Genomic DNA, 144179 nt, shown 5'->3' with positions numbered 1-144179 from the left:
AGCCTGACTTGCATCACTGTTGGGTACCCCTTCTTCCTCCCTGTTCAAGTGGGAGTATCTGGTGGGCAGGGACTCACCTCTGCGCATCTGTGTCTCCCCAGAGCCTGGACCCCAGTCAGTGCTCCATAAATGCTTCCAGAATGGCATTCTTAAGAGTGGCAGGAAAAGGGCTGCGGTCAGAGGAACAAGGAGCCCTTGGGAGGAAGGGTCAGGGTTAGCGTCTTAGTGGTGGTCCTTGGGCAGGACCCTAGGCGTGGAGCTTTCTTTCAATGAATCCTTTTTAATCGCTTAGAAATGTCATTCCGGGAGGGGGTCTGTAGGTGTCACCAGACCGCCAAGGGGCCCCCCCTCAGCAAGTCGAGGGGACACACTGCTCTGGTCCCAGGTGCAGCCGGCCTCCTGCGGGTTAGCTTCTCGCTGTGAGGGAGGAAATCTCCCTGCGCGTAGGTTCGTGAACTTCCAGAAGAAGGAGCTGGGTAAGAGGGCGGGAGTCTGGGGTCTCCTCCCCTCCGACTTCCTCTGGCCTCTGCCCCCACCCCTGCCTTCTCTCCTGCTCTCCCCTCCCTCTTCTCCTTCTCCCTCTCTGTCTCCCTCTTGCCCTTCTCTGTCTCTGTCTCTCTCCTTGCCCTTCTCTCCCTCCCTCACTCTGTCTCTGTCTCTCCCCTTTCTCTGAATGTTGTCAACTGTGGGCTGCTGGAAATTGCTTTCTTTACCTGTGAGTACATGAAAACTGGACAGTGGATTTTCCCTCTGTGTATCTGGATGGCTCTGTGCACCTCACCTTGCTTATGTAGCATAATATATATTTGTATGTAAGGTAGCTGGCATGTTCTCCTAGGGTCCCTGGGAGTCTGTGTGTGTCTGCATGCATGGAGGTAAGGGTTTCCTGTGTGTGCGTGTGTGCGTGCATGCATGTGTGTGTGTGTGTGTGTGTGTGTCTGTTAGCTTTAGTGTCTGTGTACACCTGGGTGCCTGCAAGGTTCTAGTGCATATACTTGGCTATTCATGTCTCGGTGTTTCTGCCCTTTCCCTTGGGTGTTTGCATTTCTCTGTGCATTTATACCTGCTTGTCTGTGTGCTCCTAAAGGGTATGATCCTCTGTGTGTATACCACTATATGTAGAGGTTTGGGTATTTCTCCCTCATTTCTCTCCCAAGAAGTTAGGGTTTTCCCATCATTGAATATCTTTGAACATGTCCAGATGATGCCCACAGGTTAAACCTTCATGATCTGGACCACAGGTTGGCAAATGTTTCCTGAAGGGTCAGACAGTTAGTATTTTAGGTTTTGTGAGCCACATGGTCTCTGCCATGAATACTCACATTTGCCTTCATAAAGCCTAAGCAACTGGACACAACATGTGAATGAGTGAGTGTGGTTGTGCTCTAAGAAAGCTTAAACTGTGGATACTAAAATTCAAATTTCATAGAGTTTTCATGTATTGTGTAATAGTCTTCTTTTTATGGGTGTCTCACCACCTAAAAAGGTAAAAACCATTCTTAGCTCATGAGCCCTACAAAAGCACATGGTGGGCTGGATTTGGCCTGAAGGGCCAGTCTGCAGACCCGAGGTCTTACACATCAGACTGGCTGGCCCCCTGCGGCCTCTGACTGGCTTGGGAGAGCCGTGTGTCGGGGGGCTGGGCTAGCACTGGACCTCAGGCCTTCTAGGGAACCCAGACTCCAGCCCTGGATCACTGCAGGCTGGTTTCAACAATCACCAAGGGATTATTTAGGGCCCCCTTGACTGGGGTTTAAGGCAGAGACCTTGCCAGCCGAAGACCTTGTGTTGAGAGTAGAATGGGGCAAACCACCTGCACGTGAGCCCAGCACTGCCACCTCCCAGCTTGACAACTTTGGGCAAGTGACATCCTCTTCCTGAGCCTCTATTATCTTATCTGCCAAGTGGACAACTGTCCACTCTTCCCGGGCTGCTGTGCAACCTCAGAGACATGACAAGCATACACTTGGCATAATTCCTGGTGCATAGTTGCTGCTCAGGAGCTTGGACCACAGGTGTGCTCATCCCCAAGCGCAGTGAACCCCTGAAGAGGGGATGACAGATCTCTGCCAAACTGGTTCGGGCTCTTGTGATTCCACTTTGCTGTGCTTCTCAGGCTCCTAGGTTACCTAGAAATATAACCCCTGGTATTTCTCTTAGATTTCCCCAGATAAAATCCAGGTAATTACTGCCTTTGTCCCTTTAATGAGCTAGTTCAGTGACTGTTATTTAAATAATAGAGTAATTATCTGTCAGAAATACCAGCCTCTGGGGTTCTATATCCTTATTCTCCCAGGATGGCAGATGGAGCATCAGTCCCCAGGGATGAGAGGCAGGAAAGGTCAGGGGTCACTGATGGGTCCTTCTTGGGAAAGATGTAGTCGGGTTGGGGAAAACTGCCTCCCCAATTTCCCTGTCTCATGTCCATCTGGGAACCACCTGCCCAGTGCATATTCACTTCCTCTCCGTGACCCATTGCATCACACCCTTTCAGGCCCCTGGCCTTTGCTCACAAGGTCCCTGGCGCACGGAATGCCTTTCCCACCTCTGCTCCATCTGTCATGACTTGTCCTCCCTGTAGTGCTTACTAGCTGACACAGCCTTGAGCAAGCTCCTGTGGCTCTTGCTTCAAGCCTTATATCTGTAAAAGGGGCATCACAAGATGACATACTCAGGGCACTGTACCCAGGAACCAGTAAACCGTGACGTGTTAAAGACAGAGCACAGTGCCTGGCACATGGCAAGCTCACAACTACTGCGGCTTTGTGCTATAGTATAAACCCTTCCTTCCCTTCAAGCCCTGGCTCAAATCCCACTTCCCCTCCTCCTCAGGCTCATTTGGATGACTGGAAGCTCCATCTAGCAACCAGGTACCCCAGATATTGCTAACGGGCTCTGCAGCCCTCCTCAGCATGCCCTGTTCCTGGCCCCTGGAAGGTGTCTTTGCAGGACCCTTGCGCCACCATCGTGATTCAGAGCCTGAGTCAAAAGTTCCTGAATTGTATCTCTGAGAACAGATGCTTAAGGGAGTTGTCAGGATCTCCAGAAGAGAAAGCTGGGAACACTTGCTCTGGGAAATATTCTATCTACCTTTGTCAGATACTAGAGAGAAACAAGAGGGCGGACAAGATTCTATGAAGCATATGGTTCTCCTCATTCATGCTCGAATCTGCAAAGCAATTACACTCAAATTACATTCCTCAGTTAAGACTGCAACACCACTGTGAAGTGAGAACTATTGGTCCATTCTCCTGGCAGGCAAACTGTGGCTCAGAGAGGTTAAGCAAACTGCCTAAGCTCACACAGCAGGTCAGAAGTGAGGCTTGAGCTGAAACTTTCTTCCTCCAAATACAAATACTTTCAAATAATTGGACCTTGCGTGGCAGGAACTGCACTTTTTAGTGTAGCACATGACCACCTGGCATAAACAACTATACATTGTCCAATTTCACTTGCCATCAGGTGAGGTCTTATAACTAGGCTCTGGCTAGTGAAATAAAAGCAGAACTGATGTGTGGGACTCTAAGGAACACTGTTTAAAAGGAGCTGACACAACTGGAAGAAGCCTATTTTGCTCTCTGCCTTTGTTTCCTCTTTCTCTGGGGCCACAACTTGAATATATAATGGCTGGAGCTCCAGCAGTCATTTTGAACCATGAAGCAACCAGGAAACTTGATAGCATGCTAGAAAGTAGAGTGAATACATTGAGTCCTGGGTCCCTGCTATCATCCCTCACCTGCCTTGTCAGCCTTGAACTACTACCTCCCAACTTCTGTTAGATTCTAGAAAAATAAACTTCTACTTTGTTTAAGCCAGTCATGTTGGTTTGCCACTCACAGCTGTCTTCCTCCTACACTTGCTCTGGTTCAGACTCTTTTTATATGTTTTTATGGTGTCCTGTATGTCCCCTGCATGCATGCATGTCCCTGTGTGTATGCATGTGATAGCACTCATCACAGTTAGAAAGCACTGTTTACTTTACAGTGGCTGTTTACTCTGCACTTCCAGTAGCATGTAGCTCCCTGAAGGCAGGGACGGTGCTTTCCTCTGTTTTGTTGTTGTTCCCTAGCATGCGGCAGAGGGCCGGGCTGGAGGAGGCACTGATGATTTATAGAATGAGCAAATATTTCTTGCTCTGAGCCCTTCCAGCTAGTCCCAGTCTATTAACACAAGAAAAGACCTACCTGCCTTTCCCTCTGAGCCTCACACACTTAGATTTCCCCCCTCCAGTGGGTCCCGTTGCCTACAGATGCTGGGACTTTCAGGGTGAACCGCGTTTGGCAGAGAAAGCATACATCATCCTTCGTCCCAAGTCTGCATCATGTATCCTCTAAGTCACTCCCATGCTCAGCGATGAGAAGAAATCCTAGAAAGGTGGGAAAAGACATAAGGGTCCAAAGTTCACTTCTGATAAACTTCTGATGCACTCCAATTCACCATTAGGAAACAAGGTGAACTTCAGGCCGAGACAGTGTGCACAGGAAGTATAGGACTAATTGAACTCCTACCATAGGCAGCACGATTGAGATGCAGTATCTGGAGTCAGTGCAATCTACCATCCATTCCTACATCTGCCGCTTTCTACCTGTGTGACCAGAAGGATTCCGCTGACCTCTCTGAGCCTTGGTTTTCTCATCTGCAAAACAGGAGTGGTTGTAGTTCCTGCCTCCTAGGTTTGTTGAGAGTATTAAATGAAGGAGGTTGAGTGTAGTGTAGGACATGGCTCAGAGTAAATTCCTCTTAACAGGTACCTATTTTTATGTTTATATTTATTATAATCCATTTAGAAAGACCTGCTGCTATGACTGTTTTGTAATCTTGATCCCATTCTCAGGTTTTTGAAACCTTCCAGATGGGCTGGAAATGACCCGTGATGGATGACAGTGCCGAATTGGGAAGAAATAATTCATTCTCTACCATCCGTACAAATGATGTATAATGTAAAGTGCCCCTGTCTAGCCTTGTTCCCCTCCCCCCAACAAACTTCTCTTATTCTCTTAGCAGGTGTTCATTATTCCCTTGCCACACATCCATATAGGCAGACCTGGCTTTATCAAAGGGCAGGGAGAGTTTGATGTTTGGGCTGGAGTATGCACGCAAGAGTCTTTTAACAGACAGGCTGGCTTTCATGCATCCTCATGGATGGCAAAGGGCTAATGCTTTTACCAGGTCCTAAGTTGAAAGGACTGTAGTGTAGGATTGGTGTGGGACCCCACAATCTATCATCTGCCTTGCAGATATTTTTGTTTCTGAGTGGCTCTTGCCTGCATTTTGCTCAGAATCATGTCCAAGTGACATGTTTCACTAAAACTCTGTAAGGCACAGGGCATGCTCCAGAAAGGTGTAGAATAAAGGGACCCGTACACACTGGTTTCTTCAAGACTCCAGATCTTCAGCTGCGCAGGTTACCCCACAGGATGGTGACGCTCAGCTGATGGTGGCAAAAGAAATGTTGCATCTAACAAACATGGCGGTTGGCAGCCAATGGCTACCTGGCAGTGGCCGACGTGAATCTACAGGACTCAGTAAGAAAGTGTAGGCCAGTCAAAGCAGCTAAATAGGCTGACGATTAAAAAATAAATTGTTTTAAAAAGTTGAGATGAAGTTCACATACTATAAAATTAACTATTCTGAAGTGTACAGTTCAGAGGCACTTAGTTCATTCACCATGTTGCAACTACCAACTCTCTCTAGTTCCAAGACACGTCATCACCCCGCAGGGAAACCCGGTGCCCATCAGCAGCCACTCCCTGTTCCTCCCTCCTCCCAGACCCTGGCAACCACCACTCTGCTTTCAGCCTCCAAGGATTCATCAGTTCTAGACATTTCGTATAAATGGAATCATACTCTATGTGACCTTTTGGGTCTGGTGTATATCAGTTAGCATAATGTTTTCCAGGTTCGACCATGTTGTAACAGGTATTAGAATTTCATTCCATTTTAGGGATTAAAAATGTTCCATTATATGGATATACCACATTTTGTTTATCTGTTCATCCGTTAATGGACATGAGTGGTTTCCACCTTCTCATTGTTGTGAATAATGCTGCTAGGATCCTTCATGTACAAGCACTTATTTATCTGTTTTGTTTTTTGGGGTGCATCTGTAGGGAATTGCTGGCTCACATGGTAATTCTGCATTGAGCTTTTTCAGCACTGAGTTGGCTTGTTTTTGTGTACGTGTGAGACTCTCCTCAGAAAATCCTGGGAGTAGGGACAACTCAGTATCCAGACAATTAAGCTCTTATTTGAGCAAGTGGGGCAAGTAGCCAAAATAGTCAGTTATTACTGTTAATACAACCTCTTTGATACCATAGGTACTAGGGAAACCTTTACACTAGAGATACAGAATTTTCCATTTTGTACAAAGTACTCTCTTTACTCTCCATTCTCCCATGATTTCTCTAGCAGTTGATTATGGGTGGACAGCTGGGAAGTTTGTGCTGATTCTCCTGGGGGTCTACAGGTTTGGTGGAATGCCCTAAATGATTCTGTCCACTGCTCTAAGCAAGTGTTTGAGCCAGTCTTGGCTGCAGAGAGTAGTGGGGAGCCTGGTGCTTTCTGGATCTTTGCTGGCTAGAAAAGTTATCAGTGCCTGGCTCCTTATGGGGTGGAGAAGCCACTCATCAGAAACATCAGAGTCGCCACCTCCAGTTGTTGGGCCGTGAGCTAATTTTCCAACCTGGGAGGGTTTTCTAAGCCAGGAAATAGCACCCTGTCCTGTTCGCTTAAATTAGAAGGACCCGTATCAAGTTCTTCATGGGTGAGAGGGCAAGATGAATGTCTAGTGCCTTCTCCATCTTCCCCAATTTCTTCCCCTCAATGCCTTCACTAGACCATAAGCTCCTTAAAGGTACAGGCCATGTTTTCACTACTTTTATCATCATTTATAAGCATTCAGCAGGTGCTTAATATATGCATAATGAATAAAGGAATGTATGGACTAATAACTTTCCTACCTCCTTTGAAGTCCTTGGGTAGGTGAGAGAATAATATAAAATATGGACAACACCCATCTTTCTCAGGAAGAGCTCCTGGGCGGCTGTATGTTCCAAGTTACTAGTACAGATTGTGCGCATACTCGCAGTCCTTATGGCCACCTGCTGTTGTGGTACCCGGATGCTCTTCCCGTAGCCATGGCGCTCACTCTCATTTACTTCACATCTCTGCTCAGATACCAAGTCAACATAGAGACCTTGCCCTGACCACCAATATAAAATAGCATCCCCTAACTCTCTAAAATATATGTCAGTTAATATTTGACACATCCAAAAGAATACGTATAGCATCTGTATAAGTTATGAAAGCCCAACAATAAAATGAACACCTGGGAGCCCCTGCTCAACTTACGAGCTAAAACACAGCTGTTTCTATTGGGCCTGCCTCTGCTCTCTGCCCTGATTCCATCCTCTTTCCTCACCCATATTCCAATCCAGCAAAACCACTATCTTGGAATTTCACCCTTTTCCCAGATTTGTGTATTATGCAGCATTCATCATCACCTGACATATTATATGTCTGTCTGTTCCTATGTTTGCTATCTTTCCCAAAATCTAAGCTCCAAAAGGCCAAAGATATTGTCTAGATATTTTACTATATCCACAGTGTGTGGCACATAGCAAGTCCCGAAGAACTATTTATTGAATAGATGAATGAGTGCATGCATGTTGGTTGTGGAAATTCTTTCATATCCATGAGAGTCATTTCAAGGGTAGGGGGTGAGGAGGAACTATATCTTGCCCTTTTTTAAAACCCGAAGCCCCTTGAAGACAGGCAGCATATCTGGTGGAGGAGCTCTGAATTTGGAGGAGACCCAGTTCAAGCCCCACTGGACCCCTGTGTTGCTGTGTGATGTTGCGTAAGCCCATCTGGACTCCTGCCTCCATAAATGATGACATCCTCTGAATGAGGGCCATGCTGTCAGTGCTCAATGAACAGTAGCCAGTTTTTATGCTCTAGCTCTTCCCTAGAATGCAGCCTCTGTCATTCTTTTCGTATTGCTGTCATCCTTCTGCAGGGAAGAGTGTTAGAAGTAAGAACTCTTTAGATAGGATCGGACTCTCCCTACCTCCCAGGCCTCCACCCCCCGCCCCTGCCCTTTCCCTGGCATCTTGTGGAGTGTTCTGTATGATTCATAGCAGTTCCTGGGCACCCCTCTGGCTTCCAGGTATCTAGATTTATTCCATGTTCTATCTCCCACAGAGCCTTCAATTTCCCCTGTGCCCTGCCCCCAGGCCCCAGTACTCTGCTTGGTTGTCTCCTCCCCAGTCTTCAAGAGTCTGTCTGGATCCCATCAGAAGCAATATCTCCTCACTGTGCCCAGGCTGGGTTAAGTGTCTCTTCTGGGCCTCTCTCATACTTCCCCATTTTACTGCATTGTATTTGTTATTTTGTTTTTCTCTTCCTGCCACAAGCTCTTTGTCTCTGGGACTGATCTTCAGCTCCGCGGCCCCACATCGGGACCGCAGAGCCAGCCTGAGCAAAGGCAATAAACCATCAGGTGGCTTCTGTTATATTTCATCACACAATGAGGATGTTGATAGGGACCCCAAGAAAATGGAGGTTTTCTGCCCTTACTATGAAGGATAGCTGTTCTTCTGAGCAAGGGATTGATTTTGTGCAGACATTGAGAATCACACAACTTTCTGATGTATCTTTTTCACACTGGCTGTCAAGAAGCTGAGAGCCAGATATGCGGCCCACCTGGCAAACAGTCAGACCCCCATGAAGGAGACTTCTACCTCTTTCTCTCCTGTTTAATTTCAATGGTCAAGTCTATTTTTGGGAAAAGAATCATTTAAACTAGTTTACCTTCAGTTATTTTTGTTATGTTTTATGTATTGTTGGAAATAGCCTCAAGACTTGTCTTAGAATCATAAAAAAAAGAAAGCTAATTGTATTAGTTTCTTTTTGCTGCTGTAACACAGTACCACAAATCTAGTAGCTTCAAGTAACATGAATTTACCTTCTTACGGTTCTGGAGATCAGAGTCCAAAATGGGTCCTATGGGGCTCGAATCAAAGTGTCAGCAGAGCTGGGCTCCTTCTGGAGGCTCAGGAGAGACTCCGTTGCTTGTCTTTTCCAGCTTTTAGAGGTTGCCTGTAGACCACAGCTATGGCCCCATGTCACCCTGACCTCTGCTTCTATCGTCACATCTTCTCATTTTGACCCGCCTGCCTCCCCTCCCTTTTATAAGGACCCTATTGATTACATTTTGGGCCCATCTAGATCATCCATTATAATCCCCTCATCTCAAAATATTTTGTCACACCTGCAAAGTCTTTTCTGCCAACGCAAAGTAACATTTTCACAGGTCCCTGGGATTCTAGGTATGAGGGAGTAGACGTCTCTGGGGGGTCATTACTCTGCCTACCGCACCATCCCACAAACTGCCTAGCTGCTTAAGTTATTTGATGAAATGAAGGGAATGTGTGGTAATCTGGGGTTTTTATCAGATAAGGTACTAATCATTTTTAAAGAATTTTTAATAGGAACAGTGATGGAATGTGGATGGAAATTTTACTTCTGCAGTTGAGTCTTATCCAGGGAAATTGGAGTGTAATTCTAAATGAGTGGAAGGAATAGGTCTGTCCTGAGTCCTGTCTCCGTGGCCTCCCTCCCCTCTTCTCCTGCTTGTTTTATAGGAAGTCCCCAGGGCCCCGAGCAACTCTCCCCCCCCGACCAAAATCTGAGGTTTCCCGAGTGTGCCCTGAAGCTGACGCCTCTCCTGGTGATTTCGAAGCATTGCTGACGCCCAGTTTTGATTAACCAACTGAAGAAGTGTTGTCCTGGCATGGAGTCTGAGACATTTTGAAATAACTTCTAGACGATTCAGCTCCCAGGGGAAGCCCAGCTTGCCTTTCTGGTTTGCCGTGTTCAAACCTCCCTTTGATGACTCTGAAAGTCTGACCTTCTCGGGCACTGTCAGCCAGGGTGCTTGGAACAATTGGCCCTTCTCCTTAGGTTGTGATTTTCTTCTTCTTATTGCTCCCCAGGCTGCCCTCGGCCATACTCCTTACCTCCCCTGCCTAGACTTACCTGCTCTGTTGAATCCAGTCACTCCAATGGATCAAGCAGGTATTTCTGGATGTTGCAATCATATTGCAGGCTCCAGTGGGAGCATAAAGCATTATGTGTTGTCTCTACTATTGTTGTGTTAATTTCAGGTGCTGCTGTGGTGGAGAAATCCAATGGCCTTCCAAAAACAAAACTTAAGAACTCTGTTTCTCTTAAAAGATCACACTTTTCCAAACTCTGTCTTCCTCTAAAAAGGAAAGTTTGGGGTCAGAGCTTGGTTTGAATCTCTTGCTTTACTTATTTGTTGTATAACTTTAGCAAATTGCCTTAATTGGATAAATTTCAGTTCCTTTATTTGGGATCACACACACATACACACATGCACACTTGAATACCAGGGCACATTTCTATGACAGCAAAACTATGTTTCTGAAACTTAACATCTGTTACCCAACTTTAAGTTAAGCACATACAAAGAAGCATGGGTAAGTGGGGGAAACTTTTTAGTCAGAATAATCAGGTTGTGCTACTGTTTACCAACTGTGTAAGGAGGACTTTTCTCTGCCTCAGTTTCCTCATCGGTAAAGCTATGCTCCTCACCAGTAAATAATGGTCAGTAAAGCTATGTTCCTCATCAGTAAAAAATACTGATGTTTCCTTATTAGTAAATAATGTTACCTTCAGAGCCAGTTGGGTGTTTGAATTAGTTTATACCTGTAAAGTGCTTAAAAGAGTACCTGGCACATAAGCAATAGATTCTATTTTCATTGTCATTCTATCAGGTGAGGATAACATTAGAGATCTCTGCAAAGGGGGCTGGTGGTAGGAGGAGTTCAATAAATTTTACTAATTATCAAGGAGAATCATTCTTTGCATATACAGCTGGATTTAAGAAAATGATGTTAAGGCTACTGTGGAAGATTGAAATGGAAGGCTTAAATTTGCTATAATTGTGGAAATGTTCAGAGGAGGCAAGATGAATAAGAGTTTTCATATAGATAGAAACCAACTGGCACAAAGTACTTTAGGATCATAATAGAGAAAGCTGAATTAGATACTGAGGCAAGGATAAAGAATTATATCCACGTATCTTAGCCTCTACTCTGCAGAAGATAAATGACACAAGTAATTTTAAAAAATTGAGCTGATATGAACATTTTGCCTTTTAGCTCATCATAAGCTAGTAGCCCTTTTTGTTGGTCAATATTTACCTCCTGAGTTGAGAAATGGGAGTCAATACTTACTTCCTATTGTTAGTACATCTATTTTCTGTACACTACACGTAAGTGGCCTATACACACAGGCACTGATACATTAATAGCTATATCAATAGAAAATCAACAATAATCATTTATTTTTAATGGCCATCACCACTGAAACACCAACAGTGCAATATGCTCAAGACAAAGAGGAACACTTAGCATGATAGATGTCTGTGGATAATTGATTTAGGTTAACAACTTCCTTTCCTAATGGTGCTAATTGCGTTAATCAACGGGCTGATTTCATCAGAGGCTTTCAAAGCCCTATCCTGGAGGTTGCCAGCTCTATCTCTGGTTGATGAGTTAGTTCCCCAGGTGAAGACACCCAGGCTTGATTTATAATCATCAGCAGAGCTGGTTTAGTGAAGACTTGCAGTCCAACCAATTAACCCATTCGGCAGTCCATGGGTGCATCTGATCTGGGGCAGTGACTAGTTGGTAGTGGTGCTGGTGGTGGTGTTTCGGGCTGCCTAGAATTTTTTTCCCCTAAATATAGCCTCTCCGTTACCTTTGTGAACACACACTCATCTTTGCTGTGTGTTGTTCTAGTGGAAAAATGAGGTACACTATATCGATAGACACTCTCTTAGCAATTTAAATCTTGAGCAGAAGAACTCAAGGACAGGGAAAAATGTGCTTAGAACACATTAATTTAAGTGGGGGTGTCAAGACAAACCTGTTGACCTAGTAGATACCTGCTCTCAAAGCCCAGGAAATTCCTTGTTCCTGAATGTTCCCTTTAATCCTCTTGAGGTCTCTGATATCCTTTTATATGTCCTTTTGGCATATGTTATTCTGTTGCCTGCAATCAAACAGTCTTTAACAGTTCAATTGTCAAAACTGGCTTTATCACCCATGCCAGTTCCAACTGATTGGCATGGCTATATGGAGTCCTGTGTTAAGAAAGACTCAGAGGTTTCATCCAAGAACTGTGGAAAGTATAGCAATATCTGCACAGGGTAAGTGGGTGGTGGGTGGGGGGAACGGAGTGGAAATTACTGATGGCAAATATAGGCCAGGGACCTAAAGACATAGAGCACAGTGTTTAAGGGAGGGGGACTCTAGAGCCCATGTGACTGATCACATCCTGGTTCTCCCACTTTCCAGCTATGTGACCTTGGACAAGTCATTTAGCCCTCTGTTGCTGTTTCCTCCACCATACAGTGAAGGTAGGTATGAGTACCCCTCTCTACGGTTGTATGAGGGTGAAATCGATTAATTACAATGAAAGCACTTAAAACTATACTTAGGATACATTAAGGGATAAGTATAAAAATGTTATCAGCTGCTACTGGCCCTGAGTCATTGTTATGCTTGGAGTATAAATACTAGACACCTGAGCGGTGAATAAATGCCTGGATTAACAGAAGAATGAACAAGTTGCCACTTTGAGGTAAAACAATCAATTTCAGAATATTCAGCAGATTAAAGCCTGTGACTGTTGCCATCATTTCCTTGATTTAATTCTCTGAAGTTATCTTTCTACTAGGAACCTGTGTGCAATTTGGGCTCAATGTCCCTCGACTAGGTTTCCTATAGGAGGTAAAACCATGTGATCATATTTTCTCTTTTTCTCTCCACACCCTCTACTCCTCTGCTGCTGTATTTAAGCCAACATCCCATTTAACATCTTCTCTATGTATTTCTTTCAATAGATCATTTTGAAAATATTTATTTCCAGCTGTTTCTGTTTGCTCATTACTAATATGATTGTTACTGTTGTTTTGAGAACCCATTCAGTCTCCTTTCTAGAAAAAAGACAATAAAGTATTTTTAAAAACAACCTCCTGGAAACTTAATTTGCCTAATTCTTAATTGGAAGCTTGTTTAACAATTTTTAGTCCTGATCTAGGAAATAGTCTATATATGTATCTAATACATGGAGTGTCAAGCTATCCATCTACTGTTTACTAATCCCCTTTTCAGTACAACAGCTACTGTTTATTCCACTCCTATTATTTGCCAGCCACTGTCCCAGTGTCCCCAAAACTGAAGGGCGTCCCCCATTTCACATATAAGGAAACAGAGGCACAGAGCAGCCCAGTGACTCCGCTGCTAATAGTGGACAGAGCTACTGTTTGGACCCAGGTAGCCTGTTCCTGGGTTCCTCAATGCCCTGCTGCCTTCAAGCACTGCTCATTTTCAAAACATCATGAACATGGAAAAGGAGAGGGAAAATAAAGACCATTTGCAACCCCACCATCTTTTGAGTAAGTTGAAGCATTCTTGTTTTGACCACTGGGATTAACAATAACCAGAGCTGGCATTATTGGGTGCCTGGTCAGTGCCAGGAACCATACCGAATGTTCCTAGCATCATGGCATTTCACACAGTGCATCTCTGAGGGAGGTGCTGTCATTGTCCCCACTTTATAGATACAGAGCATTGGGTGGGGAGTGGAGGAGGTGCAAGAGAAAGCAGCTAACCCTTACTATTGCTTTGTTTTTCCTGCTCTTTCTGTCCCCTGCACTCCCCCAGGTCAAATCCATGGTCCTCATTAGTTCCAGCAGTCCTAAAGGCCCAGCTTTCTGGAAACAGATCATAAGAGACAAGTTCATTGCCATGTTTTTCCTTTACCAATCTGGGGGGGACTTGTCTGAGACCCTGGCTCCTTATTGACTTCTGATTCAGAATGATTTCAACACAGTTGCCTTGCTTTCTGTTGAAGACTAGTGCATTACTCTTAGCAAGAATATTGATTTTTGAAAATGAACCTGTTGCTGAACCTATGAAACAGCTATTGAGCTTCCATGTTTAAATATTTACTGTGCATGATTCCAACCTGTTGGCCCTTCCTTGCCTCTGGCGTCAGTTGGGTTGTTCCTCCACGGAACTTCCATCTCTGCAGCTCCCTAAATAGAAAACTTCAAACATTACAATATTAATTTGTATGTTCAGGGAACTGGGTGTTCAGCGGAAGTGGTTTTTATGTGTAACTGAGCTTTAACAAGGTATCTTGGTCCCTGAAATATCCCAACTAGTGTTTGGGTCATCTGTGTATCCTGGTGTGCACACTGTGGCCATTCATTCATTTATTCACTCCCTCTGTGCCCAGCACACCATGGTGAGCGAGGCCAGCATATGGAAGGCAGGTGCCTATTTCCTTGGAGTGTCCTATGAGCCATCATTTTAAATATCTCTTCTCATCCATGTTTGAAGGTGTAAGACAGTTTCTCAGCTATTTGGGGGTCACAGATACCTTTGAGAAGCTGATGAAGGCTGTGAACTTTCTGATGTGATTCCATCATCTTGCATTCAGTTTCAGTCCTGGGGATTCTAGGAATCCAGGTAAAGAACTCAGGGAAATTATTTCTGGGAACTTTGTCTCCTTGTTTGCCGAACTTCTCACAGAAAATCGTATTTTTTCTCCATTTTTCAAAAATTTGATCAGGGTAAAGGATATTGGTTAATGGAAGTTCTGGCTACTTAGGAATTTATATTCTAAATATTAGTCATTTGTGTTGGTTATTCATAAGTTCACTTTCCGTGGACAGTAAAGCTTCCCCTCTCCATTTTCAGGAAAACCACCTTACGTTATACTCAGGAGAAATGAAGAGATTTTAATCCTCTCTTGTTATTTTATTGAAAATTTCTCTAAAAAGGTAAGAAATGATTCCCATTGGCCAGTAAGCCTTGCTCAGATATATTTAAATCACCACAACTCCTGCCAAACTCCAAATATTGCTTTACAAGGAACAAACCCTGTTTATTTGAAGGCAGTTTGATAGCTAGGTTTTTATTTTTTTTAATTGTAAAATTTAAGAATGTTTAATATCTGTCTCTCTGATGCAATATGTAGTTTATTAAAATTGTAGACCCATAATATCTCATTACATGTATACATACACATCTTTTATTTATTGAACATTTATTATATATTCTTTACTTAAGCTCTTTAGCTTGGGCCCTCTGAGGCAGGTATTGCTATGAACCCCGTTTTTCAGAAGAGGAAAGCAAAATTGAGAGAGAATATTAATTTTCCCAAAGCAAGTAAAATAGAAAGTGGTGAACTCAGGATTTTATCTAAAGGTCTTTGACACCAAATCTCATTTGTTGAACCACATGGCTACTGCTGTAACCCAAAAGCAGTTTTTGTTGGTATTTGGTGTCTTAATTAAAAAGAATACTTGAAGTAAATTTTTATTTTGTATTCTGCCTTTTTTCTAGCATCGGAAGATTTCTTCTGCATGTCATTAAATGCTCTCTATATCTCTTTACTAACTGCTATTTAACCATTCTCCTATTAATGAACTTTTAAGCTATTTCCAACTTCTCATGTTTTGAAGTAACACTGTAAGGAACATCTTTGAGCATGAATATTTGTATGGACTGATTTTGAAAATCAAATTGTAGTTTTGAGATCTTTCTTGTTTCTTGTATGTCTCAGGGAGGTGAACATATTTTTCAAGTCCAGTTGAGTCTTTGACTTTAACCATGCCTCTATCTTGAGCTAATTTCTCAAAACTGGACTTTTAAAGACACTTGATTTACCCCCCTTTTGTATGCTTAAGTGGGTTTTCATTTTTTTTTTTTTGCTTATTTTTATTAAGGTATGATTGATATACATTCTTATGAAGGTTTCACATGAAAAACAATGTGGTTACTACATTTATCTGTATTATCAAGTACCCTCTGTAACCCAATGCAGTCACTGTCCATCAGTGTAGCAAGATGCCACAGATCCACTATGTGCCTTCTCTGTGCTACACTGTTCTCCCTGTGATCCCCCACACCACGTGTACTAAACATAATACCCCTCAATCCCCTTCTCCCTCCCTCCCCACCTGCCCTCCCACACTCCTCCCCTTTGGTAACCCCTAGTCCCTTCTTGGAGTCTCTGAGTCTGCTGTTATTTTGTTCCTTCAGTTTTGCTTCATTGTTATACTCCACAAATGAGGGAAATCATTTGGCATTTGTCTTTCTCTGCCTGGTTTATTTCACTGAGCATAATGTCCTCCAGCTCCATCCGTGTGGTTGCAAATGGTAGAATCTGTTTCTTTCTTACTGCCGAGTAGTATTCCATTGTGTATATGCACCACATCTTCTTTATCCATTCATCTACTGATGGACACTTAGGTTGCTTCCATATCTTGGCTATTGTAAAAAGTGCTGCGATAAACATAGGGGTGCATTTGTCTTTTTGAATCTGAGAAGTTGTATTCTTTGGGTAAATTCCAAGGAGTGGGATTCCCGGGTCAAATGGTATTTCTATTTTGAGTTTTTTGAGGAACCTCCATACTGCTTTCCACAATGGTTGAACTAGCTTACATTCAAGTGGGTTTTCTTTTCATTTCACAGTTCAAATGGTATTTTTAAGTCATTTGACGTGTGGTCAATCTCATAGCATCTCTCTGTGCGGAGAACTGATGAGTAGATCATTCTAAGAAACAGAAGGTCTAAAACATATTTGATGGTTGGCTTTGGAATGTGCTCTACAAATTAGAATAATAGTTTACCTTGTAAATTACTTGTAGCTACTAAAGAAATGATTTTGCATGCTCCAGGTATTTGCTGACTCCAAATGGATGAAGGATGGGAGATGTCTATGCTGTGTAGCAAAAGCAAGCCCGAATGGGCATTTGTTTAAAATCCCTCCTGTACTCGGCTCCCGTATACTCTGCCCCAGGATATTCCAGTTTCCTGTAGACTTGACTTTATCCTCCGCTAGTTCAGGAATTTTAGGAAGCCATAAATATACATCTGGGATGCTGTAGGATCCCCAGTGGGATCTGGCATTTGGTGGGCATTCAGAAAACTGTGCTAAAAGGCAGCAAATGAGTGAGAAAACCAGCCATCCGTATCTTGCAAATAAATACTTGGGAAATGACTGTGCTCATTAGGAATCGTCATAGACTGGGAGACTTTCTGAGCCCATTTTTCAAATATCACAAGGGAGGACTTTTTAGAACTGAAGACATATGGAAAACGACTGTAACTGCGGTGGTCCCTGAGGTCAGGATGATGACCCTTGGCAGAAGGGAGTCCAGTCACGTCCTCAGGTCACTCTGTGCTGTGCGCTGGTACTAGGCCTACTCTGAGAAGGTGGATTTCAGCGTGATTTGGGGGAAGTCTCTGCCTTGTCAAAAAAATGAAAGCCAGCTAGGTATTTATTTCTCATTGGCTGTAACGAGCTGTGTGATGCTGTGCAGAAAGGCCAGGCCAGCCCTCTTACACCGCTTTTCAGACCACCATCTTCTTTCTTCTCCACGAAGCCTGACATTCACAAAATGTCACAGACCATGCAGAATGGACTGGGTCAAACCCCTCCCCTTCTAGGAGGGGACACTCTTGGGTGGCCTCTTGCCGCTCTGACGGCACCGCCTTGCTCCGCCTGTGCACTTGTCAGCCCCTCCTGACTTCCCAGTCTGTGCTTTATCTTCTGCACTGCTAGCAGCCTGGAGAGGACAAGGACTAATTTATGGTGCCGTGAAATGCACTGGTCTTATCAAGGGATTACAGGTTAATACCTTCATGCTTCACCTCCCTTACCTTTGGTCCTGGAGACCGTGTTTACACTGCAGGTTTGAACTCGAGGGAGGGGGCTTAGCTGAGGAAGAAGGCAATTAAAAGGCTCCCAGTTGCCTGCTGACCTGTTTGAAGCAGGTAAGACTTGTCCAGGTGTGGACAGGGGGGCCCTTCACCCAGAACCGTATCTCTGCGTGGAGATAAATTCACAGTTAATAAAGATAAGGGCCCCAGAGAAATGCCATGAGCTGGGACTGCACTGGCCACCGATCAAAGCCAATCATGACTAATTCTCTCAGTGGGAAGTACTGAGGATCAGAGGTTTGGCATCATCGTTGAGCTGGTGAGGAAAAGCCACCCTGGATAGAAGTGGCTTTGAACCCTGCCTATCACTTAATAGCCCTGGGATCTTGAACAAGTGTCTACCTCTTTAAGCCTCAACCTGCTGAGCTTCCATTTCCTACATCTTAGGGCTCCTGGGAGCATAAACTATAATAATGTGTGAAGAGTAACTGGCCTCATGCTCAGCACAGAGTCAGCACTGAGCAAATGTGAATTCCTCTTTTCCCTATTCTTTCATTTGGCTGTGACTTTGAAGGCGAATCGAGTTACTGTGCTCGTGTTCATTCATTAAATCACTTATTCATTCATTCCTGAGATACAAGCAGCACTTACTAAGCGCCAGAATCCAGGCTTGGTACAGAGGGTATGGCAGAAAAGTAACAGCTGTGAAAATTGCCCATATAAAGCTATGTCTACCGAGGAAGAGAGACATCACCGCTAGCTGTGACACACTGGACCCTGTTGGCATGCAGTGCTTTTCTTGAATTAGCTCACTGAACTCTTATAACAGCTCTCCGAGGTAGATACCATTATCGTACCATTTTCTTGTTGGGAAACAGAGGCACAGAATCATAAGTAACTTACCTCCCATGCCAAAACTAGTATTAGAATTTAAGTTTACACTCTAGCTCCTGTGTGGGAAGCCACCAAGATCTGCAAGAGGGTAATTATTACCCATCTGCCCCTGGAGGTTTACCCATTTGGGGGCTGTTGGTGGATTCTGTTGATTTGGACATCGACACCCTCACTGATCCAAAGTGTGTAGTCCGTGGACCATGGCACTGACATCTCCTGGGAACTGGCTAGACATACAGAATCTCAGGCCCCACCCCAGACTGCTGAAAGAGCCTCATTTTGTCAAGGCCCCAGGGAATCTGTGTGCCCACTGGAATTTGAGGAGTGTTTGTCTATGCATGCAAATTACTCTTTCAATGGCATAATGAAAATAGCAGCTAGAGAGAACCCAGGTAAATCGAACCCAGTTAGTGCCACTGTGTAACCCTGAAGCAATTGGGTCGGGAGGAGTCCATGAGATACCTACAGGAGAATAGCCTGAGCATGCTTAAAGTGACTTGGCCCCCCACTTTTTTGATCCCCTCAGGTTTCTGCCACCACCTACAGTGTGTTCCCTAAAGTGGTCAATGGGGCTCAAACCCTCCTTGGCCTAGAATCTCCTGAGGTGCTTCTCAAGCACGAAGATCCAGGGCCCAGCTCACAGCAGTGTTCATCCCACTGGTCTGGGGTGGGGCCTAAGACTCTGCATATTCAATAAGCACCCCATGGATTCTGATGCCATGGGTCCTGGGATCGCACAGTCTGGGAAACACTGACCCAGGGCCTGGCTTCTTTCTGTGGCACGCCTGGCCAGAGACGGGGGCCTGCCAAACACACCACTGTGGGCATGGCAGGGTTCAGGGCTGGTTCCCGGTCTAACTCGCCTTCATTTCTCTTACCCTCAAGGAAGCACCGTGAAATGCAATTGACAGTTTTATTATTACATGATAACATACAGAGATCCTTTTAGAATGTTTATCTAAAGGATTACCTGGCTCTGTGGAAAATCCTCCAGTGGCTTCTCATTAACTTACTGTGGCCTGTAAGGCCTTATGTGATCTATCCAGACCTCCCTCTTTGACCTTGTTTTCTACCAGCCTCTCTGGGCTCTCAATTTTAGCCTTCCTGGTTGCATTACTTTTCCTCAGACCTACCAAAATGGTTACTACCTTTGGGCTCTCCATGGGGTCTCCCCCAGAGCTTCAGAGGTTCATCTCAGTCGAAACATCACCACCTGCTCAGAAGCCTTTACTGACCTACTCTTCGTTGTCTTCAAGGCCCCCATCACTTCCACAGTGACATGAGTTATTCAGTTCACCAGGCCACCATGTATCTCTCCTGTAGGCTGTCATTTCCATGTCTGGATCATTCGCATCTGCTTCCCCCAGACTGGGAAGAGGGTCTGGCACATAGGAGTCATTCAGTAAATATTTGTTGAACGCATGAATAAATGCATGGACTTATTCTAAATTGTTAAGTAAACATTCCCAAAAGTAAGCAACAGAATAAGATTTAGAAATTAATCATATGTAATAACCCCACAGCTGATCACTATCCTTCAGCAGGCTTCTGTGAACACACATGCTTTAAGATGGTGGAGCTGGGGGAACAGCCCAACCTTACCCACTGTATTCATTTCCAATTGCTGCTGTAACAAATGACCATACACCAGTGACTTGCAACAATGCAGATTTATTTTCTTATAGTTCTGGAGAGCAGGAGTTCTAAAATTCAGGGGTCCGCTGGGCCCCGTTCCTCCTGCAGCTCTAGCAGGAATCTGCTGCCTTGCTTTTTCCAGCCTCTAGAGGCGGCTCCCATTCCTTGGCTCATGACCCCACCCCTTCCAGTCCCCAAAGCCAGCAATTGCATCGCTCCGACCTCTGCTTGTTCTCACGTTTCCTTCTCCGACTCTGTCCCTCCTGCCTCCTCTCATAAAGATCTTGTCATGACATTGGATCCACCTGAATAAGCCAGGAAACCCTCCCCATCTCAAGATCCTCAAATTAATCACAACGACAAAGTCCCTTTTGTGGTGAAAGGTGATGTATTCACCTATTCCAGGGATTCTGAGGATTAGGATGTGGACACTGTTTAGGGGATCATTATTCCACCTGCCATTCCACCTTTACTGGCCAAAGACAACATGATTTGAGGTGGTGTCTGCTGTCCGGCCCCACCGCTGCTCGTGCATCCCCACGCCTCCCTCTCTGTGTCATTCCTCTCTGGGTCGCCTCCATTTCATCTCCTCCAAGATGGCTTCCCTCCTACCTATGCCGCCTTTCTTGGCACTTCACATTCTTAGGAAGTTTATTCTGGACACATACTCATTTTTATCATCAATTTTTTTTTCTTAAGACAGGGATACCCAACTTTTAGAATGCAAGTATTAACCACTGTCCATTTTTGATTTGCCACTGTGACACCAGCAGACTCTACAACTGCCATAGGGTACATAATATTTATTTCTGAAAGAGCCTAGGTGAATTTGCTTCAGGGACATTTTGTAACTTTCACACCACTCATGGAGACATTTGAATGCTCTTAGGAGGGTCAGTAAAGCAGACTTGGGTCTTGGAATGTCAGAGAATAAACACGAAATCAATTCATCACATCCATTACCTGAAAACATTGTTCCTTTTGTCCTCAGTTCACAAGGTGGGTCCCCGGGAGGGAACAGGAAGTGGCTTGAAAAAATAAATCCAGCTCAGTGGTCCTGTGAAATGTTGCCTCCCAATGCCAGGAAGTAGCAAGCTGGCTTATGAGAAATATGTCTTGGTGGGCACTAATTTTTCTAGAGTCCAACAGGCAAAGTACAGTCCTGACTGGATTCAACAAAAGTCTTAGGACTAAGTAGTGGCACTAAAACCCTGCTCTCGATGTCCCACAGTTCCAAAGTTCTGGAACCTTCTCTACGTCAGGCAGTGTTGTCAGGTGGAGGCTTTTGAAAGACAAGTGGGAATTGCAGAGAAGGGGTTAATTATTGCTCTCAGGTCATCTCTCCTCTGATTTCTTCATAATTCATGAGATACCTGGCTCCTGAGGATGGTGTCAGAGAGGGTGTGGCGCCTGTCTGCAGGCCTCCTGTCTCTTGCTCATGGTGCTATTATGCTCTGATTAGTATTAATAATTGATTTATACAGCACCTTTTACAAGCCTGTGAGCACTTTCTTCAGTTGGCCCCTGTATGGACACACACATCACTTCATTTCACCCTCAGGATAAGCTGCCACCTCATGGGGTGAGAGGTGGTGGCAGGCGCCAGTCACCTCGGTGGCGCCAATGATGTGACAAGGAGACAGTTTGATGCAGGAAGTAGGGCAGCACCTTATCACCCCTGGCTGGGGTGGGAGGAGTGGGTGGAGGTAATTCTGGGCCTGTTGGTAATTAGTTGAAGGATTCAACTCCCAAGAAGCCCAGGTGAGGGACATATTTTTTGACCATTTGGGACAGGGTCAGTTTCCCTTACTGTCGAACTGCCCCCATTATATAGATGAGAAAAATCTGAGGTGCTGGTGTGGTAAAAGAATGGCAGCGGCAGAGATGAAGTGAAGCCAAGCTTTGTGAACCACGTGAGCATGTTATATGGCACTGCTTGCCTCCGCCGCCTCTGCCAAGGGGATGCAGAAGGCAGAGGTGGTTGTCCACGGCTCAGGCCATTAGCCGCCATACTTCCTGGGATTTGGAGTGCTCATGCAGAGCTCTGAGACATCCCAGTTACTGTTTGGAGGGAACTGAGGTCTTGCAGGGCCTCTGTGTGTGATCATTCTGCTTATGTGAGTTCATTAAAGGTCTAAAATTACTTGAGTTTTTCAGAGAACCTGCATCCTGTAATTTAAGAACATGTGTTCTGGTTTAGGTCAGTTGTCCAGCCATCTCCACGAAGAGAGGCTCCAAGACGTACTTGCTGGGCAGCGGGGGGAACATCACAGGACCTCTTTGAATTTCAGTTTTCTTGCCTGGAAAATGGGGATACTAATAGTACCCACTTCACAGGGGTGAAGCACAAGGCCTGGCCCATGGTAAGGGCTCTGGAAATAAGCTATTTTGTATTTTATCATCATAATGGTCCCAGCATGTTCATTATCTTCATCTCATAGCAATGCTTTCCTAAGAGAAATGAAACCTCATGGCAGATCAAAATGGAACCCAATTTCCCAGAAAGGAGGCATGAGACACACAGAGAGGGTGCTGTGTGCTGTGGTCATTCAGACACTGGTGCCGTGCTCTCTGGAAGTCAGTGGGAAGGACCCGGACTTACCCAGGAGTAAAGGCCAAATGCAGAAATGAGCCAGAGGTCACGAGTGACCAAGTGGAAGAACTCAGAGACCAGGAATAAAATACCAGTTTCTGAGAAGCCAGGTGATGGGGTGTGGGCTGAGAAAAGCAGGAACCAGGACTTGTCCAGAAACATCTAGACCAGTATTTTCCAAGTCTCTTCTAGCAACATGGTCCACTGGTTCATGCTCCATGAAGAAAAGGGCTCCATGGCCAAATAAGTGGGCAGACAACGGCCCATTCTTCCTCCCTCTTGGCCAACCACAGAATTCATCTGTGTAGTCACAGTTCTGAGACATCCTGACGCACAGAAACTCATTGAGTTTGGTTTAGCTCAGTATTTTCCAAACCTATTTAACTCTTGAACCACTCCCTGCTTTTATTTCATAAAATTATACATACTTTCACTGAATTTACTTCAGGAGAGATTGATTGATTTAGAATAAGAGAAGTCAGAAGAGTTGTCTTCTCCAAAGATGGGAAAGAAACGATTTTATATCTGATCTATGTGTTTTTAATGCATCCTACCTGAATATAACTTTTTTAACCTTTATAAACAGATTCACCACCACTTCTAAATATTGCTATTGTGCCTAGACGTGTTCCTCTGGGATTTTTGTGACTCTTTTTAATGGCTTTCTTAACGTATGAGGATTTGGAGATCGTTGTGTTCCCAATATGTGATAATATCAATATTATTCACAATAATGTCACCACAGTAGTTAACAACAATTGCCAATCATGGCTACGGTTTATGAAGTCCTTCCCTACCCTAGGTAGGGGCATAGATTATATCATTTAGTCCTGCAGAGAGGGAACTGATGCTCAGAGATGGTAGGTAGTTTTTCCAAAGTTCTATCACTAGAAAGTAGCATTGTCAACTTTCGAATCTCCGATCAACCCTCAGGACAAAGCGAGGGCAATCACGTTGCCGCTCCACACGGACCTGCTTATCCTGTGTGCCCATCCTCGTCCTGAATCCTCCCAGTGACTCAGGGATCGTATTTGTCAGGAGCCAGAGCTGCCCTGAGTAATTGGAAGCTGAGTGCCATCCTCCCCCTTGGAAGCCTGCTGAGTCACTGAGAGTCCAGGCACTGGCTTAGATTCCTCCAGGGGTGGATGGAAGCAGGTCTCCTGACCCTGCTGTGTCACATGGACCTTGTCCTTTGTGTGCCAGACCCAGTTGTGTGTTGTCCAGGGTCACTTTAGTTTTCTGAGGCTCACAGTTGTGCACACAGACTTTCCATGTGCATGTATGTGCTGTGTTGTATGTGCCCAGGATGGGGACCAGCTATTCCAGTTTGTCCAGGACTGACCTCATTTTAGCACTGAAAGTCCCACATCCTGAGAAATCCCTCAGGCCCGGCAGCCTGGGACAGTTAGTCACCATAAATGGGCCCATTTGCCCACGTAGACTTGTCAGGTATGACTTGGCTGAAAGCAAGGGGCCTTCAAAACCAACCAGTTCAACAGAAATAAGCAGTAGAAGGTAGCAAGGTCCATTTTGATTATTAAAAAGAACAACAGCAGCAAAAACCTTCAGTGGGAGGTAAAAAAAGAACCTCAGCAAAGTCTCCTTTATTAAACCCAGCACTTTACTCATTCAAAAAAGTGCTCTTAAAATACTATGCTTTTACTCCACCATTACTCATTAAAATAATCACAATAAAAACAGCTATCATTTGAGTGTTACCAGGCTCCTTGCTGTGCCCTTGACATAGAGCATTTCATTGAATTTGTTCCATAACACCAGGAGGTAGGAGCTACTTGTATGCACAATTTGACAGATGAGGAGACTGGGGCTCGGACAAGTTAGGGCACATGCCCAGGGTGACAGGTGGGAGGCACCTGATGCAGGCAGCTTGGACCCAGTGACCTGTAAGCAGGTCCCAGGCACCACCCACTCAGTCGTCCTGCTCCTGGTACTAGCAATTAGTACTGTGAGAAATGAGCATCTCTGGGTCATAAACACACCTGGGGGCAGCTCCTCTTTCATCAAGGGATCCTCAGAGTCTCTTGCACAGGGCCTCCAACATAGAAGATGCTCAGTCGGTGTTTGCTAAGCTGGATTGCAGTGAGAAAAAGATCTGTATGTTCCTTGCACATAGCAAAACATATTTTGTGGAAGGCCTGGGTGTTTCAAATGGGCAGTTGTCTTTATTTCTGCACTAGATTGAAAACTATTTTAATAATGTCTGCCTCTCTATTGGATTTTAAGCTCTTATATTATATATAATACATGTATGTATAATATACATAAATAACAAATACATGCAATAATAAAATATACATTATGTATTATGTATGATTTATTTTATTATATATTACATAACATAATTATGTATAATACATATTGAGATTATAAGTACCATATTTAAAAATATGTACATATATTTGTATTGTATATACTATAATTTTTATATAGTATATATAATTATAAACATACATAGAAATATGTGTATGTGTAATATTTATATACACATATATATTGCACATACACACATTGTAAGGATAAACCCATACTGTCTTATTCAGTGCTGGATTCTAGCTACTGGCACAGTGCCTGACACATAGTAGGGGCTCAATAAATATTTGTTGAATGAAAGAATGAATAGGCTGTCCAACAAGAAAACACTGAATAGACAGAGTTGTAATGCTCCTAAGGAAATTTCTCCACCCATTTTTAAAACAACAAATGGGTCTTGCCTGAGTCGAGTAATTTGAGTACAAAGGGTTGGGCTGCCTCAGCTATGAGGTTATTATCTCTGGGTTCTTGTTTCATAGCAGGAAAAAAATGTGAACACACTCTGCACCTTTCCTTTCAGCCAGAATCACTGGTAACCTCCCCAGTCTGACCCACTGGGAAAACGGCAGCTGGTGGGCCCATGGAGCTTCAGGGCTGAGTCATCTTCGTCTGCAGATGAAGAAGCCACCAACTGATAACAGCAAATATGTACACAGCCCTTCACTGTGTGCCCGTCATGCCACTGAGTATTACATATAATTAACTCAATTATACTTCACAACAACTCTCTGACACTGGTACCATTTCATCCCCAATTTACAGATAAAACGTGAAGGTACAAAAGATTACATAACTTGCCCAAGGTCACAGATCTTGTAAGTCTGGCTTGGGTCCATGGTCGTAACTCCTGCAAGGCATTTCCCACAGCAGCAAAGCAAAGAATGAAGTCATCCCCATAAGAGCTACTATGTGGAATTCATTGTGCAAGGAGCTGGCATTCCCAGAGAATAAGGGACTCACAAAAATATTAATGTTAAATAATAAAAATTATATTAAATATCATCAATAACAATATTGGTTAGTTATTATATATTATATATAAATAAAACATGTCATGTATATAATGTAATATATATAAACAATATGATAATAGGGATAATTATATAGCAGCAATAATTATACCATTAATATAATTAAAATATTAATATTAATTAGAACATTAAACATAAAATAATAATAATCAACACTAGTAACAATTGAGTGTTCACTATATGTCAGGCGCCTTATGGGCATTTATTTGTTTTTACAATGAGGAGGTAGGTGCTTTTTAAATTTTAAATTTTAGTTATGTTTAACTTTTTTATGATTTCAGCTTCAGTGAGGTGGCAAATAACATTGTAAGATATTTAAAGTGTACATTGTGGTGATTTTATAGTACAGGTATTCATTGTGAAAATGTTCCCCTCATCTAGCTAATTAACACATCTATCACCTCACATATTTATTTCTCCTTTTTTTTGGTAAGAACATGTGAGTTCTACTCAGCAAATTTCAATTGTGCAATACAATGTTACTAACCATAGTCATTGTGTTATACATTAGATCCTGAGATCTTTTATTTTTCCTTTTTATTTATATTAAGGTATCATTGATATACAATCTTATGAAGGTTTCACAAGAAAAACAATGTGGTTACTACATTCACCCTTATCCAGTCCCCGCATACCCGATTGCAGTCACTGTCCATCAGTGTACTAAGATGTCACAGAGTCCCTACTTGTCTTCTCTGTGCTACATTGTCTTCCCTGTGACCCTGCACACACCATATATATGCACTAATCATGGTACCCCACAATCCCCTTCTGTCTCCCTCCCCCACCCTTCCCCTTTGGTAACCACTAGTCCCTTCTTGGAATCTGTGAGTCTGCTGCTGTTTTGTTCCTTCAGTTTTGCTTTGTTGTTATACTCCACAAATGGACATCATTTGGTATTTGTCTTTCTCTGCCTGACTTATTTCACTGAGCATAATACCCTCTAGCTCCATCCATGTTGTTGCAAATGGTAGGATTTGTTTCTTTCTTGTGGCTGAATAGTATTCCATTGTGTAAATGTACCACATCTTTATCCTCAGATCTTATTCATCTACTAGCTGAAAGTTTGTACCCTTTTACCAACTGTTCCCTATTTCTATCACCTCCTAGTCCCTGGCAACTACCTTTCTACTCTCTCTTTCTATGAGTTTAATTTTTTGTTGTTATTTTTCTAAAATTCCACATATAAGTGACACCAGGCAGTACTTATCTTTGGTTTATTTCACTTTGCGTAATGCCCTCAAAGTCCATCTGTGTTGTCATAGGTGACAGGATTTCTTTCTTTCTCATGGCTGACTAATATGCCAATATAGAAAGAGACAAGTAGTTTGAGTCTGACCGTGGGCTCTGTCTCCCCTACCACCTCATGCCAACTTTTTCCTGGCAGCAGTATCTTATTTGTAGAGACCATTGTTGTAGTTTTGGGGTCATGAATCAGTCTTCTGTACCCGATGGGGAGTTGTCTGCAGAGACACTGTGTCTTTATGATCTCTGGAGCTCCAACATCTGGGTCATTCAAGGTTTGTTGAGTTGAATTAAAGAGGTTTCACAGGCAAACCCAGCAGAGGCAAAGCTACAAATTCCAGTATGCAGATACCACACGTAGAAGGCATGTTTATCCCCCTCCACCCTCACTGCCCCCATTGGGCATTTGGCAACCTTTACATGATCAAATAATAAGCCTCCTTGCCATCAATCTCCACGGATGTGGGTGCCCCCAGGATGTGACAACTCACGAAGATGGTTGTCAAACCCATTTTGGCTTTTCTTTCTCAATTCCCAGACTTTGTCTGTGTGAGCCATCTCCAGAACCTTCCCAAGGGGGATTTTCCTCGCTCTTGTAAACTAGAGATTTATGTTCCGCTTGTGGACTTTTCCCAGCTAAGCCGAGTTCTCAGTGGTGGATGTTTTCCTTCGGGCGGAAGTGTGCGAAGCAGAGGACGTTGGAGAAACTGCTTTGTAGTGAGATTCTTAGACTAGTTCTTACCTGCGAGGGGTAATTTGTGAGGAAACTTAGTGTAGGGGTAAAGATGTTGGTTTCTGGAATTAGAAAAACACACAGGGCTGCCTCTTGTAGCCCTGTGACTTGGGGCAAGTTACCTGCCTTTTCTGAACCTCCCAGCGTCCTTATCTATAAAATAGGAATGCTGATATCTATCTTGTAGGCCGCTGACACAGTCATTATGATGCATTGCCTTGTCTTTGAATCCTGATACTTTATCCTTGCTGCAATCTGGCTTCTCTCTCACCGCTTTCCACTACTGCCATTATTTCCATCCACCTTTGAGGCTATTTTTGGACGTATCCCTCCTTCTAGCTGTTCTAGCCTTTTAACTTTACCTGGTTTCTTTCAGATGCTTGCCTGGTGCTCTACACAACCTGTCTCTCCCCATGAACCTTTTTTTTTTTTAAATCTCAACTTCTGTCTATTTTTGAAAGAAAAATCTTGTTTTGTGACTTCAGACATTAGGGGGCTTGACTGAAAAGTCATGAGGGGAATTGGTCCAGCCGTTGGAGCTAGGACTTCTGCAGGAAGCCAGGTCGTAAAGTATGTTTCGACCACTTGTATCCTTTATTTGGCATGACTTTAATGGTTGAAATAATGTGAAACCACTGTGTGTCTCTGAATATCAGTCATAAATGGGTCTTGGTGATTCATACCTAATAGCTGTCAGTGGAAGAAGCTAGTAAAAAAACATCAAACTAAACAAAGCAAATGCAGAAGAGAAGAAGCAGTTAATATAAAATCAGAAAGTCAGGACTGACAAGTGACCATGATTTGATAAATAAAGAGGTTATTCTTTGAGAAAGAGATGGACACATTTTACACTTGACCTTGGCTGAAAGGCCAAGAAGTGATCAAACACATTTTAGAACCGCAGCAATTGAAGTTATTTTCACTGGTAATGTTACTAGTGATCCGAAAAAGATAATCAGCCTTATGTTAGAGGAGCATACTTCTAGTTTAACGAAAGCTTTGTTATTGTTCTTGTTTTAAATCACATGGATTTTGAATTTATCAAATACCTTTTGATCTGCATCAAAATAATCCTGTTGGACCATCTTATATTTCTGGCATGGACCTTACTTCACCATGGTGGATGCTTCAATTACCAGTATAACTAGTAATTGGAAAGTCATTGAAAATTGAAAAAAGAGGAAACTTAACTATTCCAAGTTGGCAATGAAAACGAGGACATGAAGAAGATATTATCAAGGGGATATTTAAAGTTATAGGAGAGTGCTATAAGAAACTCTTTCAGAATTTCTCAGTTTCAGCACTATTGACTTTTGGGGCTGGAAAATTCTTTGAGATGGAGGCTGTCCTGGGCACCAGAGAATGTTGAACAGCAGCTCTGGCTTTTACCCTCTAGATGCCAGTAGCAGCCCCCACCCTCCACCCCACCACCAAGTTATGACAACCAAAGATATCCTCTCACCCCTGGGGTTGAGAACCCCTGTTCTATATTAATCATTTTAAGAAATTACAGTAACATGGAAAATATTCTAGGGAAATGTTAATCATTTCACTGAAAAATTAATATCTGCATGTCTGTGTGTATAGATCTCTATATATGCATAAAAACCAGAGAAAACATTTGCGAAGTTGTCAGCATATCTCTAAAAAATAAATCCTAGGCCAAAGGAATTTATCAGTGAGTTATATTTCATGCTCAAGAGATAATAAATATTCATTCTCTAGAAACTGCCAAGGACTGAGTGGTTTCCTGGGTGTGGGGCTTTCCGTGCCCAATCCTCGCAAGTCTAGGGAAGCCAGGAAAACCTGGTCATCCTAAAGTTTTCCCATAGGTAATGGGAGAGAATATACCAAATCAGCACTAAAAATTAAAAGAAAAGAAATGATGACAGGCCATACCCACTTATGAATTCAAATGAAAACATAGCAGACATATAGTAGATACACAGTCAGTATAAATGAGAACATAGTAGATATACATGTGCTGTGTAAAAGTAATATTTTTTAATTTGTTCAAGTTTTGTTCAAGTAAAATCATTTGTGAGGTCTGTTTATTGTGGCAAGCGTGGTGTAGGCAGCCCCTCCTGGATTTCTCTTGCTCTAAACCCAACCTCCCCTTCTTTCTTCCCTCCTACTTTCCTAAACTCACTCCTACATATCCCCTGAGGGCCTCCAGGGAACCCCCAGTGCCCTCCAGCACAGTTGGAAATCTACTTTAGAAAAGCATCCACCATGGTGAAGTAAGGTCCGTGCCACAAATATAAGATGGTCCAACAGGATTATTTTGATGCAGATCAAAAGGTATTTGATAAATTCAAAACCCATGTGATTTAAAACAAGAACAATAACAAAGCTTTCATTAAACTAGAAGTATGCTTCTCTAACATAAGGCTGATTATCTTTTTCGGATCGCTAGTAACATCATTCATAGTGGAAGCCTCCCCATTAAAGTCAGGGACAAGGAGTTCCATGACAACCCTTAATTTAATAATTTTTAAGATGTTTTAGCCAATGAAATAAAGATCAGATGAAGATAAACTAGAGAGAAAAAAATAATTATTTGCAGATGAGCTGATTGGATCAACAGAAAATTTTAAGCGATAACCAAAGAGTTAAAAAGAACCCAAACCTTCTCTAGTTTTAAAAATTAACCTAATGAAATTGCACAAAAGATTTTTAAAGGGACTCACCAAAATTAAGTGAAAATTATCTTCAAAATTATGTGAATAGCCATAAATTTCCATGTGAAAAAATGAAAGGGATAATGCCCCCCAATTTAAAACATATTACAAAGTTACAGTGATTTAAACAGTATGTGCCTAATGTAAAATAGACTCCTAGATATATGGAATTAAATATAATGTCCCACGAATATTCCCAAGCATATATGTCTATATAATCCATGATAAAGGTAGAAGTTCAAGTTAATGGAGAAATGATCATTAGGTGAAAAATTTTGTTGTGATACATGATAAACTATTTGACTAAAGAAAGTCAAACTTTTACTTTACGCCATAGCAAACTGGCATAAGCAGATTGAGTCATCTAAGAATAGTGAGATTATAAACTAATTGGCAAGAAATACAGACGAATTTTTTTCTGAACCCTGGATGGAAGAACCTTTTTTAATTATAAAAGAAAAGGCAAAACAACAAATAAAAAATAGAAACTAAAAACACCATAGAAAGGAAAAGGAAGATGACTATAGGAGGAAATACATTATGGAAGTAAAATGATTATTTTATTATGTGAAGAGTTATAAATTCATAAGATAAGTGTATAAATGAAAAAAAATAGGTTGGGAATGTACATGATCAATTTCCCCCCCCCAAAATGTAAATGACAAAGCTATAAAAAGATATTTGATATTATAGAAAATCAATACAAACTAAAACAATAAGATACTGTGTGTATCAAATGGGGAGAAAAATGGAGTGAAAATTATTGAGATGGTGAGGAATACAGATAGTCAGAGATGTCACCAGGATGCATATACAACAATGGTCATAACAACATGATAGGGAAAAAAGGAAATGAGCAATTAAGCAGTAGATTCTTCCAGAAAATGTGGCAGTGCTATACAAGGGACATTTACAGTAATGATTAAAACTATGGTCTTAACGAATAGGAGGAAATATTAATGATATATATATAATGAAAAAGAAAAAGAATCTGCAGTGTATGATATCACTTTTGCCAAATCCCAAAATATGTATGTATCTATACACCAAGAAAAAGAGCATAAGGATGGATAAATGTAGTGCCAGTAGTTTTCTGATTGGTGACTTTTATTTTCTTCTTTGCACATTTTTGTATTTTCCAAATTCATATGTGTTATTTCTTTAATCATAAAAAAGTATATTAAATATTTATAAAAGTAATTTCAGTGAGCTACTCAAGACGCTGACTGTCCTTTGAGCTGAGTTCTTCATTTTTAACATGTCAGCATCTACCTATTTTCTCTCAGGACTTGTCAAACCTGTAGGTCAGGGGTAAACCACATTTAGTGGGAAAATGAAGGCTCAGAGAGGTTCCAAACCACAAATATTTCCCTGTGGGGGCTTGACAAGCATTGGAAATTGATCAGTTTGGATTAAGTATTGCTCTTCCTTTTCCCCTTAAAATTCAGATATCTCTGGATGGGGTAATAGTGACTGAGTGCTAGTGAGCGCTGGATAAATATTGATGGACTGAATTGAATTGAAGACAGAGACACTGTACAGTGACTATGTTTATTACAGCAGTTCTTCACTCTAGAAGAACATCTGAAACACAGGGGTCTCTGCAAGACCTGTCTCATAGGTGTGATTGACCTTATTTCTGAAGTTACTAAATCACTGGGACATGGAGGACAGGAGGACATAAAGCATCCGGTGTCAAGGCACAGTTACTGAAATATAGATGAAAAATGGAATATAGAATGCATAAGGCATATTTCTCTAAACAAATTCTTTTCATATCTACCCTTATGGTAGCCATATTCTTGGTAGATAGGTTCTTGATTGTTTATTGATCCAAGTAAGGCATTCATTCATTCACTCACTTACAATAGTTAGGCTCCTATGAGCTGTGTGGAACAGTCTCTCAGCCTTGTCACTATTAATAATGTACAGACAACCAAAAAATACTTTCCCAAGAGCTCAAGTTCTTTATTTGTACCTCTTGGACACTGAGAAGTGGATATAACACCTATGGGCCCTGGGCCCTTTTGAAACTGAGTCTGTGGATTCTGTCAGTTCTGTAGGTCCTGTCAGTAGGGCAGCAGCTGAAGGTGAGTGAGGGAAATGAACTGAACAGGTAGACCAGCATTCTCCTTAGTGTGTAGGGGGAAGGACGTCTGCCTCTTGGGTGTTCAGCACTACGGGAGGCACTTCACATCCCTCTTATTTACATGTCACATCAATGCTATAAATGAGATAATACCATCACCATTTTGCAGATGAGGAGATGGAAGTTTATATCCAACAGGTATATAAACTTGAACATGAACCTGGCTATACCTAATCTGGTATTAAAGTGAACGTACTTGTCACTTCTCTTGGTTTAGTCTCCATTCATGTTTGTTGTGTCAGCAAGATTATTAATAGTGGTTCCTTGCACTCTCAAAAGTATTCTGTTGCGATAATAAATTACATTGTCACCTATTAGAACACTGTTGGTTTTGGGTAACAAGAAGCTGAGATTTAGGAGGTTTAAATATTAGGGACTTTATAATCTCTCAGATCAAGAAGTGCAGTTATGCTCCAGGGGTGAGTGAATAGCAGCTCAACAACATCCCTGAAGACAGAGGTTCCTTCTCTCTTTTCTGCGGACAGCCTTCCCAGGTTGGCTAGGCCCCTATTAGTTCTGCCCTTTCAGGCATCACTTTCCCACACACCAATGGCAAACAGCAGAAAAAGGTCCATTTCTTACTTGTATAACTTTATAGAGAAAAAAAAGCCTTTCTAAGTGGCTCCTAGCAGATGTCCCTCATAGGGTCACATATTCTCTCCGCAGCCAATCACCAGCAGGGAGATGGGACCACTGGACCATGGAGGGAATGGCAGATAGATGTTTTGGGTCAGTAAAGCAGAGCAAATGCTGTAACTAGTAGGTGGAGAGAGACCAGCCAGTTTGAAGGACGATAGATTGCTGTTCTCACTATCACAGCCTCCCTGTCTCAAGTCCTGTGCCTTCCAGGAGGTTATGTCTGTTGGTCAGAGGTGGGAGTAGGGGGTCACTGTAGGAAGAAAATGCAAACCCATAGCTACTGAAATGTAATACATCCTCTAGGACCCTATGAAGGCGTTTGGGAAAGCTTCTGACAAATAGAGCTTTTGAATTGCATGTTAAAGGATGAGGAGTTGGCTCTGCAGCTACTAGCAGGGCTAGTGAAGGGCGTTCCAGGCAGAGGTACTGCATGTGCAAATGCCTGGGAATGAGAAAAAGCCCAGTGTGTTCGGGAAACTGCATGCAGCCCCGTGGCAGGTGAGGTGCCACTGTGGTAGTGATGGACAATGTCACTGAGGAGGTGAGCAGGGCCCTGTTCCAAAGGGTGGGCATAACATACCAAGAACACATATTTTTCTCAGGGGCTCATTGATAGGTTTTAAACTTGGAAGTGGTCAGACTTCCTATTGTTGCCCTGGAGAAATTCTATTAGCAGGGTGTGAAGACTTCCAGGGCAGATATTTTTATTTTTATTCAAGGGGCTGGAAATCCCAGCTGGTGTGTTGTGAAGAGGGGGTGAGGGCCAGGGGTGAGGTGTTCAGTTCTGAAAAAACTGCTGCTTGAAATTGTTCCAGAAGAATGTCTCTTTGCTCCATCTGTGTGTTTCTGATACTTTGTGGCAGAGCCTCCTGTATGTTCCACAGATTCTTCTCTTTTTCCTCCTGGGCACAAGCTATAGGACTTTAAGCAATGTTTCATGGAGTTGGGTAAGACCATGTGACCACTGCTATTCGGTGGTGGGCATTGGTGCTACTCCCGGCTTCCAGGCCTGGCCTGGCCCCTGAAAACCTCCCATGCCATCCTCTGTGCCTTCCTTTCCCAACCACTGGCCAAATGGAGCCAACTCCAAGGACATAGCCAAGGGCACAGCTCCCAAATGGAAGGAGCCAGGATCTCTGAGTGACTGTATGGGGCAAAGCCCTCTCCTGACACCTGTCACACTTAGCATTACAGGGAATCAGGCTTTATTGTGATAAACCACTAAGACTTGGGAGTTTTGTTTGTTACCAAGCTAGTCTGCCTTGACCAGTACATGCCTCATGGGTGCCTATGTACCCTTGAAATACTACGGAAACTGAGTGAACAGCTTCTTGACAAAGTCAAAGACAACAGAGTGAGGTACCAGGAGGGTAGCAGCATTAAAAAGAGAGAGGGGATCATCTATGGGGTAAGGATGGGAAGTCCTCTCTTGCCACTATTAGTCTTAGAAATATCTACAAAAGGGAAAAGTAGGAGTGAGGGTTCAATGAGATGATGGTATTAAAGCACTGAGCACCAGACCTATCAAATAATAGGGAGGGTGACTGTATAGTGATTTCTGGTTCTTACTGGCATTACTACTGTAAGGGAGCACTGGGCTGAGAGAGCAGCAGGTTTTAGGAGGAGAGGGCATTTCAGGCTTGGTGGGGGAGGAGGGCATGAGCAAGTGTAAGGAGGCTGGAATGATAAGAGGGGGTGCAGAGACAGGGTGAAATGGGGACCGTGTCAGGAGCAGTGCTGGGGGAGGCGAAGGTGGGGAGATGAATGACACCAGGTGGAGGAGTTGAAAAGCCCTGTTTATCATTTATAACCTGATGACCACATCTGCCCAAAGTGAACTCAGATCATTCCAATTGCCACCGGGCACACTTCTCCGCAGCACGCCGGCGCCTAATCATATCTCGCGTGCTATTTCCAAGAAGCTCAAAGGGCTTTCTGGAAGTTATCTGCTTGCTTGTCCCAACAGCCCAGTGTTATCACCCCCATCTCACAGATGGAAAAACAGGACACTGAGTGGTAAACCTACTTACCCAAGGTCAGAGTGTGACTCAGTGGTCCACATGTAATCAGATTCCAGATTTCCCCACCCTCAGGCCCCCTCTGTGGGTCCTCCAGGCTAGCTTTCGGTCACCTAGCTGGTGGTGTCTTTCTTTCCTCAAACTGAGCAACCAAGCACCCTTCCAGATTCCTCATGTAAGTTAGTTATTAGCCAGATCCTGATCTTTAATGACAAGAAGTCTGATTTACAGATTAAATATTCTCTTAGAAGAACAAGAGAGATGCTGGTTGACATTCCATACTTCTGTTCCTAGAATGTATTACACAAATGTTCATACAAACAAATGTACAAACAGAAGAGTTGAATTATACAGTCAATACCTGTATACCCAGCCGTTAGATTCTACAATTAATGCTTTGTTTTATTTTACTTTATTAGATGAACTGCTGCTAAGCAGAAAGGTGAAGTTCTTTTCAAATGATAGTCAAAGTATGATGTTATTAAAATATTTTTACATGTCAGCAAGTGATAAGTAAAAGTTTTAAAGGAATCTTTCAATCTTTCAGCTTCTCACCAATAGACTGTAGTATTTGATATCAAGTGAAATGATAGCAGATTGCAAGAATATTTTCACATTGAGATTATATCCTAGCATGTTTTTAAATTACAATGTCATGGTATTTCACTAGATTTGTCTGTTTAAAAAAAGAAGAAGAAAAAGATTCCCTCCCTGAGCTAAATAATAAAAATAAGACAAAGCAGAGATTTGGAACAGCGAGTATGGCCTGCAACTCTGGAATAAATACTTTAGGTTCCTCCTATGGGAAATGTGTGTGAGGTCAGGAGATAGAAACTGCTGGGCCAGAGACTTGAAGGAGCCAAACACATCTTTAGATCTGATTTTATTGATAAGGCCCAGAGAGGGCAAGTGGCTTGCCTGAGGTCACACAGTGAAGGCCTTTCAGTGACAGTATTCGACCAATAAATTACGATCCTGGATAATGGAGACAGAGCTGGTAGAATATACTCAAATGGCCACAGTATTTTGTCAGTATCACTTTCCCCTTATTCCCACCGTCCTGAGGCTTCAACGAACACAGTTTATTTATTGACAGGGAGATGTGTGCTTAAACAATAAGCATTAGATGTGACTCCTGCCAGCATAAGTGCCAGAAATAACCCTTTTGGTGGGGAAAAAAAGTTGGTTGGGAAAATTGGCTTGGATTGGATCTGAATTACCTTCACAGGGCAGAGCTTCTGCAGCCCACTGAAGATGCTTTTGAAACAGCCTTCTCTGCCCCAGGGGCTTTGCCCTAGATCTAGTTCTGGAGTTGCCCGTGCTGGCAGCTTCTGGGATCCCTAGCTGTTTGGATGTACCACTTGATTAGAAAATGGGTACAGAAATCAAGGCTATGTCATTGGGCTACTCCTTATCCCCCCTCCTGATACAGCCAAGGGCAGAGAGGCTGTGGTCCCGCCGGAGTCCAGGCTTGCCTGGGCCGGCAGGCGGGAGGACGGGCAGGGTAGACCACCAGGCAGGGACCCATTCTGAGAAACCCAGCCTCCTCTCTAGACCCCAGGAGTGGTCTCAGAACCAGCAGCCTCTAGGCTCCTGGCACGGGCCCATACTGCAGGAAGGAAGAGACAGAAACTCATGTCCTGCTCTATCAGGTTGTCATCTTTGGCCTGTGCAACCTTAATCTCTTGGGCGTCAGCTGGGATTCTGTCCCCAGCACTAAACTCATTTAAGGGAAAGAGGTGCCTATTAATAATGAAGATAACCAAACAGCCCAGGCTGTGATACTCCCTGACCTGCCCCCAGGCGGGCCTTAATGACTGTTTGTGAAGTGCCAGGGACCTCAGATGAAAGGCGCCCAGGTGAGTATAGCCCGCCTCCTGATGTCAGGACACCTGCTGAGCCCTCCCGGGGTGAGGGGGGGTCCAGCTGTTCCTGCTCCAGCTGGCCTGGAGGCCTAGCTCCTGCAGGCAGGGCCGTGGTGCAACGGAGAGAGAGATACAAGATAGTGAGACGGGAGGAAGGGGGACCGATTGAGCCAGCAGGTTAGGTAGAAAGCTGGGGAACAGGCAGAGGTGGGGGGAAGAGGGAAAGCAGAAAGGCAGAGAGCCGGGTGGAGTGGCTGTAAGTGCTCAGAAGAGAGAACCCAAAAGGAGAGGAAGAAGATTCGGGAGAGAATCAGAGAGAGAGCACGGGGCGGAAAGGGCCGGGAACGGCCAGGGTCAGGTGCAGGAGAGACTGGGACACACGCGAGCGGCAGGGGCGGGCGGAGAGGCGGGACAGACCCCGGGAGAGGCCACCTCGGGACCTGGCTCGCAGAGGGCAGCGGCGGGCCCGCCCCCGCGCCCCGCGCCCCCTCCCCCGGCTTATCAGCGGGCGGCGGCAGCGGGGCCTTATTGCAGGTGCGCTGGCGCCACCGAGTCTGCGGCGGCCGCTCGGTGGCCGGCCAGGCAGCCGGGCGGGTGGCGGGGCAGGCACGGCGGAGCAGGGGCGTGGGGTGCGGCCTTGCCTTCGCACGCAGGGCGCTGTCCGCCCCCGGGGCTTGGGGACTGTGCTGGGCACTTGCAGCTTCACCAAGCTGCTGCTTTTGAACATCATCTGTATTTTACAGCGCAATAAAAGCCATGGCAATTTCCAGAGATGCTCATGTTCACACAATGTGTATGTCAAATGCATTCTTTTTTCTTTGCGTTGCTGAAGTAAGCAGAGCCCTTACCTTTAGGGCCTACCTGGGCTTGCCTCTCTGCTTTGCCCTTCACCAGCTGTGGCCTTGGGTAGGCATCTTCCCCTCTCTCTGCTTCAGTCTCCTCCTCTGTGAGATGGGAGAATAAAGGTGCCTTGTCACAGGGCTGCTCCCTGGGGCGGGGGGTGGGGGGGATCAAGGACCAGGAACATGTAGGCTTCACAGTCCCGCACATAGAAGTTGATATTTAGGCATTGTCTGGCGTTCTTGTCATTACTGGGCTTGGGGAGGGGTGGGCGAAGGTGCTGGGGGAAATCCACCTTCTGGTAAGCCCTAGGATCCGTGTTGCTGAATCTCTTTCCTCTGCGCTGTAGGGAGAAGCTGGGAGTCCTGGGCACCCCCACCTGCCTCACTCCAGAATGTGCTAGTTAGCTCCTGCCCCAGGGCCTCGTCTTTCCCCAGCTCCCATCAGTAAAATGGGCTTGGGCCATGGGTCCCCCTTCCAAGCTGCCACTGTCTTTCTCTCAAGTGTTCTGAGATCCCTGATTCCAGGGGCAGGTTGTCTACGCACACACCACTGGGAGCCGGCCTGATCTGGGGTTGATCTCTGAGTCCATCTTTAAGAGCTGTGTGTGTGACCTTGGGCCAAGTCACCCCACTCTGCTGAGGCTTGGCTTCCTCCTCGGGAACAGGGCAGTAATATCTCCCTGGCTCCTCAGGCATTGTTAGAGCAGGTCCACTGGGCCACGCTGACCTCCCAGCTGCCTCCACCTGACCCACGCTCCATTCCACGCAGTGTCCACACTGTCCCTGGGCTGCCCCCAGCTGATGACTGAGCCTGGTGGAGGTGCAAGATCCCAGCCATTGCTGCCGGGGTCGGTACCCCTCCAAGGGGCAGTCCCCGTCAGGTGCTCTCCATCACGCTGGCCAAACGTTTCCCAGGGCTTCAGTCTCAAGCTCTTCCTGCCATCACAATGTGGATATTTTAATGTGAAATGTCCCATTTTTAAAAATCTTGACTATTCAGTAAAAAAGCATTAACAAAAGTATAAAACCCACAAACTAGGCAGATTAAACATGGAGTAGGGGGTGCAGATTTGGCCCCGGAACTACCAATTTGAGATCTCTGGGCTGTGTCCTGGAAGGCGGGCGATGCAGGTGTCACCCAAACCGGACCTCAAATGGTGGATTGGCATGCAAGCACTTTATTCCTCAAGTCTTGACAGAGGCTTCAGCCACACAGTCTGCCTCAAGTTTGAGCTTTCAACATTTCAGATTTTAGCATTGAACTTGAGTGCTTCTCTTAAGGTCAGCCCTTCCTGAGACAGTCCTGTGCAATGGCCACTGTAATTTACAGTTTAAACAGAGAGGCCCAGAGGGTGTGGAGGCTGCAAGCATCCAGGTCTGGCTTCTTCCCTTCAGCTCTGTCTCCCAGAGGGAAGCAGTACATGGAACCTCCTAGGACCTGAGGCCTTGCTCCCAATTCTCCCTCCCTGAAATGTGATGGCTCTCTTTCCTTAATTCTTTCTTGGGGCTGCCCCATCTTTTCCAGTTTTCATCATCATTAGGATTGGGGCATGCTGACCCATATGCTGAAATAAAGCAAATCAAGTAGAATATAAAGAGACCTGGCGAAGTCCTTTCAAGACAGCCAAGGGGAAGTCGCTCCAATTTAAGGCAGGGCCTGTGAGCACAGCAGTCAGAAAGAAAACCTTTTAGCCGAAACCAAGGACATTCCCGATGGAGGTATTTCATTATAATAATGGTCTATTTTGGATGGGCAATTTAGGAGAAAGGTTAGTGGCTCAATACAGTTCTTACCATAAGCATGCCAGAGGCTCCAACTGGAACCTGTACATTCTTCAATTTGAGGCAGGGAGTTTGATTCAATACATAGAGCTTTTAGGTTTATTTCCCCAGTTTTAAGGCCTGTTCATCATCGATAATCTTTGTTTTCAGGCTTCCAAAGCAGACTTGGTTGTTACCTTCCGATAGGAGTCTCATTACTTCCAACCACCCGTTAGTTAATTGTTCAGAGGAGAGGTGAGGAGCCTTCAGAGCAGGACCGTTATGATCCTCAGGGTGCCCTACCAGCAGTGGAAGTAAGACTGAGACAGAGCCATTCTGAATTCACAGGGTCCCCACCATGGGTCCTAGTGAGAGAAGAATTCAGCAAAATGGGCGCAGACCATGGTTGTGTGGCTCTGGAGTGACAAATGATGACAGGCCTTGATAATACTCAGCAGAACGGAGTGGAGAAATGTCCATTCACGTGTGTATGTCAGGACTATTGAGGCCCTACTCTGGGCTTCTGGGTATCGCAGCAGGCAAGAGAAGACGGATGTTCTCTTGGGGGTGACACACACCTGGCCGACGGCCATGAAGGAAACACTAGGATCGTGTGTGTGTTCATTTCCTAGGCCTGTTGTGACAAAGTACCATTAACTGGGGGGGCTTAAAACAACGATTTATTCTCTCACAGTTCTGTAGGCCAGAAGTCCAAAGTCGAGGTGTCAGTAGGGCCATCCTCCTTCCGAAGCCTAATGGGTAGAATCCTTCTTTGTGTCTTCCAGCTGCTGGTGGGAGCCGACGATGTCATGTGGCACTCCCCCTGGGCGTCTCTTCTCATCCTCTTACAAGAAGAATATGGCTCATATGGATTAGGGCTTTCCTTCTGACCTCACCTGAACTCGATGACATCTGCAGGGACCCTATTGCCAAGTACAATCACATTCACAGGGACCTAGGCTCACGTCTTCAGCTTATCTTTTTAGGAGACATAATTCCACCCATAAGAGGGCCTAATGGAAGAACCAATCTAATTTTAAAGGACTAGTGGATCAGGGGGCTGGGAAGGCTTCTTTGAAAAACTGAAGCTTGAAGAATGTGTAAGAACATGATGTGTGTCTTTGAAAAGTGGGGAAATGTAGGTGGGAAGGGTTCAAACCTGGTGACAAATGCAAAAACCAGGAGAAGCCCCAGTGATTTACTTCAGAGTCTTCATAGTATGTGTCAGCATCCTGGAAACTGAAGTCTGTGTTTCTCTATCAAACCAAGAATGTTAACTGGGTACACTTTTATGTATTTCTAAAATTCCTTTGTGCTAGGCTCATACCTGGCCTTGTACCTAGGCCTCAAGTAAAGAAATTTAGATCAAATCTTGGTAGAAATGTGAAAATCACATTGACTGTGTTTTGAGTGTCCTGAGTGAGATGGTGGAAGGCGTGCCAATAAAAGTAAGAGATGGGTCAACAAATGGGGTGAGAGATTAGGCTTTGGAATACAGAGCAATGGGTTTGAGTCCCGGCATGGTGGCTTCCAAGTCTGTGTGAACTTGGCTGTGTGATGTAACCTGCCAGTGCTGTAGTTTCTTAGCAGCCAAATGAGTGACTCATCCCTGTGTTTCCAGATTGTTGTCCAGAATAGGTGAGTTACTGTTGGCAAAGGACCAAGTGCCATGTAGGATGTGCCCAGTAGATGGGGATTACAATAAAGACTTGGCCAGGAGATAAAACATCCACATGTGAGAAATTAAATCCTAAAAGATTTAAACCAAATATCAAGATAGGGATAGAAGAGACGTCACAAAGCAGAGCATGAGTAATTGCCCACTGAACTGTACCAACAGTAATTGGCATTAGAAAGAGACTGAGTGTGAGGGGGAAGATTTATGGGTGAGATGAGCTTGCAGGAGGATCCAGAAGGCATTCCTTGCAGAGATAATGGGATGAATGGAGGCATGGAGTGGGGAGGTTTTGAGTGTTTTTGTTTTGAAAATAATGAGTGGAGCAGTTTGAAGGCAGATGGTCCACTTGGAAAATGAAATCCTGGCTCATATACTTGAAAAGGAGTTTGGGGGCTTGCAGTAGTTATAAAATATGCTCACAAATTCTTTGGCACTCCTCCTATCAAGAGGTGGGTGTTAATTCCCTGGCCTTGAATATCCTTGTGAATTGCTTCGGAAATGATGCGTGATTTCTGATGCAGGGTTGTGAAAGGAATTACAACTTCTGCCTGACCTTCCCTCTAGACACATTCAACATGGGAGCTGTGTGCGTATCCAAAAGCTGCCACGCTGGAGGGAACCTGTGCAGAGATCACAAAGAATAGAGAGTTGCCCAAGGAGCTGGAGCTATTTTAGCCCCCTGCTCTACACATCTTCCCAGCCCAGGTGCCACATGTATCAGTGAGAGAGCCTTTGAGATGACTCCAGCCACAGCCACCCTCTGCCTCCAATACCATGAGAGTTCAATACATAAACTGCCCTGCTGAGCCCAGCTGCCTTCCAGAGAGACAGGCACGACAGTGGTTTTATTCCACTAAGTTTGGAGGTGGTTTGTCCTGCAGCAATAGCTAGTTAGAGCAGGGCTGGACTAGGAAAGTCCCCTTGGAAGATGTGGATTTGAAACTGCAGCCAGTAGGATCCATGGGGGGTGTTTGAGCTGTGAGGAACATGATTAAAGTAGATGTGGATTCATCTGGAGGCTTGTCCCACATAAGGGTAGAATAAGGAGAGATGGATGTGGAGACACCTGTTAAGAGGTGAAACTTAAATCTTTTGTCTATTTTCTTCCTCCTGAATGGCCTATAATCTGTCCCTGAGTTGATGACTTCGCCAGGTCATTTGTCCCCAAGTAGGGCCCTGCCTGCTGCGGGGAAGGGGGGAGCTCAAATTGCCCAAGGACAGGTGACAAATTGAAAATCTAGGCGAAGATGGGGATTGGAGGAGGCATTGTGTGAGGTCCCTAGGCCTATCTGTGCTGCTCTTCCAGTTGCCCCAGGTCTGGGGACGTGGGTGTGAATGTCTTGGGTGCATTTAGGATTAGAAGGTAAACCTTGGTGAAATCTGGAGTGTGTAATTTACCACATGAATCACCTAGTAGAGTATTAACATAAAATTTACAGCCTGGGGTGACAATTAGTGTAATTAAGCCGCCTAAGATGCTTTGGAGTCAGAGGCACCTCCGTACACTTTTGAGAGAACAAATAGGAGGCCTAGCAGATAAACTGGGGGCAACCTGGATGGGTCAAAGGCTGTCTTCACAGGTGATTCACATGCTGGCTTGATTCCTTCAGAACAGCCACAGGATGTCTACAACTCCTTTAAAAAATGTAGGTTCTTTCTGGGGGCGAGGTGGACCCTGTGAGGTGTTAGACTACCCTCTCCAAAGTTGTAATTGGTAGAAGCCAAATAAAGACACTGGCTAGGACAGTGTTTTTTTCTAAACATGGTCCAGTTATACCTGTGTTAGACCCACCTGGGGGCATGTTTTCTAAAGACAGATTCTCAGCTGCCACCCCTGGTCTATACATAAAAGCAGCTCGGGGCTGGGCCTGGGACTGGTCTTTTTTCACAAGCATTCAGATGGCATTTACCCATTCTGAAGTTTGAGAAACCCCATCAAGTATTTCAGAGGAAAGTTCTTGGTTTTCTATCCTAGTTTGTGCATGAGAAGAGGCTTTTTTTTTTTAATTACGAAAGTAACACATGTTCACTGTAAGCAATTAGGAAAATCTGGTCTGCTTTTAATAAGTAATTAAAGATAGAACATTCATAGAATGATTCATGTGGAAATGTTCCCTGGGGTGTTTTCTGCTTACCAATTTACATCTCTGGATGGTGGTTAACAGCTCGCCAAGCTAAAGGAGTGAGAGGGAAGGACATTTCTAGCTTGCCTGAGTGGCCTAGCACAAGACGATTGCCACTCATGTGAACTCCAGTTAAAACCATATTCAAAGCTCCAGGGATATGCCAGGCTGGAACAGCCAGGCTATGACTGAACCGGGGGAAAGAGCCTGCCGAGAGTGTTTTCATTTATAGCCTGAAGCTCAGCAGATTGATCCATTCAACAGTTTTTTAATTGAGCACCTAGACAGGCATTTCCTAGACACTGGGGATACAGCAGTGAATGGACCTTGTGATTCTCTACAATCCTAGATTCTGGTGGGGGAAGATGTCCTTGTTGTTTTCAGCCTGACCCAGGGCACATCGGCCACAGCATGATCCAAAGCTACATTTGTTCACCTTTCCAGGAACGTCTTCCCCTAAGAAGGACTCTCTTCCTACCTTGGACAAAAGACAATTTCATGAAACTCTGATACACATTTTTGAGGATCTCTTCGTAAAGCAGAGGTCTACAAACTACAGCCCACAGCCTAAACTCAGACCACTGCCTATTTAATTGGCACCCAGCCACGCTCATTCATTCATTGACATGTTGTCTATGGCTGCTTTTGTTCTATGGCAGCTGCAGCATCCAGTTGTAACAACAGAGTTGGGAATATTTACTATCTGGCTGATGCCAGAAAGAGTTTGCCAGCCCTGCTGTAGAGAGCCCAGCCATTTATCCACAAGTAGTCCATATGGTCTGGTGACAGAGGAAAACATAGTGCCTGCTGGAGGTCAGGAATTCAGGTAGAGGAGGCACTTTCACATGTCTCTGGCTTGCTGGTGGGTAATGTTTTCTAGGCTCATGGAGGACACACGACAGTTCCAGCAAAGGTCGTACACCTCTGCTCTGTGGACTTCAGGCCCCCGCATATGATGTCTGGGAGTCTTGCCTTAACCCACCAATGAGCCTGGGTGGGAATTTAAGCCTCAGTTTGGTTCTTCAGCTGATCTGCAGATAACACAGAAGGACAGCTGCCCTTGGAGCCAGGGATGATAGGGATCAGACAGAAAGTTGTTTGTGAGGCCCAAGGTGGGGCTATAAACCCTGCCAACAAGACTCCTGTGTCAGCTGCCGGTCACCCTTCCTGCTCCCTCACCCTGGGGTTCCTCTGCTGGGGGCTGTAATTACAGGTAGAGAGATGGGACAGGTTTATGCTCTGAGGTGCCTCTGTTCTTTTATGCTCCGCTCAGTTGGCTGGCTGCACCCCGTCTCCTTCCTTGGTGTGCTCTGCCTCCCGGGAGGCTGATGACGCTCTGTGAAGGCTGCCAGCTTCCATGCGGATGAGTGAATTGCCCAGATCTGAGCTTCCAACAGTTTCCCAAGCTCATGACTCAAAGGGCTCTAACCAAGGACATGAGACGGGCGGGGAGCTGGGCAGACCGCAGGCATGGGTGTAAATCCCACCTCTTCCCTTGGACCTGGCTGGTCGTCTTCAGATTTGTTACAACAAAATGGTTGAGGGATTGAATTAAATGATGTGCTGCCAGCCTCCTTGTGGGCACTCAGTAAAGGCATGTCTTCTTTCTCTTGTCTACTCCTCTGCAAACTTCCATAGCTCCCTGCTACCAGCCTGATCAACAGTGATCAATTATTTTTATTAGCTGCAAGACCATGGGTCCAATTTTTTATTTTATTTTGAGGAGATGCAGCCGGTGGGGAATAGAGAGAGCAGTGTTTCAGGCAGGAAGGACAATAAGTGCAAAGACCCATGGATATTTCTGGATGTGGAGTGTTTGAGAAATAGCACAAAGTCCCATGTGGCCAGTAAAGGAAAGAGGGGGAGTTTGGGCCAGGCCAAGTCAGGAGGGGCTACGAAAGGAATTTGGACCTTATGCAAAAAAAAAAAGAAAGCAGTGGCTTAAGCAGGGGTGTGATCTGACCTCCCACCCCATTAGGAGGATGGCTCTGGCTGCCAGGAGAATCCTGACACACCCTTCTTGAAAGCACTTGGCGGGTGTCTTTGTCTGTGTGACCTGCCTCAGTGCCTGAGTTTGCCGTAGGCTTGCAGGTCTGAGAGCGCTGAGCACCGGGGTGAGACAAAAGCCTGTTCCTACTGAGAGCTCCCAAGGTCAAGTCAGGAGTCCCTGCCCTTGGCCGGGGCTCCATGAAAGCCCTGTTATTTTCCAGGAAGAAAGGCAGCAGGCACAGGTGCTGTGGCCTTGTCCACGACCCCCTGCTGGTTGTGCCTATTGGGGCTGCTTCACCGTGGGGAGAAAGAAGCATGCGGTGTGGGCCGGGGCGGAAGTCGTGCTGTTGTCTGCGTGCTCTGGAGTCACACAGACCTCACTTTGAGCTGTGGCTCTGCCCCTTCCTAGTGAGGAGGCCTTCTGTGTTTCACTGAGTCTTGATTTTCTCATCTGTAAAATGGGAATAACGGAAGTACCGACTGGATAGTCTGGGTCTGAGCATTGAGAGAGGTATGGCATATAATCTGTGAGCACATGGCCATCCTCAAGGCATTGTTATCATTTTTATTAGCTGCAAGACCACTGGCCCAATTTTATTTTATTTTGAGAAATTTGAAAAATGAAATAGAAAAATGGTTATAGTTCCTGATAACTCCAACATCCAGAATTTGAAGAAGTTTTAGTATCTATAGTCTTACATGTTTGTGTGGGAAGTCACATGAGCTTTGAACTTCTGGACAGTAACAGAAACTCAGATTTTATACTTAGATGGCCTTTCAAGGTCTGGATCCCCACTCCTTGCTGTGTGACTTTGGGCAATCCACCTCACTTCTCTGAGCCTGATTCTTCATCTCTAAGACAACAATGCTTCCTTCAGGACAGTGATCATTGGTATTAATAAGGAACTTAACTGAAATGAAGTTTAAAATTGTTTTAGTGTTAAGTGCATCTTATTCTAATTCCTTGGAAAATGGTCATTCCTGTATAACAGGTGAAGGGACAAGAAAGCAAGCTGTGTGTTTTAACATGGGGGCCTTTGGGCTGAGAGTCGGGCGTGAGCCCCACCTGATTCATTGCAGGTTTCAGGCATGAGGCCCCTTCCCTTTGGCTGCTGTGGACTCAGCCTGGAGAAGTCCCACAGCACCTGGGCTCTGACGTGAAGCCTCCATATTCTCTTTTGACACCTGATCCTCCTTGAAAAGTGGGCGATCTTTCCAGAAAGAGAAAGACCCTTTGCTCTGAGTCACGGGGCAGCCGGGATATCAGCATTGTCCCCTGGAGCCAGCAGACCTGGGGGAGGAACTCCTCCCTCACTCAGTGCCTGGACTGCCGCCCGGGAGGATGTGTCAGCCTGGGGAACCAGGCCCGGCTCGGGAGGGGCTCCTTGCTGCGGTCCTGGCGCCATTCGAGGTCCGTGGGGTCACGTGCGGGCCCCAGACTGGCTCACTGGGGAAGCCCTTCCCTTGGTCTCCTGGTGCCATCTTCACCCCTCCCATCTAGTCACTGAGGGAGCTTTTGAAAACCAAGACCTGATGGCATCACTCACTCAATTTCAACCGTTTGGTGGTTTCAGTGGATCCTGGAATAAAAGTCAAACTCCTCCCATGGGTGGTTACACAGCACAAGACCACAGAACACAGTAGTCCAGAGCATTCTATTACCCTGCCGTCCACATTCTCTTTGTACCTCTGTCTAGACCAGTGGTTTTAATTGGGGGAGAAAATTGAGGGGAGGGTAACTTTGGTCCCTCAGGGGACAATTTGGCAATGTCCAGTTGTCACAATTTACATCTGGTGGGGAGAGGTCAGGGATGCAGCTGAACCCTATGGTGCACAGGATGCTCCCACAACAGAGTTAGCCAGGCCAAAACGTCAGTAGTGTCAAGGCTGAGAGACTGGTGTAGACCTCACCTCCTCCAGAGGGCTGCCCTAACCCCCGGACTGAGTAGCTATGCCCCTTGATTCCCACACACTCCCGATCTTAGTTGTCAGCTTCCAGTATTCTGTGTGGCCCTCATGTTCCAGGCAAAGAGCCTGTAGGTCATTGTACCCACATCTTTGTCTACCTTCCCTTCTACCCTGTGAGTGTCTGGAGGTCAGAGACCATGTCTTGTCCACAGTTGTGTCTTCAAGATTTAGCATAGAACCTGGCACGTTGAGGGCACTCTGTAAATAACTGTTGAATATATGAATGAGTGAAAGAATGAAACAATGGGCTGAGACTCAAGAAAATTGGTTTATTATCTTCATTGCCCACCTTGTGTTCCCACTGGGTATGCAGTTAGACTTGCCCTTGGTTTCAGGCTGTCCTTCCAGATTGGCTTAACAAGTTGGCCCTGTAGCCTGGTTCTAGTGAACGGGCATGGGCTAGTGTGGATGGAAAACTGTTGAGCTCTTTGCAAAGAAGACCCACCCTCTTGAGCTAAGATATTATTATTTTCCTATGTTACCCTGATAATATCTGTTATCCCTTCATGCCTGGTAGAAGCCCTGGATAAAGGCTTTGTGCTGTGAATAGTAGATCAACAGTCCAATGGATCTTAATCTCTTATCTATGACTTTATTTTGGAAAGCTGTGCTGCTCCTAGCTCCACCCTTCCCCCCAGTCCGTGCTAATGCCTTCAACAAAGATCCCTGGAAGGGGAAACAGGACTGAGTAGTTCATCCTAGCCAGGAATCACCCCCCATCCCTACTCCGGAGTGGGTGGAGGGACTAATGGGTCCCACCCCCCATTCAATCTTGTACTATCAGCTCCCCACACACCCTCGAGAATCACCAATAGAGTTTAAAACAATGGGAGTTTGAAAAGGAAAAAAATAACAACCTATGTGGGGCTCTTCCCCTAAGCCAGCTTCTCAACAGCAGCACTGTTGACATTTGGAATTGGATGACTCTTTGTGATGGGGTCTGTCCTGGGCACTGTATGAAGCAGGAGCCCTTCATTTCACAGTGGCAATTGTTGGCATTTAGAGTTGGGTTGGTGGGTGGTGTGGGGGGGAATCAATCCAAATTTTTATCTGTGTCAATAATCTTGGGAGAGTGAGATGGGTCCTGAAATATGGCCACAAGTTCTTTGTAAGCCAGATGAGTGGTCTTGGGCAAATCAGTAGACGTCTCTGGATCCTAGTGTCCTGATGCATAAATGAGATATGCATTCAGTCTCCACTCACTCACTTTCTTAAAATTCATTATCTAAAATCTGGTCATTGGTTGGCTATTAAGTATGTGGCTCATACAATGATTTACCACTCCTCAGGACTACTTTATGAAGTCATCTCTGACCTCATCTCCTACACTCCATCCCTTTCACCCCCACCTCCTGGCTCCCCTGCTGTTCTTCTTACATACCAGGTGCATTCCCACCTCAGGTCCTTTGCATGTGCTATTCCCTCTGTCTGAAACATTCTTCCCCCATGTCCAGTTGTCACAACTTACATCTAGTGGGGAGAGGTCAGGGATGCAGGTATCTGCATGGATTGCTCTCTCACCTCCTTTAGATCATCTCTAAAATGTCATCTTGTTCATGAGGGCTTTCTGGACCACTCTGTCTAATCCCCCAACTCAACACACACACACACACACACACAAGCTCAGTCCCCCTTCCTTTATTGAATTTTTCTTCATTTACCTAACTATAAAGTTCTCTTATTTATTTTATGATTAATCACCTTGCACAAGAATAAGGGTAGAATCACTGTCCATTTTGTCCCCTAATCTATCTCCAGTGCCTGGAACACTGCCCCACCCAGCAATAGTGCTCAAAAAACACTTCAGTAAATGAATGAATGAAAACGCTTCTTACTATTTCTTGTTTTACACAAACCAAAGCTCAGAAAGGTTAAATCATGGGTCACAGCTAGTAGGGGGCAGATCCAAAATTTGATTCCTGTTCTGCCGTCTCATGAGCTACATGGAACTTCTCTGGCTGCCCAGTGAGGAAGGCAGGACTTACACACATAATCATACACTGAATGAATGAATTATGATTTTATAAGAACTGCTAAGAACAAGTACAGGTACTCTTAGAGATTTCATCAGGCAGCTGAATCAAATATTTAGGGCCTCTCTTAAGATCTCTTTATCTTTTTAACAAACAAAGGAAAAAACCTTGTCCCCACAATAGGATATCTATGTCTATGGTCATTTCAGATTCAGGTTTCAACCGAAGTCCAGACGAATACAGGGAAAACCATCACCAAACAGAATATGTTTATCCTCATTGTTTCAAACCCAGGCAGTCACGGCATTCTGTTTTTTAAATAGACTTTCTGAAAAACAACAATATCCGTCTGCCATCCGCGCCCTCACTAACTCCTCCAAAACAGAACTGCCATAAATAGGAGTTGGGAAGCAATCGCTCCCTCGTGCTGACTCAGATAGGAACAGTAGAAAGTTCCAACAGCAACACACAATGGCTGGATTCTGGTGGGAGTGTGTGTAGGCTGGGGGTGCGGGAGGGTTCGCTGGAGTCTTTTCAGCAACAGACTGCTCATGTGCTTTTGGGAGTGAATGCTGGGTTCTGGTGGATGGGGCAGTCGGCTCCATGGCCACGATACCCGCAGTTATTGATGGCCGCACAGTAGCTGGCACACTTGACTTTCCTGTGTGGGTGCCAGCTGCACTGTGCCTACGTGTCCTCAGAAAACACTTCCGTGGTATGCTCTGAGGTCTTGGGGGTAGCTGCCCTTGGCCTGGCCTCTCCCAGTCATGACACTGAACCCTTACAGTGAAAACCCCCTTGCCAGGCCTCATTCCCGGCACAACCCTTGGGAAGGAGTCCTGTTTCCATTCCTTTTCTACATGTGGAAAAGTGAGGGTCAAAGTGACTTGTCTCTAGGCATAAAGCTAGGAAGTGGCCATGCTGGTATTTGAACCCGGGGAGTCAGATTCAAAGGTGACTTTCTAAGCCTCTACAGTGTACAGTTGCCCCTTGAACAATGTGGGTTTGAACTACATGGGTGCACTTATATACGGATTTTTTTTCAATAAATACATTTGAAAATTTTTTGGAGATTTGAGAAAATTTGAGAAAACATTTTCTTTTCCATAGCTTACTTTATTGTAAGAATATAGTATATAATACATATAATATATAAAATACTTGTTAATTGTTTATGTTATCAGTAAGGTCAACTGTTCCGGTTAACAGTAGGCTACTTGGAGTTAAGTTTTTGAGGAGTCAAAAGTTATCTGCGGATTTTCGACTGCACAGGGGTGGGGGCAGATGGGGATCAGCGCCCCTTACCCCAGTGTTGTTCAAGGGTCAGCTGTACTTACTCACATCCTTGGGCCGGACCTGACTTTCATCTCGTGTTTCTAAGACTCTAAGACTCTTATTCTATAAGAAAATAATGTTAACACTGCCTTATGTAAGTATTTACTGAGCCCCTATTTGAAGGACTCTGATTTCTGGAAATCTTCACATCGACCCTCCAAGGACTGAACTAACCAATTCTTTGCCCTATTTGCCCTGAAAGCCAGGTTCAGGAAAGTTAAGGGACTTTGATAGGTCCGTGACCAGAAAGTAGATGGAGTCATGATTTGAACTCGGAAATGTCTAGATTTGACTTACGAATGTCTATATAGCCTTTGCTTTTACACTATGCATATGCAGAGGTTTTGCTGTTCTCTTGCCTTCTATCACTTGTAACTACAAAAAAAGCAACAAAAAAATATTTTTTTTCCCAGTTCTAACTTGTATTGTGAGTTACATTATTTAATCTCTCTGTGCCCCAATTTTCTCATCTGTAAAATGGTGACGATCACGTTACCTGCTTTAAAGGATCATTATGAAGAATAAATGAGCTCATATAAACTTTAGAATATAATACCTGGCATGTAAAAAATGATTATTTGTTATAGCTATTGTCATTGTTATCATTATTTCTTATTAGAAGTTTTTTTCCTTTTGTCTAACACAAACCTTTCATTAAGTGAGTACTGTACCTTTGTCATTTCTACCTATCCACCTTTATTTACCTCCGGCTGCAAACACATAAATCCTACCATCTTTCAAGAGCCACCCTCTCCATGAAGCCTTCCCTGGTTTCTCGAGTTCTCATGGACTTCTCTCCCCATCCCAGATCACTCCAACCTATACCAGGCCACCTTGACACAGAACCCTGCACTGCTGTATATATATGCCATTTCTAGAATGTCAGCATTCCATCCTCAATTAGGCACCGTCCTACACTGCTATGAGTATGCCCTACATCTTGAGAAATAAATGGTCCTGTTCTGAATCAGGCACCAGTATCTAGACTTTGTTGTCTTTTGGCCCAGGGGGCTTGAAAAATGACTGAGGCCACTGTTGGATACTGAGAAGAGCTCTGGGCTTGGGACTGGCCAAGGAATTGGGTGAGAATTCTAGCTTGCCCACCTGCCATCATGTAACCTCTCCAGTCTTAGATTCCTTGTCAATATACAGGGGATAATAATCCCTACCTTTATAGGGTGGGTGCATGCATGGTTGCATGAATACAGGGATAAACTGATGAATGAGTTGATTAATGAATGAATGATAGAAACATGTATGATGTGTGGATGGATGGATGATTGGATGGTTTTATGGAAGAACGGGTGAATGGGTGATCATTTAAACAATTGCATTCTGGTACTCAGAACAATATTTCCATTGTAAGTCTTTATTATTGAGAGTTCTGATTCCTTCTCTGAACCCAAGCATGGGAAAAGAATATATTGGGACAGTCTACTCGGTGTCCATAAAAGGAAGCCTGGTGAAACATGGCGCCATATTGAATGGTTATGGTGTTAACTCTAATCAACTCTAATCAACTTTAGGGTTGATATCCCAGAGGATATGATATCCCAGAGGATCTTAGGATATGATATCCCAGAGGCTGATTCCAAGCTTGGCCCAACTTCCTCTCACAAAGTGGTAAGACCTGCGGGTATTCCAGATGCCTTGTGTTTATACCCTTTCATTTTTCCAGTGTGGAAATCAAAACCCAGAGAAAGGAAAGGACTTGCCCAAGGTCACTCAACAGATGCATGCCAGACCTGAGACCAGAACTCAGGCTCCCAGACCAGGGCTTCTGCTGCCAATTCCCATGTGGCTTCATTTGCCCTGTAAAATCTCCCTGTCCCCAGATGCCTGTCACAGCCAACCTCCTGGAATATCCCCAAGTAAAGAACTTCTCCCTTGCTTTGGCTCCAGTGTCCACCAGTCCTGAGAGCCGACCTGAACTCCTTCATCCCTTGTGTGACAGTTGTTAACTCTGCCACCAACACCTGGCCTGCTGAACAGTTGGATGGATTTAGAGAGACAAGGAATTTGCCTTGTGTGGGTAGATTCTGAAGATGCCCTCTGGGGTTTCAGCATTTAATGCCTTCCCCTTGTCTTCTGATTTTCTAAAGGGAAATCTTTCTTCTCTTTCTCTTTCATTAGTGGAATAAAAGGGAGGAAGACAGACACAGAGAGAGAGTTTGCCCTAGTTACTCAACAAAGGCACGCCACAAAGACCGTGTTTGTTCACCCCCGAGGCCGTGGGGGCCCTATTAGTCTTCCTGTAATCTTCAGAGTGGCAGTGATGAACTCGAGGCCCTTCCTGCTTGCTGGTTGCATCCTCCCTCCCTTCCCCCCCTTCCCACTCTGCCATACGAGTTGCCCAGGGAAGCCAGGTGACTGGATATTCGGTGTAGTCTTGTTGGCAATAATTTTGCAAATCAGCCCCACCTATCTGTGGATTTCTGAACTTTCCCATCTTGAAAGAGCCCTCTCATTTCACTGGGTGCCATGGCACTGTTTGGGAATAATAACAATGATGGCAACAGTAATAATAGCTGCTGCACTTTGAGAGTTGACCATGTGCCAGTCACTGCTGTAACTCAAGCCTCTCTAAATTTGCAAAAGTCATGCAGGCAATCAAAAATGACTGATGTTTTGGGAACCATGAGAAATGGAGAGATAGCAGACAGGGTGAGCACAGGGAAGGGGTGTCCTTTTCTGAGTCACAGGAAGATGTCATAAGCGTTAGCTGTGGGCCTGAAAAGTGGCAGTCGGTGAGGAGTGGTTGGGTGGGATAAGCTCCGTTATAACAATCCCAAACTTCAGTGTCTTCACCCAATGGCAGTTTGTCCCTCTCACACTCCAGGCTAATTGGGTGCTTCTCATTGGCAGGATGTTTTCCATGTGGTCATTTAGGGACCCAAGTTCCTCCCATCTTGTGACAGTCCTCCTCTAGTCACTCTTAAGTCTCTCCATTTAGCTGGCAGATGATTATCATGGATGGTTTTATTGGCCAGGCCTGGATGTGCACTTATCACTTCTGTCACATCCCAGTGGTCACAGCTCAGTCACATGACTACACCCAGCTACAAGGGAGTCTGGGAAGTACAGTCTAGCCACCTACTGGAGAGGAAAAGGAAGTGGTTAGGTGAGTAGCTGGTCAGTCTCTGCCCTAGAAGGTTAGTTCATTCAATTTATTTATACAATATTTATTCATTCATTCAGTATTTATTGAGCACCTACACTGTGCCAAGCATTTTTGCATCTCAATATAATTAAATTAAGTGATGGCTTTACCCCTTTCATTGTGTTTGGAGATCATTTATGAGATATGTCTGAAACATTAATAGCACATACTCTGTTTTCACCTAAGTAGAATAATGACCCTAGTTCTTCGTGTGTTTAGAGATAGTTTGTGAGATGCTGTCTGAAAAATAAATCACACACACTATAGCATATTTAGATCATTTTTTGAGAATAATCACCCATCTTCAATGGAGATGCTTGAGGGCAAGGGCCATAGCTTAGACATTATTCCCAAAGACCTAGCATTGAGCCAGGCACATAAACCTGGAAAAGTTTTGTGGAAAAGAATGTATAAAAAAAGTCTCTCGAGACAATGACTACCAAAGTTCTTCAGGGCCTCTGGTCAGTGAGCCCTGGCATCTCTTCTTTTACTTAAGGCTCAGGTGTTCTTTTACCTGAGGCACAGGTGGTATTTGCTGCTTAATAAGACCTGTATGAACTTCCCTGTTGGACTCTTCCGTGGGCAGATTCCTCCAAAGAGTGAGGTTCAGAAAGTAACCCCAGGAGAGTGGTGTGTATGACTAGCGCTTTCTAAGATAGTGTGTGTGTTCTGCCGCTCCCTTGCTCCAAACGGTTGGCTCGCTCATTCATTTTATCTATCTAATGAGTATTGACTATCAATTCAGCTCTTCCTTTGTTTAACAGGATCTTCGGACGTCCACTTCAGGGCTGGTGTGCATGCAGGTCTTGGCATTCCCGCCCCGTGAGCACAATGACACCACTCCCCAACTGCTCATAATGTTCTGGGGTATTTCTGTCCTCTGCTCATGTCATTCTCGTAATTCAGATCACACTCTTAAAAATGTGCCCTTAGACATAAAGTCTGGAATGCTTCCCCATGACATTAAGATTATTTGTAAGTATAGTTTAAATATTTCCATAATAATTTGGTTCTTTATCAAAGATTTTTAAGTAGGGGAGGGCATGATCAGATGAGATTTTTTTTCTTTTTACTTTAGCATGCTAATTCTGGAGCAGTATGGGGCTGGAGAGGTGGAGAACAGAAGTGGGAGGAAGTGAAGGAAAGGCAAGAGGCTGGTGGAATAGTCTGGAAAAGGGCGTTGGCACTAGAGAAGCAACCAGGTGTGCTGGTGGCAGGTGTAGGCCCTGGAATGAGAACTGTGGTCCTGCCGTGAAGGTTCATGGATTTACTCGCTGTGTGACTTTGGGCAAGTGGCTTAACCTCCCCCAGTCTCACTTTCCTCATCTTTAAAATAGGTCTACTGATGGTATTCACATCCCAGAGCTGTTTGGGGGCTGAATGAAATGATTCATGTAAAACACTGGGTAATGCTTTATAAATGATGATTTGTATAATTTTAAATATTTATAAGCCTACTCTCAAGAAGTGCCTGGCATGTGGTGGGTGCTCTGTTGGAGTTAGTTAGCTGGTGTCCCTTTGGCTCTGGTGGCAGGAGAGAGGGACATTGTTGGCAGGGCAGCGGGATGATGCTGTTGCCTGGGCGAGTGATGGTGCCTTTGGCCCAGATATGACAGACTGGAGCTTGTCTGGGGGAAAAGTGGGGAGCTGGCTTGTGGGCCTTGTTGAATCCTGATGACCTTCTAGCCCCGTGTTCTCTACAGGGAGAAGGCACTTCTCTGTTCTCAACAAGTCCAGGGACTGGCTTAGCTGGGCTTGTAGATGGCGTGAAGCCTTAGTCAGGATCAAGAGACCTATACCCCTCTGCCATCTCTGTCCTTCATGCACCTATTCAAGGAAGACTCCAGGATCTAGAGTGTCTGAGTGACAGAGACCTGGGACAGCAGAGGGGAAGCATCCATTTCCACACTGGAAAATGTGACTGGGGTCACCTACCCTGTCCTTCAAAGTCTCCCATGGTATCCCACTGCTCTTGTGACACAAGCCAAGCTCCTCACCAGAGCTGCTGCATGAACCAGAGTCTGAGACTGAGTCTAGTGCATGGGATGATCTCTTAGGTGTGAGGATGCAGGCAGGCCTGACAACAGGCTTGGTGAAACCCAAGGAGGGCTCTGAAGCTAGGATGGCTCTTCAGAGTTGTTTGCAGTGTGCTGGCATGGCCAGGCCTTTATGTTCTTTATATTCACATGCATCATCACTGGATGTGGGGCCCCCTGAGAAGGAGTGTGATCTTGGGCTAGGCTGCTTTCTACTACTGAGGGAGTCCTTGAAGGGGCTGACAGCTGAAGAGCAACTCAATTGCTGACAGTACTCTTGGCAGCTGGGCAGCACGTTTTCCTTACAAGGATCTGGAGACTGTGTCTTCCCACCTCAGTGGCCAATAGACCTGCGTGATCTGGGCCTAAAGACGTCCTCGGTCAGTTTTCAGTTGACTTCTTTCTATCTCTGTGCTCTATCCACACTGACCTCCTCTCATTGCCTCAGGTGCCAACATACTGGTTTATGCCACAGGGACTTTGCACATTCTATACCCAAAATGCTCTTCCTACCTGCTTTTATTTGGCCAATATCTGCTTGTGTTTCCAAATGCAATTCAAATGTCTCTTCCTCCCAGAAGCCTTCCTTGAAACCCAGATACATTCATGAGCCCTTGTTATATACAAGCTGTACACAGAGGGCTTTTCCTTCCCCATTTGCAATTTCAGATTCATGTGAATCTTTGCTTGATAGCTCTTTTCCTTATTCAACTGAAAGCTCCCTGAGCACTGGATCTAACCTAGTCAAGTTTGGGTTCACCATTGTGTCCACTTGGTGCCCTAGGGGGCACTCAATAATGGTCAGTTTCCTCTTCTTTATTCCCACTGGGCTATACAAGTCCATCTTTAATGCATTTTAAATTTTTGACCAAAAGAAATGCATTGATACATCCTGATACCAAGGGTTTCCAATTATGAGGACACCAAAGTGGAGGACAGGTCCCATTGTGTACCCTTTCAGCCCCAAGTTGAAATATATTTTAAAAACGGCTTTGGACAAAAGCAACATGAAATCTTCATTCTGCTGCTTGCTAGCTGTGTGACCTTGGACAAGTCACTTCACCTCTCTGAGCCTCAGCTTTCTCTTCTGAAAATCATTCCCTGCCTCTGAGGATAGAATGGGACATTGTACAGAACCCAGCATAAACCTGGCACACAAAAGGTACTTGCTGAATACTCTTGCTCGTGTGTTCTCAGTGCTTGTTAGCTTCCTGTCACACTGCTGTCTGTCAAGAACGGCAGTGCGAGACAAGCTGCAGACAAGCACTCTGGCTTAATCGCCTCACCCTCCTGGCTGCTGACCTCACTGGGGCCAAGGCTTGTTTGCCTTGGAAGATGTACTGATGGCTCCCAAGGTGGTTTGTTTAACTGATGGCCTTTGAGGGCTGGGGCCAAGGATCGGAGACCCAGAGGCTCCTGGTCAGGTCAAAGGGGCTTGACAGACAAGCTCGGACGGAAGCCTAGCGATGCACTGATCCAAAGTGGAGTGACTGGTTAATCTCTGTTGCTTTTGGAAAGATGGCTATGTGTGCCACCTATAGAGACAGGCGGGGCCTTTTAATTCCTTGGTGATGGCTGGGGCATTGACACTCTCTGGACAGGAGGAAGTATGTTCATGAAGGTGGCAGTTCTGGACCGTGATTTTTTCCAGGCCCAAAGGGTTCCTGGCATGGAATCCCCTCTGTTCCAGAGGTTGGATGGCAGATCTTGGTAATGGAGCTTCACGTGACACATCTGGCTCAATGTGCACATAACCTCTTCCTTCTTATTCGTCACCTTCATTAATTCTCATTGGGCTCCCCTGGCACACTAAGCGCCAAGAGCTGGAAGCAGCTGCAGTTGAATTCACTTACCTGTCACCCATGGTATGCTCCTCATAAGCAGAGTGCCAAATGAATTATAATTTGAATGCATCCAAGAAGCTTATTAAAAGAAGTCTTATGGGGAATTTTTAAATAACCAATTAGTTCTTTTGCTAAGTAATCATCTTTATAATTTGTTAATCATATAAAGTTGGCTGTTAGTCATCTGTCTATCCATCCACCCTTTCACTCATTAACTGATGCATGCATGTCCTCCTTTACTTATTCACCCATTAACCATTGATTTATCCATTTACTCACCCTTCATCCATCCAGTCAGTCCTCTGTTCTTCCATATTTCTGTGTATCTATCCAACTACCCATCTATGTATCTGCCTTTCTACCCGTGCATCTAGCCAGCCATGCATTTATCCACCCATCCACCCACCCACCTACCCATCCACCCATCCATCTATCCAACCAGCCAACCTCCATTCAGTCACCTACTCACTTTCTCCTCTATTCTTTAATTAATTATTCATTCAGTGGACTTTTACTGAGTACTTACTCTGTCCCTAGTCCTATTCTAAGCACTGGAAAGATAAGACCCAGGCTTTTCAAGAACACATGGTCTCATAGCAAAAACCACCAACATATAATAGACATTTACCACCCAGCAAGGTAGAAATTAGGGTTGCCCAAGATTGGGTGTAGCTTTTTGCCAAGTAAATGTCAATGGATCCCAACTCCCTGAGTGTCCTAGGACAAGTTCCTTTACTTCTAAGGTGAGATGGATGGAGTATGTGAAACAGAAAAGATGACAAGGTCACCCTTCATTTTTCAAAATCTTTAGCCCCTTTTGCAGTATCTGTCAGGTTTTCAACCATTACCCTTTCCTAGCAATCTCACTTCTAGTGATCAGCTTAGAAATAACTCAAATATCCAAATGCCGAGAACTGCTTAAGAGCATATGGTACATCGAAACAATAAGGCACTGTGCAACTTTTGAAATGCAAAAGGTCGGAGTTTATGGGCTGATGTGGAAAAGAGTTCAAGATCTGTTTTTAAATGCAGAAAAGTAAGCTGCAGAACAGTGTGTCTAGTACAGTCAACCCTGGGAGGGCGATGTGAAATGACACAGATGTGACCACGTCTCTCTCCTATTTATAACAGAGCATTCTTTTGTTTGGGGGTTTCAAAAAGAAATTTTCCAGAAGACCCAGGCTCTGCTTTCCCTCCCCATTGCATCCCCCAAACCGAGAACAGTGTCTGGCACATAGTAGGCATGCAATAAATGCTTGTGGAGTGAGTAGATGGATGCATGATGAAATGACACACTGCCTTTATTGACCTTGCAGTGCAGAATTAAAGGTTTTGTTAGGGACTTTTGGCTTTAATTTTATTATGTAAAATACATGAGTGTTTTACTGCAAAACTTTAAAAATTTAAAAATAGTAAAAAAAAAAAGAGCTCAGCACTCAGCCTTCCTGCTCCCTGGGAAGGGATTACATAGCCGGGGTGACATGTCTCGGTTTATCCAAACTGTTTTTCATGTCCAATTAGGGAAGGAGGCCTTCTGGGTCTCCAGCTTCCCCTCTCCCACTGGGGAAATGCCAGACCTGTTGGAGAAAACAAACAGCAGCCTGTGCGGGTATGTTCTGGCCCCCATGCTTAGGCCCATAAAACCCCGGACCCCCTTTCTGCAGTAGGAGCCTACATTAGGGAGCTGTTGACAGTCCCTCCGTCTGACCTCTTGCACAATGCCAGGGACAGCTCAGCAGCTTAGAAAAAGGAAGAAAACAAACAAAAACTCGGCCGAGTCTGTTTGTTCTGAAGGAACTCAAAGAGGCGTTTGACAGTCAGTAAATGCCAGCTTGGTGGTTGTTTTTCATTGTAACATGGGAGGCAGGAGGCCAGGCCAGAGGTGGGGGGCAGGAGGGAGGTGATAAAGGGAGTGTGCGGAGAGAGAGAGAGAGGCTCTGCTGTGCGGAGGAGGGCGAGCCCCTCCAAGGAGCCGGCGTAGCGGTAGAGTCCATGTCCCGGGGGCCTCCAGGGGCCTGGCTCCTGGGGGACCCTGTGAGCTCGTCAGTGGTAGGCACCGTGTCTCGATCCTTTCCTCGTTCACTTATGTTTTCATTCATTGATGTCCTTCCTTCCCTCCTTCTTCCCTTCCTTTCCCTCCCTCTTCCCTTCCTTTCCCTCCCGTCCCACTTTCCAGAACTATTTGTTTAGTGTCCACGTGCCAAGCACTGTTCTGGGTGCTTTGAATATGGCAGTTGACAGATCAGTCACAGGCCTGGCCCACAAGAGGCTTTCATTCAGGTTGTGCAAACCTGAAATAAACAGCGTCAAGGAGCTGTCAATACTGAGAGGAACCTTAAAGCTAACTAATGACAGGGGAGGGTGGCAGGGGCTGTTGTAGACAGGTGGCCTTTCTGGGACATTGGAAGAGGGACCTGAATGAAGTGAAGCAGAGAACCAAGCAGACTAGGGAAGGCTGAAGAGGAAAGGCAGAGGCCCAGAGGCGAGAACCGTGTGGGGCGGTTGAGGGGCAGCAGGTGAGTAGTGGGGCTCAAGCAGAGAGAGGAAGGGGAGTGGGGGTGGGTGATGAGGTGGGGGAGGTGAGCTCAGGACAGACCATGCAAGGCCTTGCAAGTGGTGGTAGGAGTTATACTGCAGTCCAATGGCAGGTCACTGCAGAGTTTAAGCAGGGCAAGAATGTGAAATGATTTGTGTTTTAGCAGGATGAATGTGCTTCCCCAGGGCTTCCTCAGGGCCACAAACAGAGGCAGACATTGTGGAGTGAAGATGGGGTGTGGGGTGTGGTGTCAGACGTACAGCCTGCGATCAGCATGGTAGGTGTCAGGCCACATCAGAGGAAGCCTGGGATTGGTGACCCAGGAACTCTGGGACCACCAGGGGAGGTTCTCATGGAGACCTGAGGTAGGTCCACTTTCTCACCTCTAGGATCCATGTTCTTCTGAGGCCTCAAAGGCCTAGGAAATCAGGCTGTGGCCTCTGGGGTCAGTCATGCCTGCCTCCAAGCTCTGCTACAGTCTCTTAGTCTCCCTGAGCCCGGATTTGCTCATTTGAAAGTGGGTGAAACAGGACCTAACTCTCAGGGTGGTTGTGAGGATTGAAAGAAACCCCTGGCTAAGGTGCCCAGGGCGGTGCAGCCCCGCAGTAAGCTGTCGGGACATGCGTGTGTTCTCCTGGGAAGCAGGGCAGGACAATCAGTCACTCACAACTTAACATACTTTGCAAAAAAATATTTTAAAAATTGCCTTCCAGTATAACTCTGCATCTGGGGTTGTTACAGCTACCCTCTACACATCTTCTTTTGAGTTTGAATTGCCTGAAAATAGGGCTACTGGGGACATGTATTGGAATGTCATTGAGGTACAGATTCAAGAGTTGGAGAAATCGTTTTAGATTCATGTGGTCAGTTCCTATAATACAATATGACAATATATTCCAATCAATTTGTGGGAAGTGGAGGAAAAAAACCACCACTATCAAAACACTGCTGCCATCACTACCACTAACACCAACAACCATGTTATCACCACCATTACCACCATCAACACCTCTACTGTCATCACCATTACCACCACCTCCATCACCACCACCACCACCACCACCATGAACACCACCAACACCTCCATCACCACCATGACCACCTCCCCCTCCATAACCACCATGATCAACACCACCACCACCACCACTGCCACCATCACCACCATGGACACCACCACCATGACCACCACCACCACCATCACCACCACCACCATTACCACCACCACCAACACCATTACCACCACCACCCTCACTGTCACCACCACCATCACCACCACCACTACCACCATGAACAACACCACCATCACCACTACCACCACCGTCACCACCACCATCACCACCACCATCACCACAACCACTGTTACCATCTCTACCACCAACAGTACCTTTGCAAATCACTTTTTTACCACCAACTCCTTGCCAGTATAATACAAGCAGCACCACCAACCACAATAATACTAAAAAACTTTGCGACAATGAAATCCAGAAAACCTCTCTTTTCTGCCTCTGGAGGTAGTCTTAGCCACATGCAAGGCACTGTGCTAGGAAGGAGGGAACAAGGGTGAGTGGTAAGTGGGCTCTGACTCCAAGCATCTCATCATCAAGTGCATGGGGCTAAAACAGGTGCTCCGACAGGGGAGAGGCACCACTCCTGTCTGAAAGGAGAGGAAAGCCCAGATAAGTGGGCATGGGGACAGATGAACATTAGGGTCTGTTTTGAGAGAGGAGGTGGAATCTGAGAAGGACCTTAAGGATGTGTCATGTTCCTTTTGACCAGGAATGGCAAATAGAATGTTCCTACTCCATTTCCTCTGCCATTGGTAGATGTCATTGATCCACCAGCAGACCTTCACTGGGCCTGAAGGCGGTCCTAGAATCCACCTCCATACAGGCTACTGGACTGGAACTGGCTCCAAGAGAAACCCAACTGGCCTGCCCTGAATTAGAGGGTAAGTGTCTTTGGGCAGGTACTGGCTTGTTAACTGTTGTATCCCTGTGGCTGGACCGTGGGCCTGGCTCAGAGATGGTTTTGAGTATCATTGAAAGAATGAGTGAATGAATCGCGAGAAGAGGGTATTTCATGCAGAAAGAGCGTGGGCAGAAGCCTGGAAGCAATGTGTGTCCCAGGAACAGCATATGGGTCATGAAATTGGTTGGAGAGGGAGAAAAGACCCTATTTTGGATGCCCTTGAATGTAACCACTGAGAGCTTTTTTTTAAAAAATTTTTTATTAAGGAAGGATTGATATACACTCTTATGAAGGTTTCACATGAAAAAACAATGTGGTTACTACATTCACCCATATTATCAAGTCCCCACACATGCCCCAGTGCAGTCACTGTCCATCAGTGCAGCAAGATGCCACAGATCCACTATGTGCCTTCTCTGTGATACACTGTCTCCCCGTGATTCTCCACACCATGTGTACTAAGCATAATACCCCTCAGTCCCCTTCTCTCTCCCTCCCCACCCACCCTCCCACACCCCTCTCCTTTGGTAACCACTAGTTCATTCTTGGAGTTTCTGAGTCTGCTGCCATTTTGTTCCTTCAGTTTTGCTTCATTGTTATACTCCACAAATGAGGGAAATCATTTGGCACTTGTCTCTCTCTCCACCTGGCTTATTTCACTGAGCATAATGTCCTCCAGCTCCATCCATGTTGTTGCAAATGGTAGGATTTGTTTCTTTCTTATGGCTGAATAGTATTCCATTGTGTATATGTACCACCTCCTCTTTATCCGTTCATCTACTGATGGACACTTAGGTTGTTTCCATTTCTTGGCTATTGTAAATAGTGCTGTGATAAATATAGTGGTGCATCTGTCTTTTTGAATCCGAGAAGTTGTATTCTTTGGGTGAATTTCAAGGAGTGGGATTCCTGGGTCAAATGGTATTTCTATTTTGAGTTTTTTGAGGAACCTCCATACTGCTTTCCACAATGGTTGAACTAGCTTACATTCCCACCAGCAGTGTAGGAGGGTTCAACCACTGAGGGCTTTTGAGAAGGAAAATAGCATCATGTGAGTTGTTCATTTAATGTGGATAGAAGGAACATGGTAGTCCAGGGGGTAAAAGTAGTCTAGAGATAGTAGTAATAATAACAGCTTATTTTTTGGATCCCCTACTGTGTTTAGGGTTGATTTTAAAAAAATCTTCACAGTAATCCTTTGAATTTGGTGCTGTTTTTGTTGTTTTTTAGTAGATAAGGAAACCAAGGCATGGAGAAAATTAACTAACTCACCCACAGTCAAACATAGTAATGAGTAATGAATGAGTCTCTGAATGGGTTAAGTCTTTTTCTAACAAAATTGGGGAAATAGTCCCCCTTTGGCCCACAATATTTTTGCTAAATTTTCTGTATTTCCAGTTAGAACCAAAGGATTCGTTCCCTTCTCTCTGTAGCAGTGGGGGGCAAGAAACTCATCTTTTATGAGGCTGATGGCAGCTGTTCTTCCCCCCACCCAGCTGTCTTTTCCTGAAATAGGATAGGGAAAGAATTAGGAATGTTCACCGATAGGAGGGAAGTCACCCTGGAGCTGGAGGTCTGAGTTTGAATCCCAGCCTTCCCATCATTTTTTGGGTAACCTAGCAACTAACTTCCTCTCTCAGCCTAGCTCCTCATCTGCAAATGAAAATAAGCCCTTTTCCATTCCTGCTTCATAAGCTCATGGTGAAGCCTGGTGAGTGTGTCTGCAGGCAGAAAACACTTTGTCAAAGGTGTTCATGCAGCCTGTAGCATTTTTGCTTTTTTAAAGTATTTTCATTGAACTATAGTTGATACATAATATATCGGTTTAAGGTATACAACATAGTGATTGAACACTTATATACATTATTAAATGCTCACCCCAACTAGTGTAGTTCCTGTCACCATAGAAAGATGTTGCAGAACCATTGACTATGTTCTCTATGCTGTACTTTCATCCCTGTGACTAATTTGTATTATGATTGAGATTATATGCCTAGTATATTTGTCTTTTCTGGCAAGTGCCATGCTCATAATAAAGATGATTTCTATACCGTTATTATTATTACCTGATACTTGGCTCCCAAACCCAGCCAGTAAGTAGTTCATTTGGAAACCTCTGCTGCACGCTTCCAGTCCCCGGGTCTTTGATTCCAGCCACCATTTGGTGTCCAGTGTCTGCAGGATCCTTCCACATTTCATGCAGATGTGGCACACAGAGCCTCACCTTGGGCCCAGTCTGTGTACCTCTTTGCTCTAGATGTCACAGAAGGGGGTGCAGTGGACTCATCACCCCAACGCATCATCCTGGAAATGGCAGGAGTGTACCGTCTGATTGGGCAGTCTTTCAATCAGTGGGGGATGCGAGCGTGAGATGAAGCCTTCTCTTCTTCCTCGCAGACAGATGGGGCTGAAGCCCACTTCATGTGGCTTCTCAGACAGTACTACAGCCTCACGACGGCCTGCTCCGTGGAACAGAGTCCAGCATGGGCTCTCTTACCTACCCTGCTCCATTTCTCTATCCCCGACTTGCTCCGTGGGATCGCATTTGCCATCCAAGTATGAACACATTATCTTTGTCTCAGCCTCTGTTTTCTGGGAAACCCAGACTGAAAGAGTGTTCAAGCTAGAATTTGAAATTTTGATCATTCTCCCTGCCATTCAGGCTTGTATTCCTGCTACAGAGAAGTGCAGTGTCTGACACGTAATAGGTCCTCAAAAATACTTAGGGAATGCATGAATTAATGAGAGGCTTGTATCTCAAGCACACATAGTACAAGAAAAATGGGATTTGGGGTCTAGGTAACAAAGTATAGTGGGTTACTAGTCAAGACTTCAGAACAAAGAGCAGGATTCAGATACCAGCTCTGCCACAGTTAACTGGGTTACCTCCTGTAAGTTACGTGGCCTCTCCGTATATTAGTTTCCCTGTCTATAAAATGGATAAAATAGTATGTCACCCAGAGCGCATCAGTAGCCTCCTTTTTATAAGATCTTTTACACATAGTAGTCAATTGTTGAAATTATTATCCTTAGTAAAAGTAGTAGTGCAGATATTAAACAGAAAAGAATATATTTAAAAGCTGCAGGATTGAATTCAAAAGGTGTATGTGTGACTTTGGGCACATCCCTGAACATTGCCCCCCCAACAGTCCCTTGCTTTTTTACTTTCTTTATACAGGGATAATAATTCCTAATCCAGCCACATTTTGTGGACAATTTTGAGAGCACTTTACAAAGCATAAACGGTTCTAGAAATGGCAGGGGCTTTTTTCCTCTGTGATATTGGTGGTGGATGGTGCCATCCAGAGATCCTGTCTTGGGGCTAAAGAAAGATCTCCACTTTAGGGAGATGGAAATTCATCCATCATTTCTGAAAGGTGATCTCCCTAGCTAACCACAGCGTGATTGCCTGCTGAGATGTAAATCCCCAAGACATGCAAAGGGGAAACCAGGTTCCTGGAGTCCCGAAAGGTGAAACTGGTGCCATATTTCACATATGGCTTAAGCCCATTATCGCTGATGAAACTGGGATTTCTTCAACCTGTTCAACGGACCTTTGGCCAAGAGCTGGAGTGTTGTGTGCAGCCAAAGAATTCCTGGTATTTCCCATGATGTCACTGGACTGAAACATAGGGAGGAGTTCTTTTTCCTTCATCTGCAGAGGAGAGGTAATTATGCTCCTCCTTGGATAACATCATCAACTAAGTATATGCAGAACACCTTTTTCATTTAATTGTATTGTATTGGATTACATTGTATCGTACTGTATCACCACATTTTCTCTCTTCCAATCCCCATTCTTATCTCTTTCCACTAAAGGCATCTAAAGGCATTCATTTTCATATGCCTAAAATGTGCCTTTATGTATTTTCCTTTCAAAACATCGAGTAAGTTTTTGTGCATGTACTTATTTTACATATAAGCAAGTGGGCTACAAATATCACTTTGTTACTTCATTTTTTACTCAACACTATGTTTTTATATCTTTCTTGGTTGTTATATGAATATATTAAAATACAAGTGTATATTTTATATGTGTATTTGTTTCTAATTCATGTGCAGAGTTCCACAGTGCACGCTCTCCACATTTTCTACATCATTCCCCTAGAGATGGGCATCTAGGTTATTTCCAATTTCTCATCACAACCTACACTACAAAGATCCATGTAAGATTTTTTCCTGTAGGTAGATTGTTGGATTCTGTGATACACTGTACTTGAATTAGGAGAGATTCCATTCAAGTTACGTTGAAATAAAGATGCCAAAGCCACTTGGTATGTGACTATGCCCGAGCCCCTTGCCCTTTATTGGTATATATTTTCCTGCATTTGTATAAAGAGGGGATTTGGATGAGAAAATCTCTAAGGGCTCTCCCTGCATTTAGATCCCACTACTAATTTTCAAGCCAGCTGTGTTTATCAAACAAATGGAAGAAAAGTTGGACAAAATATGGTAGTCCATCATCCAAATATTTGGAAGTAGCCAGATGTTTAGCGTCTTGTAGACACCATCTACAAGACTTTTGTCAGTGTTCATAGATGGCTGTCTCAGGGCTATTTGTGCTCTTTTAGGTGCCTGAGAATTCCTCTCCTCTGCTTCAGAGAGCTAATATAGATCCAGGCTTGCAGGGCTCCTTCAGTCCCTTAGAAATTAAGACTTCAACTCTGCTCAACTTAGGGTTGACATCCCTATCTATCATCTATCTATTATCTATCTATCTATCTATCTATCTATCTATCTATCTATCTATCTATCTATCTATCATCATCATCTATCTGTTTATTGTGGTAGGATTTAATATTTATAGGGTTAATGAAATCAAATAATATGGTTCAGACAGAGATGGGTTCAAATGATTAGTTGTCTGACCTTGGACCAGAAACCATTTTTTGGCACCTCAGTTTCCTTGTCTACATAGAACAAAATGAAGATGGTAATGCTTACTTCATTGGCTTCTTGTGAAGATCAAATGAGACCACATATATTAAGAACTTAGCTTGGGACCCAGCACAGAGTAAACCCTGTGGTAGTTAACAAAAAAAGGGGGGTGGGGGGCACAAATATTTTGGCACTCTTTCTACAGCGAAATGGAGTCTGGAATCTGGGAGGGCTTGTGACTGCTCTGGTCAATAGAGTGTGGCAAAAATGGTACCGTGTGACTTCTGGGTCACAAAAGGCAATGCAAGTCTCACCTCATTCACTGGAACACTAGCCACTGGGAAAGAAACCTGACTACCCTGAGGCCACCGTATTGGAGAGATGACTGGTAGCTAATAGTCCTGTCTGAGCCTTACCTTCCAGACATTCGAGGTACCAGACACTGAGAAGCGGATTGTCTAGTCCCAGCTGTTTGAGCCTTCCCAGCTGACTCCAGACATAGTGGAGCAGAGATCAACCATCTCTTTTGTGATTTATCCGCATTCTTGACTCAGAATACCAGAACATAATGAAACGGTTGCTGTTCCGTGCCACTCTGTGAGGAGGTAGGTTGATAGAGTACCCAGAGCATTAGTAACATTCTACTCCTTTGAGACCACACTCAAATACTACTGTGTCTTCTGGGAAGACATATTGTTTTTTTAAGCTTTTTTGAGGTATAACTGACTGATAAAATTGTGAGACACTTAACCTGTAATGTGGTGAGTTGATACACATGTACATTGTGAAAGGCTCCCCCCATTGAGTTAATTAACACATCCATCACCTCTCACATTTATCTTTTCTGTTTTTCGTTTGTTGGTTGGTTGCTAAGAACATATTAGTTCTACCCACTTAGCTCATTTCTGTTGTACAATATAGTGTTAACAACTATAGTCACCATGTTATACATTAGATTCTCAGACCTCATTCACACTATAGCTGAAAAATTTATATTCTTTACCAACCTCCCCCTAACTCCCCACCCCTAGTCTCTCATAACCACTGTTGTACTCTCTGTTTCTATGAGTCTGACTTTTTAAAAAAGATTCCACATATCAGTGATACCATGTAGAATTTGTCTGTCTCTCTCTGGCTTATTTCATTTAGGATAGTGCCTTAGGTTCATCTGTGTTGTTACAAATGACAAGTTTTCCTTCTTTTAAAGGCAAATACTGTATTGTAGATGTATACACCACATTTTCTTGACCTGTTCATCTGTTATGGACCCTTAGGTTATTTCCATACCTTGGTTATTGTAATTATCCCTGCAGTGAACATGGAGTGCATATATTTCTTCAAGATGATGGATTTTATTGCGAAGATGCATTCTAATATTGATAGTAACTACTATTTATCTAGTGTGTACTATGTGTTTGGCACTGTGTTAAGTGCTTTATGGGTATATATTCATTTAACCCTCACAACAACACTGTGAGGTAGGTATTATTTTATTTCTATTTTAATAATATAAATTATTATTTTACATTATAAGGATGAGGGAACAGAGCTTAAATAATTTCCTCAAGGTTACATAGCCAATAAGTCGGTGAACTTGAATTTGAATCCTGGTATTTCTGACCTGCATAGTAAGTGTTCATGGCATGATCACTCTGGATATTGTAATCATAGACACAGCATGCAATTCCAGTTGCTCGCAAGGGCATTGACTATCACATCTCATCCTCGATACCCACCTTTCCTACCTCCCATTTGAAAACTAATCAAGTTTTGCCAGAGAAACAATCTGATATCATTTCTTCCAGTCAGAGCATCATAGAGAAAATAAACTTTTAAGTTTCTGCCATTGGGAAGAAACTTCTTTGTAGATGAGGTGGTGCAAAGGTGTACAATTTCCTAAAATGGTGAGAGCCCCCACACTGAGGGAGCCCTCCACATGTGAGGATGCTACATGCTTTGGTCTCAGCAGGTCCGGAAATGGATAGAAGACCCGTAGGCCTCTTCCTCTGCCCCACTCCCTACCTTAAATCCATAACTTAAGTGAGCATAACCTTAAAGCCACTAATAAAAACATCCCCACCGGCTTTATTTACCCAGCTGTGTATCTCAGGATCTGCCGCTGACATTTTTAATACTCCATCATTTCTCTGTCTTCCATAGGAGTCATTTGAAGCAGCCCACAGGGAAGGGTGTCGCTGAGGAAACAAAATGCAGGCCTCTGACTGAGGAGCACAAAAGACCTCAGGAGTGGAGGAAGCTGGCCCGAGGCCAACCGGAGGTACCAGAGAGGCTGGGTCCTAAGAGGGAGGTCTGGTGATAGGGCTTCAGAGCACTTACCCTCCCAAAGCTTAGGCAAACAGCACTCCCACCTCTGGCTGTAGGAGGGAGTTGCCCATTGAAGTCAACGGCAGTAATGATGGGGGCCTTCTGCTTTTTTTTAAACCTTTTATGTATTATAGTGTTTCTACGGGGAAAAAAAATAAAACCCACAAAACCTACATGAACAAACAGCTCCGTGAAATCACGAGGTGAACACTCATCAACCACACCCAGGCCAAGAAATAGAATCCTACCAGAAGTCCCTCTTTGCACCCTCCTGACTGTCATATTTTAGCCCTTCCCCAGAAGTAACCCCTGTCTTGACATTTAGCACCAAAGATAAGTTTTGCTTGTTTCTGTTAATGAAATCTGTTCTTCGGTCAGTGGCTTCTTTTATGCAAAATGGAAAGCTTTGTCTCTGCCCTGTGTGTTGCTCTTTGTTTGTTTATTACTGAATATTGTACAATGTACAATATCTCATGTACAGATATATCATGACTTATTGGTTGATTCTACTGTTCCCAGGCATTTGGGTTGTTAACAGTTTGAGGTTATTGTGAGTGGAGTCGCCGTGAATATTCATTCTTCTGTCTCTTGGTGTATTCATTTCTGTCAGGTAAACACCTCAGAGTGGAATTGCCGGGTTAAAGGATATATATTGCCAAACTGTCTTCAAAAGTGTTTGCACCAGCTTATATTTTTACCAACAATGTGTGAGAGTTCTGGTTGCCTCATATCCTTGCCAACACTTGGTACTGTCTGCCTTTCTAAACTTGTAGCTATTCTGGTAGGTGTGCAGTAGTGTCTCATGGTATTTTCCACTAGCATTTCTAGGATTACTGAGGAGGCTGAATACTTTTCATATGTTAGTTAACCTTTGGAGACCTAAATAAAATGCCTATTTCTTCAGGAAATTGCCGTGAAATGAAATGCCCATTTTTCTATTGGAATGTCTTTCTTTTCCTTACTGACTTGTCAAGGAGCGGTTTCTATATTCTGAAAATGAGCCTTACTAGACTGTAAGTGCTGTGGATAACTTTTCCACTCTGTGACTTGCCTTTTCTCTCTGTTAATGATGTCTCTTCGTGATCAGAAATACTTAAATTAAATTAGATGATTCCAGAGAAAAGCTTCCTAGGCAATACTGGTTCCCTCCTCTCACATTACATTGACCCATTCAGTTTGCCTCGCTGGGCAGTGAGTGAGTTCCTGAAGGGCCCTGGTACAGAGCTGTGTGTTTACTAAGCACAAGTTCCTCTGTGCCAGACTCTCATCTAAGTAGCTGCATTAACTCATTTATTCCCACAAGAATAATAAAGAACAGTATTCACTAAAGAATAACACCCCATATGGCAGAGGAGAAAACTGAGGCATAACTAAGCCTAGTCTCTTAAATACATGGTCCTGGGAGAGCTGGATGGCCACATGCAAAAGAATGAAATTGGACCCATATTGTATATCCTGCTCACAAAGATCAATTCAAAATAGATTTAAGACTTAAGTTTAAGATGTGAAACTATAAAACTCCTAGAAGAAAATGCAGGCAAAAATCTCCCTGATACTGGCCTTGGCTATGTTTTCTTGGATATAAGCTGAAAAGCACAGGTAGCAAAAGAAAAGAGACAAATGGGGCGACATCAGACTAAAAAGTTGCTTGCACAGCTTTTTAAATAAACATTGAATCAAAATAAGTGAATGAAGGAATCAAAAACCCTCCAAAAAATGAAAAGGCAGCCTACAGAATGAAAGGAAGTATTTGCAAACTGTATATCTGATAAAGAGTTAATATCCAGAATGTATAAGGAACTCCATAGTAGTTAGACAACTCAATTAAATACTGGACAAAAGAACGGAATAGATATTTCTCTAAAGGAGACATATAAATGGCCAACAGGCATATACAAAATTGTTTGACATCACTAATCATTAGGGAAACGCAAATCAAACCCCCGATGAGCTATCAGCCATCTCACACCAGTTAGGATGGCTATTATCAAACAACAAAAGATAATATTGTTAGTGAGGGTGTGGAGAAAAGGGAAACCTTGTGCACTGTTAGTAGGAATGCAAATTGGTGCAGCCCCTGTGGAAGACAGTACAGACATTCCTCAAAAAATAAATAATAGGCCTACCTTGTGATCCAGCAATCCCACTTCTGGGTATATAACCAGAGAAGCTGAAATCCGGATCCCAAGGAGGTATCTGCACTCTCACCTTCACTGCGGCATTATTCGCAGTAGTCAAGACATGGAAGCCACCTAAAGGCCTATCGACAGATGAATGGATAAAGGAAATGTGGTATATACCTACAATCAAATTTTATTCAGCCTTAAAAAATGAAAGAAGGCAATCCTGCCATTATCGACCACATGGATAAGCCTGTAGGACATTGTGCTGAATGAAATAAGCCAGACTCAGACCAATACTGCATGATACCACTTGCATTGTGAAATAGACTCACAGGAGAGTAAAATGGTGGTTCCCAGGGGCTGGGGGGAGGGGGTACCAGGGAGGTGTTGGTCAAAGGGCACGAAGCTCAGTTAGGCAGGGTAAGTTGTGTACTTCCAGCGTGGCGCCTCCAGGTAACAACAGTGTACTGAATACTTAAACTGGGACTAAGTGGTTAGAGCTTATGTTAAGTGTTCTTATCAGAATAAATAAATAAATGGGATGGGAGGAAAAGAAAGAAGAAAAGCAATGGTTTTCAGTTAAAAATCAGTGTAATGACAAGGAAGAAAGAACAATTTAATCTATGTACAGCAATGGATATTTTCACATATTCTGCCTTCTCTTACTCTGTTACATTACCTGCCTAGGCTCTGTATGCTTTTAAGTTTGCAGTGCCTTGCTTATGTCTTCTTGTTTTCCACTAAACTAGGTTGTTGTAAAAAAGACTTGCTGTTAAAAACAAATGGTCATGATCGAATAACAGGGAAGCCTGATTTACAGGAGAGAGTGCAAGTCTCCTTCAGCTGAAACTGAATAGGAGTTTGCCAAGGGAGGAAGAGGATAAAAGAATGTTCCAGGACCAGGGAACAGCATGTTCAAAGGCAGGAAAGAGTTCAAAGAGCCGTAAAAGCTCAGAATGGCTGGAGCTCAGAGACTGGGAGACAGTGAGTTGAGACCATGTTGGTGAGGTATGTGGCAGCTGGTATTGGGCTACACTGGAAATTCAAGATTTAATCCTAAGGGTATTGGCAAGTCACTGGTGTGTTTGAGGCAGAGGTAGGACATGATAAAATTTGCATCTTTGCCTTTAGCAGAAATATCACCTTGACTGCTTAATGTGGCATGCGCTATGGGACACACAGAAAGTGCTCAGAAGAGTGTAAAAGTAGACCTAGCTAGGGATCGGTTGGTGGCCCCAGGTTGGACACAAAGACTACAGAGGAAAGTGGATGGATGGCCAGGACTCTGTAGGATGTGAGAGGTTGGTACATGACACCAAGGATCCCTAAGGAGGTGGTCGGAGCAAATAGAAGGTTGAAGTTGTCGTTTGCTGTGATGGGCACACTAGAGAAAGAGCTTGGTCGAGTCAGCTGACGGCCAAGAGTTCATTCATTTCAGATTCATTGACCTTCACATGTTCACATCACCCTCAGCTCTTGGTTTAGGCTTAAGAAGACAGAGTCTGAGCACAGCTTCTTACCTAAAGGAAGGTCCCTGCTTGGTGCTGAAGGCTGCTGAGGGTGACATGAAAATTGGGAAGAAGTCATCTTAAAACTCACATTCTTCTGAAAAAAGCCAGACTACGTTGACAATATGCTGTTTTATCTCCTCCAACGTGTGGAGCTGTGGGCAATTAGTAATGTATCATACACTCGATATAATGATTCAGGGATTTATTGCATCAACTGGTGCCCACTTCTGCTCTTCTATGGAGTAGGTGGGTTTGAGTGGAGACATTCCAGCGTCCCTCCCCAGGATTCCATGTTGCATTTTGAGGCAGCTGAACCACAGGGAGGTAGCAGTTTTTAAACACACACACACACACACACACACACACACACACACACTCTCTCTCTCTCTCTCTCTCTCTCTCTCTCTCTCTCTCTCTCTCTCTCTCTCTCTCTCTCTCCTCCAGAGGCATGAAAGCAGCCACGGGCAATATCTAAACAAACAGGTGTGGCTGCGTGCCAATACAACTCTATTTACAAAAAATGGTGGCAATCCAATTTGGCCCATGGGCTATCATTGCTGATTCCTGATCTAGTCTGTAACTTAAGGCTCTCTGGCTTCCATTAATTCAAAGATAGTCTGGTGGCTGCGAGAATGAAGTAGTCTTGACTTGGAGAGATCAAGCCCCCAAAGAGGTATTTCTGGGGAGCCCCCCACCAAAACACACCCCGGCCTGGACGTCATGCCTATCTGCTCTGCTCCTTGGGCTTACTTCTGAAGGAGGCTGTCATTTCTGGACTGCGTAGCATTTGAACTTGCAGAAATGTGCTAAAGCCTGAGCACTGTCTCAGGGCGACAATGGCTGCTTCCCCTGATCCCGGCATTGTCAACGGGAGGCATGAAGTGCACAGTGAGCCTGACTGAGTTTGTAGTGATTCACCTCCATTGTGGGGCAGGGATTTTGAACATCGGTCTTGAATCTCTGTGGTGTGAGGGCTTAAGAAAAAAACGTAATCATAAGATGCTTACCTGGAAGGTCCTATATGATCAGGGAGCAGAAACGTCTTTATTCTGACAGAGGTGAGCATCTGGGGGTTTCACAGCCCAGGTGGGGAGAAGTGCAAACAAGTCCTTTGTCTTGACACTTTCTATCTGGCCTTTGGGACTGTAGGTCAACAGCTCTATTTACTGGAGCTGCTGCTTGTTTCTTTCTTTGAAAACAACTGAGTTCTAAACTGAGTTCTTGGAGGCTGGCTCTGGGGAGATCTGTTAGGTGAGCTTATCTCCAGGGAGAATTCTCACCCGCTGTCAGCCTCAGAGAAGCAGGGACCAGCAGGTGGGGTGAGTTCAGCTCAGCAAGCAGCTGAGCAGAGAGAGAGAGAGAGCAATGGTCTTGAACTTTGGTGGCTCAGGACCTTGCATGTGCATCGATAATGAAAGTAACCCTCAACATTTACTGAGAGCTTCTGAGTGCCAAACGGGGTTCTAAGCATCTACATCTGCACCACTTCATTTAACCCTCTCAACAGCCCTATGAGGCAGGCACTCATACTGGCTTTAGAGATGGTGAAAGAGAGGCACAGAGAGGTTGAGTTATAGGCACAAAGTCACTCAGTTCAGTCGGTGGTAAACCTGGGATTTTAACCCCAAGCCAGTGTTCTGAACCACCACTCTGAAGTTACCCATCAGTGTCTGCTTTGGGCTTTTCCTTCCCCTTGCCTCATAGCTACAGGAACCTCCTGTCAGGTCCATTCCCACTGCCATGGGGAGCCTGGGGGAGTCCATGGCCTGGAAGGGAACCACACCCTGGCTTGTCCCTTTCCTCCTTTAAAATCTTCCCTGTCCTGTGCCTCTGATTCACGAGCTTGGCCTTAATTCAGGCCACATGACCTTACTCAGTGCACCAAAGGCTCTTAAGGTGAACTCAGTCCTCCCCAGCATTGTGAACACTTTCTGAATGCCTCTTTTGGTGAAATCCCTCTGTGAAACCTGCTAGAACAGTGACTAATCGCTGGAAGCTATCTCCTCGAGAGAGTGCAAACAAATAGACGTGGCTGTGTTCAGGCAAAACAGTAGAGGGCTAGATTTGGTCAGCACCTGAATGTGGCCTCTCCATATGGTCTGGGCTTTCTCACCGAATGGCAACCTTAGAGTTAAGTGGACGTCTTACATGGTATTTCAGGGTCGTAGCATGACTGGACAAGAACAAGATGGAAGCTATGTTGCTTCTTATGGCCCAACCTCTGAGGTCGCACAGCTTCACTTTGCCACACCCTATTGGACTCTATTGGCAGAAAACTCATAGCCAGCCAACATTCAAGATTGTGGGTAGCATAGAGCCCCACTTCTGGATGGGAGGGTGGCAAGACCACACTGTGTAGGAGCATATGGGATGGGAGGTACTGCCTTGGGCATCTTTGGGAAGCATAATCTATCACACGACTTAAACCAAATAGGTTGGTTTATGGGGGAGTTTCTAGGTTTGGAAAAAGATATTTTTCAGCACTCATAAAATCAAAGTCCTAAGACCACCTCCTGGAGAACCTGTTTGCACCTCAGCTTGGGCCAGTGGGAGATTATCCCACCGTGATTCATGAACAGATACAAGATGCAGTCAGTAGAAAAATGGCTCGCAAGTATGCCCACACCCTAGTCCTTGAAACATGTGCCTGTGTGTGTCGCCTGAAGTGGCAGAAGGGCCTTGCGTGATTATCTCGAGCTAGGAGGTTGTAAGGAGGCAGGAGTGTCAGAGTCAGAGAAGGATATGGAACCACTGATGCAGATATGAAGATCTCTCTGTTTTAAAGCCATGTGGTTGGATTTGATGATAGAGGAAGGGGCCACAAACCCAGGACCATGGGTGGCCTCAAGAAGCCAGAAAGGGCCAACAATGGATTTCCCCCCAGCGCCTCCAGAAGGAACGCAGCCCTGCTGACACCTTGATTCTTAGTCTAGTGAGACCCATCTTCAGGTACCTGGCTTCCAGAACTGTAAGACCATACAGTTGTGTTGTTTGAGCCAATAAGCTTGTCATTTGTTACAGTACTTGTAAGAGGCCAGTATGTAAGTGTGGATTCTTGAGCTCTCTGCTTGCTTTGACTCTCAGAGTCTTTCTGCACACTGGTGCCCACAGGCCTCAGAAGACTGATTGCAAACTGGTTGCTTCCTCTGAGGCAGCCTGAACTTGGAAACTGGTCACAGTGGGTTCTGAAGCTTTACAAAATACTCTTTTTGACATTCAGGAGATAATATTTCTCATGAGAAATTTTCTGTAAGCATCCTCAGCATTTTCTTCTCCTAGTGCTTCATGATTGAACTGCTTCAGAGTCTTGCTACTCAAAGTGTGGTCCTCAGACAAGCAGCTGTTGTATCATCTCAGTAAACCACCAGGGGAAATGCAGAATCACAGGGCCCCCCATCAGACTACAAGGTCAGAGGTCTGCATGTTAACAAGATCCCCAGGAGGGTTTGCTTGCACATTCAAGTTTGAAATATACTGTTTCAGAACTCTTACTGCATTGACCCATCTCTCCAGAAGTCCTCAGAGAGAGTATGGAATGATTATTTTCTTTTTAAAGAGAAAATAAAGGTGGCCCTGAATGTGAGCAAGTGTGCAAAGACAGAATGAATGTCCCCACCTACTGATGCTAGGGGGAGATGGGGAGGGTCTGATTCATGATGCACACGTGTTTACCCTTGTCCCTTGAAGTGTTTCCAGGCTGCACAGAAAACAGACACCTGTGACTTTGCTCCAGCAAATATGTACAAAGAGAAGTTTGTGATGTTCCAAGGAAGTTTGTGATGTTCTAGGAAAGGGGCCAGAGGTTTCACCCAGCTGAGGAGCAAGGCTCACTCAGAGGGGAGATGAACAAAAGACTACTCATGTTTCCTTCAAAATGGTCATAATTTAATTTCTGTCCAGTGTCTCCTGGGTCCATGGCAGACTCTCAGAAGCTGTATTTGTTTCCAGTTGTGCAGTGTGGCTGTTTCAGTTTAAATCCTCCCGAAGTCAAGCCACACAAATGCCATGTTTCTAAGTCAGCACACCCCCAGCCACACACATGTGGTGTAGTAGAGATGTGGTTGTGTAAGAGAAGGAGGCGGCAGACGGTGGGCAGGAGAATGGAGGAAGTCTGGAGACTTTTCAGACCAAGACCCATTGTTTCTGACCTCGGTGAGATTCTGCTTTGATTCCAGAGCCAGCGATGCTCCTTCTCAGAAGTGAAGTCAGGCTGAAAAGTACATGAGAGAAGCAGGAAAATGCCAAGGCACTGGGAAGGAATTCCTGAGAATGAGAGGATGCCAGCATCAAGAAAAAGGGGACAGAATTATTTTATCTTAGGAGGGAACATTCTTTTGTTCTCTAAGTTTGTGTTTCCTTCAGTGACATTGCAGGCAAACAGGAGATTCGGATACTCAGAACCCAGAAGCAAACGTAGTGTCTTCATTAAAGACGTGTTGATGACTGGATGGGTGGGTTTTCCACACTGGGGTTTTCTCTAATCTGGTGAAGAACCTCTGGGGGACTGTTACTCTGCATGGTCTCTAATTATTCAGAGTAACAGGAGAAGGATGCTTTGACTTAGAAGTATTTAAAAATGGATTATTCTAAACAATACTCTGCTAACAATCAATACAAGATTTCATCTAACCACTTACATAAGCAACCGAAACCAGTTTACCACATAGCCAGGTATGTAAATACACAAATTCTACAAGGTGCCAGGATTATAAATAAGTTGAAAGGTCCAGATGAATGACAGACAGGCAGTAAGATTCTCTATGTCAGGTGCTGGGCTGAGAGCTTTACACACAGTATCTGCCATAACCTCTCTACATTCTTACGACGCGTTTGCAGTTTTATTCCAGTTTTACTGATGAACTGCATTGAAATGAACGGAAGGTCATTTCCCTGGGTTCGCAAAGATAATGAAGCATGAAGTTGGAGTTTTAAGTCAAATCTGTGATTTGGACTTCCTCATTTCTATAGTTTCTCTCATTGAATTCCTGCCACAAACCCTTGAGTTGGTGGTGGTGATGCATTTTACAGCTAAATAAGCTGAGGACTGGCAGTGGAGTCACTCAGCTTTTAAATCACAGAGTTGGGCTTCAAGTTGAGTCCTGCCTGATCTCAGTGCTAGACCTCGCAGTGGACTGAATTGTCCACGTGAAGGAAGCGCTCTGTAGTGATGAAACTGTTCCATATTTTCACTATGACGATGGTTACTTAAGGGCACATGTGTGATAACATTTCTTGGACCTCTGAATACAACACACGTGCCCACACAACATACACACACAAGACTGCATATAACAGCTGGTGAAATCCGAACAAGGACTGTACCTGAGTTAATAAGCCTGCAGTCCATTTCCTGTTCTTGATAATATACTATGGTTATGTCAGAGATTATCACTGGGGGAAGCTGGAGGAAGAGTACAAGGAACTCCGTATATTTTGCAACATCTTGTGAGTCTTATTATTATTTTTTAATTGTCTGCAAATTCTTTAACTCTTTCCATGGAGAGGGACTCTGTCCTCCCTTGAGTCCAGGGTGGCTCTGCAGTCACTCACAGAATACAGTGGGAGGGATGCTGTGCCACATTTCAGTCTCAAGTCTCAAGAACTCGGAAGCCTCACTCCTTGGGTCTTGCCACATTCTTTCTGGGAGCCCTGAGCCACCACCTTGCATGAAATCTGATGCCCCTGCTGCCGCCATGTGGAGAGGCCATGTGCAGGCGTTCCAGTCAGTGATCCTGGATGAGGCTGGCCTTCCATCCATTCCTGCTACATCTCCAGTCACAGCTGCCTTGGACCCTCCAGACCAGCCAGTTCTCCAGCTGATCAAAACAGAATGATGTCTATGGATACCATGCAGGCAGAAAAGCCACCCAGCCAAACCCTACTTCAGTTCTTGACCCAGGAAATCATGACACTTAATAAGATCGCAGTTCTAAGTTGTGCGTGGTTTGCTATATAGTAATAGATAACAAAATAGATTTTTATTATCTGATAAAGAAAAGCCAGCTGATGAAAGACAGCTAGATATGTAGAATGAGATGATCTACTTTAGGAGGCATGTTCCTTCCCCTCTTTTGGCCTTTGTGAGGCTGGCTTCACCTTGAACATCACCTCCTCCAGGAACTTTCCCTGATGCTACGGACGCTCCATGCTCCTTCCTTTTTCCCCCTTGGGTAGCAGGCACTGGGCGATTCTTGATGTCCTGCTTTCTTTATTTCTCTCTCCTTCCCACAAGACAGCAGACTCCATGAGGTCAGGGACTGATTTCGACTAATTCATCACTACTCCACTCTGCCTAGTATATAACCTTCAATGGTGCTTGTTGAATGAATAAACAAAGAAATGGGTGCTCTCCAAAATCCTGCTCAGCTCCGGGTGCCTGCAGTTCTTTATCTCTGGGGCTTTGGGGCAAAAGAGAAGGGCCCCCGTGTCTCTAGCACCTCTCAGACACCAGCTCTCACTCTGGACTACCAAGATCCTAAGCCCACAAATCCATCTGCGGGACAACAGCTCAGAAGCAGCAGGAGCTGGAGGGGCAGGAAGGTGAGAGGTGTGCGTGCCCCCCCATCCCCCACCAAGATGGCATTGCCCTGGCTGGCTTACTTTCCTGCCCAGCTGATTTCAGCCAGAAGAGGGCCATGCTCCTGGGCTCCTGCCTCCTAGCGCCAAGGGTGCTCCCCATCCCTTGCAGCGTTTGCCTCTGCAGCCTCCTCTCTCCTCCTCCAGCCTCTGCCAGGCGGATGACCTGGCTTCTCCTGGGCTGCCCTTGACAATTCCAATCACAATGGCACAACAAATATTTACTGAGCATGAGCCTTCAGCAAGGCTCTGGGCCAGGCAAGGCCCCAACCTCCAAGAGTTTACCAGCTCAGTGGGGTTTTTACCTAGTGGAAGCTGAGAGATGTGACAGCAAGAGAGCTGAACCACCCGCCTGAGGAGGAGCAGCCGAGAGCCAAGGCCAGCACTCATGGGCTTGCAAGAGCCACTGGATAAGTATTCAAGAATTTCCGAGCTGATTATTAAACCTCAGTGGCTTGAGATTGGCCATGGTGGGAATATGGACATCAAGAAAATCAGCACATGCTAGAATCCAGTGCCCTCACACCAGCCAGTTTACCAGCACACCACTGGGAAATTTACTTCACTTTCCTGAGCCTATTTTTCTATCCAAAAAATGGGGCTATAAATCCTTATCTTAAAAGATTTCACCAGTTTTGACACAGTAGGGTGCTTGGCACATAGCGGGTACTCAGGAATTACTAGATTCCTCTCCAGCCTTCTCTCCTCTTCCTGAACTAATATTGAAAGTAAACAGTCGGTTCGTTTTCCTTTGGATTTATGGCTTGATAAATAGGCATCACTGAGAAGGAAAGAATACACATTTTGGGAAGGAGCATGTGACTGGTCGTCAGGGTGAGTGGTGTGACTTCAGAAGGGTTTTTGGATCTTCTTTACCCACCCCAGTTTTGATAAGGGGACAGGGAGGTTAAGGTCAGGCAGGGTTATCCAGGAGGTCAGCATTGCAAGTCTGGGTAGTTTTGTAAGTTGCCCAGTGTGGGACAAGTATGCACTCACAGTACTTCTATTCGGTCAGTTCATTCATTCATTCAAAAGCACGTTGATTGAGCATCACAACAGGCCAGCGAATTTCTGAGCTGGGCTCTGGGCATGTAGCTATGAAGAGATGTTTTCCCTGCCCTCATGGAACTTAATAGGTTAATGATAAAGACAATCATAAAGCAAGTCATTAAAAATGCTTACATGCAATTTAAGGGAAATACAGGACACTGTGTGGGCATGTAGAGAGTAGGGGGCAATTTTAACTGGAAGTTTCAAAGAGGCTTCTCTAAAGAAGTGACATCTAAGCAAAGATCTGAGGGAAATAATCTTTTGTCAGGCTAGATGAGGAATGTGACACACAGACTCTAGGATGGCCCCCATGAGCCCTGCCTCCTGGAGTTCGTGCCCTGTGTGGTCCCCTCCCCTTCAGTATGGGCAGGATCTGTGACTTGCTCTGATAGAATAAGACAAAGGTGGTGTGATGTCACTTGTGTTATTATGTAATGCAAGGCTGTAACTTCTGTCTTACAAGCACACTCTCTCTCTTGCTTTATCGGCTTGCGTGTATAGAAGAAATGACCATTTGGGAGAGGGCCACATGGCAGGGAATCGAGAGCTGCCTCCAGCCAACAGTGAAGAAGGAACCGAGGCTTTCAGTCCAATAAACCGATGGGGAACAGAATCCCATCAACAGCCTGGTGGGTTTGGAAATGGATCCTTCCCTCGTTGAGCTCTTGGATGAGACCTCAACCCCAGGGGACTATTTGACTGTGGTCTTATAAGAGACTCAGAGCAGAGGACCCAAGTGAGCCAGGCCCAGGCTCTTGACCCACAGAGACTATGAAATCTTAACAGTATTTTGTTTTAAGCCACTCAGTTTCTGCTAAGTTGTTGTGCAACATAGCTAACTGATACAAAGAGGGAATGCAGAGAGAACTATATATGTGAAGGGGGTAAAATAAAGAGAGTCTGCTCACTGGAGGAAGGGCAAGCAGGTCAGTGTGGCTGGACACGAGGCAAGAGGACTCTGGGCAGTGAGGTGGGGAGGTGAGCCTAGTCCGAGTCCTTCAGGCCCACAGGGGCCATGGAACAGATTCTGGCACTGATTCTGCAGACTCTGGGGAGTCAATGAACAGTTTCAAAACAGTGAACTTGATGAAATTTGCTTTTGAAAACACCAGTGTGGCTGTGTGGGGAGAATGGATTGTAGGGAATACAGGTAGATGTGGGGAGGCCCCTGGGATGGCTAAGACCTGGAGTTGATGGTTGACTCATAGAGAAGTGGACACTTTCAAGAAATATTTTGGAGGTAGGATGGGTAGGATTTGGTGACAGAGTAGACACAGGATTAAGAAGTAGAGTCATCTGCTGAAATGGAGGAAGGCAGTTATGGTTTGAGTCTTTGGAGGGAATTACAACATTCTGGATCAGTCTGGGGAACTCAAGGACTGAGGTTTGACATCAGTCTTTTGATCCCGTCTCCTGTCTGGGTTGTTTTGACCTCCCTCGGGTAGCACAGATTAGGGTTTGCCGAGCTACTGAGCACAATTAACATACTGTGTAAAGATTTCATTAGCATGTGGAGAAACTCTGGCTGTAGAATAAATCTCCATGTCATTTAGCTGATGCAAATTATTTCATCTGAAAACACCCAAGAGTGTGGCTGTACGTTGATCAGAGGAAAGTTATTTATCTCCCTAGGGAGACAAGCCAGAGCTCAAAATGTTAAGGATTTATTTTGAATGTATGAAGTTCCTTACTATCACATTGGAAGTTTAACAAGGATGAATTATTATTGCAGCAAGTGAGTGTATGGGAGCCATCAAGTTAAGTGAGCTTGTTCTATTTAGAGAGATGGGAGAGTAATTCATTCTCCCCTCATTTACGCATTCACACTGTTTTTTCTTGTTATATATAAATCATTTGCAAAGGCTTTGATGATCATCCCAGGAAGCTGCTTAACTTTTCCGTGCCTTGATTCTTCTCCTGTGAAGGCTGGCACCCTGCATTTAAAATCTAACAATCGGGGCTCAAATCTTGATGGGGCCCAGACAGCTTTTCCTACTAGAATATAAGCCCTGTGAAGGCAGGAATATGTTTATATTTTTCACTGCTGTGTCTTCAGTGCCTTAGGAAACTGTCTGGCCCCATAAATACTTGCTGAAGAAATAAATGACATAACACGTGTACAGATGTGACAGCTCCAAAGCCCTGAGAAAACGTCACTGTCTTCTTCCTGCTTTGCTCTCCCTCCCCTGCTCTCTCCCCTCCCCTCTGTTACCCTCCCCCTTCTTTCTTCCCCTTGAGTTTGGGGAAAAGAGAAAACAGAAAGCATCTATCACTACTGGGTATTCGAATTGCTGCTGGCTCATCCTGCATGTGAATGACCACATCTATTTCTTTTTATATTATGAAACCAGAGGATTATCTTGCTTGGAGAGAACTGGTTAAATCCCAGCAGTAGACACCGGTGCTGTGAGACCCCTAGTTCAGCTCTTTGAAAGGATACTGTATTTTGGGAAGTGGCTGGGAGCATCACAGTTGTTCTTTGCACCATTTGCCTTAGCTCAGGGGAAATGTACCGTTACCCCGAGAATTGAGAAGGTGATTGTAAGATAAATTCTAGCCGAAATAAGCAGGCAAAGAGAGGCAATAAAGGGCCAGGTAATTTATTTGAATGCCCCCGGGCGAGGTTCTGCGGTCTGACTATCACAGTCCAGGGAAGTCACGCAAAAGTAGACAGGCAGCGAGTTTTTAAAGAAGGTAGGGGGAGGCAGAGCTTAGATTTACAGCGGTGTGAGGATTGGCTAGCCTAAGGCACATTTTTCAGGTTCGGAGGGGGCAGCAGCTGGGGATTTGGGCACGTCATCAGTGTCTGACTTGCTCCCCCCTCCCCCCAGTGCCTTCAACCTTACAGTGATTAGGTTAGACTTTAATTTCACTACTTCTCAAGATGGAATACTCGCACTTCATTCACCCATCCACCCATCTGTCTACCTAACCACCCACCCATCCACCCATCTCTCCCTCCATCCGCCCATCTACCCATCCACCCTTCCATCCATACTGTTTTATTCACTTGCTCACTCACTTGATAGTTGACTCATTTTTCCACTCAAGAGATATTTGTTGAGCATCTGCTGTGTGCTCAACCTTGGGCTATGAAATGGGGATACCACAGTGACCAAAATGGATATAGGTTCTTCCCCAAAGGAGCTTACAGTCTATTGTAGATAATTCATAGGCTATCAGGCAGTAGAAAATTCTACATGAAAAAGTTGGCAGATCTTCCTGGCATTTGATTTTAAACAGCAAGCAAGTGAAATATTATTTTTATTGTGCAGTAGATGGGCTATGAAGTAGAATTCAGAGGTTACAAGGATTTCCCAGATCAAGGGTGTAGGGTTTCAGAAGAATTTTCTACTTGAGTAGGCTTCTTTGGGATTCCCCCTTCAAACCAGAGGGGTCTTCTCTGACTTTGGGGGCATTTCTGGGAGGAATTTGAAAGCACTGTCAGGAGTGGGGTAGCATTGAGCTTTTGAAGACAATATGGTGAAACACCCTCACTGAATATTAATCAATGAAGAATGACTGTGTCCGTACTGTACAAAAGGCTCCATGCTGGCTATTGTGATACAGGCATAGAACAGCAGGCATAGCTGAGATACCTGCCGAGGCCATACTCTGTCCTTGGAACTGTCCCTTCTCCTGCCTTTTCTGAAGCAGTAAACTGAGGCAGGCATGCCTGTGCTAGGTGACCCATGATGGCTATCCTTACCCGATTAGACCAAATGTGGTCCATAGGTGCACTCATCCCAACTCTTTCTCTTTGGGACTTAATCCAAGAGGCATGACTGAGGGTGAAGAGACTGTGAGGTCACACAGGGCTGGGGCCAGGGTCCCCTGATTGCTGATGATACACAAAAAGAGAAGCTAGAAGCTGGTGTTCGGGGCAGGGTGGGCAGTCAGGGTGGCATATAGAAGAGATGAGCAAACACATGGGCCGAGAGGGGGGCTAAAGATCCTCTAGGGCTGGGTTCTGCCTCTGCAACCCTGTTTGTTGAGACGCTTCTCATTTTTATGACCTCCCCTTTGCTTAAGTTTGTCAGGGTGTCTACTTAAGACCTAATGAGAGATGGTCAAAGTGATAAAAAAAAAATAATTCTAAGACATGATTCCTGCCCTCAGTGCACTTACTATCTAGTAATGAGAACATCAGTCATCACAACAGCAATAACCAACACTCCCTGAACTCATGCTATACGCCAGGCCCCTTGCGTTGTCACACCTGAGCCTCCCAGCCCTCTGACGTGGATAGTATTCTTATTACCATCTTATTGACAAGGGAACTTGGCATAAGGAGGCTAAGTCTGCCTAGGTTTACACCCCCAGAATGTATTTATTTTGTAAATGCAATGTTGGGGTCCAGTATGGACTGCAGTCTTGCCCAGAGCCCTCTCTCTTAACCAATATCCTTAGCCAATCAGTTGGAGAAATGGGGAAGGGAGGACCAGAGAGGATGAGGTGCGCGGCAGATGGATGAGAGTGATGGGCAGAGAGAGACCAAGATAGTAAGTTTTGGGGCCTGGGGAGGACTGCATCTGTGAACGCACACAAAGAGATTTCACAATCATTGATGAGGACTTAGAATGCCCTTCAGAGATAGGACTGAGATTGATAGTCTTGAAGAGAAACCTTTTGGCCATAGACACCAGGAACCCTAAAAATATCCATACTTTTCATTCAGCAAAGTAATTCCACATTGGGGGATGTTTTGCAAAGAAGTAATCCAAAATGCACAGAGTTATAGATGCAGGAGAAGCACCCCTGAAGATGTATGTAAAATAACAAAGAATTTGAGACCACACAAATGCCCAGCATGGGGGTTCCTTAAAGTATGTAACACCATGAGATGCTGGGGTGCCCAGTTGGTAAGCTGTTGTCTCTCAGCTTCAAGTCCATCTTTCTATGCTTGTCTTTGTGATTCTGAAGCTGCCACCCTATAACCACTTTTCTGTGGAAGGTTCTACCAGCAGGTAGGTGCCAGAGGCCACAGAAAGGCTGGAGAAGAAATAAGGGATTTACTCCTTCCCCATTGTCTGCTTCTTGTGGCCAGGATCGCCACAGCAGCAATGATTAATTTCAGTAGCAGCCTGTCAATCTCCTTTGCAATTTTTCTGCTCTGTCAGAACCAGCCTTTGTGAGTGCCCTCAAAAATGCCAGTGCCAGCCAGGCCGTACCCATCCTCAGAGGGCTGGGTCTCAGCTCTGCCAAGCAGAGCTTCAAGCTTCTAAACTGAGTTTAATGATCACAACTCTTCCCTTTGTTCCTCCAGTCCTTGGGGATGGCTGCTGCTTCTGTGGTCATTACCGTATTATAATTGTACAATATTATACCATATACCTTATTATGTTCTTTTGGACTTTTTCGTTTACTGTGATTGGTTGATAATCACATAGCATGATTTAGATTGGAGAGGAAGCTTTGCCCCACTCTGCAGGTGGTGAGTGAAGAAAATTTGGGGTGATAGTCCATCAGCTAATTACCTTCCAGACATGGTACAAATAGCATGATACATAGTATTCTGCTCTACTATCTGGTTAGCAATTCCTTATATTAAATTCTCTCTGTTAAAACAACTGGTGGGCATTCAGTCTCCAGCCTGGATCCTGACTGATAGAAACAGCTATGCAAAAGGTAAATAACATATGGCTATGTCTACTGTCTAGTATGAAATGCATAAAAAACAGGAAGTAAAACTACAAAGACAATATGATTAGAAACTTTTTTCTTAGCCATTTGTCTTTTTTATCATCATTTTCATTAAAATTTTAAAAAACTATTGATATATAGTTGACATATAACAGTATATTAGTTTCAGGTGTGTAACATGATTTGCTATATGTATGTATTTTGAAATGATCATCACAATAAGTGTAGTTAACATCTGTCATCACACATGGTTGCAATTTTTTTTCTTGTGATGAGGACCTTTAAGATCTACTTTCCTAGCAACTTTCCATCACGCAATATGGTATTGTTAACTGTAGTCCCTATGCTGTACATTACACCCCCAGAATGTATTTATTTTATAAATGCAAATTTGTACTTTTGACTCCCATCACCCAATTTCCCCACCCCCCTGCCTCTGATAACCACCAATCTGTTTCTCTGTATGTCAGAGTACTTTAGCTGTTAATGTGTAGAGAAAAAAGAAGGGAAACAAATGTAAAAACTGGAGTGATCAGTGGCAGCTTTGGATGGCTGGCGTGCACACGCATGGGATAGAAAGTCCTCCTGTGCCATGAGAAGCCCATGTGTCCGGTCAGAATTTTTCCTGCTGGGCCCGTTTTCCTCCCTCACGTGCCCTCTTTGGAGGTGGGGTCCTGGGTACTGTCCACCCCACTAAGGAGGACGGAGAAACTCCCTTTGATGTGGGCATGGTTGGGGAAGGAATTGCGTTAACAGGACAGCCTGCCTCTTCTTGGGTCCCATTTCTATGGCAACGAAGCCGCTAGGGCTGGAAGTCTGATTTTGGTTTGCACTGTGGTGGCCACTAATCACAGGCAGCTCTGTGTCCCCCTTGCTCTTCTAGAGAAAGGTCTCTGTTTATTTGCGGGCAAGGTCAGATATTTTTTTTTTCCCGTTTAGGACTTCATTGCTCCTCCTCTTCTTTGACTTCACCATTTAGAAAAAAAAATCTTTGTTACATCTGGGCTATGTGTTTTTACTGATTGTTATGGAGAAAAGCCAGATTATAGACCAGGCCGGGGAAGGGAAGAATGGCAGGCAGGTCCCCCAGGTAGCCCTGGGCCCAGCAGGAGATGCCTGGGAAGCAGAATGGGCAGATTCGGGCTCCGAGGCTCATGGGGGAGGTGAGGGAAGAGCAAACGAGGGGAAGCCTTTGAAGAGGTGGATTGGAGGCGAGTGCAGAGGCCCCAGGAGCTGATTCATCAGAAGGCTCCCAGGAACACAAGCCAGCCGGGGAGGGGCCTGTCCCTTTGCAGTCAGCACGTCCATCCTCAGTGAACATTCTGAAAAGCCACGCTGCCTGCTTCCTTCTTCCCTAAAGTTTCATCTGCAGACTTTGCTGCATGGAAGCTGGAAGCAGCCTTTGGGGCTTTGGTGAAACCTGCGGAGGAAAAGCCTCGTCTGCCTGGCTGGGGGCTGTCCGTGGATTCCCCTGTGTGGCCCTCACTGTGTAAAGCACCTGCCTAACTGGCGTGGTCCCTTGATTTCACCTTTTCTTTTCCGTTCGCTAATTCACAGCCAGACACTAAGGGACATAAGGGCTCACAATGCCAGCCCAGCCCTTGAGAAACTGGCAACTGGCAGGCATCACCAGGCACAGAACAAAGCACCTGGGCTTTGGACCCATCAAACCTGATTCCAAAAACTCGCTCCACCACTCACCAGCTCCTTGGCTCAAGGCCACACTCTTTAGCCTCTCTGAATTTGTTTGCTCATCTGTATAATGGATCACCTGACACCCAGCTCTCTGGGAGGTCGGCAGGATTTGAGAAAATATGTCTAAGCTCCCTACCATGGGACCTGACGCATCTAAGTGCTTATTTAATAAATGGGTGTTAGAGTTCACTTTGCCATTAGCAAATGAAACAGACATGTACTAGAAGAAGTTGTAACATATGGTTTTCAGTGCTTTTCAAAAGCAGACCTGAAGAAAGTGGTGAGAGACAGGACAGTGCAGAGTCCACTGACATGGGCTTTGGGGTAAGTGTTGGCTCCAAACCCTTCCCTTATGTGCTGGGTTGATGCCGGCCCAGGGCTTTATTTGCCCAGAGTGTTGGCTCTCTTGACTGTAAAATGGGCACAATAATCTAAGATTACCAATTTGCAGGGTTTTTTTTTTTATGAATTTAAAGGGGTGGTATGTGCAAAGGGCTCAGCACAGCCCTTGGCCCATGGGAATGGCTCAATAAATGTCCGTTGCTCCTATATCCATAGAAACGCAGAGAATCAGAGGAAGTTTTCAAGAAGAAAAAGTGACTCAGAGAGAACATGCATGTATTAGAAATTAGGGAAAGAGAAAACCAAAACAAAACAAAGCCCGTTGCTGGGCAGGTAGGAGGGCAGCCCACACTGCTCCGCTGGTGCTGGCAGGAGCTGCCGAGCGTCTCCGTTGCTCCCAGCGAGGCTCGTGACCTCTTCAAAACTTAAAACTCTCAGAGAAACCGTCCAAGTATCTATCTCATACTTAACCATCACAGCAATCCTGTGAGGCAGGAAAATGGTGGGTATGGTTGGAAGGGTTTTGCAGTGTGCAGGGTGAATGTGCTTTGTGGGCTGTATATTTATCAAGGAACATTGCCATGCACCAGGGCTCCTCCTTTCTAAGCCTGCAGGAACGTTGACTTCTTCCCTGATGTCAAGTCTAGAACGTCCATGAGCCGTGTAGGTGGTGGGTGCTTATTAATGTCTTAACCCAGGTGGTGCAACCAGTTTCTAGGTCAGCTTTTCCTGAGCTGATAAACTGTCCAAAACTTTCACTACCGAGACTGTGCACTCAGTCTCTGCTCCTGCTTCCTGGAGGCTTGGCTTGTGGCCTGACCTATTTCACGTTTACACAGGCCCGGAGCTTACCTGCAAACATCACCATGGAGCCAGAGGTGAAGGGCAAGGAGTGATTCATCTCCCTTTGCCATGATGGCCTCAAAAGACCTAATTTGCATAGTTGGGGTAACTCCCTGAAGGGTTAAGCAGGCAAGGTGAGCCAGGCTGTCTGTGCTGCCGTAAATATACAGCATCCTGTTGTTGCGGCTTGTCGGCACAGCTGGTCCTAACTAAGGCTAGGCAGAGTGCAAAGAGCATAGGTTTTGCAATCAACTATCAGGCCAACAGGGGTAGGAGCCTTGCTTCGTTCTACTATTTACTAGCTGTAGCCAAGTTGTTCAAGTCTCTACCCCTCTCTATTTCCTCTCTTACAAAATGAGTTATTAATGGCAACATTTATGTCAAAGGCTGTTGTAAGGATTGAATGCAATAATATATGTCCGATGCCTGTTCAATAAACATGAATACACTAATACGTGCTGACTATAAGCTAGCACTTTACGTTCATCAACTTATTTAATTTTTCCAACAACTCTGTGAGGTACGAGCTAGTATTATCCTCATTTTACAGATGTGGAAACAGAGATGAAGTCACTTTCCCAAGGTTACACACTAAAAGCAAACATGCAAATGATACCTGACTCCAGATCTAATGTCCTTAAGCACTAGGTAATACGCCCTTTTAATAAATGATCACTGTCAATATTTTACTAATCCAGTCATTACTGGGTGCCCTGTGAGCTATTTGAATCTCAGTGGGAATCCAGAAGTAACAATGCCATCTTTTCTCCCACTAAGAAGAACAGTGGCTGATCTCAGGCCGCTGGGACCTGAACAAATCTGTACATTTATTTATAGCAAGACATAACTAAATTCTGCCCATGGAGACTCTCCTTCTCTCTCTCTTACTCCCATACCCCCCAGGGGGCCTCTTAGTAGCTTATTTGCAGTGAACACCATCCGGGAAAAAAAACTTAGCTAAGAAAAACAGGAATCAAGACGTCAGGACAGGTTGCCGACAGGACCTTTGATCTGACCAGGAATAAATATAAGAAAAGCTGTCGAGAACTCTTTTGCTCGATTTCCATCTGAAGCAATAGACATGGACCTCAATCGCTGAGCCCCTCTGCTGCCCCCAGGACTGGCAAGGATTGAAGTGTGTCTCTACTTGGCAATGGGAAGCCAGTGGCTCTCTAAGGCTTTCCTAGCATGCTCCGCAACCTGAGGGCAGGTTTGGGAGGAAAACCCATCCATAGTTTATTTCCGCATTATTCACAATAGCCAAGATACCTGTGTCTGTCAGGGGTGAATAGATCAAGAAATAATGGAATTCAGCCTTAAAAAAGATCTTCCATTTGTGACATGGATAGACCTGCAAAACCTTATGCTAAGTGAAATAAGCCAGGCAAAGAAAAATACTACACAATCTCACTTATATGTGAAATCTAAGAGTCAAATACACAGGAGCAGAGAGTAGAATGGTGGTTACCAGGACAGGGGGTGAGGATATGGGGAGATGTCGGGCAAAGGGTACAGAGTTGGAATTAGGTAGGCTGAGTAAGTCTAGAGATCTAGTGTACAGCACGACAACTGTATTGTGTACTGGGAATTTGCTAAAGAGCAGGTTTCAGGTGCTCTCATCACACCAAAAAGAAAATGAAAGGGGGGTGAACTGCAGGAGGCGATGACTTGGCCATTTGGGAAATACCAGCACTTAGAGCGTGTGTTTGCTCCTTGCTTCCCGTGCACAGATATTGTGCCAAACACTGATACACATTCTCATACTTAACCATCACAGCAATCCTGTGAGGTCTGAAGCATTATTGTTTCCATTTCACAGATGAGAAAACTGAGGTTCAGAATGCTTTGGCAGATTGCCCAGATGCCCTGATGGCTAAGATATAGTGGAGTGGGAATTTGAATATAGGCTCTGTGACTCCAGTACCTGGTCATTTAACCACTCGTCTGTTTTTAAGTCATGGCTGGGTCCCAGAAAGTTGATTTTCCCAATGGGAATTTCCCAGTTCACCAGATTGGTCCTAGAGCTGCAGTATTTAGAGACAACAAAGTGAACCTTTGCATTTATTGAGTACCTTGCTGTATGCCTAGTGTGAGGGATTTCAGAGCATCCAAGAAGGGTGTACAGCATAAGACTTGGGGCAGGAGTTAGTGAGGGATAGGGGAGGGCCCAGGGATTGGAATGATTATCAGGTGATGTAGATCTGTGTATCTCGCAGACTGATCACCAGATTCGGACACTGAAGGAAAAGATTTAGGGGAGATGGTGAGGCATACACAATGGTTACCCACCTAACAGCCACCCCCTTATTCTCTACCTATAGGTTTTATTCATGTTTTGGCCTGTGGTCTAGAAGTGGGCATGTGACCCAATTCTAATCAATGAGACTTGGATAGAATCTATGACACTCCTGGAAACATTGCTACTTTATTGATCAAAGGAGAAAGTGATTCCAGAAAAAGAACTTCCCTCTCACCTACACTTTCCACCTTTGGCTGAGGTCGTGATACCTGGAGCTGTGACCACCATCTTGTGAACATGAGTCAATAAGCACAGAAAGTCGGTATTTAAACTTGGTAGAGTGGATAGATGGGCAAAACTTGCCTTGATGCCTAGCTGAGTGGCTGCCTCAAACCTGGAAAACGACTGCCTGTGTTTACCTATGTCCAAAATCTACCCAAATTAAATATCTTTAAGGTTTAATCCACTGTGAGGTGGCTTTTCTGTTGCTTGCAGCTGAAAGAACCCTAACTGCTGCCAATATATGTTTACTGTTTGGTCAGTTACACATGTGGGAAGTCCCTTGTGGAAACATTCTGAGAAGACAGAAGAAAGAAAGAGATGTGACCATGAAGCAGGGTGGATGCAGCTTTGTTCACTTGTACTGGTAGAACAGTGAGGAGACATGAATGTGGTTGCTGGAACTGAGACAAAAGAGCTCTCTGAACATACCCAAATCTCCCACATAATAGCAGTTGAGAAGCTGGCCGTCTGAGTCCATGTCTGGCTGTCACACAGACCACAGCAGCATGGAGCACTTCTCCTGCTGTCTCAGGGAGGAATGGGGCTGAGTTGTGCATGGACCTAAACATCTTTCCCTGGAATCTTCTCTCAGCATCTGATTTGAGTGAGCCAGGCTGCATCATAGTGCAGAGAAATCATGAAATCGTGAAATCATGGCCAGCCAGGACCAGCAGAGCTCAGGCTGGGAACTTGGGTAGGGGCAGATCCTCTGCCGTCAGGGTCCCTCCCCACCAGCCTTCTGGTGTTGGGCTGCTCTCAGTAAAGGGGGCTTTGCTGTTCCTCCCTGTGCAAAAGGTTCTCCCAGTATCAGTAGGATCAGTCTCTGAACTGTGCTTCCAGGCCGCCAGATGCAATTTGCTCTCTGCTATCCTTTGCATCCCATCTGCAAGCATTTGAGTGTCCCCTTGCTCTGGGGATTGGCGACCTGACCTCTTCCTCTCTCTTCCTCTTCCCACCCTCCTCTACTTCCTCCATGACATCTGAGCAGGGCAGGAGGCCTTGTTTGTCCCAGTTACAGTCTTTGAAAGCCTCCTCCACTCCCCCATCCCCGCCCGAATGCCTTTCCTAGCTGTACTCTGATTGGGCACCAGATGTTAGAGGTTACACACCGACCCCTCAGCTTTTACATCTTCCCTTATGTTATTCGTCTCCCCTTGTCCTGTGACTCTGCCCACAAGCCCCCATCCTGGCGTGTGTGTGCTGACCTCCACGCGCTCCCAAGTCAACTGATTGCGCCTGAATCCACTTAAAGGTGAAAGGATAAAACAATTTTCTTCAAGATGTGGCCTAAACTGTTTAGTCTTGGAGGTCTCCAGAGGGCAAGAATGAAAGGTGCCCCCCACCCCCATCCCCCGTCTCTGTCTCCAAGCACCCAATCTGGGCTCGCCTTGATCTATGCAATTTGGAATAGCTTAATCTTCTGCCCCTGGGTGGGTTTGTCAGATCTCTGCAGAATTAGGCCCATCATGTATGGGCAGTGTCAGTGGCTGCCTGGTTAGCAGACGAAAACAAACAAATAAATAAAAAATGTAAAAAAGGTAATAATCAATTGTTCCCACATCAGAAAGTCAGGAGGCATCAATCCAAAAGGAGAAAGTTGTAATCCATCAATGTGACATGGGGCCAGCAGGCTGCCGCTTGATGTTTTCTATTGTTAAGTGAGGGGGCTAGAAGCTGAGGCTTGAACCAAAAGATCACTTAGCCCTTCTCCGGCACCACGGCACATCGGCCTATTTGGGCCCTAACATATCTTCGACTGGGGCACATTAGGCTGGGCTTGTCTGAAGGGTGGGCTGGATGTGCAGAGGCTCTCTCCACGCTGCTCCACAATTAAGCAGACCTGTATGCATGAACTGTGGCCCTTGAGCAAGTCACTTCTCTCTGGACCTCAGTTTCCCCAAAGACCTGTTGTAAGGATTGATGAGGTGAGGTGGTTAGCATGCAGTTGACCCCTGCTGCATGCTGTTATCACTAACTAGCTTACTGAGTTACCTTTTCCTGGCTTAGGGTGTCAGCATCTGATATAGAAGCATGAAGGGACCAGAGAGACAGAGAGGTTTTCTCTTCATAGGACTGATTTGAGGTTGCCTTTTTGTCTAAGTTGTCTTTCTTCTACAACCTTTGTAAGTTCTCTGTGTGGCATCCTGCACACCACTGACTATAACTGTATGGTAATTGCCTGGTGGTTTATTTTATTTCTGCAAGGAGTCAGTGAGTTCTCTGCAGGCAAAAACCATGCCAAGCTTGATCCATGGTCTGACCTCTCAGCAGTTCTGGGAAGCGTGACTTTAGGTAAATGACCTTATCTTGAGCTTCAGTTTGTCCAGATGGAAAATGAGACTCAAAAAATAGTACTTTCCCCATAGGAGTGTGGTAAGAATTAAATCAGGCAATCCATGCCCAGTGCTTGACACATAGTAAGTATTCAATTAATAGTTGCTTAAAATCGTAATTATTATTGTTGTCCCTGAAGAGCTGTCCCTTGAGACTCAGATATCCCATTTCCAACCAGCCCTACAGTAGGTGGAATGGTAGATTCTTCCCTTTGTGGCATCTCTGGGAATTATCACCTCCTGAGGGACCCAGGCACTAGGAAACTGTCCCTAAGTGGAGTCTAAAGGAAAGTTCTCTTCTGTTCTCTCCAGGTCTGCCAAATGCCTTCACATATATTGTGAGCTCCACCCAGAATTCATGGTGGCTTGGGCAATCCCTCTGACCTCATAAAAGTCATTTAAAAGCAAACTTGTATCCAGCCATCCTACTTCTCTATTTCTCTCCTAGAGAAATATTTGCAAATGTTCATAAAGAAGCATAAAAGGATAGTTGTTGCTGCTCTATTTGCAAGAGCAGAAAACTGGAGACAGCCTAAATGGCCATCAGTCGGACGCTGGTTAAATAAATCAAGGCATATCCATGCAAAGGAGGAATGTTCAGCAGTTTAAAGTAATGAGAGTGATCAATGGAAGGCTCTCCAGGACATATTGATAAGTGGGAAACACAAAGTGTGCAGCAGTTGCATCCTTGTAAAAACAAGATTAAAAAGCACATCACTATACATTGCATCTGTCTGTGTATAGACGCCAAGAGAAATGTCTGGAATGAAGCTCAGCAAACTGGGAACAACAGAGCTGCCTGAGTTGGAATGGGGGGAAGAAGAAAGGACAACAAAAAGCATATTCATTGCTTGCTTTTTTTCCTGGAAATGGTGGATATTTTACAGTCAGAATTTATTACGCATTCTGATCACAAACTGGAAAGCAAAGCTTAAAGATAAAGTTAAAATGACAACTCTAAAGCCCAGAGTTTCAGCAAACGTCTATAAAAATGAATAAATCCCAAATGCTTCTCAGCAGTAGGATGCAAATAAATGGTGGCATATCCATACAATGGGGAACTGTATGCTGATGTGAGTAAACAAAGTGTAACTACACAGGAGGCGGTAGATAAATCTCACAAATGTACTAGGGAGGGAAAAAAACTGCAGACAAAGTGAGCCATGTGATTCCATTGCGCTAAAGAACAGAACCAGGCAAAACACATCTAGGCTATTTTAAGCCAGGCTAGTGGCTACCCTTGGGTTGGGGGTGGGGGGGGACTGAAGGGGAGCATAAGGAAGCTTCCAGATACAGTCATGTTCTTTTTCTTGATCTGCGTGCAGGTTACACCGGTTGGTTCAGTTTGTGAAAATACATTAAGCTGAACACTTACGGTTTGTGCCCTCTTCTGTAGGTGTTATATGTCAGTAAAAGTTCAAAACAAAATCAATACTAGGAAAAAAATGTTTTTTTATATGACAGGGGGAAAAAGCCCTTTGTCTTCCTAGAATAACCACCATAAACCAGCCCTCACCATTTTTTGAAGCCTTTAGCACAAGTAAACAATCATTTCTTTAATGAAGGGAGGAGTCCATAGCTTTCATCAGATTTTCAAAGGGAACCTTCAGCCCCTGAAAGATTGAGAACAAACGCTATGCTATTTTGTAGGTGATGGGAAGCTGGAGGCAGGGAGGTGATTACAAAAAAAAAAAAAAATCCTTGGGAGAAATTCACTTCCTGCTGCAAAGGTTGCAGTCGTGAAATGTCAAGCTAAAGCCTGTCGGAAGTGGGGGAGGTCAGGGTGAGCTCCTCGAACAACCATCCCTTCCAAGTCCTCGGTCAACCTGGTGTTCCCCACACATCTGTGGTTTACGGCGGTGTACTGTGCGTGGAGGGTGATTTATAGCCAGGCTCAAGCTTGGGAATAGGTTTTTGGAGGAAGGTCCCTCCATTCGTTTGTAATTTAGGGGCATTTCTTGAATTCCCCGGTCATTGGTTCCTGGCAGAAAATGAATGTGGGTCATTTCGGGGATAGATGCTCCCCAACATATGCGTCCCTGTGAAGAGAGATGCTCGGTCAGGGGAAGTGGCTTTGGCCCATAAATCACCAAGCATTTGGAACATATTGTCTCTCCTTATGGCATAGGAGAGAGAGAGAGGGAGTCAGGGTGGACTCACACACAGGGCACGCTCACCAGAAACCAGGGACTGCGGGAGGGAGCGGGCGTGGAGAACTTGGGGGCGGCTGGGACATGGCAGGTTAAAGAGCTTTTGTCCTGGGTGGTGGCATGACATCCCCAGGCCACATGGTGGACCCAACCCTGCATTTTCGGCATCTTTGTGACTACCTGGCTTTGGGAGGCCGTCTTCCTCCTTTACTTCTCTGCTCCCATCTTGTGCTTCCTCGTCTGAACAATGTTGGGGAAAGGAGGCACCCAGACTAGAGTTCAAATCCCAGCTCTGCCTCTGTGGGCTACCTCTGTGAACTTGAACATGTTACTTAGGCTCTCTGGGACGTCGGTGCCTCATCCGTGAACTGGAAGTAATGATGCCTGTCGCATAGAGTTCTTGTGAGGGTTAAATGAGAAAATAAGTGAGGGTGAATGAATGTCTCCCTGCAATGCATTGAGTTGATTCTCAATTCATAGTAATTACTATTTTTACGGTTTTTCCTACATCAGAGGTTCTCAACAGGAGGACAGTTGGTTCCCCAGAGATATTTGGCAATGTCTGGAGACATGCTTGGTTTGTTGTCGTGACTGGGGACTGTGGGGGGCTGTTACTGGCACCCAGTGGGAGAGGCCCAGCATGCTGCCCAGGCTCCAGCAGTGTGTAGGACAGCCCCCTACAACAAAGGATGATCCGGCCACACGCCCCCAGTACCAACGCTGAGAAATCGTACTTTAGGCTGAACATTCTGTCCTCGTCCCTCCTTGGCCAAGATACTCTACTCTGCTCGGCTCAGGGCTATACTTGGCATCCCCATTCCTTTTGCATTTATATCATGCTGGGCAGCAAAACTAGTTGTCCCATCTCCAACATTATTAGAAATTACAGACTAGGCTCAAATCCTGGCTTTGCCACTTATTGGCTGTGCATCCTTGGATGGGTTTCTTAACCTCTCTGAGCATCAGTGTCCTCATCTCAAAAATCAAAGGCTGGTTTTGACCATTAACTGTGATAACGAGCAGGAATGGTGGCACAGAGTACTGCTCAAAACCAAGATCTGTGCACCCTCACAGTCCCCAGCAACCAAAGAGGACCACAGTTTTCTTCAAACTGGGGGTCCGTGGCTGGTGCATTTCTGTGTCCTGTGTGTGTGCAGGAACATGGTTCACTCTCCTGGCTCATCTCTCCCCTCCTCTTTCCTAACATCTTCCTTCTCCCTTAATTTCTCCCTTTCATTTCCTCTCTTTTTTCCAGCACGCCCTCAGGCAGGAGCAGAGGGGCCCAAACCCCATCTGCTGTGGTTATACATGCACAGTTTCAAAGCCTGCTTCTCAGCACAGTGTGGCCTGTTTGAAAGGGGACAGTTTGCTGGTCTGGTTTCTTTTCCTTTCACTCCCTGGCTCTGCTTATTAAAATTTGGTTCCTGTAAGAGGAAGGCGTGGACTTGGAAAGCTCTGGAATAGAAAGCTCTTCAGGGCTTCTTATCACATCACCCTCACCCCCTTGCCTTTCCTCCCCTGGTGGCGGGAGCTGGAGATCAGAAGCGCCTGGGCAGGCTGCCTTCCTTGTGCACCATCTGAGTCCCATTCGCCCCGGTCTTCCTGCCAACGCGCAGGCACGCCTGCGCTGTGCATCTGAGCACCATCTGGCCAGCCTTCCTCGCAGCACCTGAGTGCAGAGTGAGTCTTTCATCCTCAGCGTGTGCCCATGCCTCACTTTCCCCAAGAAGCTCAACCTTCTCGGAGGCTCTATTCTAAACAAGTCTCATTTAAATCAAGGAAGACAGCCTCATCCAACATTGACTTGAGCATGCTCTATGAACCCAGTTGCTGTGTATTCGCTGAGCATTATCTCATTCATTCTCACACCAACCTAAGGGGGTGGCTGTTTCATTGTTTCCATATTAAAGATGATGAGATCCAAGCTCACAGAGATGAAGTGACTTGCCCAAAGTTACAAGTTTACTAGGCAGCAGAACCAGGATTCAAACCCACATTTCTTGGATGCCAGAACCAAGGTGACCAACTTGTCCCAGTTTGCCAGGACAGCTCAGTTTCAGAACTCCAAGTCTGAAGTCCTGAAAAATCTTGCAGGCCTTGAAAACCCGGATGGCTTGTAATCAGGAGAGGATGCAATGAGCCCACCCCTGATACTGCAAATTCTGAGCATCTTTTAAGACCAAGATTTCTTTCTCTCTCCATCGTTCCTCTTCCTGTCCTCTGTGGCCTACTGCAGGAGAAGAGGTCAGACCATGAATGATTTTTTTATCTGACAATCAAGAATTACCGAAAATTGACAATGCCTGGGTTTGGAGAAAGCTACTTTCTGGGGCTGAGATTGTGCGTAAGAAATGATTCATGCCTCTGTGGGTTTAGGATCTCCGCAGAACCTTCTCTCACCCTCTTCCCTAGAAGTCTTTTGACTTGTGGTCATGTTTTCATAGATTGCCTTCCATTTTCCAAAATGTCACCTTTTGGTAGGAGCAGCCAGCTCGTTTGATGAGATCCAGCCATGCCATATGCAGAATTAAGTATGGCACTTAAGGCTTTCCATGATCTCTGCGAATCTTGCCAATATTTCCTCTTCCTCTAGGATATCCACCTAGACTACATTTTTCAGCCTCCCTGCAGTTAGGTGGCTTCTGACCAATGGGATGTAGGTGGAAGTGATATTTACGTAAATGTGATCCGCATGCAATCCATCATGCAATTACATGAAAGCTTTTCACTGCTGGGTGACCTTAGTAGACTGGGGAGCCACAGGGTGGCAGGAACCTGGTTCCAGGATCACCTCTTAGAACTGAGCTGCCTTCTGAGTGGTAATACCTGTTTCAGACTCTGCCTAAGGTAGAAATATATTTCATTGGTTTGAGCCAGTGAGATCTGTGGGCTTATTTGTTTCAGCAACTAGTGTTGCCCTGACTAATATAGTATCCAGTCACATTTCTCTCACACACGAAGTCTCTGGTCTGGTCAAAAGTGTTTGTTTATATGCTTCTTCCCCTCCCTGCTTGTAGGTCTTCTGCCTGGCATATTCTCAATAATTTTCTTCCTATTTTTAACAATATTTATTTTTAAGGCCCCAGTCACATCCCATTTCTTTGGCAAGGCCTTATGAGATCCTCATTAGCTTTCATTCATTCATTCATTGCCCTAATTTGCTTTATGGACATTTTCTTGAGCATCAGGACTAAGCTGAGAATTCAAAAGAGGAAAAAATCCCAGGCCATACTTTATCTTAAAGTGTAGTCAGGGAAATGGATAAAACAAAAAATAGACGTCACAGTCTGTTGTAATAAGTCCTAAGTAAGGCAATGTCCTTGGGGCTGTAGCAGCATAGCGAAGGAATGGCTGACCCAGTTTGGAAAGAGCAGTGTTCAAATAAATAATAGCTCTTGTTATTTTACCAGACCTGGTTTTATTCTAATAAGGTTCGCAGAAGTGACAGAGCGATTGCTAGTGTTTAGGGTGGTCTATCTTAGCGCTTTTTTACCTCACTTCAACCTATGTCATACAACAAAGCCAATGTGTCTTTATCGTGGCAGCCGCTGACAAAAGAACTCAGAGAAGGGAAGCCTTAAAAATGATGGAGCCAGGCCTAATAAGAAGGTGTGGGCTATGAGAGGCAGGGTGAAAAAACCCACATTTATTGAATGATTACTGTGAGCCATATACACATTTTAAATGGACTTAACCGCCATAACAACCCTATGAATTGGGTGACCTTTGTGTGCTTATTTTATAAGTGAGACAGCTAAGTTTCAGGGAAGTGAAATCACTTGTTAAGTTCCTGTATCCAGGCAAGGATATTGCCTCTGAGTTTGAAGGTTTTCTTACTCCAGCTGTCAACTGTGACTCTGGTATGGATCAGGGCTCCTTGCAAGAAAGAGACAGGAGGCTCACTCAACAGGAGGAATGCAAGAAAAGGCAGTCAAGTGACCATTTGCAAAAATGTAGGCAGGGACAGAGGAAACCAATAAGGCTGGTGAAACACCCTGAGACTGGCAATAGCCTGAAGTGTTACCTGCTAGCATGAAGAGGTAAGCATGGAGAGAGAGAAATTACTAGAAGGTGGAGACAACTATAGCTTCAGGAAACAACCTCCATGCAGGAGCTGTGGTTTTGGTAGAGGAACTCAGTCATTGCCAAACCCAAGCCCAACGAGAGAGAGCTGAGGAGCTAAATACCCTGGCCTCTCTCTTTTCCATCTTCTCTATCTCTTATGAACACCCTCGACTGGTCAAGCCCACGCTGGAATCACAAAGGCAAGGGAGCCTATTGGTGCTGACCATATGGGTCAGCCTTCCAGGGCAGAAGTCAGAATGAAGAGCTGGGCTGGAACGGTAAACCGGAATACCCAGCATAAGGATATACTGCTCTCACATGCACCTAATTTAAATGATGGTGGGTTAGACCTGTATCTTCTAATAACCTTGGTTGTTGTTTTGTACTGCATTCATGCAACTGTATTTTAGTGGCAATAAAAGCATGAGCAAAGTTAACAAGGTTGTGACCACAGGCCATAAATTTCTGCTGCTGAAGGATTCTGGGAGCCAATCTCTCTGGAAAATATGACCTGGAGCCAGTGTGGTTATGGTGGACCAACCAAGTTTCCTTACAAGAAGGCGTTTCATTAAAGTCTTTGTAAATCTAAGCTCTATCATTTATTGGACAGATTTAAAAATCCACTCATCACTGGTACCAAACACAAGAATAACTGATTACAGTAAACAGAAGTAAACCTTGGATTAAATAAGAAGAAGGAGGAGGCCTCCCAAAGATGGCTTCTCTGGGCAGCAGGGAAGGGAGTGAATGTGAGGCAGACGGTCCACTTAGAGCTGAAGACAAGGACCTTAGAGACACCCAGAGCCTTCAGGGGGAAGGAGAAGGGGAAACAGAGCCAGAAAAAAAACAACACAAAACAAAACCACCCATTTCTGATTTCCTGAGCTTTTAATACCGGGATCATGAACAGGAGCATTCTGGCCGATCTTAATTGCTGGGGCTGAGGAAGGGAATTGCCAGGGTAATCAGATCCCAAAGCGTACAGGGCTTTATAGATTAAAGCACAGTTATCTCCTAATCCCATCAAAACGTCATAATCTTGTGTCACGGCGGCATCTAAACACAGCTGATTGAGATGCCACAAGCGCTGAATCTGGGATCCATCACAGCCCTGCCGTCCGGAAAGCAAATAACCCCAAATGAGAAGATTGAATTTAGTGTGGTCTGGAGATATTTACTACAAAGGCCTAAGCACTGGCTCCGTCTCTCCCTCGGGCTTCACATGGGGAAAACTCTAATGTCCCCAGATGCATTCTTTTTCAATAAAATTTTCCCCAAATGGAAATAGATTCATCATTTTTGTTGATTGTAAAATTAATATGTGACTGCTGTAAAAAACGCAGATAATACAGAGAAACACGAAGAAGAGAATAGAAAGCACGCAATCTCCCCGGCCAGAGTCTTTGGTTATGTTGGTGTGTTATCTTTTCCAGAGCTTTCTTCTGTGTAAACACACACACATTCCCCCACTCTCTCTTTTTCTCCCTCCTTTCCCCATACTCTGAGCTTCTCATAGATTCTTTGTTCTTTCCTTCCACTCTTAAGACCAGTTCCCTTCAGCAGATCCATGTTCACATGGCCAAAGCTGGCTAACACATAGCTCCCATGTCTCCATCTGCTCAGTTTAACCAACCAGCAGAGACTGACCAGGGTCTCTGAATTCCATTCCAGATCCTAAAGAGAGAAGATTTGATGTGCCCTATTCCAATCCATTATGGCATGGCTGTGGGGTCACATATATGTTACCAGCACAGATACAACAGAAAGTCCCGTTGGAGCAGGGGAAGTGGCGGCTTTCAGAGAAGAGCCCTTCACTGATTCTCCAAAAAGGATCTCATATGTTTTAACTGGTCCTGGCTCATGTCCTGCTCCCACAAAGAGGAAGTGCCTTACAAAAATCCTTCAACTGGTGAGTGGCTAATCAAAGTCTGAGATCAAGGGTTATTCTTCTAAACTCTGGGGTTGCTCTCCTACCAGCTCCATCATGAGATTGTTGTAAAGTCATATTACAAACAGAAATGTGAGAATATGAAGAAAGATAATTGAACAACATTTTACATATAATTTCACGGGGTTTAAAGACCCACTTAACTTTTTGAATATTAAAATCCCCTATTTTAGGGTAAAACAATGCTCAAGTATTAAAAATGTTCATCAGTTTCAAATACAATTACTTTCTACTTGCCTTTAGCAGAAGAGAAAATTCTAAACCCACTTGTAAGTTGATAGTCGGGGCTCACAGGCTGGAAGCTTTTTATCTTCTGTTGGTCTTGATGGAGAGGTACCAATTCCTGCTTCCCCAGTGACGGATCTTTCCAGAAGGCAATGGCCTACGTATGACTGGACAGGCTTCCAACAACCTCAGAGCTGGTAGCTGAGTTCGGGTCGTTGGAATCATGTTTTCTCTTTCTGCTCATTGTCTACCTCCTAGAATTTTTCTCTTTCACTGTCTCTCTCTCCTTTCTTTTTCCCTCCCTTATATCTCCCTTATTTCTTGTTATCCAAGTGCTCCTAATAATATCCCTTTTGAACACGTTTTTCTGATATCAGGAAGAGCTAATAAGTAGACAAAGCTCAATTGTAATGACAGACAGAGAATCTTTTTAACCTGCCTTTCACTATAATAAGACCCAAAGTTCAAGTATCGAGTGAGTTCAAGCACAGTCTCTGAACAATCACTCGCTCTGTAGCTTCACCCGTGTTCTTTATCTCAGTCAGACTAGTTTCCTATCTGAAAAATTGGGAGTGAAAAAAATACTTCTACCTCACGTGACGTCAGGAAGTTTCTAAAGGAGATAATGCATGACTCAGTTGCCACCAAATACTAGGAGGACTTAAAATCATAAAGATATCTAACTTATTCCAAATAAATCCAGAAGGAAAAATTAGCCATTGTAGGTGAAAGTTACCAGAAGATGGAGTTTGGCTGAATGGATAGGAAAATTTCCCAGAGCTGTCCAGCAAATGGACTAGGTTGTCCAGGTGATTCTAAGCTCTCTCTCACTGAAAATATACACGGCTAGGCACAAAAAACAATGTCCTTGGATACTAGAAAGGGAATCTAGCCACTGTGCACAAGTGTTGACTTCTGGTTCTAATTTTAGATCTTGTATTCTTGGTGTCTTGATGCTCTTGGATTTTCCTTATCACACCCCTTATTTTCAGTGTTCTTTTCCCAGTTTTCTTACTGGTTAACTCCATAGACCTACTGGGGGAGGCAGGCTGATCTAGAGGTTAAAGAAACTAGAATGTCTGAACCAGTATTCTGTACCTTTAGGGAAATTCCCCACTTCTCTTGGGTTTAGTTTACTCAGATTGGCAAGAGACAGGTATGTCTCTCTATCTCCCTACCTCTACCAATCCTATCGAGGTAAGGTGGGGAATGTTCTGGTAACGAAGGGTTGGGGACCATTGTGATGGGTATTGGCGTGTGTACTTGGAAGTGGGTCTAGGGTAGGGATGAAGTGCGCTAGGTCATGTCGGGGGAGGCATTGGAGGATCCATCAGAGAAATGCAGGAGGGAAGAAAAGGATCTAGGAACCACATGGCCGAAGGATGAAGAAGACCTCCCACTCATGGTAGGTCGGGCAGGGCCCAACTTTAGAGAGAAGACTTGCCCGACGGGAAGTTTTAGTTGCTTTTCGTGAGTGCGCAATGCAAACTCCCTCCTCCTTTTGTCAAATCTGTGCAGCTCACTAACACTTCTTGTAAGAGGCTATGTTCTGAATCGATACTGGCATCGGTTGAAGCAGAGAAACCATACGGGGCAAGCTCACTTCTGGGTTATCAAGGGTCAAATAAGGAAAATAAGTGGTGCTTCCCTGAGAGACTGTGAAGAGTGAACGTAGCCAACGTCTAATTCACAGCAGGGACTCAGTATATGCCCTTGACTGTGTAAGTTTCCCTGGAATATGAACGCTATGTTTTCCAGACCAGTAGCATTTTTCTCTCTGAGAAATGACTAAGCATTCAGGCCTTTCTGAGTGTTGGGTTTCACATTTGCTTTGGCCTGGAGAGTGGGTCAGGGAAGGCCCCCGCCTCCTGGGGACCTTTTCATTACTTCTCTTGATCCTTTCCCACCCTGATCACGCTAAGGCCCCAAGCTGACTCTGGCAGCTTAGACTCACTGCCCAAAACCCAATTCTCTGGAGCATTTTCTCAAAGGAGAGAAACACTAATGAAGCTCATGAATGGAAATGACCAGCTCTGAGAGGCATTTTTTTGGAAGGCAAGAGGACCATGAAGTCCTTCCCTCTTTTTTTTCCCCCCTTATTTCCAGAAATCCTGCAGTATCTCTGAATCTCTCTCTCTCTCTCTCTCTCTCTCTCTCTGATTGGTTTTCTGAGGCAAGAATGGTAAATAGACTAATTGGTGACTAAAACATTTTTCTAGGGGTTCTGCTCTGTGAGTGGCTTTCACACAGCAATTGGGAGCCCCAATAATGGTGTTAAGGATACAAGGTTTCCTGTCAATGGTATTTTTTTGTTGTTGTTGTTTTTTGGAGGGTCCCTTGGTTAACAAAATGCCAAAAGTTTACCTTCCTTTTACTTGTACTTCCTTCACCCATGACTAAAAGATACTGAGCCCTTAGGTCAAGAGAAGTACCAGTTACCAAGAGACAGGGTAAGAGGTGGTCACCTTTCTTCCAGCCTAGTGGTGTGGAAAACAGGGACCTCAAACTGATTTGAAGGTCAGACATGTTTTTAGCTAGGATGAGGGTAGAAGAGGATAGAGGGAAAATGGGGGCTGTGAGCCTATTACCCATGAGTTAATGTTGTCTCACTTCCTAATTCCAGACAGAGCAGACCTCTTACCACCCAAGGTCTCTAGTCTCAAGTATTGTCACATCAGGCAAGAGTGACTTTGCCCCAATATCTGGGACCCCTGGAAGACCTAAGCTGGTAAGTACTTGAAAAGTTCTTCACGTGGCATTTTGAAATCTAGGTTTTTGAAACTGGGAGGCCATTTGGAGAGAGAGAAATAAACCCAAGAAGCTTCTGGCTTCTGTCTGTATTGGCTCCTACCAGGAACCTGCAGTGTTGTCTACAGAGAAATCAGCTTAGCAAGAAAATCAGTTTGTTAGGTACAAATATATATATATATATCAGTTAGAAATAATTATAAATATTAAATAATAATATAATCAAACTATATCATTAATAGTAACAACACCGATATTTATTATAACTATTATCAGTAGAATAGTTAACACACACCTGAATTTGACTATAATAAAAAATAATTGTTAGCATATAGTGATCATTTACCATGTTCTGGACTCTCCTAAGATCTTCATGTATATTGAATTATTTAATTGTCACAGCAATCCCATGAGATAGGTACAAGTAATGTCTCCACTTTACATATGGGGAAACCGAGGCACAGAAGGGCTAAAAAGGAGATACAGTCAAAATCTGAATTAACTCTGATTGTGAACCCTTGAGACAGGTGGCATGATTCTTGTTTTATACACAGGGAAACTGAGGTTGTGAAATTTGCTCAAAATCACAGCTGAAGAGTGACAGAGGTGGGGTTTGAACTCAGGGCCCTCCTAACATGGACCCATCTAGCCTCCTAGGCTAGCCTGGCATGTGTAGACATGCAGTGGGTGGGCCCGACGTATTATGCAGTCTCTAAGTTTCATCCCTTTGTACCAGGCTGATCTTGAGAAAAAAGATGTCTGGCATAATTGGAGGAATATTTAGGCTCCTGAGCATCTACTGCCTCAAAGGACCTGGAATTGCGCCTGGCAAATGAAGCAAGGGCGAACTTCTCCCTCTTAGGATCCCAGTCTCCTTCACTCTTTCTCCTCTTTCTCCCTCCCTCCCTCTCTTCCTCTCTCCTTTCCTACCTTTTTTCCTTCCTTCCCTAAAAAGCCCAAAAGAAGGCAGTTTGGTAATGGAGAGATTTTGGAGAAGTTGCAATGGAGATAAGTGGAGGTACGATTAAGCCCAAAGGGAGCCTTTCACACCGAATGAGGATACACTAGATACCAGTTGTTTCAGCGCCTGTTTTTGAACAAACCTTCTTTCCCCTGATCTGTGCTGCCACCTTCATCAAACACACTAAACCACTGAATTAAGTCTGTTTCTGTGCTCACTCTTCTGTCCCCTCAAGCATGTTTTGTTGACTTTTATGTCAACACGTGCAATTTGATTACAGTAGCTAGATAACATTATTATTTAGAAATGCACACACTTTTACCTTTGGAAATAAATTATTGGCTAACTCCATGCATTTAGTCACCCAAACAAACTTGAAAACAAACCACTTTGGCATACTCTTTTCCTGAACGTGCACCTCACAAAAGCAATCACTGTATCATGTTTTCGCATGTCACTGCATCTTGAACAATTGGGAGGAAAGGATATTTTACAAGGTTGGGTCTCTTCATTTAATCAAATCTGTTTATGTGCCATTGAGAGATGTTTAGGAGTTTTCTGCATGTGGGCATGATACGTTTTGCACTAGGTTTTACCTCTTGGCATTTTATGAAAATTGTTGCTATTTTGCCAGAATCCTTATTTTTCTAACCACTCATTGTTGCTGCTTAATAAGACTGTTTTATTTGGTATCTGGCAACATAACGGAACTCTTTATTGGGCTTTGACATTTTTCAATGGTTTCCTTTGCATCCTCAAGGTAGAATACTCTATCCTCTGCAGATGACATTCTTTTTCTTTTCATATCTATTTATCTGTTTTTTTTTAAATTTCTGTTTTACCATTCTTACATTGCCTGGATCTTTCAGGAAAAATGTTAAATGTGAATGGTGATAGTGAAGATCATTGTCTTCTTTTGATTCCAATAAAAATACTTGAAGTAAGTCATCATTAACTATCACTCTGGATGTGGTTTTGAGATAGGTAATCATTAGAATGTTAAAAAAACAAACAGCTATCCCTCTGTTCCAAGTTTTCTGTATGGTTGTTTGGCGAGTGAGTGTTTATTTTTAATTCAAATGCCCTTCATGAATCCCTTGAGATGATTATACATTTCTCCTTTGACTGAGAGACAAGCTTTTTTACATTATATTCCTAGCATAAGCCCATTCCTTGACCATGGCAGGTCATTCTGTTGAAATCAGTGAGGATTTTGGAATTTATGATTCTGGATGAGATTAGTCTGTAGATTTGATTTCTGTGTCACTTTGTCATACATTGCCATTACTAGGGTTATGCTGGCTTCAAAGAGTGGAGCAAGAAGTGACTCACCTTTGCCTGTGTTCTGGAAAAAAAATGTATGGCATTGGAATGACCTCTTTCTTCCTTGTTAAAAACTATTAAAATTGGCCCCTGAATCTTTCTTGGATATAATGTTTTTGAGTATTATTCTTCATGGCATTTGGTCTATTTAAGCCTTGTATGACTACAGCCAATCTTCAGTCACTGTTGCCCAGAATATTAATCATTTTGCTGAAACGTAAATTATGTATGTGTGTATATTTATCTAGTATATTCTTTAACTTAAAAACAGTCTTCATGCAAACTATATATTTGATTGAGGTAATATCCAGAATATATAAGAAACTCCTAGAACTCAATAGCAAAAAAAAAAAAGAATCCGATTAAAAAATGGGCAAGGTAACTGAACAGACATTTCTCTAAAGAAGACATACAGACAGCCAACAGGTACATGAAAAGATGCTCGGTATCACTAATCATCAGGGAAACGCAAATCAAACCCACAATGAGACATTGCCTCACACCTGTTAGGATGCACATTATCAAAAATAAGAAAATAGAACAAATGTTGGTGAAGATATGGAAAAAGGGAAGCCTAATATGCTATTGGTGGGAATGTAAATTGGTGCAGCCACTATGGAAAACAGTATGGAGGTTCCTCAAAAAATTAAAGATAAAACTACCATATGATCCAGCAATCCCACTCCTGGGTATATAACCAAAGAAATTGAAATCAGGATCTGGAAGTGATATCTGCACTTCCATGTTCATTATTGTGTTATCCAACATTAAACAAGATATGGAAGCAACCTAAACATGCATTGATGGATAAATGGACAAAGAGTATGTGGTATTTACATACAATGCAATATTGATCAGTCTTAAAAAAGAAGAAATCCTGCCATTTGTGACAACATGGATGGACCTGGAAGACATTATGGTAAATGAAATAAACTGGATACAGTAAAACAAATACTGTATGATACCACTTAAACGTGGAATCCAAAATAGTCAAACTCATACAGAGAGTAGAATGGTGGTTGCCAAGGTCTGGGGGAGAGGGAAAAGGAGAGATGCCAGTCCAAAGGTCCAAAGTTTCTGTTATACAAAGTGAGTAAGTATCAGAGATTGACTGTATATCGCAGTGCCTTTACTAAACAATATTTTAGTATTGTTTGTTTAGACCCATACTTGAAAATTTGCGAAGAAACTTGTGGGAAGTGTTGTCACACACACAAAAAATGTAACAGAGGACAGGTAGAAACTTTTGGACATGATAGATATGTTTATGACGTAGAACATTATTTATAGTTTCTCTAGTCTCTCAACTGCATTTCTTTTTACAATATGAACATTATTCAATACTTTTGAATATCAGTAACAGCTACCAATGTGCCAGGCACTGTTCTTAGCACTTGACATATAGGAACTCATTTGAACCTCACATTATTGGGGAGGTGCTAGTATTTTTATAAATGAGGAAACGAAAACCTAGAGAGGTCAAATGACTTGTCTAAGGTCACCCAACTAGCAAGTGAAGGAACTGGAATCCAAGCCCATATTTTCTGTCTATAGAACCTGGGTTGCTCAATGTGCAATAGATCAATGAATATTTTAAAAGTAGAAGAATTGATGTAGATTGAAGTAGAAGGGGAATAAAGTGGTAAGTAGAATTGTTAAATAGTTCAGTGATCTGCCTATCATGTCCTTCCAGTGGGTTGATCCAAGGGACTTTGACATTCATTCATCACATTCATTCATTCATTGAATTCACTATTCAATAAACATTTATCAAATCTTTATTATGTTCCTAAGTGATCAGGTGCTAATTCAACATTTGAGATACATCAGGTGAAGAAACAGGCAACAGTCCCTGCCTTTGCGAATCTTACATTTTAGCTAGTGGGGAGAAGGGAAGGGTAGTGATTGCAAGTCTTCCTGCCACAAAATATAGTGTATAGCATGGCATTTGGGTACACGGTTAATTTCATTCAGTTCTCTTGTGTATTTCTAGTCTGCTGTCTTTATGATACAGATGTTCTTGCTCTACAAATATTTATCATCTGTGCACCCTTATCTGTATGATTCTCACAGAGAATTAAAAATTGTGTCCTGGTGTACCTGTGCAAGGGCCCTGCACAGAGACAGAATCAATCTGCATTTGTTGAATGAATGATATTATTCACACACTTTCACGGAGGTGAACACAGGAACATTTTAGAGAAATACAATCATCAAACCCTTGCTCTGAGAAAAGATGAAACCGACCTCATTGCCCACAGGAAGCAGGGACATTTAGCTGGTACCAGGAGACCTTTAAATAATGACGTGCACACTCCAGGCTCTCTCAGATTGAAAGAGACAGGCATCCCAGTGGCTTTCGTGGGGCCTCACCTCTCCCTCTGGTCGTCAAGGCAAACTCGGGCTGCAGACGGGACCCGCTGCCTTCAACACGGGCCTTGCATTAAATGTGTGTCAACAGAGATTAGTTTAGCCCTACACGCCGCCGTCTGCCGTTTGTTAGGGCACCTTTACCAACCCCGTAATCTAATCTCGGCTGGAGCAGTGCCTCTTCCAGGTTAAATGCATAAAAGGAGAGGGGGAAGTGGGCCGCTCAGGGCAGCGCGGCCTCTCTCTTTCTGACAAGCCTGACCCTGCTCCAAACCCCTCTTCCCTAGAGACCCCAGGGGTCAGAACCTCCTTGGTGCAGAAGGGAGCACGGCGCGAGCAGAGAGACGGGAGGATATTGGAAACACATTCTCCAGGCCTCCGCGCTTTAGAAATCTGAGAAGAACACGAGGCGACAAGTTAAAGCTTTCACTGCGGGAAATATTTTTTCCTTTCCAAGTTTCAACAAGAATTTGATAAAGACGTTGGTGGAGCTGGAGAGGAGAGGAGGAGGCAGGGAGAGTTCCGAGGCAGACGGCACCCGAAGGAGGGGCGGGATGCCGCAGGCACCGTCCAGGGAAATGGATGGGGACGACTTTCCCTGGTCCAGATCCGTTCCTATAACACGTGTCTTCAATCACGTGATTTTTTTTTTTTTTTAGGCAAATAAACGTTTCATCGGCAAATCTCGCCTTGCCTTTTCCCTCTTAGCTCCTCTGAAAGCCTGACTCGGTGAGGGGGGTGTTGTCTGTGCGGCTTGCTGCCATTTCCACCACACACCTGCCAGCCTTGAGATTCGAGGCTCCTTTGTCCTCTCGGAACGTGCCTGGGACACCCCTGCTCTCGTGTTTGCTGCTGTGATGCTTCCGCGCCCCCAAAACTCTTCCCCGTTTGTGTCTGTATATCCGAATCGTGGAGGTTTTCTCCTATTTACCATCTCTTGGCTCTACTCACTGTAATAGGGCCAGCCTCCACCATCTCTACAATGGTGCCAAAGTGATTCCTTTTTTTCTTGTGGTAAAAGCATTCAGCCAGTAAAGGACACAGGTTCTAAATGCTCAGAAGGATGAACTGTCACACACGGAACACACTGGGTAGCCAGCGCCCGTGAGACACACACCACCAGCTGCATCTTCCCCCCAAGGCAACCAGTATCTGGCTTTTCTAACACCATCAGTTTTGGCTCTTTCTATACTGGCCCTAAATAGAATTTAAGGATTTCACCGTGTTGTATCCATTTCTTTCACCCAACATTATTTCGCTGAGGATCCTCCATGCTATTGCAGGTAGTTGTGGATCTTCCTTTTTAATCACCGTGGAGGACTGACTGCATAACTGTGCCACAATTATTTCTCCATTCTCTTGTCAGCTGCTTTTGGGTAGTTTTCAGTTTGGCGCTCTTCAAAGTACTACTGGCTGCCCTCTCTCTCTTTGTCTCTCTGTCCTCTCTGCTCTCGCTGCCCTCTCTCTCTTTGTCTCTGTCTCTCTGTCCCCCTGCTCTCCCGCTTTCTCTCTCTCTCTCTCTCTCCCCCCCTCCCTCTGGGGCAGCCACTCTCTCTTTCAGATAATAAAATCTCTTGCGTGGGAAAAAAAAAAAGTACTACTGCTATGAATGGTCCAGGTCATGTGTTTTGATGAACACCTATGTATGCACTAGTGAGTTTTTTTCAAATCACAGAAATCCAATTGCTCCCTCTCTCATATGCTTCAGTGGATCTGCACTGCCTTTAAGATAAAGGCTAAACTCCTTACTATGGCCTTCAAGGGGCTAGGATTCTGGTCTCTGATGATTTCTCCATCCAAGTGTGTGCAGTCAGGGCATATAAATGAGGGGCATGGGAGAGAATAGGGAGGGGTGGGGACTGTGGCAAACTGAGAGACAAGGAGCAGCAGTTACTGGCCTCAGCTGATGGTTGACGTATGAAAATGTGGGCCCAGGATGGCCCAATTTTCCCCATTTTGAAAAAGAAGTTGGAAGCTTTTATTTTCATGTGAAATCTGCCAATTTAAAAATGTTAACCTTTTCCAAAATGGTCTTTAAACATTATGTGAGTCAAAAAAATACTCATTTATGGGTAGCATCTGGCCTGTGGATCAACAGGTTGGAAGCCCTGGTCTTCTCTCACCCCTCCAGGCTTTCCACTCCTATTACCCCTACACTCCATGCTTAATGCCCACAGATCCTTAAATCCCCCGCGCTGTCACCCCTGGGCTTTGCGCACTCCATTTCTTCTGCCTGGACTATTTTATCCCTCGGAGACTGCTCAGTTCCTACTCAGTCACCACTTTGCAACAGGATATCCGTCTGACTCCTCAGTGTGAATAAAGGGACACTGGTATATGCCTGGGCATTCTGCCTTATCATAGTACCAAAGCAGTGCCTATTACCTACAGAGGACCAGGCACACAGAAGGTGCTCAACAATAGTGAATAAAGAAAGCACTTGTCACTGTATTGGGATTGTATGTACATTTTTGTCTCCTCCAAAAATTACAAAATGGATCCTGTTACTCCCCTGCTGAGAACCTGTTCAAACTCCTGGACAATTTCAACAACAGAAATTAGAATCCAGATGCTTGCAGGGGTCATGGGAGGAAGAAACGAGTGAGGCAAGCTAAGGGTGGCAGTAAGGAGCAGTGGGGATTGTGGTGAGCTGGAGTGCCTGAGAGATTCTCGAGGGGAGGGGGCAGGTCTTATCTTCATTGTACATTACAATACCCGACACATGGTAGGTAGGTCCTCATTAAATATATGCTACTTTTTCTTCAAGTTCAGTCTGACCTTTATTTTAGGTTTCTCATTCATTTCCTATTTTTTTAATTGAGATATATTGACTTATAACATTGCACTAGTTTCAGGTGTACATTTTGATGCACTGTATGTATATATTGTGAAATGATTACAGTAAATCTAGTTGGCACCCATCACCACCACCTATGCCACCTTCTTTTTATGGTAGGGAACAAAGCTCACTCTGGGTTTTCAAGGGATCAGTATAACAATTCACGTGTAGGGTACCTGTTCCCCACATCCACTCCTGCTGTCATATACCGACGTTAGGGAATAGGAGGGGCATTTGGTGAACAACTAAAGGCAGAGAGAGACAGACCCCCTTTGAGCACAGTCACACATAGGTTGAGAGGAGCTGGAAGCTATGCTTGGGAAATAACGTGCCAACTGCCCCCAGGACCCACCCAGAGATGAACCTGAATTGGAGGTGGGCGATGAAGGATAGAGCCCGAAAGGTGTGGCCATGAGGCAGGGAGTGCCTGATCACAAAGGCTGGGGAGGCACTTTGGAACACAGGAGCCAGGGAGGGCTTCTCTGAGGATGTGACTGCTGAACTGAGTGTTAAATAAGGAGAGGCAGCCATGTCTCAGGGAGGAGTGTCCGGGCAGGGGGAACAGTGAGAGCTCAGACCCCGGGGAGAGCACTGGCCTGACACTCTGGGGACAGAAACAAAGGCCAGCAGAGCAGGCGGCCTGAGGCTCTGAGCTTGGGACCAGGTGAGCTCTGAGTTATGCTCCAGGGCCGGATGGGATGGAGCCTCAGGGTGGCGCTGAGCAATGTGGGCTTTATTCGAAGCTAGGCAGGGTCTCACTAATTCTGCACAGTGGCGCTCTGCCTGGGTGGTGACTCAGCTGTCCCTTGTTTTCTTCTCTGATTTTTGGCTCCCATTCCCAGGCCCACTGCTAATGCCCTTTCCCCCATTCCTGGGCCCCACCCAGCCCAACTGAATCATTCCCTCTGGGGGTGGAGCCCAGACTTGCATAAGTTTCTAAAGCTCTGTGTGTGATTCTGATGTACATTTGATGTAGAGAATCAGTGGATCAAAGAGATTTATCATCTATCTAGCTAGCTCTATCTACTCTCTATATCTACCTATACCATCATTACCTATCACTATCATCTCTCGTCTTCTATCCATCCATTTACCTATTTATATATCCATTTTTAATAAAGAAAAAAACCCTAAAGAATATTAAAATGACATCTTATCTTTCTTAATACAGCAGCTGAGACTTAACATTGCAAAAACAATCAAAGGAAGAAAAAATAGGTAACCCACACTCAATAAAATAAAGGCCTCATTTTGCTATCATTTGCAAGGCTGCAAGAGTAACCAGGTATCTCTGTTGTTCTGCATTCACATAGCTTTTCTTAACGAAAAATTAATGGATGTGGAAGTACTTAGTCAAGAAGTATTAAGTTTTCTAAGTCTTGATATATTTTGTCAAATTGTTCCCATAAAGTTTACACTGATTCAAACCTCCCTGTATATTATTTATTTACTTATTTATTTATTTATTTATAAAAGACAACAAAAAGACAAGAGACACTTTGGAAAGAATTTTAGCTATGTATGTGTTAAGGGTTATATGCTTTTTTACATAAAGCGGTCATAGAATGACATTCTAAAACTCCAAAAGAAAATAAAATGGAGCAGGGATATGTACTAATCAATGATAGAGAATGAAAAATTCACTAATTAATATATATATTTTAAAAATCATACACAGTAGTTACCAAAGAAACAAGCTATAATTGCAACAATATATTTTACTCTCAAATTTACAGTTAAAACCTGTTTACCATTTGTGAGGGTCTGATGAAATGAACACTCATATGATGCTGAAGAGATTCTGAATAGGTATCGCTTCGTGGTAGCATTCGACACTCACTATGCATCAAAACCTTTATGTTGAGTAATTCCACTTCCAGGATTTTTTTTCTAAAGAAATAAGTATGGATATATAGCAGTCTTAATTATCAGCTTATTTATTGTACTGTTGAAAATAATAGCCAAAAAAAGAAGTTGAAACCAAACTAAGTGTTCAACAAAACTAGTTAAATACATTGTAGAATATTATAGCCTGAGAAAATCATGCAGTCAATAAAACCTAAGATACAGGAAGCTGTTAGCATAAAATGATAAGAAAGAGCAGTAGGCAAAACTGTGCCTACAGAATGAGCTCCACTGGTAACAGACACTCCCAGTTTATTCAATAGTTTTATTTTTTATTTTGGAAAGCCTTATGCAATTCAAATTTTGCATAAGTCAAAAAAGCTCATTTGTAATCATTGCATATTTTAAAGTTGCAAAACTTTTGATATTCTTTGTGTGTGCATGCATGAGCTGTCATTCAAATATTTTCCTTTATATTGTTGAAGTAGGCAGGGTTCATAGGAAAGGGAGCCAAAGAGTTTTTAAATACCGACCCCCTTCCCCCACAGTATCTTATTCATCGTTGGTTGCTTAAGAAGTGTTGGTTAAACATTTGATGGATGATTCTGTAGGCTGATCGTGATAGTTTCATTGATGCTTACCAAACACTCCTGGCACTCTGTCTTTCCCAGACACAGGTGGCAATCCCTGCCTGTCCTCCTTGTGATGATTAAGAAAGATCATGTGACTGATTCTAGCCAGTGAGCTGTGAATAGAAATGACGTGCATCGCTTCTTCGCTGGAGCATTTAATCACAGGTGTGTGACCCCCTTCTACCCATGGGATCTTTCACTCCTGCCACTGTGAGCATCAAAATTCCGAATGATAGTGCCTCCATTACCCTTGATCTTAAAATGAGGAGGGCATGGAGCAGAGCCCTGGACTAAATCATGATGAATGTGTGGCTCGAATAAGGAAGGAGCCTGTGTTGTTTTAACCCACTGATATTTGGGAGCTGTTTGTTACTGCAGCATCACTTAGCACTTTCACACTGAAAGGCTGACCTGCAGACCAATGGCATCAGCCTCCCCTGGGAGCTTGTTACAAAGGCAGAATCCTGGGCCCCCTTCAGATCTGCTGGGTAGAATCTGTATCTTTGACAAGGTCTTGCAGGTGACCTGTGCACACATAAACGATTGCAGAGCACTGCCCTCCATTCCCATGCCCACCCTGACTGATGTACAGGTGAAGGGAGGCAGCACAGAGGTCAAGACCATGTGCACAGAAGCCTGCGTTCCCGCTTGTCAGTCACTTAGCCTTCCTGGGTCTGTTTCCTCATTGGGACCAATGTGAGGATTCAGTACAATGGTGCACACTCCGTGCCTGGCGCCTAGTGATGGCGCAACGAATACTAGCTGGGTTACCATTTCAGAAAGGGAAAAAAAATTGCCACATGCCTGGACTGGAAGCTTGGCTTTCTAAAAACCATTTCCATTACGTCCACAATAAGAACATCTTCTAAAGACCCAGGATGGCATCTAATACAAAGACTTCAGCAAATATTGATCCACTGGCCCACCCACAGCGAGGTTCCTGTCATCTACTTCATTGCCTTCAAAGGTGTGTTTATTTACTTAATTCCTTCTCTGCGCTGTTGCTGCAGCTTCGTGGACTGATCCCGTGATCCTCCAACCAGGAGACCTCCCCATGCCAGAAAGAAGTGTTTGCAAAGGTAAGAAGAGCTGTTAGCTTCCAGTTCTTTTTTTGTAGGATTAATGTTCCCTCTTCAGCCATCTCGCTCCTGCCTGCACAGGGCACTACCTGTGATAACCACGCGGACGGAGGTTGCTCAGTAGGAAATGCATGTGCACAAGCATGCACGTGACCTCCCAGTTCTGTCCGAGCAGGAATGGGAACTGCTGAGGGTGAGCACAGCGATGACCAGAATGCTCACCACTTTCTTCCCCTCGTGGGGCTGCCCCACGGTGTGTTTGTTCATTCCATCCTAAAGCTTCCTGTGAGGGAGAAAATGTGGGGATTATGCGTCTTTTTGTAATATAGAAAACCTAAAGTTAAGCTGCTCCCCTAAGGCCATATAGGAAAGTGTCTAAGAAAGAAGCATGTGGCGCTGGGCAGGCCTGGGTATGACATCAGGGACCACCGAGGACGTACCCTGTGGCCTCCTGAATGTGCTGGTTAATCTCTCTGAGCCTCAGTTTCCACATTTGAACAATGGCATGTTGACTCCTCCCACCTGGGAACCCACTCTTTCCCCCACCCCAAAGCCAACCAGAATCTTTTTAAAATCAGAGTGGAGGATGCAGTGATCTTTATGGAACTTTCTAACAGCAAAAGCAAATACTGTATTGGATATTACCAGAAACAGACATGTACATTAGCTCATTTAATCCTCTTGACCAGAGAAGCATATAGAAAGAATCAGAGAGAGGAAAATGAGCAAGAAATGAGAGAGAGAGAGAGAGAGCAGCCGCTGTTAGCATTTCATACCTTTCCAGTAACTAAAATGATGCATAAAGCCAAATTATACCTGGGAAACACAAGCCCCACAGGAGACAGAAATGATGGTCAATCTCTGTGACCAGCTATCCTAGTTTACCAGAGGCTAAGGGGTTTCCCCGATGGGGCACTTACAGTGATAAAACTAGGCAAGTCCTAGGGAATACAGGACCTGTTGGTCACCCTAGGGTGGTGCTTTGGGGACAAGGGGACAGGTGAGGATTTGGCTGGATATTTCAAGAGAGGAATCAGGGGCCTCTGTTCATGCACAATTGTCTGAGGTAAGGTTTTCAAGGATCGGGCTGCTGAGACAGGTAGGGGGATCCATTTTTTGGTAGGAGAGGGAAGGGGGGGAAATGAGAGGAACCAGAGCAGAGAAGCTTCTTTAAAAGCTGGGTATCAAATAATACAACCATAACAATCAACTCAAATAGTAAGTAGTGAATGCACCATCAGATACCTTTAAAAAGAGGGGCTTCTTGTCATCAGAGAGGAGAAGAAGGCTAGCCTCCTCCGTATTCTCTTCTGGCCGGAAGGAAACCAACAGACCAACTTCATCACAACGATTCCCTCACGCTCCGGCAGGCCCGCGATAAAATCAGCGGCGGAGGGTCCGTGATCCCGCCCCCCACCGTTGCTTGCACCCAGTGTGCCATGTCTAAAATAATGAAGGCGGCTTGATTAAATGTTTGCTGGCTGCAGCCGCCCTGGTAATTTGGAGATGGGCTTATTAGTTTAATGACTGCTCCAAATCATCAGAATTCATTAGCATTAGTGCCTTGGCTTCCCTCGATATCAGCCCAAGGCTCCAGGCTGCCCGCATTGTCATTTCTCTATTTATATCACTCCTGTTTCTAGGAGAGGACTTCGTGTGTGTGTGCATGCTCACACGCGTGCATCCATACCTATGCATGCACAAATGTGCTGGGACTTCCTATTTGCTTGACCTGCATAGTCGTCTGAGCTTCTTCTCCCCCAAACCAAAAGTTGTGATAGCCCCTTTTTGCTTTCAGCACATCTGTAAACACTGTACAAAAGAGTTTCTGAAAGAGTTTTGGTGAAATACTATTTTCTGTTAGACCAAGGAGGGTAAAAACCAAATTCCTTACAGTGACGCAAAGGCTCTGCATCATTATTCACCACCTCCCCCTCCCACCCCGCTGTCCACTCTATGCTTTCAATTCCTACGTATCCTCTTCTCTCATCCCCCTCCACACGCACAGGCCTCCTTGGGTCCTCAAACATACCAGGCAGGTCCCCAACCCAGGGCCTTTGCACTGGCTGTCCTTCTGCTTGAAACATTCTTCCCCTGGATAACAGACTGGGATATTCCCCCACTCCCTGCAGTTTGCTCAAATGTTACCTTCAGAGAGACTATTGTGACCATCCTATTTAACACAACAACTTCCCTAATCTCTCCCACTCTACCTCATGCTACATTATTCATCCCTCTCACGTGCTACACAATTTACTAATGTATTCTATTTAGTGTCACTACAATGTCGTTGCTGCCTGTTTTGTCTTCTGCTGTCTCCTCAGTGCTGAGAAGTATCACAGTCAGTGCTCAATACATTGTTGAATGCATAAATGAATGCACAAATAAATAAATGCAGAGAGTCAATCAACAAGGCAGTAGGATCATGATGGACTCGGGGGAAGTCATCAACTGGTCATTGACAGTGTCAGGAACTGGCCAGCTCTCAGCCCCCTCCTGGCCCTTCCATATTTTTATCCCAGGGGCCCCATTTGGAGGGGGCTCCCGTGAGGGCCAGCAGTCTCTAGTGGTAGCTGGTGCAGATGGAGATGAGTGGGCCGAGGTGACGCTTTCTTTCTGAACTGAGCTGGGGTGACAGTGAGGCTTGTGGGCTGAAAAGTTGTGCTGAGAGAAGGTTGAGCCATGCAAACCTGGAAAAATTGGGGTCGCAAGGAAGAAGATTCTGTGAGGGGGAGGGAAGATGTATAGGCAAGTACGTGAGGAAGATGGACCACACCACGAAGTAAGCAGGGCTGAGTAACGTTGGTGAGGAGAGGTCCCAAATCCCTGGCCATGGACATTTCCACCACTTACCTGTACGTAGCATCTCCTCCCAAGAGGTCCTGCCCTACCCTGTTCTTGTTGGGGGTTTCCATGAGATTTTCTTTTCTCCCTCCCTCCCTCCCTATCTCCCTTTGTCTCTCTCTCTCTCCATCCACCACCAGCCCCTCACTGTCATAAAAAGGTTGTTAGGCAACCAAAAAACCCTTGCTGAAGCATAGGGGCCAGGAATTCCAAACTGTGTTTGACTTTGACTCCTCTGTTTCTCATCTGTGAAATGGGTCAGCTCAAGGTAAACTACTGATGCCTTCAGAACTTAGCTCCCCAGGGCACAGAGGTCTCCGGACTCCACACCTGTGGGTTCATACAGGGCACACTGAGTGGAATGGAAGGAGCTATAATGCAGAAACATGTTTTCAAGTGCAACTACTTTCTTTTTTGAAGGCTAGTTCTTTTAGTTATTACAAAAGTACTATGTACTCCATGTAGAAGACATGGGAAATGCAGAGAAAATGAGGAACATTTTGCTTCTTGTTTCTACAAAGATCATCTGCCATAACTATTTCCTTAACTGTAAAGTACACACCCTGTCCTGATTTCTGAGATCAGGGTACATATTAAGATAAGTGATTAATATTTCACAGTACCTATCTCATACCTTCTAAGAACTGGCATCAACTGAACAGTGAATCTTATAATGAAAGTCATCTTAAAATTTAAAAGTTATAACATTAGTTACATACACCCATAAGCATAGTTATCTGAGCTTCTTCTCCCCAAAACCAAAAGTTATTATCTCTCTCTCTCTCCATCCTCCACCAGTCCCTCATTGTCATAAAGAGGTTGTTAGGCAACCAAAAAAAATACTTGAAACAGAGACATCATACTTGTTGCTCTGGGTCTGATTTTTGTTTTCACTTAATTATAACCATACCAATATCTTGCCACTTTGGCTAAAGAACTTGGCTTCTAGAAGACATGGTGGGTAGTTTTCAAATTATTGCAAGTCTTACCTATCCCTTTGACCCTCTAAATTGGTTTCTTGGGAATTGATTCTGTAGTCCCAATATTTTTGAAAGTATATTCACTTGCAAAAACTATTTAAATCTTGAATTCAATATTTACTAGTAGTTTCAAAGAAGGCAAGAATTTTTAACGTTTCTGAATTTCATTTTCTTGCTCTGTATACTGTGATAGTAAGAGACCTTCTTTATGGGTTACATAAGTCGTGGGTTTGAAGAGCCCTTATGAGAGGCCCTGGCATATAAACAGTATTCTGTAAATGGTAGCAAAAATAAATGGTTGATGATTTAAAAAAAGATTGAAGAGTCCCTGGCATATTCAGTAGGTGTTATCTACATTATTGTGTATTAGTGGCTAATCCAGAATCCCAATGAATATTAAAACAGTAAAGGCTCTGATGAGTTCTGTAATAAAAAAAAAGCTTCTTTAAATCCCTTTAATCCAGCATTCCCTCTCTACCCCATGGGAGGTTTGAATCATTTGGGAAAAAAAAAAAAAGGAGAAAAAACTTGGAAGAAAAATACATATGAACACACAAAAATTTAGATAACCTGTAATTTGTTACTTAGATTGAACTGTTTACCTTTTTATATCCTTCCAAATTTTTCCTGTGTGTGTGTGTGTGAGAGAGAGAGAGAGATGAGACCCTTTGGATACCAACTCCAAATCTTGATTAATGAAGTGCAAACATCTTTCTAGGTCAATTCCTTTAGATCTTTTAAATGACAAGAAAAAAAATGAGAGAAGTCCCCCTAAAATACAAACAACCGCTATACTCAAAGAGCCCTTTCCACCTCAGCATGAGTTAATTATGATGTGAAAGGTTTGCGACGTCTATAGGAGCAAACATGTGTCTTTCCCCACCTTGAATTGGTAGCTGGTCATCAGACTAATGTAATGGTCCCAGTACTGGGGCGGCTTCAGGAGCTGCTCTAGAGCACCGATTCATCGGAGATGGGGAAGCCAGGTGTTTTTTCTCCTTTCAAAAACAAAACAAAACAAAAAGCCCACACAATTTCCTTTAGCTTGAAGATATAGTTGAATTAGAAGATTTTTCTCCTGGCTTTCCTCCTCCCCACAAGTTCTCCACTTCTCTTAAGAGTCTGGCCGAGAAACAGCTTCTCAAATGTGAACAAATAGAATCATCCTAATGGTTTCATCTGCTTTCTGTGGATGGCAGCACGTGGCTAGTGCTCCCCCAGCCTGACTCTCCTTGGAAGAGGAAAAGACAAAGTCTAGATTTTAAAAACAAAACCCGGCAACAAAAAGCTCCCCTCTGCTCTGGGCTGTTTTGCTCTTGTCTGTTAATTTCTCTACACTAGGGCCTTCTTGAGAGAAGAAGCCCTATCTGGTCTATTTCTGCACCCTCAGAGCCTCCCATGACACAAGGTAAGGGTTTGGGGATGAATGAGGGAGTGGATGAATGAGCCCGTCAGTGGACGATCTGCAAAATCATTCCAGCTTTACTCTCTTTTCTCTCACACAGCATCTTGATAGGTGATCACTGCATTTCATCGTTTGAATACAGGAAGTTTTAAATCTGGATTTGCCTTATCTTTCCCCAGAAAGAAAAAATAATGAAGAATCTTATTTTTTCTCTTAAAGTGTAATAGAGAGGAGGCCATCCACTGCATTGTGTAACCCAAACACATTAGGTAAAGGGTGGTATTCTGGGGGTGAGGGGGGCTTCCTAAGGTTCCTCAAACCTCAGTGCCCAGGTACCATCTGCCAGGAACCCTTTGAAAGCCCACAGTCATGCATTCCACATGAAAAATGTACAAGATTCTTGATGACTCAAAAGGGTGGCCAGTGGGGTGGGTGGCAGTCTGGCAGTCAAGGCCAAGTAAATCCAAGGTACTCATCCCTAATATATCTCAAGGGATTCTCAAATCCTGTGTTTACTAAAATGAGCCTATGCACTTTTCTTAACACTTATGCATGTTTAAAGGATTGTCTCGAAATGTGAAGAAACAAAGGCGTTGAAGTCAGGGGCGACTTGATTCTCTATGGAGCTTGGATCGCAGCAGAAAAAATAATTCCATTCAGATGGTTCAACTCAGAGACCTTTCTAGGGAGGTTTGTTGCAGATTAAAAGGACCAGAAAGGGATGGTAAATCACTCAGAGACTTCCAACAACAAGAAGTGGTCACCAACCCTGGAACTGAAGGAGCAATGAAAGGGAATGGAGCTCTCAGGGTCTAGTGAGAGCTGGAGCCATGGAAGTGGGACCACCCCATAAGAGGTATAGACGTGGAGGGTCACAACCATCCTCAGAATCATGCAGGAGCAAAGAGGGCATCAGGGCACTAACATCCTGACCCCTCCCTCTTGCCACCCTCCAGCTTTCTGCTGATGCTTCCCATTGGCCAAACTCAAGTGAGAGGCCCGTGGCAGGGGAATTCTTACAGTCTGCATGGATCAGCCTTCTGGGATACACAGAGGTCAAGCGGGGTAGAGAGTTAATTTTTTTTTTTTTTAGATAATTATTTTTTATTGAAGGGTAGTTGACATACAATATTACATTAGTTTCAGGTGTACAACACAGTGATTGAACCTTTATATACATGATAGTTCTAAGTACCAGCTATCACCATACCAAGTCGTCACAATATTTTGACTATATTCCTTATGCTATACATTACATCCCGGTTACTTACTTATTTTACAATTGGAAGTGTGTACTTTATTTTATTTCTTTCTTTTTTTAAAATTTCTTTTATTAATTAATTAATTTATTTATTTATTTATTTATTTTGTGAGGGCATCTCTCCTATTTTTTTTTGATCAAATGGTTGTTAAAAACAATAAAATTCTGTATAGGGGACTCAATGCTCAATGTATAATCATTAATCCACCCCAAGCCTAATTTTCGTCAGTCTCCTATCTTCTGAAAAGAGTTAATTTTGAGATGACACAAAGTTGGAATAACCAGCATCCTGGTTTCAAGAGGGTGAGGGACAGGAAAACGCAACCTGTTCACTTGTTGAACAGACTGAATTAATGGGAATAAAGTTGAACGGGTGATTTTTTTTCTGCAGAATCAAAATAGAATCTTCACACACTTTGGTGAGAAGTGGCCCCTTCTATTTTGCACACCTGAATTTGATCTGAGTGGTCAATGCAGAGGACAAATAAACAAAGGATACTGGGCTCTCAGTGAGTTACATCACATAAAGACCTTGAAGATTATCTAGCTAAGAGTGCATCCTTTTGCGGCAGCCAGCCTCCAAGATGTCCCTTGTTGATCTTCTCCTGCTGTAGTCCCCACCCACGTTGTACCAGGGCTGGTCTGTGTGGCCAGTGGCATACAGAAGCAACGGTGCATTACTTCTGAGATTAGGTAATCAAAAAGATTGCGGTTTCTCTCTTTCTCTTTCTCATGACTTGCTCTGGAAGAAGCCATTTTTGGGAACAGCCCGACAGAAAGACCATGTGGTAAGGGTCTAAGCCTCCTGCCAACAGCCATATGAGTGAGCTTAGAGATGGATTTCCCCCAGTCCAGTCTTCAGATGGGACTTCAGCCTAGCTGGCAACTTGACTGCACCTTCACCAGAGACCCTGAGCCAGAACCACCCAGCCACTCTGTCCCCAGATAGCTGACCTTCAGAAACTGTGAGATCATAGGTGTTTGTAGTTTCAGCCACTGATTTTTGGGGTCCTTTGTAACATAGCAGCAGTTAACTGGTGCAAAATTGGAGACCAGAATCATTTGCTACTTTTCAGTAATGACTGTGCCTTGGAGCCTATGATTCTGTGCTTATCACAATTACTCGTCAAGCCTGGGGTCTCTCACCTCTCTTAACTGTGCAACAGGTGCCTCTCTAACCTCTCTGAGCCTCAATTTCCTTAATTTGCAACAGATCACAATAATTGCAAAAGATCACATTAAATGCCTATCAAAAGGGTGTCCTAAAGATTAGATAGGTTATGTATTTTAAGTGCTTAGGACAATGTGAAAAACAGAATAGCTGTTTAACAACAAAAATTAGCTATTATCATTAATAAGGGAGAGAAATGGATTTCAAATACTATTTATAATTAAAAGAATGACTCCAATAAGACAGGAGATACTAGTTGACCATTGCCGCATGGTATATTTCATCTCTGCTTCTCTTGTTTGGAAGACAGTTCTGTTTTCTAACAATTGCTGCAGTGCAAAACAACAGGCACTTCTGCCAGTCCCAGTGGTCTGGAGCTTTGAAACATCTCCCTCCTGACCATGGAGAATCAGCTGTCTCCACTTGAGTTTCCCTGGCAGAATGGGGAATCCCTGATTTTCCGGACGTGCTCTGCTGCTGCCTGGGTGTGAGCCAGGTTTTGCTCATGATTTTCACCATCTGATGACTCAGGGATGAGCATGGGACGGAGTCACAGGGAGCTGGGGGTAGGGGCATGAGGGTGGCAGCATGGTGTTTAGACCAGAAGCACCGAGAGGTGGGGGACCTCAGAAAACAGGACCAAGCAGTAGAGAGACAAAGAGAGCAGCTAAACCAAGCTCTGTCATGACTCATGTGCAACCTGGGAAAAGTCACCAGCTTGCCTTGTCACGGCAAACTGCCATATTCTCAGCCAGGAATGGTGTGGAGAGCATCATCCTAGTTTGTCTTCAAGCTCAAATTGGCATTCATTAAAATCTCTCCACGTTGGCAAAAGAAACCCAAAACAAAGCAATTCGTTTCAGGGTTCAGCCCTCCCCCACCCGCTGAAACAGGGGGAAAGCAAAACAGCAATGATGACCAGTAAGTAGCTGTGGTTCCGTGTCGGTGTTCCTGGGAGGCACAGCCAAGTCTGGCTGGAAAAGGATAGAATAGAACTGCTGGGTGCGCAGGAGGCAGGAGCCAGTATTTCCTCTCCAAGGCAATCAGCCTTTCAGACGTACACATGTTCAAAGCAGTGTGCACTTAGGGATGTTTAGGGTCGCACTGTTTATAACGGTGAAGAATAAGAAGCTACAAAAATCTCCAGCAACTTGTAACTAATTAAATCAATTCAGATACTTGCAGAAGCAGAATACTCAGTGTCTGTTAGCAAGAATAGGCTTTATTTAAGTGTTGTGAAAAACACCACACACAGAGATGTTTACAACATCCTATTAATGCCGCAGTTTAATAAGAATAATATAGTCCCATTTCGGTTTTGAATGATCGTCTCAGTGTATATGCGCATATATGTATTTAAATAAGAATTTTAACTGTCTGGAAAGTTGCACACCAAACTGTTAACAGTAATTGAGGGGAGTCTGGATTTGGGTGGGGGGAGGGTCAGGAGAAAAACAGCTTTTGCTCTTTAAAAATCTATAAAGTTCCATAGTGTTTGAAAGTCTTGTACTAAACATATTTGTGAACGACCTGTAATTTTTAAAAATTGAACAGCTTAAGAACTCAGAGGTGTAAGGCAGGGTGTCTGGGTTCTTCTGGTTTCTCTGCAAAAAACTAGGCCTCTCTCCCCAACCTGTTAGTTGTATATAACTAGTCTGTTGTAGAGAAGCCAGAAGAATCCAGGTACCCTGCCTAGGGGTGTGGGGAGAAAGGAAGGAAGGGAATTTTGCAGTGGCAAGAGGAAAGAACTATGTGACTGTGGTCCAGTGGGAGCCCAGGGATTAAGTCTCAAACCCTGGCATCACTAAGAAAATGCAGATTCTGGGGCTCCAGCCCTGGAGATCCTGAGTTACCAAATCTTGGGAGGGCCAGGAAATGGTAATGTGTCTCCCAGGTGATTTTGATGAGAAACCCCAAACAACGGGGTTCAGGCAGCCTTGGACAAGCTGCTGGACGTCTCTGTTCCTTTGTTCCCTCATTTAGGATCAGAGGAAAAGGATCTCATATACTAGATCTCAAACTTGAGTGTGCACCAGAGTTGCCTGGAGGGCTTGTTAGGACACAAATATTTTCTACAAGGAGGAGAGTCGTTCTCCCCATAGTCTGGAGAATCTGGGGGAGAAGCTGAGAATTTGCATTTCTAACATGTTCAGCTGCTACAGTTGCTGCTGGTCTAGGAGCCACACTTTTGAGAACCACCACCTTAGAACAAACCGCGGACTGCTGCCACGAGCAAAGGACCTCATACAAGAGAGAGTGTTTTGAAACTAGAGAGGCTTGTGGCATGGTAGTTAAATATATCATTTAAAACCTACTCCTGCTACTTACTAATTCTACAATTTGGGAGGGGAGGGGGGAATCACCCTTCCTGAGACTTAGTTCCCCATCTCTAAAATGGGTATAACATTTTATGGATGTGGAACTTCTGTGAAATATACACGTGAATTATCTCCTGGTTACCATGAGGATGCTGTGAAGATTACATTATGTTCGGTGAATGTAGCCTGTTTAGTACAGAAGGTGTTCACACATGGTAAACCTACAATAAATCTTTGTTTTTATTACTATCAGTGCTAAAATACTGTAAGAGAGAAAAGGAAAAGGGTTTAGGCACCAGAGGAACTCAGGAAGCATTTATTGAGTGCCGACTGTGTACTGAAGGGTAGCTACTCAGTGGAACATGAGGTTGCTGGGATTTTTTTTGCCAAACCACAGTAGGAAAGTCAGGTATCAGGAGGCTGAATCCTGAGGCAGCTACGTTGTGGGTAGAGTAGGTCATATAACCTTGATTCTGAGAGCCATTACTCCTTTGCCTGGAGTCAGAGAACCTAGAACTTACCCTAGAGGATCTTGGGAAATTCTATATTGAGGATGACAGGACTATTTGAGCTTTGAACCCCCATGAACTCCCTCCCCTCCCTCCGGGCCTGGTCCATCCTCTCTGTCCCGATTTTCCAATCCCTCAAACTCTTCTTCAGTTTCTCTGATTAAGCGGCAAGATGACAGACTGAAGCCAGTGAGTGAGCCTCTGCGGGCCAACGCTGCTGCTCCTGTGCTCGTTCTAATATGACCGACAGGCACTTTAAGAGCTGCTGGGAGAATAGCGCCAGCCCGTGGGCATCACCTGGCACCTGGTGGGTGATTTTCTAAGGCGGCCTGGTGTTCTGACACTCAGCCACGCTCATCTCGTCACTACCCCTTCCCGGAACATCCTAACGTGGCTCCGAGCGCCGTCGTGCTGGGGGTGCCACCCGGCTCCTCTCCATAACGTGCCTCCAGCCTAGCCGCACAGCGCCTTTTCTTGCTTTCCAGCCCACGGTCCATCTAGCGGTGTTTTTGTAAACGTCGTCACCCAGCCCCCTCATCAGGGCCACCTGACAGTGCTCATTAACATTTCAGATTCTGTGGCTTTATCTTAGACCCTTGATAAGAGATTCTCTAAGGTCCCACTTCCATGCTTTTAATAAAGTCTATGGATTCTCATACACATAAACTTGGAGAATCACTGATGTCTAGGACTTCCTGCCTGTGTCTGATGAGTTGGCTTACAGATATATCCCTGTATCGTGTTATAGCCATTTTGATATATAATGACAACAGTGATTGTTATTATTAAGCGTTTAAAACAAGATGTGGGCATGAGTTGGCAAACTGCAGCCCACGGGCCAAATCCAGCTCTCCCCCTGCTTTTGTAAATGAAGTTCCACTGGCGCAGAGCCACGCCCACTGGGGTCCATGCTGTTTATTGCCGCTCGCCCAGCTGCAGAGAAGAGCAGAACAGTTGCAGCAAGACCACAGGGACAGCAAAGAAGAGGGGATCTACCCTCTGACCTTTTAAGAAAAAGTTTGCTGATCTCTGCCATAGGCACGAGCCACAGTCCTTGCCGGGAAGGATGGCGTGTCCACTCTACCGTGGAATTATAAGCAGCCACTAAAACCAATGTCAGAGAAGAGTAATTTCTGCCTCTGAAGAATGCTCATATTGGAGAATTAAGTGAAAAACACAGCAAGGCCAGATTTCAGGCTCAAGCCCTTAACCCATCTGCGCCTCACTTTTCCTTCTCTGAAAAATGGCTACAACCAAAGCACTTCCTTTGGCATTTGTGAGGCTTAAGTGAGACCAGTGAAGTAAAGGGCTCAGTGCCACATCTGATGCATCGTAAATGCTCAAAATTCCAAGCCATCCTTTATCTGCATGGCAGAGTTGCCTGCTTATTCTTAATGCTGCACAAAATTTTTAAATGTATGTATGTGTATGCATAATTTTACAATATGAAATGAAGGGCTTCTGTTGATTGCTTGTTTTAAAGATGTAACCTGCCTCTGTCACCATGAATTGTTCTACATAGTCTCCTGATTTTAAAAGCAAACGGCTTGTGAATTGCTCCCTGACACAGTTTCCAGCGGCCACCTGCAATCGCAATTGCATTTGCCTGTGGATTGAGTTTATAATTAATCCCTGTGTGCCTTTGTACAAACCCCTTCTCTTCATCTGGCCTCAGTTTCTCTGCCTGGAAAAAGAAAGCTATAGGAGGAAGGGATCCCCTTTCCAAGCCTCACATTCCTACCCTGGGATTGCAAAGCAGCTCAAACCACTGAATTCCCACCAGGTGGGACTCCCTCTGGGCTCCAGGGACAGCAAAGCCTGTGAAATAAAGTTTCCCTCTTTCTGGGCTGCTGGGTGTGGCGGCCCTTTCAGCAACCATGGGATCCGGATTAGGAGTTTGAGCAATGCCCCTAAGCCCTGCACTCTATTTAATTTCCTTGATTTATAGCAAGGATTTCTCGCACCTCCAGGGGATAGAGGAGCTGTCACCCCTGCTGCCTTCCCAGGTGAGCACACAATTCCTCAGCCTGTTTACCCCACCGTTGCTACAACAGTCCATCTCCAGGGGCCGCAGCATGCTTCTTCTGGATGAGGTGACATAGCTAAGCCCGGGGTCCTCTCCACCCATTTGGATTTCCTCACGTGGAGGTGGCCCCAGGTTCTGATGATGCACATTTCCTCGCTGGGAAGGCAGCCCCAGGAAGAACACATTAATTCATTGGCAACCCTTGGTGGGGCCTCCTCCGACCAGTGTAGGGACCGGCATGTCATCTGAGAAGTCTTGGGCATGGGATAGCTAGGGGACATGTCCAGGCCAGCAGCAAGGAGTAGAAATGCACACAGTGGCAGAGTTGGTTCCCGCTTGAGTTGGGTCAGAGGGAGAGCCAGCAAGGCAATCCAGGGTCCAAAAGACCCAGGCAGGGGTCGGGCGGTGGGCAGGACGGGGAGCAAGGCCGCTGGAGCACTCTGCCCTCTCCTTTCCTCCTTGGGGCTTTCTCCTCTAGCTGGAGCCAGATTTCCTTCCAGATCAGCTGGTGCCACCAAGCTGAGACTGGGCAACTCGTAACCCAGGCATATCCACAACTGGTGTGGCTGACAAACTTCTAGCTGTACGTACAGTAGGCGGCCCTGCAAACACCCGAGGCTCAGCTCCCACTGGGCATTTGCCCAGATTCCAGCACTGACACCTTGACGACCGTTAGGAGTTTGTTGGAGAGGCTCCCTCCCCACTGCCCTCCCCTCCTCCTGCCCCCCACCCTCCCCTCCCTCCTTTCCCCTGTCAATCATCTCCCTTGTCGGTTGGCACCCTTCCCCTAGCTCTCCTCTCTCACACTTGCTCTTTCTTCTCTGCCTCACATTCTCCCCCCACCTCCTCCTTCGTGTCACCTCCCCTTGTTCTCTTTCCTCTTTCTCCGTCACTTCCTCCCCCAGACCAGCAGCGGCATTACCTGGGAACTTGTTAGAAGTGCAGGTTCTCAGACCCCACCTCAGACCTGCTGCCCGGGTTGCTCTGGGGTTAGGGCCCCGCAGTCTGTGTCGTAATAAGCTCTCCAGGGGCTTAGTGCCCACTAACATTTGAAAATCACAGTATCAGCAGAAAATGGCAGATTTTTAAAAAAATTAGTATCTTTGAGTGCTGATCCAATGAGCCCTGATTTCTAAACATGTAAAACCCTCCTCTATCCATTAGTTAATGAGGACGTCGGACCACCAGCCTGGCTGAGATGCTTTCAGGAACAGAGGCAATTACACTCAAGTTCTCTGATTACTATCATGCCCCTAAACCCTTTGGCCAGCCCGCATCTTCCGTCCCTACCTTCTGCCTTGATTCCTGTCCCCGACCCTCTCTAGTTGCTTTAAGGAGTACAAAGATCAGGGGGACGCTGGTCCTTATGTCCAGCAGTTGACAGTCTGTACTTGCATTGGCTAAAGTGTATCCTTCTGATATTGATAAGAAAATGATTCCATCGCGTATTGGGTAATGCTGAGTAAGCCGATTTCTTTATTGAAGGACTTTGGAGAACCCAAGTGCATGGCAGCTCTCAAAATGGGGATGAGTGTGAGTAGCATGTCTTGAACTTAACCAGAGAAATCCATGTTCTGCTGAGCATGGCACAAGGTGAGCACACCTGGGAACCACTGCTTTAGGAGACCAGACCATGACCTTTCTCACGGAAGCCTCATCTGAATCGGCCCCATATGTCAGGGAGTGAAGGAGCCGCGGTGTGCTTGGTAGACTGTGCTGACCGGGAAGGGTCTACACATGAAGGGTGAGGGCATGCCTCCCACCTGGCCTCCCCATGGGGTCTAAATGGGTGACTAGCACCCTTTTGTCTTCAGACTCTGCACAGCCAGCTTACTCCATGACATCAACTGTGGGTCAGTTTCAGGATAAAGGATGAGAAAGCTGTGTTCGTGCTGCTGTTTCTTAAATATGCCCAGAATTTACTGCTGGAGCTTCTGATTTGGTAGATCTGGCATGAGTGCTGAGAATCTAGATTTTTTTAAAGCTCTTAAGGGGTTTGGATGCACAGCAAGGATTGATAGCCACTGGTTTACATGAATTCATGCATGGTGTTCATGTGATGGTGTATTCAGAGAAATATGGAAACCAGGGCTTTGTCTGTAATCTTTGAAATAGACATAAGGGGAGACAACCAGCTCTTTTCCATAACATCATCCTTGGGGGATGTAGTTCAGCAGGTGATCTGTGGGAGATCCCTCAACAGGGACAAATGGGCTGTGGCTTTGGTGGGGGAGGGTGCTGACATGGAGGGAGAGGCAGAGAGTTTCCTGTGTTCCTATAAACCTAAAAGATATAAAACCATGGTTTAGTTCAGTGACATGTAATCCTCTTTTTCTTCCACAGGAGATCATTTGGGAAAATTAAAGATGTTCATGGCTTTTATTTTTTTTCATTAAAATTGAAAATAGTTTTATTGCATCCCACCAGGGGACATGTCTGTTTTTACAATTGAAATGACCTCTGTCAGTGCTTTTCAATCCGCTGTTAGCAGGAGTAATCGTTTCTCAAGGGAAATCTTATATTCAAACTCAATGTACAACATATTAAAGAAAGGTCCCTAGCTGAAGGGTACCTAAGAGTCCTGGAGATTAAATAAATGGGCTATTTTCCCATCAAGATTTGGAGGCAATAAAAGCATTTCTTGGGAATGTAGTGGGATACTTACAACCTACTTTCTGAACCCGTCAAGAAGGCCAGGGAGGAAATTGGCACTATCTTCCTTCCCCCTTCCAAAATGTTATTCAGGAAGTTTCGATTAGTCCTACTATGGGGGCAGCTTTCAGACTTCAATGTGATGCCAAATCTCAGACCGCATTTATGTTAATGAATTGAGATTAGTAGGACTTGCACTTAAAAATTCTCTTTACCCTTAAACATTCGCTTTAATTTCTACCGTTTGAACATCTGTGGAGACTTCTCAATTCTTTTATTTGGAATTTAGTCAAGTGTATGCCTCCCTCATCCCACTCCCAAAAGACTACAGCAACCAAAAACTTGATTTAGTGTCTGTCTTGCAGAAATAAATTACTAGGGTAGGATCATCTAACAATATCAATGGGCAAAAATAGAAAAAATAACGTAGGATCCAGCTTCATAATTGTAGTGTTTTCAGTAGTAACACCAGTCCAGATAACATGGACTGAGACCTCCTAGGTGTTTGTCTAGCCACCCGGATCCTTTGAGATTTACTGATACAGAATTTGGGAGGGACACAGGAAGACGATGAGTTGCGTGTTTCCCCAAGGGTGGATGAGAGGCCTTTGGGGGGTCTGAAGGACAGAAGTCCCGGAGCACATGAGGTGGAGGGGAAGTGAGGAGGCTGGCAACGGGTTTACAGGATTAACTGGGTCCTCAGTGATGCCCTTTGAAAGACCCCGAGTGACTGGCTGTTAAAGACACTTGATTGCCTCATCACAGGCCAATAGCATTGAAGCTCTATGTGTTTTTACTATTTTTCTTTAAAAATGCTCTATGGTTCGACTTTTTAATCAGCAACAGGGAGGGGGCTGCGTATATAGGTGCTGCTCAGCTTCTGGCCTGCTCTGCCTCTGCCCCGTCAGACTGAATGCCGTGCAGCTGCAAGGATGAGGCGGTTCCAAGTGGGGTCTCAGACCATCAGCATTACCAGGGAGCTTGTTAGAAATACAGATCCTGCAGCCCCGCCCTGGACCTGCTGCATCAGAAGCTCTGGGGTCCAGCAAGCCATGTTCTAACGCGCTCTCTGGGACATCCTGACGCTTACTCACGTCTGAGCATCTGGGCTTTTCTAGGGTGACCCCTTTAATCTGAATCCCCCTTTCTAGCCTTGACCTCACCCTAAATTATTTGGCATGAGTGTGCCTTGGTGGGCCAGAGCTCAGGCTCAGAAGCCAGAATTCTGAGTTCTCAGAATTTCAACTCCATGCCTGAGCAGCTGGGTGACCTTATCCAAGTCACCTATCTTATGTGCACCTTGATTTCTTAACCTGCCAAATGGGAATACTAATAATATATTTATCATCAATAGTGCTTTTAATGATTCAAGAGCTTATCACATTAAAGAGGCTAAATATGGCACATAGTAGATGCTCTAGACCTGTTACTAATCACAGTCCCTCATCTCCCAGCTGGAGGGCAAGTGCTTTAGGTAGAGATGACATGCCGTCTACGTTGCTTTTCATCCCGACTGTGCCAAGCAGCAGGTGAAATACTGAGCAGGCATCTCACTGCATCCCCTTGATTATGGCCATTTGTGATTCAGGTTGAGATCATGTGCTTTGAACATGTTGGACAGACAAGGGACTCACTCTTTTCCTTCACTGAACACCGATGTGTGCCAGGCCCTAGGCCAGGCCTTGTACAAACATTACCTCACCTAATCCTCATCACCAGCTTAGGAAGAAAGGAATGTACTTACGTAACAGAGTGGAGAATAAACTCCGAGACTCCTGGTGACTCCCACAGTGTCAGCAGCTGGTGAACGGCAGTCCCAGGGTGCAAAGCAGGTGTGTCCAAATGCAGCATCTGGTTTTCCTCTAGTCAAAGGAGGTGCATTCTCTGAGACAGGCGGTCTTTGCTTTTACTGGGAATACCTTTATAGCCTTTTCTAATAATAATGTGATCTATATTTGTTTACAAATCCAAACAATATAGAAAATGAGACATGTATGGCAACTGGACATTTTCCAGTAATTCCAGCCACCAAGGATAACTGCTTTTGGTAGTCCTGTAAGTAGCAGTCTGATCTTTTGAATACATATATACACTGGTTCAGTTTTTTTTTCTTAACAAAAAAATGAAATCATACTTTGCATTTTTTAATATCGTGCCATTTTAACTTAATATACTGGGGACATCTTTCCATGTCAATATATATAAAGTATATTTCATCCTCCTCAAAGGCTGGATGGTATCCCGTGTATGGACCCGAAATGATTGAAACAATTTCCTATCAATGAACATGTAGGTCATTTCCAAGATTTTATACTTGGTAACAGCTCTACAATAAACATCCTTGCCCTTATATGATATTGTTTTGGAGATATTGTTTAACTGTTTCTTTACGGTGTACTATTTGAGATGGGTACTTACATTTTAAAGGTTTTAATACAGATTTTCCCAAATTTCCCTGAGAAGGTGTTATACTTGCTTTATACCTGTACCAGCACTTTAAGAGGGCCAGATTCTCAGAGACAGATGTGGAAACATCTCTCCCTCCGAGGCCTCTTTATGAAAATGCTGAGTTTTCATGGTTCTTCTCCATGATGAATTGCTCGATGTGTGTTTGCAGAATGTCACATGGATTGAAAACCAGATCTCATTGCTCCTCCTGGCTTTGCCCCATTCCAGGACCATTTGTTTCATGCCAATTGCCAATTTTTTTTCCAGCCAAAGGCTGAGATTCTTGGCAGACTTTTCTGTTTGACCTTGGGTACCTTCACGTGTAAATAGGCTGTTCTCTAATTATAATTCATGATGTTTGCATGTAATAGAGGTCCTGCCCCAGAAGTGTTAACTTCATTGGATATCAACCACAGGGTTTTTTTCTTCCAAATCACCACCCCCTCCCAAAAATAGAAAAAGGAAGAGAAATTGCCAAGGTTACAGACAGACCTTTATTTCTAACATGTTGCCGGAGTATTCGTATTAAGTCATGTTTTCTCTGGCGAGAACTAGCCTTATATTTTTTTTTCCGTCAGTTTAGTCTATAAATGAAATGAAGTTACTGCCCCTATTAAAATGGAACATTGTGCCCTTGGTTTGCTCTTAACGGGTGGGAAAACCCCATTAAGTGTTTGTGAAATTTGTCTTAAGTACAGGAATTTTAATCTAGTGGTCTAATAAATCCCTCTCCTCTACTCAAATGAAAGTCTTAGGTTTTCCGGCATCTGTTCAGTTACTTGTCCGCCAAAACTTTCTTACACAAACCTGACCCTGAGAACTATGAGTTGAGAACGTTTCTCCCATTGGGGTGTTTTTTTTAAAGTGCATCTTTTCAAAGAATCAGGAACCTTGACAGGTGTATTCCATGGTAAGATACTGTTTTAGAAACGTGCCTGGAATTTTTGCTCTGCTAGGGTAAAGCCGTGAAATCTCTCTGACTGCCCCAGGATGTGACAACTCGTAATGTTATAAGACCTAAGACCTCATAATATTCTGCCTGCTCTTTTGCTGCAAAGTTTGATGGCCATGTAGAAAGCACACTGTTTTTTTTAGGGTATGTATCATGGGAGCTGGAAAGTTTCTTCTTAGGATAAGCCAGAAAGAACACCAAACTGGACCTAAATGTATTGATTCAGCTCTCCTACATATTTCTGTTTACTAATTTTTTTCAGCCAGTGTGTTTATTACTGTATTAGTATTAGTTATTTAGTATGCTAGTATTCGTTTATTAGTATTAGTCTGAGTATATTTGCTGGAGGTAAATCTTATCTTCATATTGGGAGCAATAGGAGAGGATGTACATTTATATTTGTGAACAAGGTGATTTCGTTTTAGCCCTGACTATTTAATGTTGATTTCCTAAAATCAAAGGCATTTCCCAGTACAACTAAAATATAGTTCATCAATATCAGTTAACTAACATCGATATATTGTTACCATATAGTTCTCAGATCCCATTCAAGTTCCACCCGATAATGTGTCTGTAGCCAAAGCATACGCTTAGAATCACTAGCTACTTTGTTTTCATGTCTGGTTCCTTCTTCAGTCTGGAGCAATTCCTAAATCTTTTGTCTACTTTTATGTGTGGCTAATCTGTTTGAGGAGAGTGGGGCAAAATACACTTCAGAATAAACAATTTCAATAGGGATCCCACCTACATGGTGACTTTCAACACTGGGTGAATAGGCAGGGAGCATGTTCTGGCAACCATCTGGGATGGATATTACAAAAGTTTACTTGAATCCACGGACATGATGTGATTCATTTCCTCTTGCCCAAGTGGTGGGTCTCATTGACCCTGGATGCATTCACTCAACTCACCCACCCTTTCTTTTTTTTTTTTTTTCCATTTATCCATTCAAAATATTTGAACGTCTATTAAGTGTAAGGAGAAAGAAGCCATGTGTGCTTTCCCATTGAATCTGGACCTCAGAGTCCTTCTCAACACAGTGTCCTGGGTAGCCCTACCCCATTTCTTTCAGTTGGCACTCTAGAGAAAAATAAATGAGAAAGCACATCCCAGGTGGCCAGGGATTCCCACACATGGTATGAAACAGGGCCTTGCAGGCAGAAAATACTTGTTGAATTGATGTAACTTGGCGTTAAAATAGTCTTTTCTTTCAAGGTAGGAGAGGAGAGGAGTCAAAGAGGAAATATAAAACAGAGGAGAAAGCCACATCCTACAATGTTGAGTCAAGTATGTGCTTGTTCCTTTTGTTGCTTATCCTGAGAAGGAAAGATGCCTGGAAAATGTGAGTTGCTGAGAGCTGGGATTGTCCCAGATACTATTATGAAGATAAATGAGGAAGTGGGACCAAGTCCATTAATCGTGACTAAGAAAACCCCGAACACGTTTTCAGTGGGTGATTTTAGAGCACATCTCCTCTAATCAGTACTGCCTGGCCAGAAGTTCCTTTTCAGAGGCTGGCAACTTCTTCCAAAAAGTCTGGTGTTATTCAGAGTATTTTTAGATGTTCTGTTTTGGAGGCAGAAAGGCAAGAAAAGCGTAATCTTCTGATGCTTGCTTGCTTTTTGTTGAACAGATTCTTTATTAGTGGCCAGCTCTGCAAACTTTGAGGACAACTTCAACTAGGAGAAAGAGTCAAATATTATTCAGGGATAATCATTAGGAATCAAATGAGTGATTCAGTTGGTTACACTAATGTCAGGTCAAACGACTAAGAGACAACCATGAAGTTTAGAAAATAAATGAATAGTATAATAATCATGTTTCTCATACTCACTTTTAAATGTCCACTTAGGCATTTCCAAAGGCCATTCCACAAGAGGAATTGGGGTAATGGCACTATATTTGTTCTGAGAAAATACTCTTTGAAGGGATCTCTCTTGAGAAGCTGTCATGTGATAAACTCGTTCTGGGAATGTCTCTAGAACCCTGCATTGCCACTTAATCATTGCACCATAGTTCCCATCACTGAGGGCCTGGAAAAGACACCCCAAAGAGTGAGAGGACAGGTAACAGTTCAGATAATTAACTGTCATAAGACAGGGGAAGGGGAAAGGAAAGAACAGCAGCAAAAAGTGGGCTGTGGGAGTATTTCGGAAACCTGCCTTTGGCCACATTCTGCTGTCATGTGGCTGCCACAAGGCTGGCCCTCCTGTGCTCAGAGCCATCTGACCCATGGATGGCCGGAAGCTGACTATGACAGAGGCCTGAGATATTGTAGGCCGGGTTGAGGAAGGGTCAAAGCCATTAGTCATCGATGATGGGAAGAGAAGGTGGGGAAGTAGGTACAGCGGAAACCATTCCAGTGTGGGAGACCAGAAGCCCAGCTCTGAAGAACCCAGGTCCTTCTTTTCTGAAGTCACTGCTCCCTCTGCATCCTTGTCCTCTGCCCTCTCCTCCACCCCTGCCAAACTCCCCTGCCCCTCTATCTCTGGGCCTACTGAGTCGTGTGCTTTTACTACTCACTCTTTCTTTTCTCCAAACACAAGAGAGAACACCTTGACTTCTCAGCAAACGCACGATGCTCACAGGCTGGCCTTTCTTTCCGGTCGTGACTGGGGGGTCAAGATGGGAGGCATTCCAGAAGCAAGGAGGGACTTAGAAAGTCCTTTTATTCCCCAAGCTGCCACCCCAAACCTCCCCCATCGCTCAGCCTACTTTGAAATTAATTAACACATAGCATGAGAATGCAGGCTTTATGGAATAAAATCTCTCCCTCATTCCGCCCTGTCTCTGAACCCATGCCTTGAGTATTTTAGTGAATTTGAGGCTGTTGACAAGGGGTGATTGACAACCCCTGATTTGAGAGGCCCCCCCTCTTTGAGTGAAGATAGGTAGAGACAGTGGTGGCAGCCACACCAAAAACACTCTGGCTTTCTTGGTCCCTCTCTAGGGATCACCCAACTTTGGGGACCAGAGCTAAGCTTAGATGTCACCTCCTCCAGAAAGCCTTCTTCAAGCCCTAGAGATCTGTGGTTCTCAAACTGTCCCGCGCACTTGAATCATCTGGGGAGTTTGTTAAATTCCCCATGACGAGGCCATGCCACCAACCAACTGAGCAAGAATCTCTAGGGGTCAGACCCGGGCACCAGTCACCCTGTAAAACTGTCCAGGTTATTCCAGTGAGCAGCTCTGTGTGAAAACCAGTGGTCTGGCCCAGGGCTTCCCAAACTTTAACCTGCAAATGTATCCTCTGGGGAGGTTGTTAAAGTGGAGGTTCTGATTGAGTAGATCCATCTAGGAGCCCCTGCATTCCTCCTTGCTCTCGGGCAACGAGGATGTCAATGGTCTACCCCACCACGCTCTAAAAACAAGGTCCCCTAGTAGAAGTTCTCAGGCTTTTCTTGTGTATCAGAATCTCCCAGAAGGTTTGTTAAAATACATATTCCTGGGCTCTACCCTCAGAATTGCTGGTTCAGTAAGTCTGGACTTGGGGCCTGAGAATTTACATTTCCAACAGTTCTCTAGGTGATGCCTTTGCTGCTGTTGGGAGGACCACATTTTGAGAGCCAGTGGCCTAGACTGCTTCAGTAGTGCCCCTTGTCTGGCCTCTCAGAGTTCCTGTACTGTCTTTTCTGTAGCAGTTACTTATTCAGTCAGCTATGATTTACTGGGGGGCACTCACCACGGCCCAGGGGCTGTATGAGGCACATCATAGGAGACAGTGTTGTCTGTGTTTGCAGCAAGAACTTGAAATAGGGAAGGCAGATTGTGAATCCCAGCCTAAGCTTTCTAGCATTTTAAGTAGAGCAGATCGTTCAATTCTCTGAGCCTCATTTTTCTGACTTACAAAATGGGAATAATATACATGCTTCACAAGTTTGTTGTAAGGGTTGCATAAAGCAATGCATATACATCCTAAAAGAGTGTCTGGCCCAGAATAAGCCTCATTATACTGGACCACTTGCTATTGTTGTTGTTGGCACAAGGTACTTCTTTAAAACAACTTGTATACTGCAGTTGCCTCTTTATGTATCTGTCTTCCCAAACTTTGAGGCCAGTGGTCACACCTGTATGCTCACCACCCAGCAAATACTGAGCACACAGGAGAAGCTCAATGAAAAGCTGTTGAATGAATGATGGGAGAAAAAGCTGGGCTGAGCCTTCCGTGTCATGGACAGTAGTCGGCAGATGTTCTTAGCTGCCAGCCCTCTGGGAATTGCTTCCAAGGTAGAAAGAGCCATTATTATGCTCTGAATGTTTGTATTAAAGAAAAGATTATTGTCTATTTACCTAATGACCATTCCACAATTTCTTCCTAGCTAATGCTATCATATATATAAAAACCATGTATTACATATGTAGTGTTCACATATGTAATATATATTATACTATATAGACACACATATATTAAAGAGACTCTTATTAGATAGTCTTATTAGACAGAGAGAGATGTAGCGTTGGAAGAATTGGCTCATGTAGTTTTGGGGACTGGCAGGTCCGGAATCTCTAGGGCAGACTGGCAGCCTGGAAACTCAGGCACGAGCTGACGATGCATTCTGGAGGCAAAATCACTTCTTGTTCAGGGAATATCACATCTGTTCTTAAGGCCTTTCAGCTGCTTGGATGAGACCTTTATCAAGGATAATCTTTCCTGAAGGTGACTGACCGTAGGTAGTAGTCACTTCTATAAAATACCTTCACAGCAGTACCTAGATTAGTGTTTGAGTCAATAACTGGGTACTGTCACTTCACCAAGTTGACATTGAAACTAACCACACAGGCAGAATTCTGATTTTGCTCCCCCTCCCTCCAGCGGCCGTGTCCCTCAGGGGATAAGTCGTGTGCACTCGTTCCATTCTGGGCCTGTGGGGAAGAGCTCGGAGCGGGACTTCTCAGTAATTGTCCCTCGCTCATAAAAGGAGATGTTCCTTTTCATTCTACTCATTGATGTCTTCAGGAGTTGGGACCATGCAGAAGTCTGACCAAGTCAAACTAAAATGCTGAGAAATGACAGCAAAGAAATATGAAAGTACCTGCGAGTTTGATAGTCATTCAACTGCTGAATCTACCAGCCCTGGGGTTTCCCGTCCCCAGTCCCTCTTCTGTAAGATAATAAATATACTTGTGGGTGGTTCTTATTTGTAGCAAAGAAAACCCCCATTGCTACAAGGACAGTGAATGCATATGGCTGACTGTCTAATAATGGTTGACACAATTGGATGGATTCTGCCGTCTACAATACTTAGAGATATAAAAATACACATGTGCACAAAATAAGGGTAATGGACTTCTCCAGATCCTAGAATTTTTCACTTTGTTCCACAAGGGAGCATTTATTAACAAGGAGCTGCTCCTGTCATTGAACCCCGTTTCATACGGGTGTTCTGACTCATAGTTCACGGAAGAAGCAGAATCTGATTAAGTCATCTTGCCCAATCTTTACATCCCAAAAGTGCAGAGTAAATCAGTGAACAAGCTGTGTTCTGGGCCCGACTCTGTCATTAATTAGCTGAGTGATCTGTAAGCAGTCACCTTCCTAGACCTCAGTTTACATATCCACTCGATGAGCTATTTGACCTGTATCCATGATATCTAAACTCTTTTTCAGTTGAACCTGTTTCTCAAATAAAATATTACCACAGACCCCTACATGACACAGCAAATAAAATCAGAGTTGTTCCAGCTAATGTGTAAATAGAAGGCTCTAACAGTCTCTCCACATAGAGCCTTAGTTCTCCACAGGATCCACGGTGCCTCGCAGTAATATTTGAAATCAATAGGGTTGTCATCATTTTATTTAAAAAAATCTATTGAACACATACTACATATCTAGCACTATTCTAGATGCTAGCAATAGAACAATAAACAAACATAAATACATTCTAATGGAAGATACAGTGTGTAAAGAAGTGAATAATGTCAGATGATGGTAAATGCTAGGAAGAAAAATAAAGAAATAGAATGAGCTGAAGTGGGCATGGAGGTTGCTACTTCTAAAAGAGGATAGGGCAGGTCTCCACCTCCTTGATAAAGTGATCTTATCAAAGAAAGTGATCTTATCAAAGGTGCTACTGATGGGAATATCTGGGAAGGAACTATAGGCTACTCTTGAGAGGGAGAGAGAGAGAGAGTGTCTGGTCTTAAATAATCTGGGACTCAGACATGTCTGGGAGTGTATGATAAAGTGATAGGGCCTGAAGCCCACATGGGTGATTTTGCATGTCTTGATTTGTGAAGGAGGAAGTGGATCATCTCAGGGGAAAGATGAAAGAATGGTGAAGACAGCAGAAAGTCTGTTCCTCAGAATAGCTCCTTACAATCTATGTCTGCATTCTGGGGGAAAGGGATGGGGGCAAGAGCTCCAGGAACTGATATCACGAAGGCTTTGTGATCTGCTTGGCACAGTTCTGATTTGGGTCCTAGGAGACGAGATGTGGCACTACATAGAGGTAAAGGGTATTCTCCTCATGGTGCCTGGCACTCAACGTGGATCTGGCTTGGGGGAGATAGCAAGGAACAAAGGACCCCTGTCAACACTAGCAAGGAACCAGCTTTTGAAACTCCAGGAAGCTAGCTCTTGGCATTCGCCTCAGTGTTGCCTCAGTAGTGAGGCTTTAATGGTGTATCAGTCAGTTTAGGTCAAGTTATGCTGCGGTGAGAAATATCCCAATCCCAGGGCCTTACAACAATGAGGAGTAATGTCTTGCTTATATTATATGTCCATTGTAGGCTGGGTGTTATGTCTTCTTTATTTTAGGAGCAAAGGGTATGGAATAAATAATACCTTGGGCCTTGATGGGATTCTGGTACAGGGGGATAAATAATATGGTGAAACTGCTCAATGGCTCTTAAAGTGTCTTAGAGCTGGTGCTCAGAAGTGGATATCCCATTCACTTTATATGAATAGTATGAATAATTCAATATCAATAAGGGAGCTTAGATCTGTAAGAACACCAGACTTTTTGTAAATATATGTAAAACATTCCTAGGGATGCCCAGAAATAATAAAACCAATTAACTGAAGATCTAATGTTATGCAAAGTGGCACAAACTATTGAAATTAGACCTGCTGCTCTGAAAATGACCTAAACTCTATCTCCCCCATTGCAGAGTCCTGGGGTAACTCAGACCACACATTACATCATGGGGTGATCTTCCAGAGAATGCCACAGGTAATCTTTGCTACCAAGGACCAGTAAACTTTTAACTCAATTCTGAGTTAGTAGTAAGTAGTAAGTCACCTAGCTGGAATGCTCTGGTCACCAAGATGTTATCATTAGACTGCAAACTTGGATGATTCAACTAGACAGAGTAGCCATTCTGGTTATTATTCCTGTGTAACAAACTGCCCCCAATCTGGGTGGTATAAAACAGCCATCTTATCATTCTAGAGGTTAGGGATTTAGATAGTGCAATATGGGAACTGGTTATCTCTGTTCCAGAATGTCTGGGCTTCAATAGGGAAGATTCGAAGGTTAAGGGTGACTTGACAGTTGGGTACTGGAAGAATATAGCTCCTCTTCATCCATGTGTCTGGTGGCTGATGCTGGCTATGGTCAGGGACCCCAGCTGGACTGTTGACCAGAACACATGCATATGACCTCTCCGTGCCGTCTTCCTGTGTGGTTATAGCACATGGGCTTCCTCACAGCACAGCAGCTGAGTTCCTTAGTAGCTGGATTCTCTGCTGGGAAACCAGTGAAACTTCTTGAGCCTCTTCACAGCATGGGAGCTGGGTTCCAAAATTGAGTGTCCCAAGAGAAGCAGGCAGAAGCTCTACTGCCTTTGTGACCTATTCTTAAAAGTCATATGATGCCATTTCACTGCAGTCACAAGACTACCCAGATTCAAATACAAGGATCATACCCCTCCTTTCAATGGGAGGAGTGTCTAAATCATATTGTAAATATAACTCATGAGACCAGAGATGGTATTGCAGCTACTGTATGTCTTGAAACATACAGCCTGCTACAGTTATCATATGTTGGAAAGTGTGGGAAATCTGTAAGTACTCTTAAATGCTCATCTCTGTTTAGTGAAGTTATATTTTATTTATTCTTATAATCCAAGTATGATGACTGTGCCCAGTGCCTTTCTAATAACTTCAGAGTCATTTTTTTCTGGATTTAGAGTCTGGAACTTGAGTGCTATCAGAGATCTCTGGGTTAATTTATGGGTATTTAGAAGAATAACAGCTGTCTTTTTAGAAGTGGGGCTTTGCCCAGCTGGCAAGGAGACTGGATGGACTGACGGCAGGAACAGAGTTCTGATTCCCACCAGCTCTCCTCAGCCACTCCCCTCCCCACATATTTTGAAAAGCAAATTGAGGATATAGGGAAATACCCCTATTGTGTTTTGATAGCTATAAGGAGAGAGACTTACTGCCTTCTCCCATGTCAGGGTTCTCTGCAGCTCTGAGCACCAGGAATTTTTCCTTAAGCCTAACCTTTGTCTTTCTCGTTTTATTGTCAGGCCATTTAATCCAAGCTTTGTCCATTCATCTGAAAGTTTGGTAATGGCAAAAATCATGTCAATGTATTCCCTTTGTATTTTTCCTGTCTGATGGCTGCTGCTTAATAGATACTCAGTATTAACTGAGTGAATGCACATAGAAATGGAGATTAAGAACCTTGACAAAGATGGTAGAGCTGGGATTTAGACTAAATTCTAGGTATATTAGACTCTCTGCCCCTCCTAAGAGTTCACTCCTGCTAGCACCTGAATTCATTCAAACATTGTTGAGAAAAGTCTACAGAGTCAAAATGATAGAGTCCTTTTTTTTTTAGCAACTTT

The sequence above is a fragment of the Manis javanica genome, chromosome 15, assembly GCF_040802235.1.
Source record: "Manis javanica isolate MJ-LG chromosome 15, MJ_LKY, whole genome shotgun sequence".
Lineage (NCBI taxonomy): Eukaryota > Metazoa > Chordata > Mammalia > Pholidota > Manidae > Manis > Manis javanica.
This window is presented reverse-complemented; position numbering follows the sequence as displayed.